General features: G+C 41.9%; 5 protein-coding genes across 6 annotated transcripts in view; 2 read left to right on the top strand and 3 right to left on the bottom strand.

The window, feature by feature from the left end:
* Positions 1-3,888, top strand: part of LOC139474414 (betaine--homocysteine S-methyltransferase 1-like) — a 9,721-nt gene extending 5,833 nt beyond the window's left edge. Inside the window, exons 2-7 of the mRNA XM_071257427.1 lie at positions 229-425; positions 1,440-1,634; positions 2,307-2,418; positions 2,556-2,734; positions 3,178-3,259; positions 3,434-3,888. Of these exons, the coding sequence (XP_071113528.1) occupies positions 229-425; positions 1,440-1,634; positions 2,307-2,418; positions 2,556-2,734; positions 3,178-3,259; positions 3,434-3,723 (1,055 nt within the window). The 3' untranslated portion in view covers positions 3,724-3,888. The remainder of the gene's footprint in view (positions 1-228; positions 426-1,439; positions 1,635-2,306; positions 2,419-2,555; positions 2,735-3,177; positions 3,260-3,433) is intronic.
* A 9,342-nt stretch (positions 3,889-13,230) lies between these two features.
* LOC139475834 (soma ferritin-like) lies at positions 13,231-18,941 on the bottom strand. Its single transcript, XM_071259034.1, has 4 exons — positions 18,723-18,941; positions 14,411-14,557; positions 14,019-14,144; positions 13,231-13,595 (listed from the first exon to the last, which is right to left on the bottom strand). The coding sequence occupies exons 1-4, from the start codon at positions 18,825-18,827 to the stop codon at positions 13,458-13,460; spliced, it is 516 nt and encodes a 171-aa protein (XP_071115135.1). The 5' UTR covers positions 18,828-18,941; the 3' UTR covers positions 13,231-13,457.
* A 15,296-nt stretch (positions 18,942-34,237) lies between these two features.
* LOC139475571 (uncharacterized) lies at positions 34,238-34,753 on the bottom strand. Its single transcript, XM_071258762.1, has one exon. It carries the CDS (start codon positions 34,751-34,753, stop codon positions 34,238-34,240), a length of 516 nt encoding a protein of 171 aa, XP_071114863.1.
* Positions 34,754-40,556: 5,803 nt separating this feature from the next.
* LOC139475901 (soma ferritin-like) lies at positions 40,557-45,752 on the bottom strand. 2 transcript variants are annotated; one of them, XM_071259118.1, is made up of 4 exons: positions 45,537-45,752; positions 43,699-43,845; positions 42,296-42,421; positions 40,557-40,969 (listed from the first exon to the last, which is right to left on the bottom strand). In XM_071259118.1, the coding sequence occupies exons 1-4, from the start codon at positions 45,639-45,641 to the stop codon at positions 40,832-40,834; spliced, it is 516 nt and encodes a 171-aa protein (XP_071115219.1). In that variant the 5' UTR covers positions 45,642-45,752; the 3' UTR covers positions 40,557-40,831. The 2 variants fall into 2 exon arrangements, with proteins under 2 accessions (XP_071115219.1, XP_071115220.1); XM_071259119.1 differs by lacking the exon at positions 45,537-45,752 and adding an exon at positions 44,625-44,632.
* Positions 45,753-58,990: 13,238 nt separating this feature from the next.
* LOC139473964 (neuronal acetylcholine receptor subunit alpha-10-like) lies at positions 58,991-115,536 on the top strand. Its single transcript, XM_071256829.1, has 7 exons — positions 58,991-59,110; positions 100,049-100,203; positions 105,158-105,312; positions 108,154-108,611; positions 109,107-109,193; positions 112,015-112,133; positions 114,490-115,536. Exons 1-7 carry the CDS (start codon positions 59,059-59,061, stop codon positions 114,841-114,843), a joined length of 1,380 nt encoding a protein of 459 aa, XP_071112930.1. The 5' UTR covers positions 58,991-59,058; the 3' UTR covers positions 114,844-115,536.
* Positions 115,537-144,179: the final 28,643 nt, after the last annotated feature.

Below are 144,179 nucleotides of genomic sequence, written 5' to 3'. Positions count from 1 at the left end.
AACTTGTACAGTTGACACGGTTATGTGGTTCACACAGGGTGGGTTTCTTCACTATATTGGTTTCAGAAGAGGTTGAGTATAACTCTACGCATACGACCTCAGGGGCAAAACAGGCCTGGGGTCGATATCGTAGGCGGTGATGCTATGTTGTTAATCCCTCACAAGACAGTCTTTTTCGACCTTTGTGTCGTCTTTTGTGTCACATTTACATTATTTTCATATTTCAAGTGAAAGGTTTGGTGGAGAGACTACGAGATGGCGAGAACGTCATCTGTGCGGAGGGATACTTGTGGGAGCTGGAGAGAAGAGGTTACCTCAGATCAGGAGTCTTCACACCGGAAGTGGTTATGGATCATCCAGAAAGAGTCCGAAACCTCCATGAAGAATTTGTCCATGCCGGAAGTGACGTTGTGGAGGCCTTTACGGTGATACTTGTTGCTGACTAAGTCGTGTTTGTGTGTCTCCGTCAACGTACATCGTATATTCTGTTCTTGAGATTGTTTACTTCCCTTAATTCCCTGTTTATGATGCGAAGTACATGGTGTTACTTAATAGGTACTTCAATACGCGTAGGGTCCCCTGGGTACCTTCTGCTTTTGAGTTTCCTTAACCTTGGCTTGAACCACAGGCCGGATGTTTTCATTATAGTTTATTACTATCTACTTCAGTATCACGGCCACCGACCATACATTGTACATTGTATCTATATCTAAATTGTTGAATGAAAGTTTCTCTTCTTCAGTATCACGGCCACCGACCATACATTGTATATTGTATCTATATCTAAATTGCTAAATGAAAGTTTCTCTTCATCAGTATCACGGCCACCGACCATACATTGTACATTGTATCTATATCTAAATTGTTGAATGAAAGTTTCTCTTCTTCAGTATCACGGCCACCGACCATACATTGTACATTGTATCTATATCTATATCTAAATTGTTGAATGAAAGTTTCTCTTCATCAGTATCACGGCCACCGACCATACATTGTACATTGTATCTATATCTATATCTAAATTGTTGAATGAAAGTTTCTCTTCATCAGTATCACGGCCACCGACCATACATTGTACATTGTATCTATATCTAAATTGTTGAATGAGAGTTTCTCTTCTTCAGTATCACGGCCACCGACCATACATTGTACATTGTATCTATATCTATATCTAAATTGTTGAATGAAAGTTTCTCTTCATCAGTATCACGGCCACCGACCATACATTGTACATTGTATCTATATCTATATCTAAATTGTTGAATGAAAGTTTCTCTTCTTCAGTATCACGGCCACCGACCATACATTGTACATTGTACATTGTATCTATATCTAAATTGTTGAATGAAAGTTTCTCTTCTTTAGTATCACGGCCACCGACCATACACTGTACATTGTATCTATATCTAATTTGTTGAATGAAAGTTTCTCTTCTTCAGTATTACGGCCACCGAGCAAAGCTGCGAATGATTGGAAGAGAAGATGAACTTGAAGCCTTAAATCTCGCAGCATTGAAGATCGCGCGAGATGTTGCTGACAAAACGGGAACTCTAATGGCGGGAAACCTTTCCAACACAACAATATATGACCCGGGAAATTCAGAGTCTGTGGAAGAGGTCAAATCCATATTCAAAGTATGTAGTGTATTACAATGTCAATGCAACTTTTTACCCAAATTTGATACAGATCTGGAATATATAAACAACTCCCCATGAACAATACGAACAATACAAACAACACAACATAGGCAGTAGGTTAGTCAACATAAACTATTTTTCACCTTAATTTTATGTTACAGTATTGGAATCACACTAGTCTTGGAGCTGAGATCTCTTTGTGGAAGAAATACCGCGGCCTTTTGCTTAACATAATTTTAGTCTTACCGTCAGATAGTCTTAGTGCAAATACTTCCTCATGGGCCCCTGAGAGTGAGGGGCCGACCGTCTGTTTTATTTGAAAACGATTAATCTGTTCCTAGCAATGCTGGAAAAATACTTTGTCCTCAGATATTAAGTCAAATACATTGATAATTGGACATTAGTGTTGTTCATAAAAGGAATGTCCCATAAACGGTTTGGCGACTCGTCTCAAAGAATCGAATTTGTAGTGATTTTAAAATAATCTGTCCCGCCATCAACCCCCTCCCCCCTCCTTCCCACCACGCACACAGAACGTAAGATCCCATCTGTTTTGTCTGCGGTAATGCTGTCGATGACTGTATGTGATACCTCGATGGCATGTCTGATTATAAGAATATGACCTTTTCCTTTGCTAATGACGTCATGTCATTGTATTCTTTTCCCTAGGAACAAGTAGAGTGGGCCGTGAAGGGGAGGGCGGACTACTTTATTGCGGAGACATTCGACTCGTGTAGTGAGGCCAGCCTCGCTCTGGAGGCCATCCGGAAGTATGGAAAAGGCACGTTATCATATATGTTACATATTGGCGGACGCATAATCACATTGAAATATTAGCAGTTACCATTAAAGTCCTTTGGGCATGTTTTGTCGAAAACTCAGATGAGTCACGCGGTATCATACTGTTTATGACTGCAGGTCTTCCTGCTGTGATCACAATGGTGGCGTATGTGCCGGACAGAACCACAGACGACGTCCCCTTCCCCCAGGCCATGAGGAGGCTAGAAGAGGAGGGGGCGGCGGTCGTGGGTCTGAACTGTGGTAGAGGTCCTGCCACCATGTTGCCACTACTGAGGGAGATCCGACAGAGCTGTAAGGTGAGTCATGGTCCATGATAGATTCTCTCTGGTGGATTAACTGATCAGAGAGACCTGTAAGGTGAGTCTTTGTCCCTGTCACTGTTCAGTCTCGCTGGTGGATTAACAGATCCGACAGAGCTGTAAGGTAAGTCATGGTCCATGATAGATTCTCTCTAGTGAGTCAACAGATCAGACAGACCTGTAAGGTGAGTCATGGTCCATGATACAGTCTCTCTCGTGAGTCAACAGATCAGACAGGCCTGTAAGGTGAGTCATGGTCCCTGTCAGAGTAAGTCTCTCTTGTCCCGCTTCTGGATCAACACATCAAACTGTCCTTCAACAGAGTCTAGTCTTTTATCTTTTGTTTAAATTTAGGATTTTAGCTGACCGATAATATCTTAGGGTTTGAACGGGCTTACCACACTATTGTGAATGCTGCACTGTTTTCTCTGACTGTCCAGGGTCCTATAGCTGCACTACCTGTCACCTTCCGCACCACGCCCCAACAAAAGTGCTTCCAGTGCCTCACAGATCCGGTGACAGGTTAGTGCTTTGGCTGCAATGGTTGTTAATTCATTGGAACTTGTGAAATATGCCTCTCCCATATCACTATACCATTGCTGTCGGGATGTAAACTTTTAATATATAACAACGAGTCATTTGACATGCATTTCGTGTAAATTTCCGTAAAATTGCATGTGTCATTCTTCTTTCCAGGAGGCAAGTCGTTCCCGACAGAGTTAGCTCCCCTGCAGTGTACCCGGGCCGAGATCCGCCAGTTTGCTACAGAAGCGCGGGAGTTGGGCGTACAGTACATAGGTCTGTGCTGTGGCAGCGCCTCATACTATCTGAGGGAGGTCGCCGTTGCTTACGGCCGCAACCCACCAGCGGCCAAATATAAACCAGATCTTGAGAGGAGCCTGTTTGTTGGGAATGTCGAGGTGTTCTCTAGAGGTGATAGAATCAGTAAACTTAGATCCTTCGTAACTGGGGACATTCAGTCTTAAGACAGCAACACAGAGAACAACCAAGTCGCTTGGTAGGGGAGATATGGACATGCATTATCTGAGACAAAGACATCCTTCAAACCTGACAAAGGTGAACTTATTAATATTCAATCTGCTGACTGACAACAGGTTTAAATCACGCACAACGACCAATGCATTCACTGAAGAACGTAATAAAACATTTCATTCGTTTGTTTGTTGTTTAACGCCGCACTCAGAAATAATCCAGATATATGACGACGGTCTGTAAAATATCGAAACGGACAATCCAGTGAGTGACATGAGCACCGATCAACGTAATTTGGATACGATGACATGTATCAATCAAGTCAGCGAGTCTGACCACCCGATCCCGTTAGTCGCTTCTCACGACAAGCATAGTTGCCTTCTACGGCAAGTATAGGTTGCTGAAGACCTTTTCCACAAACAACTTTTCGCATAAACAACAAGGCAGCATCATGTTTACACCAAGTCCAATATTAGACCCCCCCCCCCCTAAATAATATATAATTGAACCCAGTGGCTCGTGAGTGCAATGCAAACAGCTCTTGGTTCCAAGTGACGTTATGGGAATCGACTCACCAGTAACACATGCACATTGAGATATGTTTATGACCCATATAAATTCGTGGCCTTCAACTTGGGCGACCTATATCGACGGCAGGAGTGGAGGTATCTACTGTCTCGGCACAACATGTGTGTGCTTTTCGTTTGCCTTGATAACCTAGATCAAAGTCTTACATAAATCTGAATTTTAAAGGGCCTTGTCATTTCACACAACAAACTCATTTTGGTCTCCTCTTGAACGGGAAATTGAATGCAACAAGCAGCCCACAGATTTATTCCGATAATGTTCTACAAATTTTACAGTTGATCAAAAATACTGGATAGGCTTGGTTCTAGATATGGCCACGAATCTTTTAACATACATCCGTGTTATGTCCGATACTAGATAATGTACCTTTAAGGATATGCCGAGAGGGTCAAAAGTGGGGACTTTTTGACAGAAAGTTAAGTAAAAAATCCGTGATGTGACGCAAGCGTCCAGAATCTATTTTCCGAGGGAACCACGATCTACTTGCTGGTGTAGAATACATGTTTTGTTACGTATGTAGATGCCATGACGGTGTTGGAACTGCAACACTCAAAGATTCGGTGAAGCAAAGGGGCATAATTTCACGTGAAAAACGTGACCGAATGATTTTCCTTTTAAGTTCGAAAAAAGGGTCCGGCTGTGATGGCCGCTCGACTCTCTCCACTTCCCATAGTACCCCTGCCACATCTCACATCGTCACATCTTGCAGTCTGTTCAGTCAGTTAAAATGTTTTTCATCTATTTTCATATTTTTCTTCAAAAATATCCCGAAACGTAAAAAAACCTATTTGCATTTGCGTTTATATCCTATATTTACAATGCTTGTTCTCTTCCCCTACCCACAAACCAGACACAAACAACACACACTGTACGGCCCCTGCAGTACCAGCCGAAGGTCTTTAATTGTCGTGGTCTAGTGGTAGAGCGTCCGCCCGGAGAGCGGAAGGTCCGGGATTCGATCCCCGGCCGCGTCATACTAAAAGACGTTAAAATATGGTACTTGTTGTTACCCTGTCTGGCGCTCGGCATTAAGGGGCTAAAACAAGGACTGGTCGGCTTGGAGTCAGTATACTGTGTCTGAGTGGGATATTCATGTTAAACTGCGGCATGGTGAGCTAGCACTATAAATCGGTATCAGTCCGGACTAGTACAAGCAGCAACACAAACACACACACGTCGCTGTATAAGTGCAAAAATCTCCTCACCTTTAATTGTCTACACCAAACACAATTTATTGACTTTTGTATTCCTCGACGAAACCCTCTAGGTTCAACCGATAGCGCCCTTGCTCTGACGCCACAGTGACGTTGTATCTTACTGTAAGATGATTGGCGAAGAGCCTTTTCCGCAACACCCCGTCTCCAACTTCTGAAATTAAAGCTTCTTGCTCTATGGCTAGACCGCAGTCGAAGAACAACTACCCGCTCTATGACGTCACTCATAAACTCCGTACAAGCGCCCTCTGTACATGAGTTACTCTTCTTTGTATCTGGTTTGCTCACGAAGAGAATTCAATTTCATTCTGATTCATTCTATTCAAACGGAAGAAATTTCATTTCTCTTCCCCTACCCACAAACCAGACACAAATAACAAACATACACTGCGATACGCGCCGAGAAACAAACAAAAGGTAATTGTTAGCTGCATCATCGGTTTTTTTGGTACTAAGGACACACATCCATTACCTATAGTCCTAACGACTTCGACACACTGAGTCTGACTCGAACATCTTTTACATAGCCATCCTTGGCTTTCTCACTGCGCCAGCGCCCGTGTCGCTGAAAAGGAATGGCATTATTGGCTGCTGCTGTAACTCCTCCAAGGCCCACTTGCACAAAGCGATCTTAGCGCTAAGACTGTTGTAAGCCTATGTTAAAGTATGGGAGTTACGATCATCTAAGCGCTAAGATCGCTTTGTGCAAGAGGGCCCAGATCTCAAACTATAGAGGCCATATTTCGAAATATCTGGTACGACTGGTGACATTGCAATAAAAAAATACTTCTCTCAGCCTTGTATATTCAACAACAAAAGCCCCCTGTGACACCAATATTTGAGTGTATTTTTCAAACAAGTAAAATTTGGTTTTCAATATTGTAGGACATGTATGGAAGTCACAAAAACGTAACTGCTACAGAAAAGCATGCATTCCATGCAAAAGTTGACTTTTATGCAAGCCCCATGCATTTCACTACCCAAGAATGGGTATAAAAACATGTGCGTTAACGGGATTCCATATGCATTGTTTAGCATCGTGCTGACAACAACCACTCAGAAAACAACAAAATTACGCAATTATTCAACATTACGAAATGCCACGCCTGTCCAAAAATGAGCGTCTGCGAGCCATTGGTATGCTTGAAGCAGGATCGAGTCAACGTGATGTTGCAAGACAATTTAACGTCCACAGAAACACCATTTGGTGTTTATGGCAACGTTGGCAACAAACGAATGCAGTCAGAGACCATCCTCGGAGTGGCAGGCCACGCGTAACCAATAATCGACAAGGCAACAGGATTCGAACAACACACCTACGAAATCGATTCGAGCCAGCCACACTGACTGCAAGAAGCATCCCTGGCTTTCGACGAATATCTTCACAAACCGTACGTCTTCGCCTCAGATGTGCAGGGATTGTCGCCAGAAGACCCGCAAGACGTCCCGTATTGACAGGAAACCACCGTCAAGCACGTCTACTCTGGTGCAGACGGTGTCTACGCTGAACGGCCATGCAGCAGGGACAAGTTCTATTCACTGACGAGTCTCGTTTTCACCTAAGCCACAGCGATGGACGGATTCGAGTGTACCGACGTCGAGGTGAACGTTACGTCAATCATTGTGTCATGGAAGAAGGGGACGGCAGCGTTATGGCATGGGTGGGATTACAGCAAGACAGAGGACCCGTTTGATAGTGGTGGAGGGAAATCTCAATGGACAGCGCTACCGCGGCGAGATCATCGGCCCTGTTGTTCTACCGTTTTTACGTCGTCATGGCCCAGGCATTACCTTTCAAAATGACAACGCCCGGCCTCATATTGCTCGACTTGTTCAGTATCTCTTCAACAAAACAACGTGAATGTCATCCCCTGGCTGGCTCGCTCCCCTGATCTCTCACCAATCGAACACATGTGGGATTAGATGGATCGGCGCCTTCGACTTCAACCACGTGTTCCACAGACACTCCAGGAACTTCGAAACATGCTGCAGCAGATATGGACAGATATCCTACAGGACTTTGTGCGACGCCTGGTCCATTCCATGAGACGAAGATGTGCTGCTTGCATCGCAACCAGAGGTGGACACACGCGTTATCGATTTGTAAATTGACATTTTGGCATGTTCATGTGTTTTTTTTAATGAAATCACGCACTTTCTTAAGTCAGTATGGCAAATTAAACCATTTGAACACTTACAATTGTTATCTGTTGCAAACCGAAATTGTTTCAGATTTGGTAAAAAACATAACTTTACATTAAATCTTATTCACTGTCACAGGAACTTTTGTTGTTCAGTATATTTAGATCTGTGCATAAAGATTCAGAGCGACAAAACACTCTCCACAAGACTGTATTCCAATGGTCAGCTTTCCCTTTATGTCGAGCAATATTCCAGCAGCTCAAAACTTTTGAGGTACAATCGAACATAGTCTTTCTACCATGATTTCAAAGAGTATCATACGACCCTAAAACATTTAAAGCCTCAGTAAAGCTTTCAAAGCCTTTGTTTATAGACATGCAGATGACCTTTCCACATTTGACGCATCAGTGACATAAACGGTGTCACATTTCACAACTTTTGAGATACGATCGAACATTCTCTTCGAACCGAGATTTCAAAGAGCGTCATACCTGGGTTACAACATTCAGGGCCTCAGTAAAGCTTTCGAAAGTTTTATGGTAGACATGTGGAGGACATTTCCAAATTTGACGCATCAGTGACAAAATATGATGTACGATTGACTTGCCTTTGCATTTGCTTGTGACGTGTGCAACCGATGGGCAGGATACGCTTACCTTTTCGCCTGGCATCATCACTAGATCTCTATTTGATAGTGATTCATAAACACATACTCATGAATACATACATGAATATGGAAAGGGTTTTGTCGCTTTAAATTTACAAACAAGAGAGCAGTCTGGGCACGAAATGTGCAAATTAGCTTGTGGCTGTGGTGTAATGACGAGGCATGTTTGACATCTAGAGTGCTCTCCCTTGGAACAATATGGCCGACAACATGACTGTCGCTTAGGGGGTAACGTAAGTTTGTATAAAACAGTTCCCGACATGACATGGTGTTTACACTGAATCCCTTCGTCCGCAAAAGCGTTATTCCAACGATTCCAACGAGATACCTCACAATGTTTATGCTTGGCCAAGCAATATAAGTAACTGTATCTATAGATCTGACACAGAGATGACACACAAGATGAACACACTGTTGGGTGTTTCTTTCACAAGATTGCACTTTACCGAATACCTTCCGCCATTTTGTAAAGGGGTGTGCGCGAGCTCCTTCCTTAGTAACGGTTTCAAAGTTGTTCAGTCGCCATTTGTAGCCACAAAATTAACAGGGGGTTTGTGGGGCTTGCCCCCATACATGCAATTGTTATAACAGCTTTCGTAAATAAATGTAATTTTCAGTTACCGAAGTTAGTAACAAATGCTACATGGGTGTTAAAATGTGACGCCGATGCATGTAAGTGATGAGGTTGCCGCACGCCATTATGGAACTTCTATTTTCGAGTAATTTCAAAGTTGATGTCTGATTTTCGTTGTTTATTGATTGCTTTGATATTCAGTTTCGTTGTGTAATCATATTAAGCCACACACATGCACGCAGGGTTATTTTGTCTGCTTATTTACAGCTTTATCTCCTTGTTTTCAAATAGACACGACCCGTGAGGATCCGGGGTAGAACAGGTCTTCAGCAACCCATGCTTGCCGCAAAAGGCGACTATGCCTATTGTAGGATGCAACTTACGGGATCGAGTGGTCAGGCTCGCTGACTTGGTTGAAGCATGTCATCGATCCCAATTGCGATAAAGTAGGCAATACATTGCAAGTATGCGTTCATGTAGATAGGTAAATTGTTACTAGAAACAACAACTCGATAATGTAGACCGGACTTCGGCTGAGAATCGGTTGACACACATTTATACGGTGCATCACATTTATATGCCAGAGGTTTCCACAAGCATCTGCGTTTAAAGCGACAGGTGGTGGAAAACTGTCGCAGCACAACAACTGAGAATCGGTTTAATATATTCTGTATTTTATGTCAGTCGTTCCTTGGTTATATCGATACTTCTTATTAATGTTAACCTTGTAACATTATTTATGTATTACATGGGTAGGCATATTGACAAAGTCGTCCAGCCATTCGGGGCATTCGTAGTCAATATGATTACTCAATGGACCCGTAAAGATCTGGAGTAGAATAGGTCTTCAGCAATGCTTGCCGTAAAAGGCGACTATGCTTTGTCGTAAGGTTTATGCATGTCATCGATCCCAATTGCGTGGATCGATGCTCAAGATGTCACTGGGTTGTCTGTTCCAGACTCGATTATTTACAGACCGCCGTCATATAGCTGGAATATTGCTGAGTGTGGCGTAAAACAATAAACAAATGAAACAAACAAACATTTTCGCCGATGAATTTTGAGATTGTACGTGCGCTTTACATTGATGGCAATCAAAATGATATTGTCAATCTGAGTGAAATACAAATCATTGGAAATGACCATTAATTGAACGGTTCACTTCGACGTTGTTTCTAGAATCATTCAAATGCCATCAACAAGAATGGGTATCAACATCGAAAGTTTGGGAAGAATTTGGAGACAGTTATGGATCCGTGTGCATTTTGACAATTCACCTCACAAGGGGAAAACTCATAGCTCAAAATCGTACTCGTACTTCAGTTTTCCAACTCTCATTCGGAAGATAATAATTTGATAAAAAAACCTCCATATTTTCCACAGTGTTTTTGTTTTTGTTTTATGTGTTGAACCCCAGAACGCCGTATAAAGAGCCCCTTTCGAGCTAGTGCAGCCGTCGATAGTTCTATGTTGTTATTTCCTCTTTGTTTGTTTAACATCACACTCAGTAACATCTGTTAATAATCGAGTCTGGACCAGACAATCCAATGATTGACATCATAAACATCAATCTACAAAGTACGATGACATGAATCAACAAAGTTAGCAGCCTGACCAACCGATCCTGTTAGTCGCCTCTTAAGCTACAATCACACAGACGATGCGACCGCGATGCAACCTCTTGGCGACTGATTTCCTTTGCGACCGACTGGCGATCACTGAGACCGGAGCAACTACTTCTGCCAATATTTTGAATTGGCGTATGATCGCCGATCATTAGCATCTCGTCAGTGATTGATCGTATTGTTTTCGTTAAGAAATAATGTGTAAGCAATGTTTTGATCGTCACCACAGCCACACTTTATTATAACCTTTTAATGCACACCCCTCGACTGTACTCACACACTACGGTTTTAATGACAGACAGTGACACCACTATGTTTGATTTATAACCAATTTTACTGACATTCAAACCTACCTTTTCCTCCGAGTAGAACTTGTGTTGTTGATCTGAGCCATAAAAAGCTTTATTATGCCTCAAAGTGAGACTGACCGATCAGATAGCAAATCTACTGACCCCACATGAGCCCCGTCAGTAAAAATCCAAAATGGTTGATACTGACCTAATATGAGACCGTATACCGTCAGTAACCGCCAACTTTGATTTTAGAACACTCACCTCACATATTTCACATGGAAAATTCTGGTACCGAATTTCGTCATTTTACACTGTTTTATGTTTTACTCTCATTAATTGTGATTGGCGTTCGTGGCTTTATTGCTAAAGATTATAGTTAAAACCTCTAAGGTTTGAAGAGTTATCTCCCTTTGACCCTTCCCGCCAACGTACGGTTGTAAGTGTCCAGTTTTCATTTTGACATGACACGTGCGATATTGATACCAGAGAGCGTAAACTTTTCTGCATTATAAATTTGTTATGGTGTCTTCAGTTACCGTATACTGTGTCACGCCTCGATGACACGCCTTTAGATGACACGCCTCGCCCAATATTTTTCTGCTAACCAAATATGACACCGTATACGGCAACTGAAGACACCACAACTAATAATATGAATGCCCCTACCTTAGAGGAGGTGCGATCATGGTATGGATATATCATTTAATGAATTAGAGAAAATTCGTGAATCAAAAAGATATCGAGAAGAAGTCAATCCAGGAGATAACCTGTGTGTTTACAATTCCTGGTTTCGAACGAAGCTCGATATATTTAATTCGAAACCGTATCCGTCAACTTGAATTGTTTTGTAATAGCGGAAGTGACGAAGAACGTGGCATCGGTTGAGTCTAATATTTTTCAGGGAACAATGGCGATTACTTTTATGCCGTGAATATTTGCTTTTTATTCTCAATTTCTCCGACGATGCCTTACCCTCTTAAATACGAGACAATAATTTCCTCTTGCGCATATACCCTAACCGTTATTCCAAGAGTGTTCACTAGGGAGTACGAAGCACCCATTGCAGCGTGTATTTCTCTGGTACACGACTCTTCTTTTCTGACGTCATAATGTACTTTGGCAATGATGCCTGGAAGCTTTGTGATAGGGGGAGACAATTCGTCGTGAGTGGCGCCTGATGCAAGGCTGTGTGAATGTTGCTGAATTTCGCAATGCAATTATTTAGTCGTTGTTCGTCGGGTAACGACAAGGGTAATTTTCTGTATAATGTATATACTGATTTGGGAGTGTTTTACCTGCATTTGTTTTCATTATGTTGACACGACAATACAGAATCCCATGTTGACTCGAGTTGTTCTTGGAATGTACGTATATGTAAAGCGGTATGTATGATTGTCCAGTATGAATTATCTCCCTTTTACTATTAAGGCGCCATCAGCGGCCTCGTACGCGCACGAAGCGATTCGGCATGGAGAAATAAGTGCACTCGGCATATATCAAGAGAAGTTTTTGAGGGCATTTACAGAATTAGTCACTGGACGCGATCATTGGAATCAGAATACTGGTCTCCAAAGATTCATTGTATAATTTCGGCAGTGCTTCGTAACGGGAGGTTAGCAGAAAATGTCCCCTACTTGGAGGATCTTGTTTTGTAATACACCTCACACACCCCCACCCCCCATCACACCAGGCTATGTCGTATACCTTCACTTTTTGCAATTACATATATATCAACTACCAAATGTACAGAGTTTGTACTTTGCCGGTACAATTGAAGGAGGCAACTGAAGGTAATGGCCGCTGATGTGATCAGGTGGTACCATTGAATGATTTACCGGAAAACGCTAGAGATGAACTAAATACTGACTTATCTCAACACAAGACGTCGGGCAAAGTCCGATGCCGTTACCGGATATACGTATTTAAGGTCACACCAATGGAGAAAGGACTTCTCTCTGAATCCCCACAATTGTACTTGTCTGAGGCGTGTGGACGTTTTGTGACGTTACTGGAGAGGAACAACGGGTGCATGTTTACTATCGGATGGCTGGAGTCGGGTCGGGGCAGTAACGATGGAGACATGTTTGATTGGGCAGATATTTCTAATGCTGTTTGACTGTGAGACAACTGTAGTTGTTGTTTGACCATGGGGCTACTATGGATGCTGTTTGCCTGGCACCAATGTGTTTGCTGGTTGACTGTGGGACTGCTGTAGTGTGTGTTCTCCAATTCTCCCACATATAAGAACTATGTATAACATTCTCTATCAAGTTCGTGAAATAATTGAAACATTAATCGGAATTCTAGAATCCGGTTCAGTGGTTCCCTGGTCGATACCAGAAGATTAAAGTTATTGGACACCATGACAGCCTTTACAAATGACAACAAGATACAGTCTTCGATGCACTTGACCCTTTTATTTAAATTGTGTTTTTTTCAGGTTATGTCAGCCCAAACAAAACATATAAAAGTGTTCAACAGAAACAAAACGTTCATCAACGATAATATGAATGAAATCAAAGGACGGCCTCGCGGCCCCAGTATTACAAGCAGAGATGTTTACTGCATTACATGGGCTGACTGGGTGCGGTCACGTGCGACTATGCCCACGTGACGGTTGGGGACTACTCCATGGACTCCTTGTCGTACATGTATTCACCCAGGCCAGCCCCAACCCGCTTCAGGTTGGTGATGTGGTCCGAGATCTCCTTGATGGCCTTCACCTGCTCCTCCAGGTACTCGCTCTCCAGGAAGTCGCACATCTGTGGGAGAAGGGAAGATGTTAGTGGTTGGTTTTGTTTGTTCGTTGTATAACGCCCCACACAGCGATATTCCAGCTATATGACGGCAGTATGTAAATAATAGAGTCTGGACCAGACAATCCGGTGATTGACATCATAAGCATCCACACAATTCAGATACGATGACGTGCATCAACCAAGTCAGCGAGCCTGACCACCCGATCCCGTTAGTACCCTCTTACAACAGCCACAGTCGCCTTTTAGGGCAAGCATGGGTTGCAGAAGACCTATTCCACCCTAACCAAACAAGCAGTTACATATCCACATTCACATATTCAATTCATACAGGGCTCTAAATAGTTCTCGACAGTCTTCTCTGTCTTACACTAGAGAACAAACACCGATGGTGATTTGACGAAAGTAAAGGCGTGACTGCCTCCTCACCTGCGCGTCGTTGTGTTTGCTGGCCACAGCGTGGAGGTCCAGCAAGGACTGGTTGACGTTCTTCTCCAGGGAGAGAGCCACCTGCATGGATTCCAGCGCTGTGCCCCACTCATCCCGGTCAGGCTTCTGCAGAACAGAAATAAACTATTAGTACTGCTGCATACATACATTTATCAGGCTTCTGCAGAATACGGAAACAAATTGTTAGTACTGCTACAAACAAACAGCTCACGCCCCTCGACAAATAATATACTCCCTGTAGTAACCCAATACAGCCAGCCTAAATACAACATAACCTTAACACCCTCAGTCTGCCCTTGCAAGCTTATCCCCATAGAGTGCATACCATCCGAACCCCCTATCCCAGGATAATACTGTCCTGGTCCCCTCACCTTGATGTCCTGCAGGACGATGCGACCTCCCCTGGTGTTCTGGTACTTCATCAGCTTCTCGGCATGCTCTCGCTCCTCCTCGGATGCCTTCTTGAAGTACTTGCTGAAGCCAGGCAGAGCAACGTCATCGCGCTCGAAGTAGAACCCCTGTAACAGAAAACACAACCATCACACACTGTGTCTGCGTTATCAGCAAACAGGGGTTGGAAACACGTGTGATGACTTAAAGGAATACGGAAACGTGTCGAACAAATATAGACCTATTTGCAATTTGGAACTCCTCTTGAGAGGAATATAGACACGCGTTTTGGGAATACACGCACTAGAAAAATAGAACAAAGTCAAGGGACATACAGAACAATGTCTACTGAATGTAGACCCGCCTAGGGAATATTGTAAATGTGTATGGAATACTAGACATATGCCTAGGGGATATAGAGACACCCCTCTAGAATATAAACACGCCTGGGGAATATATAACAATGACTAGTGAATATCAAAATTTATTTTAGGAACGTAGAACGTGTCTATGTTCTGGCAGGGTGTTCTTGACCCATGAAGATATGGGTTAGAAGAGGTCTTCAGCAACCCATGCTTGTCGTGAGAGGCGACTGACGGGAATGAGTGGTCAAGCTCGCTGACTTGATGCATGTCATCAGTATCCCAAATGCATGGATCGATTCTCATGATGTCAATCACTGGATTGTCTGGTCCAGACTCGACTATTTAAGGACCGCCGTCATATAGTGAGCACATTGCTGAATGTGGCGTTAAACAACAAACAAACAAAAAGGGTGTTCTCGGGGGAACATCTCAACCTTCAGCACAGCAACAAAATGCAAAGCTCTCCTGTTCGCGGTGTCTTACTCAATCGACAACCACACGTTAAATAACCACTGGTTCAAGCGAGCTTGGGTACACGTTGACCCACATTCAGGAACCAACGCACAACGGTTATCTTGAGTCGGGTCGACTGAGATATCAGTTCAGCTGCAAACACAAGGCGGATTCGTCATCCAGTCTATTTTTAGAGTGCACTTGATAAGTAACTTCTGGGTTTATTAGGACGGCAATATTTCTGTCACGGTCTGGTATACGTAATTTTGACTGACATATCCTTGGGGGCAATTACACAATGTGTATAATGCATGTATATGCACGACAGGCGCACCACATATCATTACAAGCCATTGTGTACCAGATTACGTCCGCATCAAAAGTATCCTTTGTGGATATATTTGTGGAAAGTTCACTTCGTACACGTACAGCCTTGGGTTCGCCATCTACGTACGTATCATCACATTGCTGTGTGAAGAGGTCGTATGCTTTTTCAAACAACTATAGGGAGTCATGCTGCCTACTTAAGCTTAATGATATTACTCAACATATGCATGGTGTATCCTGTGAACTGTGACTCTAATTCAGTGAATAATAGCTAAGAATACGACTGAGACATTTATTTGCTGATATGTTCTTATTATTTTCGGATATAATAGCCAACGTTATGCCTTTTTCGAGGAACCACACCTATATGTATATGTATTAACGATTACAACAATGGCGGCGGCTAGATAGCAGACCTGCCCAGAACGAGGCTGTGAGTCAAGTCACGAGTACGGGGCGTGATGGGCAGTTAGATCTGCTGCTTGGCGTACATACAGATGTTCATCCGTAATTACCTCACAATATATTTGCCAAAGACCTAGACACGGAAATGTCGGAATAAGGATGCTAAATTTATGGCATAATGTCCTTATATGGAATCTCAGGGATTAAACAAGCTTTCGTCTCCCGTATTCCCAGTTGTGAAGGAAACGATAAGCGTATCGCTTGTGACGCAAGTCCGTGTGGGGTGGGAATAGGGACAGGCAGTAGGGTTTTGATACTGGTTGCACGCTCATCCATATAACCATATACAAAAATAGGACTAACAATGGCTACTATACGTTTCCCAACTCGACGACACAGTTGGAACATTGTCTGGTTGCTCTGTGTTTCCGAGATTAATTACTGACCCTTTTTTCCGAGGGTGGCTGTTTATTATTGATCATTGTTTACTTTGCGAGCACGAACATCTTGGGAGACTTTTCTGAATGAAAGTAATAAATCTTTCAAGAGATGACAACACTTTATATGGCCAAACTTAAATTAGACTCCCGGAGTCTTCGACGTTTGGAAAGTTTCCAAACTGTCAATAAGCTATTTGTGTGGACAATAAATGGTGATTTGAAAGCCCGTCCGCCGCGTTCTCAGCGATTGAATGTTTCTTTTCTTCCAGTGAGACGCACACGTTGGTAAGGATTAGATCTCAGCTGAAGGATTATGTGGATCTATGTGGTGCCATAGTTCATACGGTAAACTTATAGATCTTTCGATCATACGGAATTGTTTACCTATTATGACACTTTGTCGATAATTCGAACACCGGTTACATTGATTGATTGATTGTTTGTTGTTGAACGCCGCACTCAGCAATATTCCAGCTATATGGCGTCGGTCTGTAAATAATCGAGTCTGGACCAGACAATCCAGTGATTGACATCATGAGCATCGATCCAAGCAATTAGGATACGATGACATGTTTCAACCAAGTCAGCAAGCCTGCCCACGCTCTGATTACAGGAGAGAAGATCTGTCTATCGACCTGACCAGATTACGTATTTTATACACCGTCTGCCACACCTACTGACTGAAGATATTAACGTAGCTCAGTGATCTGGTTTGATGTATTGATGTAGGTCACGATGTAGTTCGTATTCATCCTGACTTGGTCTTCACGCCGCGATAACAGACCGTCCATCTTGTTAGTTAGTACAGGAGTCGTTGTATGCATGTGTGACCAGCTGTTGGAGTTGAGGCATAACATAGTTCTGCTATATTGGGCGGTCCATTATCATGGCATAATACCCTATTGGTGATGGTGAGTGAGGATGTGGTTTGTGATATGCGATATACTGTGTGAGGTCATATGTGAGATAGTGTGTGCTGTGTGTCATATGTGTGATATATGAGATAGTGTGTGATAAGGTGATGTGTGTGATATGGGCGATAATGTATGAGGACAGTTCATATGCGACTCTGTTCACCCAGCAGGGAATGGGTACCCGATATGTGAGGTGGATGTAAAAACCTTCTTGCGCCCCTTAGAAGCTTGGGTTGTATACTCCCCAGGGAGTTGAGAATGATAACTGGACTGAATGGAAACGGACGGATCCACTGGTCGAGGAACAAATAAAACCACATTTTAGCAGATACTAGTACCTGGATAACTGCAGTATAAATATATTATGTGCCCAGTAGTTTGGAGACATCGTTTGAGGAGGTGATGTGTGCGATAATGTGTTATGTGTGTGATGTGTGAAACAGTGTGTTAGGAGACGTGTTAGAGAACTGATGACGACGAGGATGTGTTCCAGCTCATCACGCTATGAATCATCCCTGTCACTGCGTCAACCGATTTTTTTTTTTTACCAGAGCTAAACACGACCATGGGCGCAACGCAATGTGGTGATTCATTCTTCCTCCAGTAACAGGCTGACCATTCTCACCTGGGACATTTCAATAACTGATATAGAATTATTATATTTATCTATTTAGTAAGAGGATACAGCACGAATGACGTTTCTGTGCGTCACGAGTATATTGTATTTTCAGTAGTCATTGATCCGTGAAAATCGTGTACACGAATACAAAAGAATGCAAAACACGTACACAACGGCACTACCTCATATTTTGCGCGATCATGGAAAGTCACGTGTTCTGCCTCGTGAGGGGAACAAGCTTGATCACGTGATCAGTGACCTTCCCCCCTTCTCTAAAGGTTGTAAACATATCACCTCGTATCACCGGGTTCAGTTTCGTAAACTATTTGTCAGTCAATAGGACTTGACCAGAAATATGCCGGACGTATCACATTTTGTCAGGATATGTTTGTATACGTGTCAACATTTTAGTCATCTAAAAGTGTTCCTGCAAAGATCGACACACTATCAGCAAGTTTTACACATCCTCGTCCCAACAACTTCCTCCCGACAGTCTGTCAACTACCTCCAATCATCAAATGTAAAATCGCTAACGCCATACCATTTACGAATTATCAACAGTCGCTTATATATGCACAATCACGCAAATTCATGTTCCAATATACAACGTGTCACAGGTATGCCATACCATGGATCTGAATCAGTGAATGTCATCAAGTTTAAATATGGGTTCGAAATACAGCTCTTGGCAAAACAACAGTAGTCCTGCCCAAATTACCCTGGATTAACATCGGAAACAGTCCAGCCATTAATGCGCATTATATACTTACAATTGACTGGTAGGTATAGCTGGCGTACAGCTCCATATTGATCTGGCGGTTGATGCCGGCTTCGCTCTCGCAGTGGAAGTTCTGGCGGGGTTGAGTTTGGGCCATCTTGCTAGATTCTCGGACTGACAACTGGGAATAAATGAGATTAAATGGGTGTTGAAGAAGTGCTTTTGATAGCGTCGATTTTGCCCGTACGTTCACTGACGCAGCAAGACAAACATCTGCTGAACACTGCGCGCGACCCCGCTTTTATAGCAGAGCGCTGGGTCACAACAATACGGTGACGTCATAGAGCATCCGGGTTACTTGAGGCCCTGTTGAGGAGGTGGCGTTAACTCAATGTCACGTGCTGGGTGTATTTGATTAAAGGAAAATCCACCGACGGTATGAATTGCAGATTTGCTGAAACATGTATTCTTAAGATTGGTAAATATACAATTCAAATAAATCGCACAGAAATCCACACACCAATCGCCACATGCAGGTGTTATTTGAGTATAATTATCAATATATACGATTTTGGACTCCGTAACTTTGGTTTCATCGTAACGTGGGTCGATGCTCGTATCAATCACTGGATTGTCTGGTACAGATTCCATTTTGTACAGGCTACCGTCATATCTGGCATATTGTGCGGCGTTGAACAAAAAACCCAAAACGACAAATCTACATAACGTACATAGGACATTCTCAGTACAAATGGATATATATATTCATGTTCATATCTATGCTCGGTTTGATTCCTTTGATTCAACATACATGGATATGCCTTTTCCCAATAAAGGTATATGATTGATTAGAGTATTAAATAGTTACAACCAAAACAAATAAGATAGTTCGTCAATTTATTTCTTTGTGAACGATAGTTATTAAGCCAAAATTCGAGATCATTCCAATTGTTTGTTTTATCTTCTTTAGAAAACGGTTCCGCTCTGGTTACCGGTGTTTCATTGGATGAGCACAGAGCGTGTACGGATCGTGACTAGACTGTATACACTGCATTGGTTAGACTGATAGATGTTTAGACATGTCAGGGACAACTATTGTACATAACACTCGATGTGGTTAGTCTAGCGTACTGATAAGCCTTCAGCTGACAGCAGCTGTTGGAGTGAAGTATGGATACACACATTGTACACAGTATAGAACAGGTCACACGAACAAGATTTGTTTGTTTGTTTGTTGGTTGGTTAACGCCGCACACACTGCTATACGACGGCGGTCTGTAAATTATCCAGTCTGAACCAGACAATCCAGTGATTGACATTAGAGCACCGATCTACGCAATTGGGATACGATGACATGCATCAACCAAGTCAGCGAGACTGACCACCCGATCCCTTTAGTCGCCTCTTACGACAAGCATGGGTTGCTGAAGACCTATTTTCTACACGAACAAGTGAGTGAGTGAGTTTGGTTTAGCGCCGCTTTTAACAATATTCCTGTTATATCACGGCGTGTCAGCTTCTTGTGGGAGGAAAGCCCGAAGATTTTAATTTAAAAAAAATAAATCTTTATTCACATTTCAAATAAAAAGCCCGAAGATGCAAGTCTTAGACGTTTACCACTTCGGTGAAACCCACGAGCACGGATGTGGTGCTGACAAACCTAGAAACATAATCGGGGCGAACCTGGATTCGAACCATCATAGGTTTCTGGCGTAGCCAAGGGACACAACTCTGCACAGCGGAATGAATGCAAATGGAGAGACATAGCACTAGCTACATGAGATTTGACGTCATGAGACCAAATACTTCCTCTCCTCTGAACCAATACTAAGGATTATCACCTATCTCAATTTTATGATCACATTGACCGCGTCCGTGGTTTGGTGTCAGCCCGGATAGCGGAATTCGGTGGTTCGATCTCCGGCCACGTCATACCAAAAGAGGTTTAAAGATTGTACTTGTTGTTACTCTGCCTGGCGCTCGGCATTAGGGGTATAAAACAAGAGTGGGGTATTATCGTATCCTTGTTAAACTGCGGCATGGTATCGCAGTGATGAATCTCTATTAACCGACATTAGTCCGGATTAGTACACACAGCTCCCCCTTGTACAGCACACAACAGTATATATGTCATATAAGTGCAATAATCTTGAGCGTGGCGTTAAACCCAACTTCGCCTCACATTATCACATTATTATTAACTATTATGACGTCGCAATATAACACATGACGTGATGTGACCAGGCATACATTATTTTCACACCATGACACAGGGGTATAACTTGTTTCAGTTGCATAAGCACTGTACCTATTATGACGTCATAGATCACATGTGAAGGAACGTGAGCCATCAGTGACATTGATGTACCGTCATGGTCAGCGGTATTCCCTGCATGACAGCTACCCCCAGGCCTGCCGAGACTATCACTCATGGAAGTCATGGAAGTCACATGCTTAATTACACATATTTTGCCACATATGTTTATATGAAATTCATATCTGAGTGTTTAATTCTTCTTTTTCTAACAATGACTATCTCTTTTAAAGCCCACATTACAATAGAGTACAGTACAGTACAGTACAGTACAGTACAGTATGTAGTTACCAACCATGTTGAGTTCCCGAGAGAATGTGCATGAGAAATGACTAAACAAAAAACACGGAGAGACCGACAATGCTGTCCAACAAAAGTTACAGACCCATGAAGATCCGGGGTAGAATAGGTCTTCACCAACCCATACTTGCCGTAAAAGGCGACTATGCTTGTTGTAGGAGGCGACTAACGGGATCGGGTGGTCAGGATCGCTGACTTGGTTGATGCATGTCATCGTTTCCCAATGGTGTGGATCGGTGGTCATGATGTCAATTACTGGACTGTCTGGTCCATACTCGATTATATTCAGACCGCCGTCATATAGCTGGAATATTGCTGAGTGCGGCGTTAAACAAGAAACAAGCAAACAAAAGTTACAGGAGTTCCGCAGCTTGGGTTGTATATTTCACATGGAACTGCTTGCCGATCCGCTGACCTGGGTTAAATTACGTCATGACCTTTGGTAATGCTGTTGTGTAAATGTAAATGTGTTGTATTTTGTGCAGAAGTTTGCACTTTGAAACATTTAATTGTTTGTGTTCCCACGGTCCTTACTTTCTGTAGGTATTCGGTGTTGTCTAGTGTTGCTAGATATATAGAGGGATATAGAGGAGTAGCTAGAACACCACCCCATGTGACGCGATATAGAGGGGGCGCTAGATTCCCACCCCATGTGACGGGATATAGAGGGGTAGCTGGAACTACCCCATGTGACGGGATATAGAGGGCGTAGCTATAAACCCACCGCATGAGACGGGATATAGAGGGCGTAGCTATAAACCCACCCCATGTGATGGGATATAGAGGCTGGCTAGAACCCCACCCCATGTGACGGGATATAGAGGGGTAGCTAGAAACCCACCCGGTATAACGAGATATAGCAAGGGTGCCTACCCCATTTTGTTTCCATAGGGTAGATGCCGGTGATTCCATGACCAGGTACCCGTGTAGGAATGACCTGTCAACACCCCGGTCATGTCCTGTCGTTATATATGTCTTATTAAATCTACACACTTGTTGCCGTCATTTGTTCCAAGATTTCTCCGGCCAACGGTCAATAGCGGTACTAAGTGGCTTTAATGTGTGCGGTATGGGGTAATGTGCCCTTGGGCGTTTCATAACGGAGATCACACGAGGTCAACATGTGGAGCTGGTTTCTGTATCGGCATTAATTATCGGTCACGCGGTGTTACAGTTGGCACTGCAATAATACACAAACACGATCTTTAGTACACAATACGAGGCAACGCATAATGACTGTTTCTCCTGATATGCATCGTCATTCCACTAAGCGCGCAGCAAGTCACTGAAAGAATATTCCGGTGTCGTGGCAATTGATGCCTTCTATGGTAATATCCGGGTCGACCGGTGCAGTGAAGTTTTGTAATTGCAGTGTAACGCGTTAGATAAGCAAGGTCACGATACTACTTGAACTGCAAGGTGTGATATTGTTGTATTTATATGATGTTTATATCATATGTCATGTGGCATTTAACGATTTCTTTGTATAATTGCCGGACATTGCTTTGTTATTAACCAGCGCGATTGTTTCAATGCACGGAGTGTTGTCTGAACAAACGCTGGGTGTAGCTGACAGGTTCTTCTCATCTCAGAATAGTTCAACGTGCCTGAGGAAAACGTTTTTGTCCCTATAAGATACGCGACTGAGTTAAATAGAAAATCTCACCTAAGTGTTTCTTCATACCGAATAGTGTCAACACAAGGAGTGGTGTTTTAAACTTTTATCCATATATTTGATATCAAAAGACACGAGAGCGAGATTCTAATTATCATCTGTTTGTAATTAAGGAAAAGAACAAGCTCGTGCGCCCCTCATGGTTTAGTCTCCCTGCATTGTTTTATTGTACGATTAACAACTACCACGAGTCTCTTATTTATGAGATTTACCCGTATTTAAATAATGGTGACTCTCTGAATAGACTCCAACTTCGGCAATGTCGGACAAGTCCATTTCGTGAACAGGTGGGTATTTCCAGCATATTCTCACAATCATCACGTCAATTACCTGTACCTTTTCTCCCAATACCGAATGTCATATCCTTCCCGCTTTGGGATGCGATCGTTCGGTCATCACGTTTATCTGCGTTGCTCAGCTACATCTATGGGAAACAACTCACCAGACACCCCCTCTCAAGTTGTGAGTGCATGTGCGAATCTCCAGAAATTGTGTTGTGATCGAACAATGTTTTATGGTGAAATAAACCACGCTTCATTCTTCCTATTTTTTTTGTGATTTATAGCGTAGCTATCTTATATACAGTAATGGCCAGTGTACAGGTTTATTATATACTTCAGTGTGAAAGACTGAGTTTTCTGAAGTTGAGAAAAGTGACATTTTCATAGCAGTGAACATAACACTTGTCTCGCTTTATCGTAAGTGTCGCGCCCGAACACAAACTGTTGTCTTCCTCTTTACGTTAGTTCTACACCGACAAGGCAAAAATAATGACATATGGTCATGTATGGAGTTAATATCACTTCTTGTCGTTTGTTATTCTCTCGAAAATGTTCCGTTATAAACTGTAAATTTCTAATTCAACTCGAGACTGTTCGTTTCGCAAAGCGCCATTATTGGTCACTTGACCAGCGTGTATTCTTTCGCTTCCAACAGCGGTCTCCAAGTTTTAAGGAATTATTTTTGTTAAAGTTGATTTTGTATATAATCATATCTAAATGCATGATAAAGAATGTTCGTATCCCTTTACATTTTTTTAATACTTTTGTTTATATTGTTTAAGATTTTGCAAACACAAAACTACTTTTAAGTCGCAGACACAAGGAGTGGTGAACTGTCCCTGTGTGTTAGGTTGGGATAATTTACGCTTCAAGATTTTTCGTTTTTATTGGTGAGGTGAGGTGAAATGGGGCAATGTTATTGCGCTTATATAGCGACGTGCATGTACGTGTGTGTGTTTGTGTGGCTGCTTGTACTAGTCCGGACTGATGCCGATTTATAGTGCTAGCAGTCCTTGTTTTAGCCCCTTAATGCCGAGCGCCAGACAGGGTAACAACAAGTACCATCTTTTAACGTCTTTTGGTATGACGCGGCCAGGGATCGAACCCCGGACCTTCCGCTCTCCGGGCGGACGCTCTACCACTAGACCACGGAAGCGGTCTCGTTTTTATTGAAATAATTTAATTTTCCGGTTGACACCTACACACAAAAAATGTATTATAAATAGGATATTCAATATGTCTCGTGAAATATCATGTTTCTCTTATCTCGTGACGGGGTAAAAGGAGATATTTTCACTCGTGGCTACGCTTTTGTATGTATTCGTGCTAGGGAATTCCCAGGGTTTCCCCAGGAATATGATAGTAGTCAAATTGAATACACATATGAACGTCAATTTCGCGGTCATGTGACCGATCTCTCATCCAATGGAAAAAGCCGTATATCGTGTAAAATTTAAATTAAAAAGTTATTTGATTGTGACGTCATGGTAACTTACGACGTCACGCTGTTCTGCCACGCATTGTGAGTTAATTTCAATGTAGGGCTATCGCCTCACTTCATGTCACTCACGCAATATCTTACGTGGATGCCAGTTTTGGATGATAAATAATAACAAACTTTAGGTATGGGTATTCTCATTATTCGAGGATACGTCAATCTAAATATTTATCACAAGGACATTTATGTATGTATGAAATGTCTCAGTAGCCCTATTAACAGTGGAGTGGTATAAATTGTGCGATAGCTGTATGATGTGTTTTTTTTCCTTCCAGCCAGCTGTTCAGGATAGAATATTATACTCAATGACGTTTAGAAAGTGATCAAATAACAGATGGTCGGTGTCTGTATATGGTTTATATATATATATATATATATATATATACATATATATATATATATATATATATATATATATATATATATATATATATATATATATATATATATACTTAGGGTCTCAGAACAAGGCAGCTAATCACTAATCCCGGTTGGGACTCAACCCAAAACAGTGCTAGAATTTGTACTTTACTGAGAAAGTGTAATCCCGAATAGAACACTTGTTAGAATATAATATCATTAACTGTATGTAGACCCGTGAAGATCCGGGGTAGAATAGGTCTCCAGCAACCCATGCTAGCCGTAAGAGGCGACGAACGGGATCGGGTGGTCAGGCTCGCTGACTTGGTTGATGCATGTCATCGTATCCCAATTGCGTGGATCGATGCCCATGATATCTATCACTGGATTGTCTGTTCCAGACTCGATATAGCGGGAATTTTGCGTAGTGCGGCGTTAAATAACATACCAACCAACCAACTGTATGTAAGTCTCTACTGACCTATGTCCAGCCTATGTCCAGTAAGTGTCTTGCCAATGTGAGGAGGTTGATGAAGTCGTAGTTGCTGGCGGCCCTGTGTAGGCTTCAGGTTTAAAAAGACGTTGCTCAGGAGGAAGGCTAGGTGTTATATAGGCTAGGTGTTAGGTCAGCCTTTCTGTCGTGCTTGCGTCGCAGAAGGCCCGCAATGTTGTCTTGTAACGAATGTCACGGCAATGTGCGTCAGCGTGACGATGCAGTGTGTATGTGACGTAATCAATTATGTAATGCTTTAACAATGGGTCCACCAAGCAGTGGGATAGAGGCTAACGTGTAGGCATGTACTTTTTGTCATGAGGCGGGATTAACTATCCCGGTCGACGAGAAAATGCGACGTGAAAGCCATAATAGAGGATCTCGTTAAGGACGAAGACACAACATTACACAAGCGCAGATCCCACCCAATCAGACCCAATCCAAACCCCGATCTTTGTCTGTACCAACCCTAGACACCACACAGACACCGACCGTCTATCTTTATCTGTACCGATCCTATACACCATATTCAGACACCAATCACCCATCTATTTATGATGGGTACAATGTGTGAAGCCCATTTCTGGTGTCCCCGCCGTGATATTGCTGGAATATTGCTAAAAGCGGCGTAAAACCATACTCACTCACTCACTCTATTTATGAACAGGACAGTCATACATCACCATTCCGACCCAATACTATGTACATGCTACAGTACCACCTGATGCAAGTAGACACCTTTTGTGTTGACTGTAATTTGCCGTCGTTCAATGGCTTAATGATGCGGCCGATATGCTTTATGGTCCTGAAACCGTAAACAGTCTCGTGATAGATACATCTGGATGATAAGGTCGTTATAATCTACGAGCAACAGCTGAACGCCAGATCATATAAAATACAACTCTGACTGAAGCACAAATACTCCTTTCATTTGTTTTTCACGTCCTCAGGGCTTATCACGATTTAATAACGCCATCCGCTAGGTGGTATATATTTGCATATTCATCACCACGTGTATAGTGCAGTAAAAGGACGTGTTTATGAATCGCTCACGAGGATGGTGAGTGCGACGCAGATAAATCTGACACAGATGAACTGTTGTAGTTTCTGAACACTGTACGTGTCGCTTCGTGAGTGAGTGAGTGAGTGAGTATTATTTTGGCCGCTTTTAGCAACATTCCATCTATACCACACGGGGTACACCAGAAATAGGCTTCACACATTGTACCCATGTGGGGAATCGAACATGGGTCTTCGGCATGACGAGCGAACGCTTTAACCACATGGCTACCCCACCATCCCCTTCTTCCTCTTGTGCTGCGTGTTTGTGTAGTGGTCATGGAAGGCGAGCTACATTAGCAATAAAACACACTCTACCATGACATCGAAGGATGATCTAATTTGATTAGTCCATCCTACTACATCTTCCCGAGGCAAGAGAGTTAACTGACTATAAAAGTCCAGTTTCCACCCTTCCTTAACTAGGCTGGTATTATGGAGTTACATTTTGGCTGGACTAACGAGTCTGTGCATAGTCCATTCAAAATTGTGCACCGAAATCGAAATCCGGTTTGTAAACTGTCGAGCAGATTTCGATCGATTGCAGGGTTCGTTGTCAGCAGATATTTTCCAAATATTTTCATGATTTTAATCAGTGCTCACGTGATTTGATGCATTTCGCGATGCGAGACCCGTTTTATCACAAAATAGATCTTGATTATCGATCAGATCATCCTGACTTGGGCGCCACCATTTAGTGTGAAGCAAACGCAAATGATCCGATAGGTGGAATCTGACTGGTCCATAGGAGAGGCTTAGAAGGGACATAACTGGTAATAGCCACTGGTGGCGCTACGATCGAGCCAAGTAATTCCAGCCTAGTTCGGCAAGGATGGAAACTGGACTTTTAAAGTCAGTTAACTCTCTTGCCTCGGGAATATGATCTTACTCATTTGAAAGTGCTTAATGAGCAATAACTACTTCTGACCTCATCACTGTAAGGAATACGTGTGCACGAGAAAGAGTCCGTTTCAGGTACGCATTTTCGTCATGATCACAGACAAACCTATCCTGTTTTTAAGTGATGACTTGAACCTTAGTTGAACGCGTTCCGTTTTAGATGACAACACAGAAAAGGTTTATCCCCCGAATGATGCATTTGATTTGTTTGTTTGTTGTTTAACGCCGCACTCAGCAATATTCCGGCTATATGACGGCGGTCTTTAAATAATCGAGTCTGCACCAGACAAACCAGTGATTGACATCGTGAGCATCGATCCAAGCAATTGGAAAACGACAGGCATCAACCATGTGAGCCAGCCTGATCACCCGATCCCGTTAGTCGCCTCTTACGACAAGCATAGTCGCCTTTTACTGCAATCATGGGTTGCTGGAGAGCTATTCTACCCGGGATCTTCACGGGTCAATAATGCATATGTTGATTGTCTTCAAACATAATTCAACTAAATAGATCAAGTTGTTGCTGCCATTGTTAAATAAATTAATATAATTGTGGTAAGCTACGCTCTTTAATATAATAAAATTACTGACGAATATTTACATTTTATAAAACCTACAGGGAAACTGTCCATGTATCAACTGTGGTAATACTTTCCTTATAGTGCAACTGTCACAATGTGTTTCAGTCTCGTGACAGTTTCCCATTGTTGGCTAACTTCCTCGCCATGTGACTCCGGATATATTTTCATCCTTTGTGTATTTACTCCCAAGTTACCATCTACATGGGGTGTTGGTAGTTTCCTTTGGGTATTCAATATATTTTTACTCCCTTAGGTCCTGTCATTTCGGTATGTTTACAGCAATAAGTAGATATTATTTTAACATAGGTCTGCTTAAAATGCTGTTTCAAGAGACTTGTAATTTATATATACTGAACAACAAAAGTTCCTGTGACATTGCATAATATTTAATGCAAAGTTATGTTTTTACCAAATCTGAAACAATTTCTGTTTGCAACATATAAAAGACACCTGTAAGTGTTTAAATGGTTTAATTTGCCATACTGACTTCAGAAAATGCATGATTTCATAAAAAAACACATGAACATGCCAAAATGTCAATTTACAAATCAATAGTGTGTGTGTCCACCTCTGGTTGCGATGCAAGCAACACATCTTCGCCTCATGGAATGGACCAGGCGTCGCACAAAGGCCTGTGGGATATCTGTCCATATCTGCTGGAGCATGTTTCGAAGTTCCTGGAATGTCTGTGGAACACGTGGTTGATTGAAGAGAGATCAGGGGAGCAAGCCGGCCAGGGGATGACATTCACGTTGTTTTGTTGAAGGGAATCCTGAACAAGTCGAGCAATATGAGGCCGGGCGTTGTCATTTTGAAAGGTAATGCCTGGGCCATGACGACGCAAAAACGGTAGAACAACAGGGCCGCGGTAGCGCTGTTCATTCTACCACTATCAATCCTCTGTCTAGCTGTAATCCCACACCATACCATAACGCTGCCGCCCCCGAACCAATCTTCTTCCATGACACAATGATTGACGTAACGTTCACCTCGACGTCGGTACACTCGAATCCGTCCATCGCTGTGATTGAGGTGAAAACGAGACTTGAGGTGAAAACTTGTCCCTACTGCATGGCCGTCCAGCGTAGACGCTGTCTGCACCACTGTAGACGTGCTTGACGGTGGTTTCCCGTCAAAATGGGACATCTGGCGGGTCTTCTGGCGACAATCCCTGCACATCTGATGCGACGACGTACGGTTTGTGAAGATATTCGTCGAAGTCCAGGGATGCTTCTTGCAGTCACAGTTGCTGGCTGGAATCGATTTCGTAGGTGTGTTATCTTGTCGTTTATTTGTTACGCTTGGCCTGCCACTCCGAGGATGGTCTCTGACTGCATTCGTCTGTTGCCAACGTTGCCATAAACACCAAATGGTGTTTCTGTGGACGTTAAATTGTCTTGCAACATCACGTTGACTCGATCCTGCTTCAAGCATACCAATGGCTCGCAGACGCTCATTTTCGGACAGGCGTGGCATTTCGTAATGTTGAATAATTGCGTAATTTTGTTGTTTTCTGAGTGGTTGTTGTCAGCACGATGCTAAACAATGCATATGGAATCCCGTTAACGCACATGTTTTTATACCCATTCTTGGGTAGTGAAATGCATGGTGCTTGCATAAAAGTCAACTTTTGCATGGAATGCATGCTTTTCTGCAGCAATTGCGTTTTTGTGACTTAATTCCATACATGTACTATATACAATGTTGTACTTTACTTGTTTGAAAAATACACTAAAATAGTGGTGTCACAGGAACTTTTGTTGTTGAGTATAATATGTTCAGATGTTACCCCAAGTCTGTTACATGTATCATAAACTTACAACAGTCATGTATATGTCCAATTAACGAAAAAATAGACGGTCAATTTTTTATATATTATTCACCATACCCGTGCTCGTGGGTTTCGCCGAAGTGTTAAACGTCTGAAACCTGTATCACATCGGGCTCTCCCCCCACATTAAGCTGACACGCCGTGATATAACTGGAATACTGTTAAAAGTGACGTTAAACCCAACTCACTCACTCACTATATATTATCCACTGCAGCTTAGTTCATGTGTGGTGCCAACTTTCGATCAGTAAATATATCTGTAAAGAAATATATACACGCAAGTCGATTAATTACACAGAGCGTTGTTATGCTATTGGTTTTTTTTGCAATTATTCATACGTATTTGTATCTGAGCAACGCAAACTTAATTGGATTTCTTTTGTTTGTCTGAACTCTGTGTTTAGTATTAAATTAGGGGGTTACAAAATATATTGCCCCTCAGTACCCATGTTTGGTTTTATGCCAATATAAATGTGGATCGGTGGGTCACAATGTGGGACTGACTGGCGTCGTAACAGAATGGCTTGGATCTTTGCTCATGCTATTAGCCACTGGTTTGCTTGGTCTCGATTGTTTACAGGTCGTCGTAAAACAGATGCGCAGCACCTACTCTCAACTACACAACGATTATTTGGATCACAAATATATTCATGAAATATCATCTGATACAGTAAGCTACGGTTATAACGAACTCGAAGGGACCTCTAATTTCAGTTCGTAATAACTGTAGTTCGTTAAGAGCATATATACAGCATTTAAACAACAAATGGTCGGGACTAAAAAATAAGTTCGTTATATCGGTCAGTTCGTTATAAGCGTGTTCGTTATAAACGTAGTTTACTGTATTTGTATTTGAGATTGGGGAATTAGCGGTGTGGATGGGGACTATGTGATGCAACATTGACTGTGCTCCATCATCATTCACAAACCAACACCCTCCGTGAAGATCCGGGGTAGAATAGGTCTTCAGCAACCCATGCTTGCCGTAAAAGGTGACTATGCTTGTCGTAAAAGGCGACTAACGGGATCGGGTGGTCAGGCTCGCTGACTTGGTTGATGCATGTCATCGATCCCAATTGCGTGGATCGATGCTCATGATAACTATCACTGGATTGTCTGGTCCAGACTCGATTATTTACAGACCGCCGTCATAGAGCTGTTATATTGCTGAGTGCGGCGTTAAACATCAAACCAACCAACCAACCACAAACCGACGCTCGTTTAGCCGGCTGTTGATAACCAATATTGATTGTCGGGATATATGTTATCATGTTATCACATTAAGACAACTAAACAGTTTGAGGCCAAAGGTTTCCAAGCAGTCAGGTGACCACTGTGTCACATCACCATCCCACCTGCTCGTGGATCCCGGGGCTCCACCACTGTCCATGGATGTTTGAGTGTTATGATACTTACGAACATTGATAGAGATTTTGTTTTGGCTAAAGAATAGTTATCTGGTTGAAACAATCTGCCTCATAGACTTCCGATAGCCCAGCCGTTCCAGTCGCTTTATTGCATTGATGTCAAGATATATGCTGCTTCCGCGATAAAACGAAGTTACGTTGTTATAGTGAAGGTTTGCTAGTCGCGTTGTTATCGAGCGATGTGCGTTCAACCTGGCAAAGCGCAATTGACAGTCACCTGCTTTTAGAATGATATGAACAATTTGCAAATTCAGTACCAGAACATGGTCTGTATCGAATGAGTTAACATCACAGTCACACAGAATAAACACGCAAATAAACGCAAGTACGCAAAGCATATTTCAACAATATTCACGCACACACACAGGATCATGGGACGATGCTCGTGTTAGAGCGCTGCCAGTGAACGGCCCATGAGTCCTACGTATTGTCCTGCCTTGTCAAATGCGCAATAAAACAGTTTTCGACTTATACAGTACCTTGCTAAGTAAAATGTTTGTTTTGTTTGTTTGTTTGTTGTTTAACGCCGCACTCAGCAATATTCCAGCTATATGACGACGGTCTGTAAATAGTCGAGTCTGGACCAAACAATCCAGCGATTGACATCATGAGCATCGATCCACGCAAGTGGAATACGATGACATGCATCAATGAAGTCAGTGAGCATGACCATCCGATCCCGTTAGTCGCCTCTTGCGACAAGCATAGTCGCCTTATTCGGCAAGCATAGGTTTCTGAAGACCTATTCTACCCCGTTAAATGAAAGGGAGGATGTTGAATATTTCTTTGTGTGGAGAAAAATGGGGTAGACTTTCCGATACAAAGAATAAAAGTTTCTAAATTCTTTATATCGTTTGCTTATTTATGTCAAATGAATATATTTGATACTAAACTAGTACTCGTTAGATACCCGTTGTTCAAATGAGTGGACTATTTTGATATTCCAACATGGCCGCTTCAAGGTCACAGTTATCTTATCAAAACGAGGTCAATACGAGGTCACCTTGTATGGTGCCGATGTGATGTACGGATTTACAATCTCACTACCTGTTCTTCGCCCCCTGTGTAACTGATATATCACATCCATGTAACGATGTGTTATCAGTGAAGACAGGTGATAACCCTTATTAGTGATGGAACAAGTACATGCATATAAAAGTACATCAAAATATTATTTTACAAATCAAACGTATGTTTAAATCAATCACATATATGAATCGTTTCTAGGACGAGCTCAGTTCAGATGTAGCGTTGCCATGGTGAGTCCAGTTCAGATGTATCGTTGCCATGGTGAATTCAGTTCAGATGTAGCGTTTCCAAGGTGACTTTAGTTCAGATGTATCGTTGTTGGGGAGTTCACAGCAGCTTCTTTACATGTATATGAACCTTTAAACAAATTCCAAATCCATGGAAATCTAGGGGCGGTCGGGTAGCCTAGTGGTTAAAGCGTTCGCTCGTCACGCCGAAGACCCGGGTTCGATTCCTGACATGGGTACAATGTGTGAAGCCCATTTCTGGTGTCCCCAGCCGTTATATAGCTGGAATATTGGTTAAAGCGGTGTAAAACCATACAAACTCACTCACTAACTCCATGAAAATCTGGAATTATTTTCTTGATATTAATTACAGATTTCTGTGAAGCCCATTTCTGGTGTCCCACGCCGTGGTATTGCTGGAATATTGCTAAAAGCGGTGTAAAACCATACTCACTCACTCACTCACTCAATGAAAATCTGGAATTATTTTCTTAATATTAATTACAGATCTCTGTGCAAATGATTTCAAATATATCCACAGGTCACAAATGCAGATACAACAGATATTCGTACAAATAGAATGTTGTTCCCAGATCGGTATCAGTGAAGATGACCTTCACCTTATCTACCACAATGACACATGCATGTGATCTGTAACCCCTGCAACTAGGTCAAGTAGCATCTCACAGGACTGCGAGGACATATCATTGCCTGTCCCCATTGTCTGTCCCTGCCTGCCTGTACATTTCAGGTCACATACTGCACTGAATCGGTGTCGAAACGGCCAGAAGACACACAGATGCTCAGATGTTTGGATAGACAACCACACCATAACTAGACACAGACGCCAATCACGTGAGGCCAAGAAGTTCGCGGTGCAGAGTTGCCTCCCCTTTTCGCTTGCCGATCAATTGCTTGATTGGCATTACTTAAAGGTCGAGTCCACGACGACTGTCCTTGTTAGTCCTTTTTGTCACACACCATTATTGTAGTAAAACGTCTGTGACATGCGTCACCCACATAAACTGACACGCTGCTGAGACTGAAATAAAGATCAAAGTTGCATTGGACCCTCACTCACTGATGCAAATCTAGCTCAATTCTACACATTACGGGTTGTGTTGTAAGGAGAGAACTTCATCTCTCAAAACTGATCACAAGTACGGACGTTGATGTATACTTTCTGTATTTGTGTGTTTACTGACTATAGCTGAACAGATTTATGTTTAAGGAAGAGAATTTGGGATACGATGGCATGCTCTTAGTCGCCTTATACACAAAGCATGGGTTGCTGCTGATGTATTCTAACCCGGATCTTCATGGGGACACAGGCGGCCTAATCGTCTAAGGCGCAACATTTCGGTGTCCAGAGTTGCATCCCTTGGACGCGTCAGAAACCTCTGATTTAGGTTTGGAATCCCGGTTTGCCTCGATTATGTTTCGAAGTTTGTCGGCACTATAATACCCGTTCTCGTTGGTGTCACCAAAGTGGTAAACGTCAGACACCTGCATCACTTCGGGCTTTCCTCCCACCTCCAGCTGACACGCTGTGATATGACTTGAATTCTGTTCGAAGTAGCGTTAAACCCCGCTCACACACTCACTCTAAGGTAATTGGAGGTTGGAGGATGCTGGTAGGACAAGGTGTGGTGGTGGTTGGTGGTTGGTGGAAGGGGGGGGGGGGGGGGGGAGCTGGTCCAGATACTGCAGGGCAAGGTGAGGTGGTGGTTGGAGGAGATGAGAGGAGGTGGGGCAAGGTGAGGTGGTGGGAAGAGGAAGGGAAACAGGCCCAGATGCTGGTAGGACAAGGTGAGGTGGTGGTTGGAGGAGGTGGGACATGGTGAGGTGGTGGTTGGAGGAGGTGGGGCAAGGTGAGGTGGTGGGAAGAGGAAGGGAAACAGGCCCAGATGCTGGTAGGACAAGGTGAGGTGGTGGTTGGAGGAGGTGGGACATGGTGAGGTGGTGGTTGGAGGAGGTGGGACATGGTGAGGTGGTGGTTGGAGGAGGTGGGACATGGTGAGGTGGTGGTTGGAGGAGGTGGGACATGGTGAGGTGGAGGTTGGAGGAGGTGGGACATGGTGAGGTGGTGGTTGGAGGAGGTGGGACATGGTGAGGTGGTGGTTGGAGGAGGTGGGACATGGTGAGGTGGTGGTTGGACGAAGGGAGGCAGGTCCAGATACTGCAGGGCAATTCGAGGTGGTGGTTGGAGGAGGTGAGATGTTGACAAAGGAATATGAAATCAAACCATTACAGCATATGTCACGAAAGCATGATAGCAAGACCTGCACGTCTATAGTAGTGCACATAAACTAGGATTGGCACCTGGGAAGATAACACCTGTTATCACACAGCACCACTGGCAGTAGAAACTTGCATAACTTTTTATTTGTTTGTTTTCGAACTCAACATCATCCAATATTGCAGTTATAAGACGACGGTATGTAAATAATTCAGTCTGGACCAGATAAACCAGTGATTGACGGTAAGAGCTACATCCCACGATTTCGTACGATGATAGCAATCAAGTCACCAAACTTGCCCGCCGGATCCATTTAGAAATTTACGCCTATAATAGCTTTTATATAAAGTGCAGTTCAACTGGATGTGTCTGAATGACAACAAGACGAGTACCCGTAACAAACCGTTTAAACCAGTGTATTACAAAATATATGTGATGAGCGAAGTCGCGGGACAAAAAGGTGAAGGACTGTAGATTTTGATATTCATATACAAATTGCACATTTGCACATGATAGTCATTGTTTTAAGGATGGCGTGTAAATATGAAATTCATATCAGGTGATACAATGAGTGAGTGAGTGAGTTGGTTTAACGCCGCTTTTAACAGTATTCCAGTTATATCATGGCGTGTCAGCTTAATATGGGAGGAAAGCCAGAAGTGATGCAGGTCTCAGACGTTTAACACTTCGGCGAAACCCACGAGCACGGGTATGGTAAATAATATATAACAAATTGACCGTCTATTTTTTCGTTAATTGGACATATACATGACTGTTGTAAGTTAATGATACATGTAACAGACTTGGGGTAACATCTGAACATATCATACTCAACAACAAAAGTTCCTGTGACACCAATATTTTAGTGTATTTTTCAAACAAGTAAAATTTGGTTTTCAATATTGTAGGACATGTATGGAATCAAGTCACATAAACGCAATTGCTGCAGAAAAGCATGCATTCCATGCAAAAGTTGACTTTTATGCAAACCCCATGCATTTCACTACCCAAGAATGGGTATAAAAACATGTGCGTTAACGGGATTCCATATGCATTGTTTAGCATCGTGCTGACAACAACCACTCTACTATTCCAGTATTCCAGTTATATCACGGCGTGTCAGCTTAATGTGTGAGGAAAGCCCGAAGTGATGCAGGTCTCAGACGTTTACCACTTTGGTGAAACCCACGAGCACGGGTACGGTGCTGACAAATCTAGAAACATAATCCGGGCAAACCGAGATTTGAACCCACAATCATAGGTTTCTGGCGTGCCTAAGGGGTGCAACTCTGCACAGCGAATCGCGGCGCCTTAGATTACTCGGTCACCCGTGCCCCCACCAGGTGATACAAATGTTGACAGATTTAATATACTACTTCTTTCCCTGACGTCAATAATAATTAACAGATGTTTCAATAAATGTGTCGCCACAATGGTGCTCAGATGGACAAACACCGCGTGACGTGACATATCTTGCAGCAATAGATAATGTTGATTTCATACGTGCTGTTTATCAAGTTTTTCAAGTAACAACTACTTGTGCACCGAATGACAACGACATAGGGATGGACCATGGGACACTAGTGAGGACGAACGTTTCCCATTAACCTTCCTCCACCCTCCAAATGCTCCCTCCAGTTATTGGGGGGAGACAGCTCTCTTTCGCGACACCGAGTTCGAGGACAATTGGGGTGGGCTTGGATTTTGTAGAACAGCTGTAGAACATCAACGGAGTCTCACCAAAACCGTTAGAAATTAGTATTACAAGGCTCAATATAATACTACATATTATTAGTTATGGTGTCTTTAGTTGCTGTATACAGTGTCATATCAGGTTTGGAGATAAATATTGGGCGTGGCGTGGGCAAGGCCCAATATTTTCTCCTAACCTAATATGACACTCTATGACACCTAAAGACACCATAACTAATAATATATGGCGCCCAACCACACCAACATGGTATGCACGTGCAACATTACTTGTTGGGCTATAAAAACGTTGGGTATGCGTTTGCATGCCATATCAATCTTACCGATGAGTTGAAATGGGGTTTAACGTCGCGTCCAAGATTATTGCACTTATATAGCGACGTGCATGTACGATTTATAGTGCTAGCATACTGAGATACCATGCCGCAGTTTAACATGAATACCCCACACAGACAGCATACTCCGAGCCGACCTGACCTTGTTTCAGCCCCAAAATGCCGAGCGCTGGCAGGGTAACAACAAGTACCATCTTTAGGGCAACTAAACTCACTTTGGTTGCCTAACCAGGCTGTTGCATTCCCACTGCTGACCAGGACAGGTTGTTCTCTCCGAGGTCCGCGGCGAAATCCTGTGTTTTGACCGACAGTCAACGCTAGACCGTTACGGGTCGTCTTGCTGCTGGGTTGTCATTCGAAACTCACGTTTCGTTCGTAAGTAATTACGGGGCAGGTTTAATCTAGTGCTGACGTACTCTAGTTGTACTGAGCTCAACTTGTTGGTTAGGGTTTTTCATACTCCCTTTTTCTAGAAATCCATGGATAACCAACTTTCCCGGGATTGACTAGTTTAGGTCAAATACCTATTTACTATTGGGCTTAAAGTTACTCTTTCGGCCAAGTACTTTTATAATAGATATTCCGTAGGTCAAGTACCTTGTATCTTTGGGAAGTTTAGAATTTCCTTGCCCTGTCAAAGTGACTAAGTCTTTCGTCGATAAGAGTAGTTAGCTATTCGGCGTTTTTCGCCTATTTTATTGAACTAGAGACTTGTTTTGGGGATGGACCCTCTGTGTTTATTTCCTGCTATTTAACCCAGTCGAGGTGTTAATTTGGTCACAGCCAACTTAATTGGCCGTCTATGTATCTTGTCAATATCTTGTAAAAGTCTTGATTTAGCTACATCTTAATCCTACTAAATCTAAATTAAATGACATTAACCTACAACGTTTGATAAGTGCAAGAGATAAGTCTTAAGGCACAATGAATAGTGTCATGAAAAATGATTGTCTAAATTTTGAATATTACTTAAACTACTACCGGAAAACGTTTTGAACTCGTAACCATAATCTACCTGTTGAAACTGGTAGATGGAGAAAAAAAGCTTTAACCGAGAGAAAATGTCTGCTTTGTTAAGGTGATGAATTCCAATATTTGTTAATTTGTCCATCTTCAGAAAACGAAAGAAAACAATGTTTACACAGATTTACGACATTGAACCCAATATGTGTATAATGAATTTACTTCTCAAAATTCCACGATTAGGACCACTGAGAAAATTGTCCAAATTTAGTAAAACCATCTTGTCATTGTTCAAATCTATCAAGTAACTCTCTTCTGATTGAATAGTACATAACAGGTACATTGTTACCCTAGTGAATCTGTATATATGCATGCATATTTATATGTATTATGTTGTTGAAATAATTGTGTACCTCTGATGCCGCTGATAGCCATCTTCCCGAGGCAAGGGAGTTAACTGACTTTAAAAGTCCAGTTTCCACCCTTGCCGAACTAGGCTGGTATTACTTGGCTCGATCGTAGCGCCACCACTATTACCCTATCCCTTCTAAGTCTCTCCTATGGACCAATCAGATTCCACCTCTCGTATCACTTGCCTTTTTCTTCACACAAAATGGTGGCGCCCAAGTCAGGATGATCTGATGGATAATCAAGATCTATATTGTGATAAAACGGGTCTTACATCGCGAAATGCATCAAATCACGTGAGCACTTTGATTAAAAACATGAAAAGATTTGGAACATATCTGCTGAAAACGAGTTTGCGGTGCACAGTCTTTGCAAATCCTGCAATCGATCGAAATCTGCTCGACAGTTTACAAACCGGATTTCGATTTCGGTGCGCAATTTTGATTGGACTATGCATAGACTCGTTAGTCCAGCCAAAATGTAACACCATAATACCAGCCTAGTTCGGCAAGGGTGGAAACTGGACTTTTATAGTCAGTTAACTGTCTTGCCTCGGGAAGATGCTGATAGCAGCAGAGTGGAAGAAAAAGTTCCGTTCAGCTAATCAGCTTGTATATGTGTCCTGGTTTAATTAATCAGTGGTCGTTGTCACTGTAACATGGGTATTTTGATCTTTTTATTGTCATCTATACTAGTCTGTACAACTAGCTGATAATAATAAACCTGTGAACCTATTACCACGTTTCCATTATAACTTTATTCTTGTTTAATGACACCCTGGTCTCTGGAGCACAGCTGCGTGACACTCATTGATGAGCAGAGATACATACTCACATTACAGGGTGCCTTGACGTTCAGCTCCCTGAGAAGTATAGAACGACGTCACGCCTGAGATTAATAATCTTTGTACAGGAACTGATGTTTCAATCACATCTTACAGGGTTCTGCGGTCTACTATTGGATTCGTTCGCACAAAATGTAATTAAAACAGGTTCGAATCCAACTATAAGGTATATGAGGTGACTAACATCTCTATATACGTCTTTATGTGTTTGAATAGCACTTCAAACCACTTGACAACGTGACCTACCACTTTGTTCCCCTTCTATAAAAAATCAAAACTATTCCAAATACGACAATTGGTATTTTGTGTCAAACTTTTTGCTTGGTTTTCAAAGGGCGAAAATGTCCCTTCTGGATTCATATTGTGAGTAGTGGATAGAGTAGAATGTAGAGCTTAGGGTGTAAAGCGTAGACTGTAGGTTAGGGAGTAGAGCGTGGAATGTAGATTCTTTAATATAAAGCGTAGAATGTAGAGCGTAGAGTATAAATTGCTGATTGCAGAAAGTAAATTGTGTGTAGTACGTAGAATATATAGGGTAGGGGGGTAGGGTTGGGCGTAGGGTAGGGTGTAGAGTGCTGAATGTAGAGCGTAGAAGGTAGGGTAGGGTAGGGTAGGGCAGGGCAGGGCAGGGCAGGGCAGGGCAGGGCAGGGCAGGGCAGGGTAGGGTAGGGTAGGGTAGGGTAGGGTAGGGTAGGGTGTAGAGTGCTGAATGTAGAGCGTAGAAAGGCAGGGTAGGGTAGGGTAGGGTAGGGTAGGGTAGGGTAGGGTAGGGTAGGGTAGGGTAGGGCAGGGTATGGTAGGGTAGGGTAGGGTAGTTTAGGGTAGGGTAGGGTAGGGTATGGTATGGTAGGGTAGGGTAGAGTAGAATACTGAATGTATATAGAGTACTGAATGTAGAATTAGACCGGCAGTCGTCTAGGATCTACATCACTTTGATATTTTCTAGCGCCAGTCACCTGCTGAATCTTACAATCCGTGTCTGTGAAATGATTGAAATTCTGCTCAAAGTGACTTTGTCTAACTGACTTTTGTTTGTTTGTTGTTTAACGTCACACTCAGCAATATTCCAGCTATATGAGGGCGGACTGTATATAATCGAGTCTGGACCAGACAATCCAGTGATTGACATCATGAGCATCGACCCCCGCAATTGGGATACGATGACATGCATCAACCAAGTCAGCGGGCCTGATCCCGTTACTCGCCTCTTACGACAAGCATAGTCGCCTTTCACGACAAGCATGGGTTGCTGAAGATCTATTCTAACCCGGTGCTTCACGGGTCTCCAACAGATTCAAATGCTGTTCTCTTCACACGAGTCTTTCAGCCTGTCTCTGTGTATAGGGCCGAGGAGGAGCAATTGCACACGTACGGATCACTGAAGATGTCTAAAGAGGATGAAGACGCCCATATGCATGCTTGGATTTATTGCAGATGTTGTTTTACAGGATTTTATAACAGGGAAAATTAACAAAATTCAACAGACAAAATGTATAAAAAGATAAGACACGTATAAAAATTAAATGTTTCATCTCATTTTGGAATTCTCGTCACGCGTCACGTGAAGCAGGCTGCCAGTTACAAGAAGCGGGTCTTTAGTTCTTACAAGAAAGTAGAGGACAGAAGCAGTAGGCGTTGTCGGGCGTTGTCATCGGTTACCATGGGGACCGGAAGGCCGCGGACCAATTTAACTGAGAGTCTCGTGGTCGAACTGGTACTCTCCGAGACCTGGTCCAACGCGCTTCAGGTTGGTCACGTGGTCGGAGAGCTTCTTGATCATCTCGACCTCCTCTTCCAGGAACTCATCCTCCAGGAAGTCCATCATCTGCAGTAGCAAGACAGCAGAGACTCAGTTGAAGTGTGACATGGGAAGATATGCAGTACAGGGACCACTACATACATGCCTATTTGACCTGACTCTTCACCGCCTTCCCCTCTACCCTTACGGCATTTGACCTGACCCTTCTCCGCCTTCCACTCTACCCTCACGGTATTTGACCTGACTCTTCACCGCCTTCCACTCTACCCTCACGGTATTTGACCTGACCCTTCACCGCCTTCCACTCTACCCTTACGGTATTAGACCTGACCCTTCACCGCCTCCCACTCTACCCTCACGGTATTTGACCTGACCCTTCACCGCCTCCCACTCTACCCTCACGGTATTTGACCTGACCCTTCACCGCCTTCCACTCTACCCTCACGGTATTTGACCTGACTCTTCACCGCCTTCCACTCTACCCTCACGGTATTTGACCTGACCCTTCACCGCCTCCCACTCTACCCTCACGGTATTTGACCTGACCCTTCACCGCCTTCCACTCTACCCTCACGGTATTTGACCTGACTCTTCACCGCCTTCCACTCTACCCTCACGGTATTTGACCTGACCCTTCACCGCCTTCCACTCTACCCTCACGGTATTTGACCTGACCCTTCACCGCCTCCCACTCTACCCTCATGGTATTTGACCTGACCCTTCACCGCCTCCCACTCTACCCTTACGGTATTTGACCTGACCCTTCTCCGCCTTCCCCTCTACCCTCACGGTATTTGACCTGACTCTTCACCGCCTCCCCCTCTACCCTTACGGTATTAGACCTGACCCTTCACCGCCTTCCACTCTACCCTTACGGTATTTGACCTGACCCTTCTCCGCCTTCCCCTCTACCCTCACGGTATTTGACCTGACTCTTCACCGCCTCCCCCTCTACCCTTACGGTATTAGACCTGACCCTTCACCGCCTTCCACTCTACCCTCACGGTATTTGACCTGACTCTTCACCGCCTTCCACTCTACCCTCACGGTATTTGACCTGACCCTTCACCGCCTTCCACTCTACCCTCATGGTATTTGACCTGACCCTTCACCGCCTCCCACTCTACCCTCACGGTATTTGACCTGACTCTTCACCGGTTCCCACTCTACCCTTACGGTATTTGACCTGACTCTTCACCGCCTCCCACTCTACCCTCACGGTATTTGACCTGACCCTTCACCGACTTCCCATCTACCCTTACGGTGTTTGACCTGACCCTTCACCGCCTTCCCCTCTACCCTTACGGTATTTGACCTGACCCTTCACCGACTTCCCCACTACCATTGATACCATGACCCTCCCCACCCCCAGCAGTGTGTGACCTGACGCACCTGTGGGTCAGTGTTGCAGTCCGCCACCTTGTGCAGGTCCAGGAACTCCTGGTTGACGTTCTTCTCCAGGGCCAGGGCAGACTGCATCACGTCCAGGCCTGTCCCCCATTCGTCTTGGCGCGGCTTCTGCAACAACTCGTTTACATGTACCCGACTATATCGACATTACACACACAGCAAAACTACTCAATCTGATTGGATTTATGCCACGTCTGTTAATACAGCGATGATAGTTTTAATAGTCTGTAATATCTGTAATAATCAGATGGAGATTCCCTAAACCTACATCACTAGATGTGTTATGATATTGTTCTTCTGATGTTTACTGGGTTCCCTAAAATGAGTAAATGCGTCCAACCCGTGAAGATCCGGGTTAGAATTGGTCTTCAGCAACCCATGCTTGCCGTAAGAGGTGACTAACGGGATCGTGTGGTCAGGCTCGCTGACTTAATTGATGCATATCATCGTATCCTAGTTGCGTAGATCGATGCTCATGATATCAATCACTGTATTGTCTGGTCCAGACACGATCATCTACAGACCACCGTCATATAGCTGGAATATTGCTATGTGCGGCGTTAAACAACAAAAAAACACACATCTGTGCATCTAAGAAGCAAGCAAACAAACAAACAAACAAATGTGACCATGTACACGTAAGTCTTTCTTATTAATGTTGACCCTGCTCCGACAGTAACGACATTGTAAGAGAATGGTGGGAGTGCGACATGTACGCTATCGTATGTTTTGATGACCTGCACACCTCTGTTGGTCTTGTCTGTAAATCTAGGACAAAATTCATCATTCACTGCATCCGTCGCGGCGACAGAGTCAGGTTTCAGTGATTTCATTTTTTTTCTGCAGCTCTATGGCAATCCATTGTTATCTGGGTGACCTGTAGCCCCGCCCTAAATGTGATGTAGTATAGCCCCGCCCCTTATCAAATGTGAAATTTTGTAGCCTCGCCTTTATGTATACTGGATAATCTGTAGCCCCGTCTTCATGTTAACTGCGAAGTTCTGCAGCCCCGTCCCAAACTTACTGCTGACTTTCTGCAGCCCCGTCCCAAACTTACTGCTGACTTTCTGCAATCCTGTCCCTAAGTTACTGCTGACTTCCTGCAGCCCCGTCCCTAAGCTAACTGTGAAGTTCTGCAGCCCCGCCTCTGGGCCATATGTGGAGACCCACCCCATGTTAAACGTGACGTTTTGCAGCCCCGCCCCTGGACGATATATGGAGACCCACTCCATGTTAACTGTGGCGTTCTGCAGCCCCGCCTCTGGACCATATATGGAGACCCACCCCATGTTAAACGTGACGTTCTTCAGCCCCGCCTCTGGACCATATATGGAAACCCACCCCATGTTAAATGTGACGTTCTGTAGCCACATCCCAGTGATTACCTTGATGTCCTGCAGCACGATGCGCCCACCTCTCTGGTTCTGGTACTTCATCATTTTCTCGGCGAACTCGCGCTTCTTGCAAGAGGCATCCTTGAGAAACTCAAAGAATCCTTTCAGGGCCACGTCATCCCGGTCAAAATACCAGGACTGGAAACAACAAGAGTGAGTGATTATTGTTTTATGCCGCGCAATATTCCAGCAATATCACGGCGGGGGACGCGAGAAATTGACTTCACATATTGTAGCCATGTCGGGAATAGAACCTTGGTCTTCAGCGTGACGAGCGAACGCTTTCACCACTCGACCGTCCCGGAAATAACAAGAGAATCAGCTTAGTCGGAGCAGAGGAAGCACACATTATGAGAAAAATATATAAATAAATAAAATATTCTATCAAGTTATTCTTTGCTTTTATATACTTATAAGACAACTCTTCAAGATATTGTGTCCTTATTTTCTCAATTCATCGTCTTCATCTGTATAGTGTATTATGATCACGCGCTATAACGCCACGTGCAATATGTAGACAGCTGTTCATGTGCAGACACTACATCTGAAGCTGGTGGTTCTAGGGTTACGTAACATCCAATCAGCGTAACAATAAACCAATATTGTCACGCATATACTATTACTCCGTGAGAGAGGTTGTCTGTCTGAATAATAGCAACGCTACATTGGCTATCGGGTTACACAACATTTTATCTCAACAAAATGTCAAGGACGTATTGTGGGTCAGCGCGCACCAGGGGTGGGGTGGGGTGGGGTGGGGTGGTTGAGTGTGTTTGTGTGTGTTCCTTGTGTGTGTGTGGTGGGGGTGGGGGTAATGGAGGTGGTGAGGGAGATTGTGTGTGGAAAATGTGGAAGTGGGAGAATTGTAAAGCTGTGACACTCGCTATGGGAGATAGAGACCTAAGGGTGACACTCGCCATGGATTGGTAGATAGAGATATATATGTGACACTCGTCATGGATAGGTAGATAGAGATATAGACGTGACACTCAACATGGATTGGTAGATAGAGATATATATGTGACACTCAACATGGATTGGTAGATAGAGATATAGATGTGACACTCGTCGTGGATAGGTAGATAGAGATATAAATGTGACATTTAACATGGATTGGTAGATAGAGATAGAGATGTGACACTCAACATGGATTGGTAGACAGGGATATAAATGTGACACTCAACATGGGTTGGTAGATAGAGATATAAATGTGACACTCAACATGGATTGGTAGATAGAGATATAGATGTGACACTCAACATGGATTGGTAGATAGAGATATAGATGTGACACTCAACATGGATTGGTAGATAGAGATATAGATGTGACACTCAACATGGATTGGTAGATAGAGATAGAGATGTGACACTCAAAATGGATTGGTAGATAGAGATATAGATGTGACACTCAAAATGGATAGGTACATAGAGATATAGATGTGATACTCAACATGGATTGGTAGCTAGAGATATAGATGTGACACTCAACATGGATTGGTAGATAGTGATATAGATGTGACACTCAACATGGACTGGTAGATTGAGATATAAATGTGACACTCAACATGGATTGGTAGATAGAGATATAGATGTGACACTCAACATGGATTGGTAGATAGAGATAGAGATGTGACACTCAACATGTATTGGTAGATAGAGATATAGATGTGACACTCAACATGGAATGGTAGATATAGATATAGATGTGACACTCAACATGGATTGGTAGATAGAGATAGAGATGTGGCACTCAACATGTATTGGTAGCTAGAAATATAGATGTGACACTCAACATGGATTGGTAGATAGAGATCTAAGTGTGACACTCACCATGGATTGGTAGACATAGCTACAGTTCAGCAGGACGTTAATCTGTTTGTTGACGCCCGCCTCGCTGTTGGCGTGGTAGTTCTGACGTGCTTGACTTTCTGGCATGGTGGCAGATAAGTTCTCGTATGGAATGTGGAATAGTAGATGAAAGTTTGACGCTCCTGTCTTCTTGCCCGTACGCACACTGACGCAGCTAAGCAAAGAGTAGACTGGGGCCACACTGGTCGCGTGCAGCTTATATACGGCTCGTGGAGCTATCTATGGTCACGTGATGTTCCCCAGTCACATGGTGACAAGTTGATGACGTCAACCAATTATTGCAGCAAATCAAGGTGCACACTGCACACTGCACAGAATATAATGATGTCATGTCACCTTGACATTGCTACACCCTGGCATGAGGGCCGAGGGACACAAGACCTGTTAGCTTGGCCTGAATCAGGAAATCACGATTAATTATTATTCATTTTTTACCACTTTGTATTTGGTTTAGAAAAGGACTTTATAATGGAAACTGTCCTTACCTTTTTCACAGACATACATTCTGCACACGCACCTACAACAAATGATAAGCTAACTAGTTAATATATGGATGAAACCCACCATTCTTTTTCTTTGAGGCGTGTGTGTGCGTGCGTATGTACGTCTGCTCGCGCGTGTGTGTGCACGTGTGTGAGTGTGTGTATGTCTGTCCCTGTGTGTGTTGAGATGAGGTCGGGGGAGAGGAGGGTGGAGACTGGAGGGGGTGAACCGCTGTTTTTGTTTTCAGATATTACTTTTCCAAACACACCTAACGTCTATTCAGTATTCACCACTCATGCCCTTATGACGTGACTGAATTATCTAATGTTTAATGTGCATGCATCTGTACTTATGTCAGACTGATATTCTAGACACGTTCATGCAAACAGTTTATCTGCAAGCTTATTCTGGGACACGTCTTTAAAGGTGGAATATCATGCTGCTTTAATTTGTGGTGTTGTTTGTTTGGTGGGTGAGTGAGTGAGTGAGTGAGTGAGTGGGTGGGTGAGTGAGTGAGTGAGTGAGTGAGTGAGTGAGTGAGGGAGTGAATGAGAACCCAAGGCCTTCCGCCCAACACGCGAACACTTTAACATTACATCACCCATCAAACTATTAACAAGGGGAAAATGGACAAAGTTTTATACATATTTTAACACGTTACATGCCACATATTAAGGATCGGAATTGTGAAATACGGAAATATTACAACTAACGGGGCATGTTCCAGTTAACGAACATCGGACATGATCCAGGACCAGTATTTCTCATTGTGCTGGTCAGCCAGAGTTCGGAAAACACATGTAAGGCGTCAGTATCTTCATCTGTATTATCAGATATCACAAGGTGTGTAGAGATAAACAGATTGGACTCTCCTCAGCAGCACTGGGGACGATGGGGTAGCCTAGTGGTTAAAGCGTTAGCTCGTCACGCTGAAGATCCGGGTTCGAAACCCCGCAGGGGCACAATGTGTGAAGCTCATTTCTGGTGTCCCCTGCCATGATATTGCTGGAATATTACTCACTCACTCACTAACTCGGCAGTAGTGGGCGTTTATCGATACTAGTATCAGCAATACTTGTTATATTAGCGCTATTAGCAATACTTGTGATATCAGCGATATTAGCGATACTTGTGATATTAACGATATTAGCAATACTTGTGATTATAGCGATACTGACAATACTAAGGATATCAGCAATATTTGGGATATTTGCTATTTTAGCAATACTTGGGGTATTAGCGATATTAGCGATACTTGTGATATTAACGATATTAGCCATACTTGTGACACAGCGATATCAGTGATACTTGTGATATTAGCAATACTTGTGATATTAACGATATTAGCCATACTTGTGACACAGCGATATCAGTGATACTTGTGATATTAGCAATACTTGTGATATTAGCGATATTAGCCATACTTGTGACACAGCGATATCAGTGATACTTGTTATATTAGCAATACTTGTGATATTAGCGATATTAGCCATACTTGTGACACAGCGATATCAGTGATACTTGTGATGTTAGCAATACTTGTGATATTAACGATATTAGCCATACTTGTGACACAGCGATATCAGTGATACTTGTGATATTAGCAATACTTGTGATATTAACGATATTAGTCATACTTGTGACACAGCGATATCAGTGATACTTGTGATGTTAGCAATACTTGTGATATTAGAGATATTAGCGATATTATAGTCCTCACCACGTTTAATAGAATCACGAAATGTAGCGATTATTAATCAACGAAAATAGCTGCATGTTTTTCAATACTTAAAATCACAAAAAAGCTGACGACCAAAAATTACAAATATTGCAAACTGGGCTTTTCAAGAAATATCCATTTTGTTAGCGATAAACCTCATACTGGATATCTTTCTGATCTATCAACATACCAAGGTATTTGTATCTAGAAATCGTTTTGATGAGTAATGGAGGATCAAAGTCATTATTACAATTCAAATATTCAAATAAAAGTGACAAAACCCTTTCCATATTCTCGCTGTGCAGAGTTGCGTCCCTTTGGCACGCCAGAAACCTGAGTGAGTTAGGTTTAACGCCGCTTTTAACAGTATTCCAGTTATATCACGGCGTGTCAGCTTAATGTGGGAGGAAAGCCCGAAGTGATGCAGGTCTCAGACGTTTACCACTTCGGTGAAACCCAGGAGCACGGGTATGGTGCTGACAAACCTAGAAACATAATCGGGGCGAACCGGGATTCGAACCCACAATCATAGTTTTCTGGCGTGCCCAAGGGACGCAACTCTGCACAGCGAATCGCGGCGCCTTGGACGACTCGGCCACCCGTTCCCCCAACATGTATTAGTGAGTGAGTGAGTTAATGCTTTACGTCACATCGGCAATATTTCAGCCATATCGTGAGGAGTTACATGTATTAGAATAATATGAGCACAATGATCATAATCTTTTTTAAATGATGTTTGAACATTCATTAACTAGCTATAATGTTTAATGTTCTATTTGTATGTCGCACTTTGCAATAGGACCCTTCCTTCACACCTCCAGCAACGTGATGAGGTAAGATCATGTATGTGTAATTGTGGCAAAATACCTGAAAAAAAACAACATATTTCATGAAAAATAATAATACAAATAATAATTATAAAATCGGTATTCCTGAATCTTAAGTTTGTCGTCGTGGCCAAGTTCCCTTGTTTTGCGAACCCGAGCAGAAATTCCGATTCATATGCGTAAAGAAACAGATCAGTAAGAAGGGGAGCACAGTTGGTGCCCATGGGGATGCCTACTTCTTACCAAAACGTCTAAATGTACCCTCAAACGGCACATATATGTTTTCTACGAGGACGTCCCGTACTTCACGTGTTTGCTCAGTAAACTCCAAGTAACATTTGCTATAATTTTTGACAAATTGCTTTGAACCTCTGAATATAGAGATATTTAGTGACAAAATCCCCATGGATCATAGGAGTGGTGTACAAAGTTGAAAAATCATATGTTTTGAGAGATTTAAACATGGTTCGTTTCTGAGATTGCAAAAGATCATTGCTTTACTTCCGCTCGTCGAAAATACTTTCTGTGAATATAGAGGAAATTGTATTAAGGTTTATGGTTGTCAACCAGCATCAACCATGAAATCTTTCGTCTTTTAGATTCTTTCTACACGACTGCCCGAACACACACGCGCACATGCACAAGCACATGCACACACGCGCGCGAACACACGCGCACGAACACACACACATACACACACGCGCGCACGGCTATATTTTTGGCTACATAGGTTTTGTCGCATGCCTGCTGTGGCTTGATGGTGAACATAATTTCTGGATGACCTTGTCGGCTATCAGTGACAAACAAGCTGATTAGCTATCATGTTTACTTGAGAAAGCAGGTACAGCCGCCACCTATGTCAGCACGGCCTACAACGGCCGAGTAAACCACGTGTGAAGATGTAGGACACTCCTGGGTGCCGTTGTGCAAAACAACCGTAGCGCTACGACTGTCGTAAGTCTATGTTATGGTATGGGAGTTGCGATCACCTTAGCGCCAAGCTTGCTTTCTACAACGACACCCTGCATTCTAAACACGAGACAGAAACTTGTATAGCTCCTTAGCGTTGACGATGTCGTAACGTATGTTGCATGTGGTTAGTGATGTGCACCACCGCCAGTCACGTCTGTTACGTGAAACTACATGTATGTTCTGTTTGTTTGTTGTTAAACGCCGCACGCAGTAATATTCCAGCTATATGACGGCTGTCTGTAAATAATTGAGTCTGGACCAGACAAACCGGTAATTAACATCATGAGCATCAACCCACGCAATTGCATCATCAAGTCAGCGAGCCTGACCACCCGATCCCGTTAGTCGCCTTTTATGGCAAGCATAGTCGCCTTTTACGGCAAGCATAGTCAACTTTTGCGGCAAGAATTGGTTGCCGAAGACCTATTCCAACCCGCATCGTCTTTTTCTACCATACTTGTAATATCATAGTTAACCAAACTTGTAATTTCGCAGCTTACCATACTTGTAATATCATAGCTTACCACACTTGTAATTTCACGGCTTACCATACTTGTTATGTCATAGCTTGCAACACTGGCGTGACATTGTAAACCGTTGTGTGATGGTTTTTGGCGATGCAGAGAGACTAAAGCAAGAAGAGTTATCTCCCGTGGGATGCACATCGATTGATAACACAGTGTGAAACATGTCCGCTTTCTCAACCACTGCTACTGATTGTGCAGTGAAGAATTCCTCCCAGTAGTGAATGTTACAGAACGATGTTACAGCTACTCTATCTCTGTACTCGAATAAGCAATGCTAGTTTGGCTTATAACTAACATGTTCAAATCAGTATATTTAGCTGAGTATCAGTATTTATTTATAAGTGGAATACACAAGTGGTATTGTTGGAGCCGTACCGGAACCGGAAGTAGTTCAAACAACTGAAACCTACATCTTGATACAGCTGCTTTGATTCCAAAGTAGACAGGTGTTATATCGGAAACCTTGCAAGGTTTCAAACAAAATTTCACCAAAACTTGAGATACACTCTCTCAGTTGATTTCAATCATTTTTCCTGCCCAAAGTATTTTGTCATACATACTTTAGATATTATACCTCCCGCAAATCGGCATTTTATCCCTATTATTGTGTATATTTAATTGTAGAATTTTCAAGAATGTGAGATGTTATATAGTAATCATTCCTACGCTCTGGAAAGTGATAATACGCTTCGGAACTTACATCCTCATGTAATTGTTCAAGGAGTTATCGTTCTTTATTGCATTCGTCCAAAGGCCGATGGAGATTATTCTATGTTATAGATATCAACAATGATTTACCCACGGGCTGTCTAAAATGAGAAATAAAAAAACCCCAAAAAAACCCAACAACAACATTTCACGGAGCAGTGAAGTTATCCAGTATAACAAATGCAGTAGAGACATAACGCTATTGGAATTTCAGGTCTACACGAGATACGTTTTACAAACAAGGGATTACATGGAATGAAAGATAATAAACTTCTGAAGAAAATTGAACACTTGTTTTTTCAGAATGTGGGGCTACCAAGGAATTTTGGAATAAGCTAGAACAACAGTAAACCATTTACTTCAAAACAAGATTCACTTCAATATTCTGTTTTCTCTGATTCCCAAAACATTAACTCGCCTAATATTGACGTTGTTCTATTAGATACGAAACCCATCCACATAGCAAGTATAAAGGAATACAAATATCAGTTAGAAGATTTACAGATACTGTGGCATCAACGTGTAAGATAAAAGCGATCGTATCCCTTTTATAGTGAGTGAGTTGGTTTTAACGCCTATAAGTATTCCAGTATTCCAGTTATATCACGGCGCGTCAGCTCACTGTGGCATGAGGCCCGTAACGAGGCAGGTCTTGGACGTTTACCATTTTGGTGAAACCCATGAGCACCGGTATGGTGCTGACAGACCTAGAAACGTAATCAGGGCAAACCTGGGTCTCCCCTTTCCCCCTCTCCCAAGTACATCGCCCCCACCGTTTAAAGAAAAGGAACCACTTGCATTAATCTAAGATCTTAGTGCTTGACACACTGCAAGTATTCAGGGTATAAGTATCCGTTGACAGGTTTATCAAGGTGCAAGGAAGAAACGACGGAACTACTTTAAGCAATCTCGCTAAAATCAGATCTTAGTACTCGCTACCGTGAACACTGAGGTCTGATTTCAGCTATTATAGATTGCACTTCCGTGTACATGTACATCCACGACACATATTGCTTCTGATTATGTAATAATATAACTCTGCTTTAACAGGCTGACCAGAAAACAGACCAACTGACCAGGTAAAATTCTTTTACGCATGTCTAGCCCAACAGACAAGGTCAAAGTTCGGGATTCAAGTTTGACGTTTGAATCAAACACACACTATTTCAACCGCACTGATATTCATCAAAACGCTCGTAAAATATCGGTGGTTCTTCTTGACCCCTGACTCCCTCAACAAATACGTCTATCGCAAACTGTCCTGACTTTTAGAGAGTTTTAAACTCCACGCAATGACACAATGTGTATTACAAATATCATGATGCTCCAAACATCCCATGGGATCCCTGTACGAGGAGACTAAATGAGTCGGGAGGTAAAGAACGGCGACTTGAATACTGGCATGTTATCGTAATATATCTATCTATCTATCTATCTATCTATCTCGCTTTCTTTCTCTCTCTCTCTGTGACCCGTGAAGATTCCGTGGTAGAATAGGTCTTCAGCAACCCATGCTTGCCGTAAAAGGTGACCCTGCTTGTCGTAAAAGGCGACTAACGGGATCGGGTGGTCAGCCTCGCTGACTTGGTTGATGCATGTCATCGATCCCAATTGCGTGGATCGATGCTCATGATATTAATCACTGGATTGTCTGGTCCAGACTCGATTATTTACAGACCGCCGTCGTATAGCTGGAATATTGCTGAGTGCGGCGTTAAACAACAACAACAACAAAAAAATCTCTCTCTCTAATTTATTATGATATAATATTATATCACCTCCGGGAAGCCATTTTCCAACTGGAAAGAGCATCTGTACTGAGTAGACAACTAGGGGTGGGAGAGACTGCGATATGGCGGCAACTAAGATTAGATCAGAGATTTAGTACCTCCACCTGTGACGTCATAGCTTTGGTTTTCGGGGACAAGAAGTGGATAATCATGACTTGCTGTCTACAACGAGGTCACACTATTAATAGACACACCTATGCCACAGGACTACTCGGTTGAGAGTTAACAAGGTGAAACGCTGAGGAAATCTCCTCCGCCCAGGTGCCCTTCTGTATAGGGACATAAGGACATAGGACATAAGGACAAAGGACATAAGGACATAGGACATAAGGACTGGTAATGGTAGCAGCAGTCTGTGTGGTATTTTCATTTCTTCATTCATTTCTTCATTTATCTATGGATTTGTAGAAATGACAAACTCTACTTTCCTGTGTGTGTGTGTGTATTTGTGCGTGCGTGCGTGTGTGTGCGTGTGAGTGTGTGCGTGTTCGTGTGTGTGCATGCGTGTGTGCGTGCGTGCGTACATGACGTAACAATATATAATTGCTGGTTCCATGTAGAAACAATTCCTCGACAAGACGACTACAGCTAATCACGAAGAGTTGGTTATAAAGAGATTATTGCAACGGTGTGTGTGTGCGTGTGTACGTGTGTGTGTGTGCGTGCGTGCGTGCGTGCGTGCGTGCGTGCGTGTGTGTGTGTGTGTGTTAACCAAGCTGGAACAGCGGAGATTATATAATAATCCGATTATTGTAAAAAATATAATGTGAACAGTTTTGATTCTTAACGATTTTGAATGTCAGGCCGCGAACAGTTCGATTAACTGTATATGTATGGTCACTCCATGCCTCCATATAGTGTGATGTGTTTACTTTTACTTTGAACTGTAGTTCAGCTATGTCATGGCGTGCAGGCTAAATGTGGGTGAACTATTTCGACCAGATTCTCTTTTAGCAGGTCGACACCCAACTTAAGCCAAATATCCCACATGACCTTGGAATGGTCCTGGTTTGGAGAACGAGCTGCTGATACTGGCTGTCCATTAAGAATCTATACTTCATCCTCACTGGTGCTTCGTGAAGTCAGTAGAAACCAAGGGATCCTTTTAGTGGAAAATGTCAATCAGAGAACATCGGGATGCTACCACGCACTGAAGCTTGACTATTCAGCATTCCATATTTATAATTAAAAAATGGAAACCTCAAAGCTCCAAATTAATCTCGTATTCCATTTGGAAAATGGTTCTGAATTTCAACTCTATGACACTAAGGCAGAAATCGGTAGTAAATAGGAGGCTTTTAGCATTTCATTTCCCAAATTTAAAAGCGTATCACGAGAGCCATGTTGAGCGTTTGAGCTCTCCATCTCTTAGTGAACAAGAAGGATATCATTTAGTACACGGAGAATGTATTCTGAATGTCCGTTAGTAGTTTAATTCCTATCTTTAGGAACTTGTGTTGTGTGATGAGCTGGTTGTTTGTGTGTCAGCGTCCCCCGACTGCTGATTGTGTGTCATCGTCATTAGAAATCGAAGACATTCTACAGACATTCTGGAGACATCGCAGTATATCTGTATTTTCTTCTCAACAACATAAACTGAAATATTATCATGATCACTTGCGTACTTTGCCGACTAGCAATGTTTGCTTCTTATATTTTCGTCCAACACTCGTGTTTAATTGTAGAAAGTTGGGACAACATCACTTTAATACCTGCAACGGTTCTATGGACATAAATCTTCACCAACCAAACATTGTAATTTTAATACATTTTGAGAAATCCTTGAATCAGCATGATTCATAATGATTCATGCCAAGTCAACCTTCTCGGCCAGAGTTGGTCAACAACACGGCACTGAATCAGAGCTCGCCAAGGCCGGACATTGACTCATGATGTATCTTCACGAGGAAGAATGTGCGAGGCTGCGCGCGTCTGTCACTGTCTGGGTGACCGCTCCTGTTCATCTGTTTCTTTATACTGCTGGATTAAAGAAATTGTGTAATACATTTGGTAAACAAGATTTATTTCGTATATGAGGTCATGAGTGCAATTGTAAAATGACATTTTGTTGTGGGAAAATTCGTCGTGGAGCACCACTTGTATATTGGATCTGAATAGATGTACACATTTGAGTCGTAATAATATTCAATGTGTCATCTTTCTTTCAAATATGTTATTAACAACGATTGCAAGTCGGAGTAGAATGTGGCTATTTTTGCTGTTCAATAACTGTATAAATTATCGTTGTGTTGGATACATTTAATAACAGTGAGGCAGGTATTTGGTTCTTCATATACTGGACATATCAATAACTCATGGTATTTATCTTCTTGGTAACATTTGCAGTAAGGACAAATCCCTGTTATTATCTTTGGAATGTCTGTATAACTGTATATTAACAGTATGGATACCACATCTGAACGTTAAACATCTGCGTTAACATACAGATGGAATAGTAGTTAAATACATATCTAGCATTATATCCATCTTAAACATAGACTAGGCATGAAAATATGTTGAACGTCTTATGTCAGCTGGCCAGCCTTGGCAATATATATATCATTAAATCGTTGTTTAAACGTTTTTAAGAACAAAATTGTATTTTGGTAAATAACACTATAACTAAATAACTAAATGTAATTCTATCACACAAACCCGTCCAGCTATCGATTGTCCCGCTGTACATGAAGCTGTGACTGACATGACAAAGTGATGTATACTATTCAATTGTTGAAGTCGAATCAGCTGAATCTGGCTGCGAAAAGATCACCATTAACTCAATTTTGAGTTTACGTATCAGGGCTGTTAGCGTCAGTCGGATGTCAAATCTCGAGGACGCACGCTTCACGGAGTATAAACCTGACTGTAAATTCATTGATTAATGAACAAATGACATTACGAAACGTCAGTCACAACGGTTGAACCTGAGAACGTGGGGTATGTAACCCATGGGCGGATAATTCCATCACACGTCACTTGTCACCTGATATCGTCAGTGATGCGTCTCCCGAGAGTCACACCATTTGACGCTGTAACAATTTGGTGTCCTGAAACATTTTAATATTGAAGCATTTATATTCATTGATCATGTCAAGGCAGCACAGTGTTAGATCTGATGGTGCCCCACAAAGGGTACTCCTCTCCAGCTTGTCTACCCGAAGAATGTGCCCCTAGTTTTTCATGCCTGCCTTCCCGTAGGGGTTCCTGGGCAGAATGTGTCCCCATTTGTCCGTGCCTGTCTTCCTGTAGGGGATCCTTGGCAGAATGTGCCCCCATGTGTCCGTGCCTGCCCTCCTGTAGGGGATCCTGGGCAGAATGTGCCCCCATTTGTCCGTGCCTGCCTTCCTGTAGGGGATGCTGGGCAGAATGTGCCCCCATTTGTCCGTGCCTGCCTTCCCGTAGGGGTTCCTGGGCAGAATGTGCCCCCATTTGTCCGTGCCTGTCTTCCCGTTGGGTTCCTTGTCAGAATGTGCCCCCATTTGTCCGTGCCTGCCTTCCCGTTGGGTTCCTTGTCAGAATGTGCCCCCATTTGTCCGTGCCTGCCTTCCCGTTGGGTTCCTTGTCAGAATGTGCCCCCATTTGTCCGTGCCTGCCTTCCCGTTGGGTTCCTTGTCAGAATGTGCCCCTATTTGTCCGTGCCTGCCTTCACGTTGGGTTCATGGCCAGAATGTGCCCCCATTTGTCCGTGCCTGCCTTCCCGTTGGATTCCTGGTCAGAATGTGCCCCCATTCGTCCGTGCCTGCCTTCCTGTAGGTGTTCCTGGGCAGAATGTGCCCCCATTTGTCCGTGCCTGCCTTCCCGTTGGGTTTCTGGTCAGAATGTACCCCCATTCGTCCGTGCCTGCCTTCCTGTAGGTGTTCCTGGGCAGAATGTGCCCCCATTTGTCCGTGCCTGCCTCCCATAGGGGTTCCTGAATGTAACCCCAGCTCTCCATGCTTGCCTCAAGTAAGGGCTCCTGGCCAGAATGTGCTTACCCCCCCCCCCCCCCCCCCCAAAAAAAAAAAAGACACACACACAGTTCTCCATTCCTGCCTTCCCGTAGGGGTGCCGTGGCAGAATGTGTCTCCAGTTCTCCATGCCGGCCTTCCCGTAAGGGTTCTTGGGTAGAAAAGGTGAGCATATCCTGATGCGTCAAATTTGGAAATCTCCTCCACATAAAACCTTCTGGAAGCCACATTGAGGCCTTGAATGTTGTAACTTTGGTCAAAAGGCTTCTGAGCAAGAGTGTTGTGACGCTCTTTTAAATCTTGGCAGAAAGATCATGCTCGATTGTACCTCAAAAGCTGCGGGAATATTGCTAGACATGAAGGGAACGTTGACTATTGGAAAGTTGAAGTCATTCCTCCATTCATATTATTATCACCAGTGTTGTGATATTTACGGTGTACCTGAATCTGTTTCGGGTAATCGCGACTAATTGTTCTCTGGCTTTGACGTAAAATTTAAATAAGTGCTACCTTCTCTATCACAACAATATATAGTTCCCACAAACGAAAGAAATGTACACAATAGCATTTCATATTATGTATTTTTTCCTATGTGTGAGACTATATAGGAACCACGCAGCTATCCTGACTCTAAGAACATCAAGGGGTATAAATGGTTTAATAAGATCAAGGAAAAAAAATCAATGATACAACTAAAGCTCACCTGGCGAACACTTATGAATATACCTGATACATTATTCACACTTATTACATGAAAATAATTTCAAATTGTGATGATACCAGGGGTTCGCGAAATAGTAAGCGTACCCTGCCCCACAGGTGACTCTGGTCACAAACACTTGCAACGGCACGTCAAGAGTTCACCTAAACAAACACGAGAACATAGGGTATTAGACAAAAGGAAACTTCATCGGACATCATAAGTGTCACTGATGTGTCAAATTATGAAAGATGACTCCGCCTACTACAAAACGTTTTGACAATTTAACTCTTTTGATTAAGAGTCGCATAACACTCATAGAAAGCTCGTAGAAAGAGCATCTTCGATTGCACCTCAAAAGTTGTGGAATGTTGACAGCAAGGACTGTAGCTACTGGAATATTGCCCAACATAGAGGGAACGTTGACTATTGGAAAGTTGAAGTCTTGTGGACATTATTGTCACTTTCTTAGATGTAAATATGAACCGGACGAGGCTGTTTCAATGGTGTCTTTAACGTCAGTTCAGATTGGTATTTCAGTGGATAAGAATTGGCTATTTGACTATTAATTTGAGATTTGGTGGACCCAGCAATATATCTCCGATTGTGCAGAGTTTTTAAAAATTATTTGTTTTTACTGTTTTTTGTGTGATTACGTCAGGTGTATGTTTTGTTCTTGAAGAATTACAACAATACGTTGCCATGCATACGGTGTTTATAAAGTCGGTCTTGTTGTACTTTCTGTTTAATGCATTGTATGCACATTGCTGGGATGTTTGCAGTCGGCGGAAAACAAAAGTGGTGCTTTTAAGATATTTATTTTAATATATTTCACATAAATAGTCGGTGGATCCGTGAACCAATTTAAAGAATCAAGACATAACACGCGGTAGCTGGAAACAGGAGTCGGGTTTTCAGGCATTTAGGAACCTGGAATATATTCATGTCACTCGGGCATATATCCCGTCACGTGAGTGAGTGAGTTTGGTTTTACGCCGCTTTTAGCTATAGTCCAGCAATATCAGGGCGGGGGACACCAGAAATGGGCTTCACACATTGTACCCATGTCGGGAATCGAACCCGGGTCTTCGTCGTGACGAGCGAACGCTTTAACCACCAGGCTACCCGACCGCCCCCCGTCACGTGTGAACAAAACAGTAAAACAAGAGCTAAGAGACACATTCTTACACACAAGCATCATACACAATCAACTTGTAATGGCATGGAGCCGGGCAGCCGAGGATCTATATTCCAATTTCTTCACATACCTGCTTCGACCGGGAAACGTCAATTTACTCTAAACTACTTTTACGCGTGAAGGAATCACGCAAATCTATATATACATTAAACTTGTATTAAACGTTGCAGTAAGTGCATGAGCGAAGATATCTTATTACTATCACACATTTATTGAACCAGCTAAGAAATTATCTCTCGATATGTCAAAAATAAAATATTATCTAGCTCCGCTGTTAACCCAGTTCTCGTCTACATTTAGTTTAAATTTGAAGCGTGGTTCCATTCGGTTAACTTTCTTCCAGGCGTTGCATTGATGCATTTGAATTAACCGATTAGAAGAAGAAATTCGTCAAAATTTGACGTCTGCTGTGAGAGCTGGCTCGCTACGAGAGCTCTTGTCGTCTGCGCTAGCGATTGGCGGATAACGAGCTTCTTCCTCGTCTCTCGCAGTGCTGCGACCTCCTGCTTGCCAACATTCAATTAGACAAGCCACGACGCTAGCGAGTGTGACCGACTGTTCGCAGTTGTAGGACTTTCATCTTGGAATGTGCACATTGTTATTAAAGCGAAATGATGCACCTTAGCCTCCTCATCATTCTCCAAGGGATGTTATGCATTGCAGGTAGGACCTCCTTTTTCCTAATTTCATAGAATCTATAATTGTGCTGCTTCGAAGTATGTGTTGGGTAGGACTTTAAGTCCGCCTAGAGACAGGTCAGAGTGCTCTCCGAGGTCTCCGAAGTTGTGTAGTACTTACGTATGTAGGTCAACTGTGAAATCAGTACTCTGGCTAAGTTTACCACGGATGGTGGCATTGCCATCATTGTCTTGCTCTTCACAGATGAAGTAATCTTGATGACTCTCGAACGTGCCCGTAGTGATGTGTGCATGGGGTTGTTTGAAGCATGTTTTAGGTATAAGTCGATGGTTGTGAGTTACTTGATATTACTATCTGTGACTCGAGCTGTCAACAGGTTACCGGGGGTGTTTGGTGTGGAGTAAAGAGTAAACGTGAGGAGCTAGTTTTACAATGACTCTGGTTGTTATGGATATGGGTACAAAATCAAACAATTCTTTGAGCATATCTATAGAAGTGCAGATATGGAAACGACAATAATCGTCGTCATCATCATCATCATCATCATCATCATCATCATCATCATCATCGTCGTTGTCATCATAACCATCATCATCATAATCATCGTCGTCGTTGTCATCATCTTCATTGTCATCGTCGTCGTCGTCATCATCATCATCGTCATCGTCATCATTATCATCATCAAACGAATCATAACCATTGCCAAAGTCTCCAGCATCCATAAAACATTGATGATCATGGCATTTATAGAGGGAGATGGGGTGGGTTGTTGGTCATTGAAAATGTGATAATTGTGGCGATGATATGATGATGATGATTATGATGATGATGATGATGATAATGATGATGATGATGATGATGATGATGATGATCATCATTGCTGACAATAATAATCAATCATCACCACAGTAGTCAAAACACCACACGTCAACAGAGTAGACAAGTGCCAGTAGTTGATACATGGCTAGCCGTGTATTGCAACAACATCCCCATGTATGGAGCATAAACGGCAGCGGCATGAGTGATTGGTATACGATGTGCTGTTGTTCCTTATGCACTAATCAGTGTTATTGTCTGTGATGAGCAGTGGGCGCCCAATGCACTCTCTGCCGGACTACAGACAGGGCTTCTCCCTCGCGGAGCCTGCATACTTCATTACAACACGAGACTGCCACAATCGATCAGTTCTCACGCGCCTGGACGCTGTTTCTCTGGGATTTCTGCATTCCATACCAATACCTACATAAATATTATGCAACACGGCTTTTGCGTGATAACAATATTGTTTGTGTTTGGCTGAACCTTCCGACCAGAGACAGAGCCCGGAGCTAGTAAATTACCATAGGATGCAAGTGCGAAGTGAAGGCATTTCCAGACCGATACACAGTACCGCGGACACTCAGTCCAGTGGTCACCTATAGTTTCTGCAGCACAGTGATAAAGTACCTCTTCATGCGGTATTATTATATTTCCATATACCTTTTTATACCGCAGGTATCCACGTACTAGTATCTCCTCGGATGCGGTTTTATTAGTTCCCCGATCAGTAGATCCGTTTGCATTACAGTTATCGTTCTCAACTCCCTGGGGAGTATACAACCCAAGCTGTCTACGGGCGATAGAGGGTACCGGGTACCCATTCCGGGCTGGGTGAACAGAGGCATATTTGAACTTGGTCGTTTACCCAACATTTGAACTTAGTCACTTGCCCATGGTAACACCACACGTTTTGACGCTTGTGTATGTACGTGTTCGTGTTTCCACCATCTGGTCATCTACCATAGGACGAGTGGGTTCTTTTGAGTGCACAGGGTGTCGGTACTGAGCACTAGGGGTAGTGACAACACTGTAGAGACCTGTAAACATTGTTGGTCCCAAGGCTAAATAACAATGCCGACTGGATGAGCACATTGTGAATGTTGGAAGTTATTGACTTCATACTGCATGGGCCCAGGGCGGTTTGAAATGAAACATTAAACATTTAGCAATAAAACAACAGCAGTGTAAAACAGCAGTTTTGCCCGAGACAAGCATGACCGCCATAGCTTCTTAGTATTAATGGTCAAAGCACAACATGGCTTGATGAACACTAAGATTCTGAAATTCACAGGCATCTCCATGTAAAACGCGGATGTAACGTGTGGTGCTGTATATTTACGTCTGACGTTGATTAAGGCTTACTGACACGATATAATTCTCATATCGTCACATCCTGCATCGCTGTGTGGTATATGTATGACAGGCACGAGGTGGGGATATCTGGAAGGTCCTGATGGCAACAGTTGGATTCAGAATAATGTTATCGCAATGATTCTAATGTTTGAGCTTGGACTATATCCGCAAATATATTTTTGAAAGCTTGAACATGTATATAACTATTAATATGCCATTAACAGCCATGTTAGAATGAACCAGCCTCTCAGTTTTGTGTTCGAGATGAACAAGGAAATAATTACCGATCCTGAAATCTCGGACGCTGTTGCTTTGTGTAACTCTTTGACATTGTTGAAGTGAATACAATACTTATGATGACCTTCAATGTTGTCCTGGGTAATCAAATAGACAGTACAAGCTGTTAAATGTACTGGGGTGGATTAGACATGGGAAACAATGTTGTATGTAGTGTTACAGGATAGTTCATGGCATGATACAATGTTGTATGTAATGTTACAGGATGGTTCATGGCATGAAACAATGTTACATGTAATGTTACAGGATGGTTCATGGCATGTAACAATGTTGTATATAATATATCAGGATGGTTCATGGCATGAAACAATGTTACATGTAATGTTACAGGATGGTTCATGGCATGTAACAATGTTGTATATAATATTACAGGATGGTTCATTGCATGAAACAATGTTACATGTAATGTTACAGGATGGTTCATGGCATGTAACAATGTTGTATATAATGTTACCGGATGTTCATGGCATATCACAATGTTGTATGTAGTGTTACAGGATGGTTCATGGCATGTAACAATGTTGTATATAATGTTACAGGATGGTTCATGGCATATCACAATGTTGTATGTAGTGTTACAGGATGGTTCATGGCATGTAACAATGTTGTATATAATGTTACAGGATGTTCATGGCATATCACAATGTTGTATGTAGTGTTACAGGATGTTTCATGTCATAAAACAATGTTGTATGTAGTGTTAAAGGATGGTTCATGGCATTAAACAATGTTGTATGTAATGTTACAGGATGGTTCATGTCATGTAACAATGTTGTATGTAGTGTTACAGGATGGTTCATTGCATGTAACAATGTTGTATATAATGTTACAGGATGGTTCATGTCATGAAACAATGTTGTATGCAGTGTTACAGGATGGTTTATTGCATGAAACAATGTTGTATGTAGTGTTACAGGATGGTTCATTGCATGAAACAATGTTGTATGTAATGTTACAGGATGGTTTATTGCATGAAACAATGTTGTATGTAATGTTACAGGATGGTTCATTGCATGAAACAATGTTGTATGTAATGTTACAGGATGGTTTATTGCATGAAACAATGTTGTATGTAATGTTACAGGATGGTTTATTGCATGAAACAATGTTGTATGTAATGTTACAGGATGGTTCATTGCATGAAACAATGTTGTATGTAATGTTACAGGATGGTTTATTGCATGAAACAATGTTGTATATAATGTTACAGGATGGTTTATTGCATGAAACAATGTTGTATGTAGTGTAACAGGATGGTTCATGTCATAAATCAATGTTGTATGTAGTGTTACAGGATGGTCCATGTCATGAAACAATGTTGTATGTAATGTTACAGGATGGTTCATGTCATGAAACAATGTTGTATATAATGTTACAGGATGTTCATGGCATATAACAATGTTGTATGTAGTGTTAAAGGATGGTTCATGTCATGAAACAATGTTGTATGTAGTGTTACAGGATGGTCCATGTCATGAAACAGTGTTGCATGTAGTGTTACAGGATGGTTCATGGCATGAAACAATGTTGTATGTAGTGTTACAGGATGGTTCATGGCATGAAACAATGTTGTATGTAATGTTACAGGATGGTCCATGTCATGAAACAGAGTTGCATGTAGTGTTACAGGATGGTTCATTGCATGAAACAATGTTGTATGTAATGTTACAGGATGGTTCATGTCATGAAACAATGTTACATGTACTGTTACAGGATAGATTGTGATTTAGCATGCATTGTTTTGATGTGTTCATAGCTCATACAATCAATACCAGTAAGCATGATGGTTTGTCTTATTTATTATGAAGCAGGGTTAAGTTGGGTACACGTGGAGAGAGAGAGTCAGCTGTGATATCTGACAACCGACTCTCCCCACGTGTGGCCCATGTACACTGTCAATCAGGATGGGATTACATGTTAATGGGATGTTTTCCTGATCGGATATCTTGTTTGAAACGTTGTCTCACACTATCGTATCGCCATTATCTTCCACTTCATCCCAGATGTATCATGTTCAGTACGTGCCTCAGCCGCCCAGTAAGGCTATCCAGCGTGATCATGGCGGAGAGTGGTGTACGTTCCTGTCTGGCTATCAACTGTTTCAACCGAGTTTACATCAGTTATATGGACATAACTTACAGCGATTATGGGATTTATTGACAACAATATATGTCGGTAACATAACATATGACAACAGAAATATTGACAAACGCCATATATGGTCATGACATGTATTGACAACATCACATAGTGGACAGTAGAATTATAGCAAAACGAATGGTCATCATTCTTAGGCTACCACTGGGGACATCGCTCTGGTGAAATCAAGTGATATCTCCTAGATATAGCTACAATAAAATCGCATCACAATGCTTTGCAGACCATTGTGGCGTCATCGGTTACCATGACGTCAGACTCATATAACACCACTAATCGTTCTGCCACAGTGACTGAAGCTGGCTGGCTGCACGTCCATTCCTTTCAACCTGAAAAAAAGTGGATGAATAACTTTGGAAGAAAAATGGAAATTCGACTTCGTGTAGTTTACTTTGACATCAAATGGATAATATGAACACTCGTCGAGATTAGATACATACACAAAAAAAACAAAAAACAAAACAAAACAAAAACAAAACACAAAAAATCATCAGCTGTCTGGACCGAGTGTGTTGCATGGCGTTTACTGAGCCAGTTACTATACAGTATATATCAGACAGTGCTGTAAGTTTAAACTTTAAACAGGTCTGTCCTTGTTTGTCTAATGGCGTCTAGATTTGGCGCAGCTGACATGTGACGACGTTTCCCTGGGGACTAGGGTTCGATTCCCTGCAACCTATGCTGGTCGTAAGAAGCGACTTGGATCGGGTGGTTAGACTCGGTGACTTAGTTGATAGCGTGTCCCAGTTGGACGGCAAAGAAGTTGTTCAATCACTGGAGTATTGCTGAGTGCGGGTTAAAACAACAGTATACGATGACCGACACTGGTTGGAGCACGTAGTTTGTAGTCGAGGGTGAATGCACTGGTACATATGCTGATAATTAGTGCTGGGTTATACCGGTGATGTCGAGATTATTCATGTATTTACTGTATGAATGGATTGTTAAAGCTTTCAACGTCGCTGACTTCGTGCAGACAATTGTTCACGTAATACAAACATTGTTGACGTGAGGCGTAATGACGTCAAAAGAGAAATGACGTAACAATATATAATTACTGGTTTCATGTAGAAACAATCCCTCGACAAGGACGACTACAGCTAATGACGAAGAGTTGGTTATAAGTAGATTATTACAACGGTGTGTGTGTGCGTGTGTGTGTGTGTGTGTGTGTGTGTGTGTGTGTGTGTGTGTGTGTGTGTGTGTGTGTGTGTGTGTATGGTATGTGTGTGTGCTGTGTGTTGTGTTTGTGCGTGTGTGTGTGTTGTGTGTGTGTGTGTGCTGTGTGTATGTGTGTGTTGTGTGCGTGAGTGCATGTGTGTTGTGTTGTGTTTGTGCGTGTGTGTGTGTTGTGTGTATGTGTGTGCTGTGTGTATGTGTGTGTTGTGTGCATGAGTGCATGTGTGTGTGTTGTGTGTGTGTTGTGTGTGTGCGTGTGTGCCTTCAACTAATGATTTGCTCTAGTTTCACACATAGCTTTCCAAACCATAAATGCTTCAAGCATGAAGCTCTAGCTAGGTAAAAACACATAGCAAAATAACATGATTGTTTCGTATTGCGTTCAATATATCAATTTCATATCAGAAAAATAACGTATGAAGTGAAATTGGATTTGCCATCGAGTTATTTTTTGTGTTCTTTGTTTAATACTTTGAAAAGTTTTTACTGATCTAATTTACTCGCGTCTTGCAAACAGACCTAGAGCGCCAGTTATGTGTCTGAGACTAGTGTGTATAATCTTGTGTTTCCATACTGAATTCTGTTGACAAAGTCACTACATAATGAATAAAAACATTAAGTTGTATAATAATTGAATGAAAAATTAAAAGAAACGTTTGATGGGTCCCCATTGTTAACGCTCAGGTATATATAATCTGATCCAATGAGGGAGTTAACATTTACCGTCGCAATGGCCTTATTTCAGCCATACAGCGACCTGATCCAATGCAACTACAAGTTTTTGTCAAGATCTAACTGGATCATTTCACTTGATTTAGGGGATGTCGTTGGAATTACATGCTATATATATTTTTTTATTGTGAATAAATATTTCGACAGGTTAATATAATCAAGTCATATATTGTGGGTATAAATACGTCACATTTATGATGTACGAAAAGTGTAAAGAGAAGCAGGGTATATGTTGTGTGTAATGTTATGATTTGTTTGTTTGTTTGTGTGTTAGTTAACACCGCACTCATCAATATTCAGCTATATGACGGCGGTCTGTAAATAATCCAGTCTGGACCAGACAATCCAGTGATTATTATCATGAGCATCGATCCACACAATTGGGATCGATGACATGCATCAACCAAGTCAGCGAGCCTGACCACCCGATCCCGTTACTCACCTCTTACGACAAGCATAGTTTCATTTTACGGCAAGCATGAGTTGCTGAAGACCAATTCTACCCCGGATCTTCTCGGGTCGTGTGATCAGATGTTCCAAGTGTATACCTGTAACTCATTTGGTGATATGCTTTCAGCAGCTAAAATACTTCACAGATGTTTTGCATTTATTTGGTTATTCATCGTGTAACCTGTTATTACAACACTTCTTTTCCAAAAAGCTGTATCCGCACTTAGCCTAATTCTGAACACTGACATGCGCCGTGCAGTTAGAAGTAGTTCCCAGGGTACCAGGTACAAACAGACAGAAAGATGTCTTCGCTGACAATTATGGATTCGTTTAGCCGGTGAATCCAAGCCGTCAGCAAGAAAAACCAAATTATCTTTCAGCTTGGGGCCATTAAGCATTATATAACACGGCCTCCAAGTCAACCTCACCCGTGACCTTTCCCCGAGACTTGGTGATCATAATAGTGTATTCCTCGTTGTAGACAATCGCCTTCTCTTCTCCCCAATCACCAGCTGGGCTAGGAGTCCGTTGCAATGGGTTTAGCTGTCGATTGTCGTTGTTGGCCCTTCTCAAACTACTTTCCCCCAATACCCCCAATTTGCTGTGTATGATCACGTTATAACCTGTTTATCGGGCACAATCATAGAATCTTGTTAGCGAAAACTCTCTATTTTATCATTTGAATATTCTGGTTGACGATGATACTTTTTGAAGCCACTGCTGACCTTGTTTTTATTGGGATGATTTTTTCTTCATGTTTATTATTCCATACTCACTGGAGGGTATTACGTGCTGATGAACATCAATGGGAAGTTCTGGATGCTAGAAGGTGTTTAGAAAGTTCAGACATTCTTTTATAATTCCCTTCTGGTTTCAGTCGCCCCATCACTTATTTACTTGTTTGCATCCATTCCCTTTGGAAAGAAGTTACTAACTTGCTTCGAGTGGTCAGGCTTAGTGACTTACATTGGTTGATAATATGTTGGACGTTGATGACAATGCAACCGATTGGTTTGTCTGTCCCAGACTCGATTAATTACAGACCACTGTGCTATATAGCTGGAATATTACTACGGCGTCAGTCAACGTTCATGACACACCCAATGTTTAAGAATAAGAGGAAGGGTCAGAATAAAATAGGTCTTTCTAAAAATTAAGGTTGCGGCGTGGTGACCTCTTGGTAAGAGCGTCCGCTCGTCACGCAGAAAGCCCAATTTTGATTACCCATATTGGTACAATCTGTGAAGCCCATTTCTCGTGTCTCCTATTTGATATTGCTGGAATATTGCTAAAACGGCGTAACAAGACACTTCCTCTAATAATTAAGAATAATTATAAGCCATCTTGAAATATAATTTTTCAGGAATGGTGCGTGTTGTACAGCACCGTACAAGGCTGAATGTGATGTCAATATCGACCTTGAGAAACAAGTTGTTACGGGATATTAATAGTTGATACGAATTCTGACACCTAGCTGTATGTTGAAGGGCTTCAGTGGGTGTAACGCGATAGATAATGTGACAAGACAACTGATATTTTCCAGCAGTATTTTACTGGTCCTTATGAATCTTTCAGAAGCCCTGAGCTAATGGAGTAGCATAGATTTGATTCGCTGTTGATAGAGCTAAATGTTAATTGGGTCTTATGAACATAATGTCAAATGAAAAGTGGGTCTGATATTGAAACCTGTCAAGTTGCACACCTCAAACACATTAAACAGCTATCCGCTCATAACATGAACCTAGATACGAGGTAGAGGCGTTTCACCTTTCCATTGTCCTTGCATGGTCTCTTTTAAGTCACACACAACAGGCATGACTCCAGGTGTGTCCTGGTTTCCTTTACTTCTTGAGGCTCACCTATGTGCGCGTGTGATGTGTGTAATTGAGTGTGTGTGTGTGTGGTGTGTGTGTCTGTGTGTGGTGTGTGTGTCTGTGTACGTGGTGTGTGTGTCTGTGGTGGTGTGTGTGTGTTTGAGTGTGTGTGTGTGTGGTGAGTGTTAGCGTGTGTGTGTGTGGTTGTGTTTCTGTGTGCGAGCGTGTGATGTGTGAGTTTGTGTGTGTGGTGTATGTGTGCATGTGTGCATGTGTGGTGTGTGTTTGTGTGTGTGTGTTTGTGTGTCTGGGTGTGTGCGTGCGTGTGGTGTGTGTGTTTGTGTGTGTGGTGTATGTGTGCATGTGTGGTGTGTGTTTGTTTGAGTGTGTGTTTTCAGTGTGTGTTTTCAGTGTGTGTGTGTGTGTGTGTGTGTGTGTGTGTGTGTGTGTGTGTGTTTGAGTGTGTGTGGTGTGGGTGTGCGTGAGTGTCTGTCTGTGTTATTGTGTGTTTGTGTCTCTGTGTGTCTCTCTCTGTGTATTTGTGAGCAAGTGCCTGTACGTGTCGACCATACATTGATGTCATTATTTTACCTCCAGCAACACAACATGGAACGAGTTTTAAACTTATACTCGGATGAATCAAACGGCATCATCATAGACCGTGTTTGATTCCCATCATGGTTCGATCCCTTAATAGTCTGATCACTTCATGGTTTGACCCATTTATGGTTTGATCCAATCACGGTTTGATCCCTACATAATTTGGTCACCCCCCATGGTTTGACCCCTTTATAGTTTCATCCAATCACGGTCTGATCCCTCCATAATTTGGTCCCTCCATGGTTTGACCCATTTATGGTTTGATCCAATCAAGGGTTGATCCCTCCATAAATTGGTCCCTCCATGGTTTGATCCAATCACGGTTTGATCCCTCCATAAAGTTGTCCCTCCACGGTTTGTCCCCTTTATGGTTTGATTCAATCACGGTTTGATCCCTCCATAAATTGGTCCCTCCACGGTTTGTCCCCTTTATAGTTTGATCCAATCACGGTTTGATCCCTCCATAAATTGGTCCCTCCATGGTTTGACCCCTTTATAGTTTGATCCAATCACGGTTTGATCCCTCCATAAATTGGTCCCTCCATGGTTTGACCCCTTTATAGTTTGATCCAATCACGGTTTGATCCCTCCATAAATTGGTCCCTCCATGGTTTGTCCCCTTTATAGGGTTTGATCCCTCCATAATTTGGTCCCTCCATGGTTTGATGCCTCCATAATTTGGTCCCTCAATGATCTGATCCCTCCATGGTTTGACCCCTCTATGGTTTGATGCAATAACGGTTTGATCCCTCCATAATTTGGTCCCTCCGTGGTTTAATCCCTTCGTGGTTTGATTTTTTTCATGGCTCATAGATTATTCAAATGACAAATCTTGTGCTAGAGTATTGGATAACCTACCATGTCCTGGATATGCTATGTAAAACACCATAACTTTCGTTGGTTGTTTCGGTATTGTCTTTGTTTACAAAATGTAAAGTCTGTGTATTGCATAAATACTATTTTCTTAATATTTAATAAAAAGCGACAGGAAACATTTCCATAATCATAAGAATTCTCTTCTAAAAGCAGTCAATTGTACGATTCTGATTAAATCATAGGCATGTGTTTATGAATCATTACCAAAAAGATGATATCCTCAGGTGTTCGCGAAAGGGTTAGCGTATCTTGCCCCACCAGTGGCACCCGTCACAAACACATGCAAAGACAAGTAAATTGTTCACCCGATAAAAACACGCTAACATATAGCACAAGTCAAAATTGAGAATTGCATGGGACATCATATTGTCCACTGGTGCGAACTATCCTCCACATGTCTACCACAACACTTTTGGAAAGGTTTGCCTGGGTACTAAAGGTTGTAACCTTGATCAACTTCTATGCAAGAGTCGCATGGTACCCTTGGAAGTCTTTGTAAGAATAAATAGTTTTGAAAGTGATTCTAAACCTATGATAAACACAGCGATTGACGTGCACATCCGACATAGTCACTCGTGGTGTGATCGGAAAAGACATTGCCGAAAATGTAACATGTCTTGTTAGAAGAAGTATATCGGTAACGAGGTAAACATTTACAAGGTGACAATTCTTGAGGGCGTGGTTAACTCGGCGTGGTGAATAGGGTTACCGGTACCTCCTCTCTGCCGGAGAATATAACATTTCATATCAGATCTGCCTTTACAATTTGACGATATCCCTTTGTTTCATTGAGAGCTTTAGCGATGGAGTAAATGGGACATATCCCCCTGTTACACTCTGAGCTATAGCATGCGTAGAAGTGTGACACGTCCCCCTGTTTCACTGAGAGCTTTAGCATGGGTGGAAGTGTGACATGTCCCCCTGTTTCACTGTGAGCTATAGCGTGGGTGGAAGTGTGACATATCCCCCTGTTTCACTGTGAGCTATAGCGTGGGTGGAAGTGTGACATGTCCCCCTGTTTCACGGTGAGCTATATCGTGAGTGTAATTGGGACATGTCCCCCTGTTTCACTGTGAGCTATAGCGTGGGTGGAAGTGTGACATGTCCCCCTGTTTCACTGTGAGCTATAGCGTGGGTGTAAATGGGACATGTCCCCCTGTTTCACTGTGAGCTATAGCGTGGGTGGAAGTGTGACATGTCCCCCTGTTTCACTGTGAGCTATAGCATGGGTGGAAGTGTGACATGTCCCCCTGTTTCACTGTGAGCTATAGCGTGGGTGTAAATGGGACATGTCCCCCTGTTTCACTGTGAGCTATAGCGTGGGTGTAAATGGGACATGTCCCCCTGTTTCACTGTGAGCTATAGCGTGGGTGGAAGTGTGACATGTCCCCCTGTTTCACTGTGAGCTATAGCATGGGTGGAAGTGTGACATGTCCCCCTGTTTCACTGTGAGCTATAGCGTGGGTGTAAATGGGACATGTCCCCCTGTTTCACTGTGAGCTATAGCGTGGGTGTAAATGGGACATATCCCCCTGTTTCACTGTGAGCTATAGCGTGGGTGTAAATGGGACATATCCCCCTGTTTCAATGTGAGCTATAGCGTGGGTGGAAGTGTGACATGTCCCCCTGTTTCACTGTGAGCTATAGCGTGGGTGTAAATGGGACATGTCCCCCTGTTTCACTGTGAGCTATAGCGTGGGTGGAAATGGGACATATCCCCCTGTTTCAATGTGAGCTATAGCGTGCGTGGAAGTGTGACATATCCCCCTGTTTCACTGTGAGCTATAGCGTGGGTGGAAGTGTGACATGTCCCCCTGTTTCACTGTGAGTTATAGCATGGGTGGAAGTGTGACATGTCCCCCTGTTTCACTGTGAGCTATAGCGTGGGTGTAAATGGGACATGTCCCCCTGTTTCACTGTGAGCTATAGCGTGGGTGTAAATGGGACATATCCCCCTGTTTCACTGTGAGCTATAGCGTGGGTGTAAATGGGACATATCCCCCTGTTTCAATGTGAGCTATAGCGTGGGTGGAAGTGTGACATGTCCCCCTGTTTCACTGTGAGCTATAGCGTGGGTGTAAATGGGACATGTCCCCCTGTTTCACTGTGAGCTATAGCGTGGGTGGAAATGGGACATATCCCCCTGTTTCAATGTGAGCTATAGCGTGCGTGGAAGTGTGACATATCCCCCTGTTTCACTGTGAGCTATAGCGTGGGTGTAAATGGGACATGTCCCCCTGTTTCACTGTGAGCTATAGCGTGGGTGTAAATGGGACACGTCCCCCTGTTTCACTGTGAGCTATAGCGTGGGTGTAAATGGGACATGTCCCCCTGTTTCCCTGTGAGCTATAGCGTGGGTGGAAGTGTGACATGTCCCCCTGTTTCAATGTGAGCTATAGCGTGGGTGGAAGTGTGACATATCCCCCTGTTTCACTGTGAGCTATAGCGTGGGTGTAAATGGGACATGTTCCCCTGTTTCACTGTGAGCTATAGCGTGGGTGTAAATGGGACACGTCCCCCTGTTTCACTGTGAGCTATAGCGTGGGTGTAAATGGGACACGTCCCCCTGTTTCACTGTTAGCTATAGCGTGGGTGGAAGTGTGCCATGTCCCCCTGTTTCACTGTGAGCTATAGCGTGGGAGTAAATGTGACATGTCCCCCTGTTTCACTCTGAGCTATAGCGTGGGTGGAAGTGTGACATGTCCCCCTGTTTCACTGTGAGCTATAGCGTGGGTGGAAGTGTTGCGGGATGCCCCAGACATGCCTTACTTTGAACTGACCAGGAAACATGCAATCTCCGGCTCTAAGACGAGGACGAGGCCGCCGTCACTGAAACGCCCATTACCCCGCAGTTTTCGGCGGCAACGTCAGCCTGGAGGATACAACACTGCATGGGACAGGAACAGTTACTCAGTCACAGAGTGATACGGTATCAGTCTAGTGACAAAGGCATTACTGCTATCACTTGATGGACGTCCAAATAGTTGTATTGCATAATTTGACATGAAAAAGAATGCGTTTTCTCGACCAGACTGGAGTAGCTTCATCTTGGTCTCACTCACTCACTCACTCACTCACTCACTCATTCGCTCGCCCGCTCACTCACTCACTCACTCACTCACTCACTCATTCGCTCGCCCGCTCACTCACTCACTCACTCTAAAAGGAAAACAAAGACCTTGGTCCCCGAGTACAAAGAAGTGTTGAAGTAAAGCACCGGCTCACCTCGTGACCCATGGTGTAATGCTATGTGAGTAGACAGGAACACACTGACCCAGCACGACATGGGGGCGTGGTGAGACCGGTACATGGCACTTCTACGCTCTGCTTATCGCAGCGCCATCAGTACCAGCCCAGATAACCATAATATCATGCCCGGTTCCATCCCACCAGCGATCCCAAGAGAGATATGTACAATTGGCACTGGCCACCAGAATACATATGTCTCTCTCTATACGTGTTTTAATTATGTAGTAGGCATTAAAACATGTATCTCGCTAACTAAATGCTATTGCACAGTGAGAGTTATTTTAAACATTTTTTTCACAAGTAGGTAGTAAGTAAGTTCAAGGGTAACCTTGCTTACTGTTATGGGCAATAAAGGGTATCAAGACACATAATCTATCACATTTGACAAGAACGGACATATGATTGCGTTATGAATACTTAAGAGTACTTCTATATTTTTTTTATTCGTTTGATAATATGTCTGCTGAGAACACGTAGTGGATAAGATAAATATTGTATTTTTGTTTGTTTGTTGCTTAACGCTGCACTCAGTAATATTCTAGCTGTATGACGGCTGTAAATAATCGACTCTGGACAGACAATCCAGTGATTGACATCAAAAACATCAACATACGCAGTTAGGACTGACCACCCAGTCCCGTTAGTGGCCTCTTACGACAACCATAATCGCCCTTCAATAGGTTGCTGAAGATCTATTCTAACCCGGATCATCAGAGGGTAGTAAAATCGTAAGTTAATTTATCATCCTACTAATAACTTCCGTCATGCCTCTTATGGTATTTTTGTGATGTGATGTAGTACGTTTATTGTACCTCTTTTGAACATTGGATGAACCAGTCCCACCTGTCCTTCGTCTGTCCTTCACCTGACCTCCTTCACCTGTCCTTTAACTGTTCTTCGCCTGACCTTTGCCTGACCTTCAACTATCCTTCGCTTGACCTTCACCTGCCATTCACCTGACCTTCACCTGTCCTTCATCTGACCTTCACCTATTGGTTAGCGCAGTAGGTAGAGCTCTTCATGATGTGCATCATGGGTACAATGTGTGAAACCAAGACTGGTGCTCTCTGTCGTGATATGGCTGGACTACTGACAAACATGGCGTAAAACCCGCTTTCTCACTCTTTGACGATTCAACGATTCAATCGAGTCCCACAGCTAACACTGGAAATGATGGGGCGGTAGAACTTTCGTATGGAAATGTAATTTCACGCACCTGTATTGTATTTATTGTACTTTAAACGACGACCTCCAACCTGTAAACACCTTCATCGAGTCTGGTGGCACCGTGGTTCAGGTTCTTTACTTGACATCTTAAATTGAGTAATTTGGCCCTGGATTATTGTTTTATCTGTCGACAGAGAAATTTTCTGATTTTCACGAAAATCTTGCAGTAGCAAGAGAGCTTGATTACATGATGGCAAGGGACCGACCATTTGATTTTCTCTGGACAGCTACAGATCAATTTTTAAATTACAAGTATGAGCCTGTATAGTATTTTCAAGAAATACTCCTTGCAAAAATGTAATTTCTGTGGGCGACAGTTGCTTTTTGTTTAACAGTCTGAAGCATGATTATGTTTTTCAAGAATTATCTGGGACAATATAGTTTTTTTCGATATATTCTCATCTTTTTTCGCCCCCTTCAATTTACTATGTGGAACAGAAAGTGTTTCTGTCAGGAAACATTCAACACATTTGACCACGACAACGTATGCTTCAGGTATATCAGTGATCTGATGGAGTTCAATAATGGTCAAATAACCTTTGACCACGACCATGTATGCTTCAGGTATATCAGTGATCTGATGGAGTTCAATAATGGTCATATTGACTTACCCATCTAAACAAGACAAAAGATACCAGTGAACCCGCCTCATCTGTTTCACATTCAGATCTATGAAAATGTTTCAGAGTGACAAAAAAGACTTTTTACAAAACTGTGCGACAAGAGGGATTACTTCAACTTTCCAATAATCTACTTTCACTTTATGCCGAGCAATATTCCACCAGCTCGATCCTTTGGTGTCTATATACAACGTTTGAGGTACAGTCTACCATGCTCCTTTTACGAAGATTTTCAAAAAGACCTCATATGGCTCTTGATCAAAAGTTGTTTGATCAAGGTTACAACATTCAAGGCCTCAGTAAATCTTTCAAAGCGTTTTGGTAGACATTTTGAGGACATTTCCAAATTTGACGCATCGTGTAGTGACAAAAATGATGGCGGATGCAATTCCCTATTTGATTTTCTTATGATTATGGAAAGGGGTTTATTCAATATGTCCATATAGAAGACAACTTCGCGATATATCGCAAAGGACAATGAACAAATACGTAGTTTATTTCGAGATAAAACATTGCTCCATGATGACGTCATTTCTGATTTGAACAAACGCTCGCTACTTCGTGATGACCTCGTAATTTGGACGACGTTACTTTTAAGAGGGTATAGAGTTGTTCCTCATAGGTGTAGCTGGGCAACGCAGATAAACACACGTCGAACGATCGGATCCAAAAGTGAAAGATATATGGCAATCTGTATTGGGAGAAAAAGTACAGATAATCGACATGAAAATTGTGAGAATATCGTGGAAATACCACCCCTGTTCGTAAACTGGACTTGTCCACTACTGGCGAGGTCGGATGGTATTCAGGCAGTCATCATTATTAAATACGGGTAAATATTTTAAAACTTGTACGTTTTATTAACATCCTTAAAGAAGCTGTATATGTATACAGTCAACTACGGTTATAACGAACACGCTTATAACAAACTGACGGATATAACGAACTCACTTTTTGGTCCCGACTATTTGCTGTAGTTATGCTGTATATATGGTTGTAGCGAACTACGGTTATAACGAACTAAAAATAGTAGTCCCTTTGAGTTCGTTATAACCATACTTTACTGTATATATGTATATGATAAAACGCTGCAGGGAGAATAAACCACTCGGGGATGGCCCCTCATAGTTTATTCTCCCTGCAGCGTTTTAGTGTATGATAAACCACGACCACGACTCATTTCTTTCTTAATGTCCCTAACTTCCATATATCCTTTTGAAATATCCACACACGATACTTGATCTCATTTTGATTGATGTCCACAACAACGCCGATACCTGCTTACAACTGGAACACACTCACTGTTTGGGATCATTTTGGATCACAATCTAAATAGCCCATCATGGATGCTTTCGAAGCATAAACCTTATATTGGCTGATTGGGAAGATGAACTTGTTGAATGTCTTTCAGAGTGGGTTAGGTCAGCGCATGATGCTGTCTTTGGTAGAATGTACAAACTGAAAGAGAGGAAAGAGAATTGGAACAAACCACCCGGTCCCACCCAGGTGCCAATTGTTCTGAGATTGCAAAAACTCAAGCAAATCCTTTGAATGTGTGAGAATATACATGGTATTAATTCCACTTGTCTCAAATACTTTCTGTGAATAAAAAGAAATTCCGCCCTTGATTGTATTAAGGATAATGGTTAATCTTTGAGACAGGGATTTGATGGTACATTTGCTGGACCCAGCACTATATCTCTCTTTGTATGGATTTTTATGGAGCTTTGGAGTCCAGTACAAAAGAGGAATAGGTATGTCTTCAGGTTTTAAAGTCAAGACTTAAGAGTTAAGAGTGCTTATGCTTGCTTTTGGCAGATGCCTTCCTCAGTTAACATACTGGCCTTATGGCATTATTTGATATGACTGTTTTACCAAGTTCTTTGATCAAACAATGTATGTAGTGATGCTTACAAATAATGGTTATGTTTTTTGAGGCCTTGTCAGTGGGAACAACTACAAACTTTTCAAGGCAGCCAGAGTTTGGATTATAGCTGGCTGGGACAGAATGGGCATATTCCTCATTTTGTGCATTCTACCTAGTATTTATTTTCAACAGTGATTATAACCCACAACCATTGGTCAAGGGAAACAACTGTGCACAGCGAATTGCTGCGCCTTAGACCACTGGGCCAACACTGCCCCTGTATGCTCGTGTTGAATATATCTTCGTGTAAATCTGAGTTCAGATGGCCTTGTTTCAGTACATGTAGTCAAGCATCAGGTACATATGAACATATCATTCCGCTATATTTCAGCCAGTCTACCATACATCCAGTCAACGTTATAGAAGTTTCAGGTTTTTTATCCAATCATTCCACTTTTCCCTGAATGGCGTCTGACATATCAATTTACCCCATCTCTGTAGATCCCCCTCCACCGCGTCCAATCTTCAGTTAAGGGAGACTGTTTACATTATTAAGTGCACGCATACCAGAACCCAACAATCGATCACATCAAGCATCAACGGGCTTATTTTGAACCTTCCCAACTAGCCACACATCATATCACCCAGCTCAGACCTTCCAGATTTTCAATATCTGCTTTTATTGCAAAACCAGTAAAATGTTATATTGTTGCCAAACGTAAAGGGCAAGCAGGTTAGGACATTCCTACAGACGCCCCATCGAGGTACTGCTGTTGTGGCCCGTTCTCGGTTGAAGAGCAACTCTCTTTAAGAAGTCAAACGATCTGAGAAACCCTCTTCCTTCTTCATCGCTGGTTTTCAATCTGGCTTTGCACTTGATTACGCAGCGGTTTATGGTGTGTCTGCATCGTATCTGGGATAGGGATTTGAAAAGGAAACATAGATGAAACTGATGTATTTTCTATTAAGGATCACGTGAATGTCAGTCTGCCCCTAGAAAAAGTGCATTTGGAAATACACCCTGGACGGGAAGGACAACATTACTTGAAAAACTCCTAGTTTGATACCGAGATGATATTAAGTTCAAGAAATGTCAGTTCATACGTTTTGCTGCTTTCTGTAATTTTCCTATTAATGTGAAGATCTATCACGATAAGGGTCTTAATTTGCATGGATTTCTTATGTTGGCAAGTGCCCCCATGGCTACACAAAGGCTGGAACTGCACTGCGTGGCTCCTGTCTCTTTTGATGATGGGATAGATAATGTATGAACAATCGCATGGTCAGCAGTGCCAGAAAGTTATAACTTCCTAGTGCATGTTCCCTAAGGTTTCGACCGCCTCCGTGGTCTAGTGGTAGAGCGTCCGGAGAGCGTTCAGCGGAAGGTCAGGGGTTCGATCCCCGACCGTGTCATACCAAAAGACGTTAAAAGATGGTACTTGTTGTTACCCTGTCTGGCGCTCGGCATTAAGGGGCTAAAACAAGGACTGGTCGGCTCGGGGTTAGTATACTGTGTCTGAGTGGGGTATTCATGTTAAACTGCGGCATGGTATCTCAGTGAGCTAGCACCATAAATCGGCATTAGTCCGGACTAGTACAAGCAGCCACACACACACACACACACACACACACACACACACACACACACACACACACACACACACACACACACACGATGTGCATGCACGTCGCTATATAAGTGCAACAATCTTGGACGCGACGTTAAACCCCATTTCACCTCACCCTAAGGTTTCATTATGGTCTGGAAAAGATAATGGGTCCAGTTCCATTTGTTTCGAATTATTGTAACGCTATTGTCCCATTATAGCTTCAATCTCATCACCGAGGCATCAGTTTTTCATTTTTATTTTAGTGCGCCGAAAGTCAGCAGAACATATGTATTCAATACACTTTTTCATCTCAAACCCTGTGTTTTATCAATACTATTTCCGTCAGTAAAAGTGGATCAATGAAACCGCAATGTGATATGAAATTCAAGAAGAGTATGAAACACCCTGGAATCTATAGTTCTTGGAGACGACATGAATATTTAACGGACATCGGCTTATTGCGACGGAAACAAGCTATACATTCATAAAATTAGTGGTGTAGATTATGTAAAATATCACGGAAACTGTAAAACAAGAAGGCTTCTTCCAGAGCCGATGTAGTCGGGAAGACTATTCCTCGTCGCCTCATGGATCCCATTGAGGGCCCATCAACTTCATCAGCTGATACTGTCTGTGGTCAGGGGCAATAGTGTGAGTGAGTTGGTTTTAACGCCGCTTTTAACATTATTCCAGTTATATCGCTTATACCAGTTATACCAGCTTAATGTGGCAGGAAAGCCCGAAGTGATGCAGGTCTCAGACGTTTACCACTTCGGTGAAACCCACGAGCACGGGTATGGTGCTGACAAACCTAGAAACATAATCGGGGCGAACCGGGATTCGAACCCACAATCATAGGTTTCTGGCGTGCCCAAAGGACGCAACTCTGCACAGCGAATCGCGGCGCCTTAGACGACTGGGCCACCCGTGGCCCCTGTTAGGGGCAATACATCATTGGCATTGATGTAACTGTATATTTCTAATCGTCACACTTGCATCCTCACTTTGATTCAACAATCATTCAATATTAAAAATTGAATATTGAAAATGATCATGACACATTTGTTCGATAAAAAAGGGTTTTTTTCATTGGTTTTATTCTCCGTCATTCCCAGCCTCATCTGAACCGAAAAGTTTTCTTGATTCCTCTTTCATATCAGTACCAAACACGCCCGATGTGTCATACAAGTCACCGACTTCAATAAACAGACTATTGGGATATAAAAAGGCTGTAATTTTAGATGTACAACAAAGTAAACTTCTTTCTCTGAAACCTGAAATTATGTAGATGGCCCCAATTACAAACTTATTCTAACATCTGCCGTTCCTAGTTTTCGTTTTCTCTTCTTTAATTCTTGTTTGTATTTATTTTCTTTTTTTTGACGATAAAATTTCTGTTCGCCTCGATGTGGAAATGTTATAAACAAATCAAGTCTATCTTGAGGGCGGATATGAGAAAATGAAAACTGCGTTGTGTTAGTCTTGTGGTTAAAGCGTTCGCTCTTTGCGCCGAAGCCCCGGGTTCAGTTCCCGATATTGGTGCAATATTTGAATATAAATTGTCAATGCAAGAGAATAAGCAGCCTAAATTTTCTGCAGAAACAATCCACTTGGCGTAAAGGGCAAATATCCGTGGAAATTATATGAATGGGCCTCTGAAAATCTGTGATGACACCAGGTGTTCGCAAAAAGGGTAAGCATGTCCTGTGAAGTCCGTTCTGGGTTTCCTCCGCCCTGAAATGTCTGTAATAAGGCAAACAAACGGAGTCAATCTCACTCACTCACTCACCTTGACTCCAGGCATCCCAGGACGTGTAGCCATTTATGTACAAGTTCCGTCAGAGCGACTTTTACAGTTGTACAATTACTGCAACAAAACCTTGTTCAAATATGGTTGTACTATTCCGACCATATCATGAGCATGCGTCCTTGAATCCCCATCAAATAGTGATGATATCAGGTGTTCGCGGAAGACGAGTGTCACAAACACATGCAACAGCACGTCAAGTGTGTAAAAAACACGGGAACATATGGTTCAATGGTGTGTGTGTGTGTGTGTGTGTGTGTGTGTGTGTGTGTGTGTGTGTGTGTGTGTGTGTGTTTGCTTGTACTAGTCGTGACTTATACGATTTATAGTGCTAGCTCACTGAGATACCATGCCGCAGTTTAACATGGCTGCCCCACTCAAACACAGTATACTGACTCCGAGCCGACCAGTCCTTAAATGTTTCAGAGTCGTTTGACAATCTTTGATATCTTGGTAGAAAGACTATGCTCGATTGTATCTCAAAAGTTTTGAATTTTGGACACCAAAGGCTAGAGCTGCAGGAATATTGCTCGACATAAAGGGACAGTTGACTTTGGGAAAGGTGAAGTCATCCCTCTTGTCATACAGTTTTGTGGAGAGTGTTTGGTCACTCTGAATCTTTATGCATAGATCAAAATATTATACAGAGGATCAAGACTCACTTGATGGTTATTGAACAATATTAGATCATCGATATTACTGAAACTTAAGTTAAACTTCTTGGGCCAAATTACCTGGTTTGACTTTGCCAATCCAGAAATTCCGAATAATGTGCATATAAAACAGATCAGTAAGAAGGGGCGCACAGTGGGTGTCCATGGGGATGCCTTATTCTTGCCTCAATGTCTTATCCCTAACTATAGATGTGATCAATGATCCAGGATTTCACATATTGGTTTCTCAATGAATCTTTAGATGGTATTTGCATTCATTTTTGAATGGATCTATCAAGATCAATCAATCTTTATTGTATGAAAGGCCATTGGCCCATATACACATACAGATAAACAATATCTTTTACAGCTGTACAGCGCATTATATAATTATAGGATAACTAATATGATGCTTGACATGTAATAGAGGTATTGTAATAACAGCGGCAGCAGTAGTAGTATAGAATACAAAAGGAATACAAAAGGAATGGAATGGAAACATGAAGTTTTACGTCGCAAAGGCTTTCAGCCATAGCACGACGTTCAATACAAAAGGATCTATCAGAAATATACTCATCATGTCAGGACTATTTGACAACTTAAATGTATATGCATTTCTAGTAGAAACAAACAGACAAAACTGAAATGTAGATACTCCTGATCTAGATGCGAAAGTTTCAAAACAACTAATTATTTCTGGACATATCGGATTTACTAAGTAATTTACTACGCACTCGTAGACTTTGATAGATGTATTGTAATATCTTAGTTAATATTTTACTAGAGATACCATTAAAAGATAATATTTTGTTCATGGAATAGCTATGTAACTACATACGTGGTGGGCGGTCGGGTAGCCTAGTGGTTAAAGCGTTCGCTCGTCACGCCGAAGACCCGGGTTCGATTCCCGACATGGGTACATTGTGTGAAGCCCATTTCTGGTGTCCCCCGCCGTGATATTGCTGGAATATTGCTAAAAGCGGCGTAAAACCATACTCACTCACTCACTCACTCACATACGTGGTCCTCGTGTTTGGTAAGAAATGCCCCATGGATCAAGGAATGAAGTTTTCCATCCCGTTTGTTGTTTGGGATGACAGACTACAAAGACACATGTGGCAAACGACGAATTCGTTTTGGTGACTTGAACATATCTATTGCCCTCTCTGCGGGAATATCTTCACAAGGAATCAATGAAAGGCCTTCTTATCTTCTCCACTGCTTCGTGAATCTCGGCCTGCGAGTACATGGATGTTAAAACACTATGCTTGCCTTTGATGTGCAGATGGATTTACCCCAAATAGTTTTATCATTGTAAATCTATTATATCAAGCCAATGAATATTGAGTTGACGCATAGATAACGAGACATGCGTATTGATTTCCCATGTTAGCAGTGCAATGTCTCACATCAGCGTTAGGCCAGTGCCTCAGTACCACAACAGTGGCTCAGGTGAACCAGGAAATATGAAAACATGGCAGTGACCACTTCCCTGTTTGTAGATCTTATTACGGATGTTGATTGTTTATAGGAGAATCAGTCATTAACCAAACATGCTAAAGTGGCCAAATATTAAAATAAACTGTGGCAGCTGATGCCCTATGCAATTCCTTATTTCGACTTATATCATATGTTCCTTTGTTTTTTTGGGTGAACAATTGATATGCCTTTGCATGTGTTTGTGGCGGATGCCACAGGTTGGTCAGGATACGCTCACCTTTTCACGACCACCTGGTATGATCCTATTAGATAGTACTTCATAAACGGATGCTTATGATATAGTCGGAATTGTACAATCGATTTCTTATGAACATGGAAAATGTATCGTTGTATAGCTTGCTAGATGTATTTCTCAAAATGTAGTGATACTTTTATTCTAAGTTCACGGGGGTTGTGTCGTGGAAATTGGAAATGTCAGGTGAAAAACAAAGGAAGGAAGTTACAACTCATGACATGAATATTACCGTTCAGTTTTCGGGATAATTTGTGATGGTCATGTGAAATGGGGTTTAACGTCGCGTTCAAGATTATTGCATTTATATAGCAACGTGCATGGACATGTGTGTGTCCACGAGTGTGTGTGTGTGTGTGTGTCCACGTGTGCGTGCGTGCGTGCGTGTGTGTGTGTGTGTGTGTGTGTGTGTGTGTGTGTGTGTGTGTGTGTGTGTGTGTGTGTGTGTGTGTGTGTTTGTACTAGTCGGGACTGATGCCGATTTATAGTGCTAGCTCACTGAGATACCATGCCGCAGTTTAACATGGCTACCCCACTCAAACACAGTATACTGACTCCGAGCCGACCAGTCCTTGTTTTAGCCCCGCCAGACAGGGTAACATCAAGTACCATCTTTTAACGTCTTTTGGTATGACGCGGCCGGGAATCGAACCCCGGACCTTCCGCTCCCCGGGCGGACGCTGTGCCACTAGACCACGGAGGCTGTCTCTGCCTCTAATGTTTCTGATGTTAATCTAAGGATATAAGGTCATCAAGGTCACCCGAACTTTAGGATACATTTAACATCATTCGAAGTGATCAGTATTTGAAACAATGCTAAGGAACCATTAATACTTCAATGCATAAACACCATATCACATTCTTCTACTCTATTGTCGTTTTTTTAAAAGATATTTTCAAATATTTATTTACTCGGTGAAATTGGCAGTAGTATTGGAAATCGATTAGCTAGGGTTAAAGGCCGCTGATGCAACATGAATTCTCAGTTTAGATGATCCATATTTGTCTCACCGATGTGACCTGTGGCCACCTATGTCATGTTTAGATTCGTACAACGTCAACATGTTCGACATCGATTCAATGAATCTGAAACTTGATGGCAGCAGCAATTTAAACGTTAGACTCATTACTCAAGCATCTGGTCCCATGTCAATATACTTTCTGATATGTATTAAGTATGTGGTACATTCTAAACATTTAGCCTGACGCTATACTATAGGACATATTTCAGTTTTTTTTCTAAAATGGTCTAAATAGTATAGGTCTATCCTATGTCATTTAGTAAACCATTGGACCCGGTTCTGCGCCTGAGCAGCGTTTTTTTATATGATGTTATAGCAGCTAGCTAGCTCTATGCTGGACTAGATATATAGTATAACATTGAAGCTAGAACTATGCTGGACTAGATATATAGCATGACATTGAAGCTAGCTCTATTCTGGACTTCCTATGTAGTATAAACTTAAAGCTAGCTCTATGCTGGTCAAGATATATAGTGTGACATTGAAGCTAGTTCTATGCTGGACTAGATGTATAGCATTACATTGAAGCTAGCTCTATTCTGGACTTCATATGTAGTATGACATTGAAGCTAGCACTATACTGGTCTAGATATATAGTTTGACATTGAAGCTAACGCTATGCTGGTCTAGATATATAGTTTGACATTGAAGCTAACGCTATGCTGGTCTAGATATATAGTATGACCTTGAAGCTAGCGCTATGCTGGTCTAGATATATAGTATGACATTGAAGCTAGCGCTATGCTGGTCTAGATATATGGTTTGACATTGAAGCTAACGCTATGCTGGTCAAGATATATAGTATGACACTGAAGCTAACTCTATTCTGGACTTGATATATAGTATGACACTGAAACCAGCTCTATGCTGGTCTAGATATGTAGCACTGACACTGAAGCTAGCGCTATGCTAGACTAGATATATAGGATGACAATGAAACCCGCTCTATGCTGGTCTAGACATATACTATGACATTGAAACCAGCTCCATGCTGAACTTGATATATGGTATGACATTGAAGCAGGCACTATGCTAGACTAGATATATAGTATGACCTTGAAGCTAGCTCTATGCTAGACTAGATATATAGCATTGACATTGAAGCTAGCGCTATGCTAGACTAGATATATAGGATGACAATGAAACCCGCTCTATGCTGGTCTAGACATATACTATGACATTGAAGCCAGCTCCATGCTGAACTTGATATATGGTATGACATTGAAGCTAGCGCTATGCTAGACTAGATATATAGTATGACATTGAAGCCAACTCTTAGCTGGACTAGACATATAGTATGATAATGAAACTGGCACTATGTTAGCGCACATATTTGACCTAGTATGGCAGCTAGCTTTATGCTTGATCGGGCATTTGATATGACATTGTCCCTTTAGCTGCCACATGGTAGATCTAATGGCTATACGTTAAATCTTCCAGTCGTGTTACTCATATCAGGTGTGTGTTATATGGCACTACCAGCCTTCACTATAAAAACTTGCAATAGCGACAGGATGCCCAATAGTAAACCCACATGATATATAAAACATCATATTTATGTATTTTTAGACGTAGTTTTCAGATCTCTTTTTATGGAAGACTTGCGGTGGACTTGCGGTGGGTATGCATCTATTTGTGTTGAACAAATTTGTTTCTCACGAGCATTTATCTTCTAAAGGAGTAACAGAGATGGTGAGGTGAAATTGGGTTTGGGTCCAAGATTACTGCACTTATATAGCGACGTACTTGTACGCGTGTGTGTTTGTGTGGCTGCTTGTACTCGTCCGGACTGATGCCGATTTATAGTGCTAGCTCACTGAGATACCATGCTGCAGTTTAACATGAATACCCAACTCAGTATACTGACCCCGAGCCGACCAGTCCTTGTTTTAGCCCCTTAATGCCGAGCGCCAAACAGGGTAACAACTAATTAACATCTTTTAACGTCTTATGGTATGATCGAACCCCGGACCTTCGGCTCCCCGGAAGGATGCTCTACCACTAGACCACGGAGGCGGTGCGTAACAGAGAAGACATGTTAGATTAAATTCATATACTACATGTTAAGGTCCGTGTTCTTAAACACAATACAGTGAATTGACTGGTTATTTTGATTTACCATAAGCAATGTTCATCATATTTAAAGAAAATATAAACGATCAACGCCAGAGAATAACCGATAATTTGACAAAAAAGGATTCCATTGGGCGTATACAGCAAAATAGTATATACGAATGGGTCACTGAAAGTAATTGACGACACCAGGTGTTCGTGAGAAGGGTTAACCCTGCCCTAACGATAGGAACATCCGTTTTATGCCAACCAAATACAATGAAAATGTCATTCAACAAGTCTGGTATTGTGAGTCCAGTGTAGTCCAGTTCATCACACGCATTATTAATGTGTGTTTGTATAATGTATAAAATATAATTATTAATGTTCGTTTGATGGCTACCAAACTATCATCATAGACAAGCACACGTTAATACAATAAGTCGAAACAATCACCATGGACTAGTACTCGCCAATGCAATAGGGTGAAACTATCACCAGGGACTAGTACTCGCCAATGCAATAGGGTGAAACTATCACCATAGACAAGTAATCGCCAATGCAATAGGGTGAAACTATCACCATGGACAAGTAATCGCCAATACCAAAGGGTGAAACTATCATTATGGAAAAGTATTCGCCAATACCACAGGATAAAAATATCACCATGGACTAGTACTCGCCAATACAATAGGGTGAAACTATCACCATGGAGAAGTACTCGCCAATACAATAGGGTGAAACTATCACCATGGACAAGAACACGCCAATGCAATAGGGTGAAACTATCACCATGGACAAGTAATCGCCAATGCAAAAGGGTGAAACTATCATCATGGACAAGTAATCGCCCATACAATAGGATGAAACTATCACCATGGACAAGAACACGCCAATGCAATAGGGTGAAACTATCACCATGGACAAGTACTCGCCAATACAATAGGGTGAAACTATCACCATGGAGAAGTACTCGCCAATGCAATAGGGTGAAACTATCACCATGGACAAGTAATCGCCAATGCAATAGGGTGAAACTATCACCATGGACAAGTAATCGCCAATACCAAAGGGTGAAACTATCATTATGGAAAAGTATTCGCCAATACAATAGGATGAAACTATCTCCATGGACAAGTAATTGCCAATGCAATAGGGTGAAACTATCACCATGGACAAGTAATCGCCAATGCAATAGGGTGAAACTATCACTATGGACAAGTAATCGCCAATGCAATAGGGTGAAACTATCACTATAGACTAGTACTCGCCAATACAATAGGGTGAAACTATCACCATGGAAAAGTACACGCCAATACAATAGGGTGAAACTATCACCATGGACAAGAACACGCCAATGCAATAGGGTGAAAGTATCACCATGGACAAGTAATCGCCAATGCAATAGGGTGAAACTATCACCATGGACAAGTAATCGCGCATACAATAGGGTGAAACTATCACTATGGACAAGTACTCGCCAATACAATAGGGTAAAACTTACTGGCCATTGGCACAACAGCTTCAGCTTAATTTCACTGTAGATAACCATCAACTCATGAGTGCAAGTTTATAATTTTGACACTTCAGATGTGTTATTGCAACGGCGATATGAATATGATACAGCACTGACGATTTAGATCAAATTGACAATGTCACGTGATCCACATATTCACACGTGTGGCAATGTACAAGTATTCCCAGACTCTGGGTGCCATCGTTCGAAAGCTGTAAACACAATACAAGCTTAAAAACGAGGTTATTTCGTCTCCTTTTGGTTCAGAGACATCCAACGATTTTATTGAAGCAATAAGATACGACCCTGCGAAACATAAAACACTATAAGCACTAGTGCATTGATCCGTGATGACACCCGGTGCTATGTACGGCTTTTTCTAGCGCCGCTTTACTACAGCACTCGCATTAGGTTTGTGTCGAGTGCACCCCGGGGCCCGATCGTGGTGGCACTTCTGGTCTGTTCCAGACTTGACGAGAAGTTAATCCGTTCTCAGTCTGTTAACCAGACACCATTTGGGGCCGAGATTACGAGAGATGCAGCCAGGTTCCGTTTACCGCATCAATGTTCGTTCGCACAGATAACAGTAAACATGCGAAGATCCGGGTTATAATTGATCTTCAGAAACCCATGCTTCTCGTAAAAGGCGAATTATGGGATCAGGTGGTCAGGCTCGCTGACTTGGTTGAGCATGTCATCGAATCCCAATGGCTTTTATCGATGCTCATTCTATCAATCAATGGATTGTCTGGTCCACAGTCGATTATTTACTATTAACATGAATATTGATAATTTGGGAAATATTTATGAATTCTTAGGCCAGTGAGGCCAGTGTGTTATCGAGAAAGGAATCTGCCAAAACCATAATTTAGTAATGTCAACTTTTGACTCTAAAACCTGAAGACATGTCCAGATTATAAAGCTCCATAAAAATCCATAAAAAGAGAGATATATTGCTGGGTCGAGCAAATGTACCACCACATCCTTGTCTCAAAGACTAACCATACCCTTTAATACAATCAAGGACTTTCTATATTTGAGACAAGTGGAATTAGTGGATTCTCAAAAACACAAAGGATTTGCTTGACCCTTTGCAATCTCAGAAAAGAACCATTCTGTCAGAACATTTTATTCTTTAACTTTGTACACCACTATCCACATGACAATCTTAAGGAAAAACTATATTCCTTGATCCTTGGGTCTTTTGTTACAAAAGATGGTGAACACAGATACAGCTACGGATCGATATTCAGAGGTTCAGGCCAATTTGTGAAAAATAAAACCGAATGCCATCTGAAGTTTACTGAAAAACAATAAGTGAAACGCTGGACTTCCTCATTGGTATGATCTACGTAACATTGTGGGGTAAGACATTTAGGCAGGAAGCAGGCATTCCCAGGGGCATCAAATGTTCTCCCCTCTTTGCGGATCTGTTTCTTTAAGCATATGAATCGGAAATTCTGTTGAGATTGGCAAAGTCAAACGAGGTAATTTGGCCAAGAAGTTTAACTTAAGCTTTAGATATATATCGATGATCTGATATCGTTCAATAACAATTAAATAGCCAATTCCCTTCCACTGATTTACCCACCTGAACTTGAAATAAAGGAGATCAGTGAGACCGCCTCATCTGTTTCATATTTAGATATATGCATAAAAAGTCACAGTGACAAAACACTCTCCGCAAGACTGTATGACAAGAAGGATGACTTCAACTTTCCCTTTATGTCGAGCAATATTCCAGCAGCTCTAGCCTTTGTTAAGATACAATCGAGCATGCTCTTTCTTCCAAGATTTCAAAGAGCGTCATAAGTTGTTTGATCAAGGTTACAACATTCAAGGCCTCAGTAAAGCTTTCAAAACGTTTTATGGTAGACATGTGGAAGACATTTCCAAATTTGACGCATCATTGACAAAAATAATGTCCGATGCAATTCCCTATTTTGACTTGTTCCATATGTTCTGTGTGGTTTTTTTTCAGGTGAATAATATACTTGCCTTTGCATGTGTTTGTGGTGGATGCCATCGGTGGGGCAAGAAACGCTCACCTTTTCACGAACACCTGGTATCATTACTTTTTGATAGTGATTCATAAACACATTCTCATGATAGAGTTGGAATTGTACAATCGACTCTGTTTTATGCAGAGATTTCTATTGGATATGGAAAGTGTTTTGTCGCTTTATTATTATTATTATTATTATTATTATTATTATTATACAAGAATACAAAATAGGCGGATTGATTAAAAATCCATACGACAGCACAGATATCCCTTCTGACGTGTGACGTCATAGTAGATGATAACGCCACTGTTGACGTCATGTTAATACACACACAACCAATGTTCCGGCCTTGTGTATAAACCCGTCGTGTAAAATGGGGCCTATGTCACCCTGTCGCCCTTACACCTGCTATACTAGTCGCAGCGTACCGGCGTATTGTATCACCAATGCTTTTAGTTAAAGCCAGCCAAGTTTTCTTTAATGTACATAACACAATGTTCACGCAGACCATCCATCGCTTTCAACATTCAGTTTCGGGAGACCCGAACCCAACAATCGATCAAAGAAGCATCGGAGATTTCCGCACTACGGAAGAACACGACACACCACTCGCCTTCACGACCTTCCAGATGTTAGTTATTGCAAAGCCAGTATAACGGTAGGTTCCTGTCGATACGTTAGGGCAGCTTGAGCTCAACCAGAGCTCTGCGATGTCCTTGTCCCGAAGAGCGTCTCTTGTCAATAAGTCCACCGATCCGAGAAACCTTCTTCCTTCTCCTTCACTGGTCTCCAACATGACCTTTCAATTCATCAGCATCATTGGGGTTTTATGGGTAATGTCTGGCTTGTAGCTTGATGGGAATTTAATATAAAACCCAAACGTACATGATACTGATTTGGTTTTCTGATCTTTAGTACTGTCTGTCAAAGCGAACTTGCATTCCAGCATTGATCCTACTCGACGAAGAGAAACATTAGCTTCAACACAGTGACACAAGTGTTCCTTATTGTGTCATAACACAACAATTGTTTCAATACAACAGTGATCAGTGACCCCATGATTCTTCTTTGTAACATTAGTTTCAACACAACAGTGACCACTGATGCCATACTATCATTGGTAAACACTGGCTTTCATACAATAGCGACTTTTTACGAATGCCGTTTTCATAAAACAGACATTTTCTTCCCAAAGGTTGACATTTAAACCTTGCTGATGCCAGGCTCTTGGTTGTGATGCGTGGTCAAGCAGGTAGAGCGTGTACCCGGAGACCGGAAGGTCGGAGGTTCGATCCCCGGGCGCGTCGTACCAAGAGACGCTAAAAAATATACTTGTTGTGAAACCTGCCTGACGCTCGGCGTTAAAGGGCTAAAACAAGACCAGGTCGGCTCGGAGTCAGTTTACTGTGTCTAGCACTGTAAAACCTATATGTGTGATCGCATCATTCTGCTGACAAAGGTCGATATTCATTCCGTCAACCTCCTGGCTTATTCACTCACTCACACTAGTGTGAATACTAGTATATCAGCTTTTGGTGGTTGTGCTAATTGCTAGCATCGTATTGTATTTATTGATAAATCTGGGATTAAGTTAAAACCTTAAAGCCTGTTTCAAACATATCTGAATGAACCTGAGACAAAGTACATTCAGTGTGGCTCTGATAATGCTATGCCCTTAGGTGGGATGTGAATAGTTCAGTATAAATGATCGTTAACACAGTCTGGAACGATGTATGTACAAACCCAGCGTCCCCCATGTTCCTGGTTACAGAGGGAGGCTTTATCGTACAGATTCCAGTGATGATGGCATGGATGGTAAATCGTATTCAATAACAGACGTGAAACAATCACAAGATGCGTATTGCGTATAATTTGGTATTGATTGTGTCGATATTATCACTCATCTTCTGAAATGCTGTGTTCCCAACGTGCGTGGTCCCTGTTTATTCCGAGACTAGAGGACCAGGCAGCTAATGAGCCTGCATTTGTCGTGGCTACAACGACAAGGAGCTATATAAAGATATATCCTCCAGTGATACCGTGAATCATTCGTCATTATTTCTCAAACAAAAACATTCATATGTCATATTTTATGAAATATTTGATATGGATGGTTATTATGGAACGTAACATGTGTTTACTTACATGACTGCCCGGATGTTACAGCTAGAGGGACCGATCCTAGTGATTTAATCACGGCATTACATCTACTGGGACCGATCCTAGTGATTTAATCACAGCATTACAGCTACTGGGACCGATCCTAGTGATTTAATCACAGCATTACAGCTAGAGGGACCGATCCTAGTGATTTAATCACGGCATTAGAGCTACTGGGACAGATCCTAGTGATTTAATCACAGCATTACAGCTACAGGGACCGATCCTAGTGATTTAATCACGGCATTACAGCTACTGGGACCGATCCTAGTGATTAAATCACAGCATTACAGCTACTTGGACCGATCCTAGTGATTTAATCACAACATTACAGCTACTGGGACCGATCCTAGTGATTTGATCACAGCATTACAGCTACTGGGACCGATCTTAGTGGTTTGATCACAGCATTACAGCTACTCGGACCGATCCTAGTGGTTTAAGCACAGCATTACAGCTACTGGGACCGATCCTAGTGATTTAATCACAGCATTACAGCTACTGGGACCGATCCTAGTGATTTAATCACGGCATTACAGCTACTGGGACCGATCCTAGTGATTTAATCACAGCATTACAGCTACTGGGACCGATCCTAGTGATTAAATCACAGCATTACAGCTACTGGGACCGATCCTAGTGATTTAATCACACCATTACAGCTACTGGGACCGATCCTAGTGATTTAATCACAACATTACAGCTACTGGGACCGATCCTAGTGATTTGATCACAGCATTACAGCTACTGGGACCGATCTTAGTGGTTTGATCACAGCATTACAGCTACTCGGACCGATCCTAGTGGTTTAAGCACAGCATTACAGCTACTGGGACCGATCCTAGTGATTTAATCACAGCATTACAGCTACTGGGACCGATCCTAGTGATTAAATCACAGCATTACAGCTACTTGGACCGATCCTAGTGATTTAATCACACCATTACAGCTACTGGGACCGATCCTAGTGATTTAATCACAACATTACAGCTACTGGGACCGATCCTAGTGATTTGATCACAGCATTACAGCTACTGGGACCGATCTTAGTGGTTTGATCACAGCATTACAGCTACTCGGACCGATCCTAGTGGTTTAAGCACAGCATTACAGCTACTGGGACCGATCCTAGTGATTTAATCACAGCATTACAGCTACTGGGACCGATCCTAGTGATTTAATCACAGCATTACAGCTACTGGGACCGATCCTAGTGATTTAATCACACCATTACAGGCAAACTTAAATACCATCACAATCTGCTTGTAATATAGAAATGATGTAAACCCGTTAATGTTGTTTTGTTATTTATGCATCGAAGTATATTGTTGAGCTGGATACAAAGGCATGGTTGCCGGTAAGATGCAAGCTGTCGGTAGCTGTAAATACTAGACTGTAGTGTCAAACAACATTCACTCACTCGCGTGTCTCTGTCTGTCTGTCATGTCGGGTTTTAGGTATCGTTCTGCCATGACCTGAAAACTGATCTTGGATAAACAGACCAACATTGTGTATTGTAACTCAAATATTAATTCATGGTTCCACTTTTTATTTCCTTTTCATTTCCATTTCACATACTTTTTTGGACATGACTTTATTATTGTTCGTTTAAGAGTCTCTCGTAAATCCATATGGAATGCAGATACTCACGTTGAAACTGAACAAAGCGGAAATGCTGTCAATTAGTTCGTGGTACTAGGGTGTCAGTTAGATTGGGGCACTAAGATGTCAGTAAGATGTCAGTAATATCGAAGCCCTAAGAGGTCAGTAAGATGTCAGTAATGTAAGGGCACTTATATGTTAATAAGATCGGGGCACTAAGATGTCAGTTAGACTGAGTGACTAAGATGTCAGTTAGACCGTGGAACTAAGATGTCAGTTAGACTGTGGGACTAAGATGTCAGTTAGACTTTGGGACTAAGATGTCAGTTAGACTGAGGTACTAAGATGTCAGTTAGATCGGGGCACTAAGATGTCAATAAGGTCGGGGCACTAAGATGTCAGTTAGACTGTGGGACTAAGATGTTAGTTAGTTTGGGGCACTAAGATGTCAGTAATGTCGGGGCACTAAGATGTCAGTTAGATCGGGGCACTAAGATGTCAGTAAGGTCGGGGCACTAAGATGCCAGTTAGACTGTGGGACTAAGATGTCAGTTAGATCGGGGCACTTAGATGTCAATAAGGTCGGGGCACTAAGATGTCAGTTAGATCGGGGCACTAAGATGTCAATAAGGTCGGGGCACTAAGATGTCAGTTAGACTGTGGGACTAAGATGTTAGTTAGTTTGGGGCACTAAGATGTCAGTAATGTCGGGGCACTAAGATGTCAGTTAGATCGGGGCACTAAGATGTCAGTAAGGTCGGGGCACTAAGATGCCAGTTAGACTGTGGGACTAAGATGTCAGTTAGATCGGGGCACTTAGATGTCAATAAGGTCGGGGCACTAAGATGTCAGTTAGATCGGGGCACTAAGATGTCAGTAAGGTCGGGGCACGAAGATGTCAGTTAGACTGTGGGACTAAGATGTCAGTTAGATCGGGGCACTAAGATGTCAGTAAGGTCGGGGCACTAAGATGCCAGTTAGACTGTGGGACTAAGATGTCAGTTAGATCGGGGCACTAAGATGTCAATAAGGTCTGGGCACTAAGATGTCAGTTAGATTGGGGCACTAAGATGTCAGTAAGGTCGGGGCACTAAGATGTCAGTTAGATCGGGGCACTAAGATGTCAGTAAGGTCGGGGCACGAAGATGTCAGTTAGACTGTGGGACTATGGTGTCAGTAAGACTGTGGGACTTAGATGTCAGTAAGGTCGGGGCACTAAGATGTCAGTAAGATCGGGGCACTAAGATGTCAGTTAGACTGTGGGAACTAAGATGTCATGATCAGTTACACTTCGGGACTAAGATGTCAATTAGATCGGGGCACAAAAGTGTCAGTTAGACTATGGGACTAAGATGTCAGTTGGATCGGGGCACTAAGATGTCAGTTAGATTGGGGCACTAAGATGTCAGTAAGGTCGGGGCACTAAGATGTCAGTTAGACTGTGGGACTAAGATGTCAGTTAGATCGGGGCACTAAGATGTCAGTAAGGTCGGGGCACTAAGATGCCAGTTAGACTGTGGGACTAAGATGTCAGTTAGATCGGGGCACTAGGATGTCAATAAGGTCGGGGCACTAAGATGTCAGTTAGATCGGGGCACTAAGATGTCAGTAAGGTCGGGGCACGAAGATGTCAGTTAGACTGTGGGACTATGGTGTCAGTAAGACTGTGGGACTTAGATGTCAGTAAGGTCGGGGCACTAAGATGTCAGTAAGATCGGGGCACTAAGATGTCAGTTAGACTGTGGGAACTAAGATGTCATGATCAGTTACACTTCGGGACTAAGATGTCAATTAGATCGGGGCACAAAAGTGTCAGTTAGACTATGGGACTAAGATGTCAGTTGGATCGGGGCCCTAAGATGTCAGTTAGACTGAGGGACTAAGATTTCAATAAGATTGGGGCACTAAGATGTCAGTAAGGTCGGGGCACTAAGATGTCAGTTAGACTGTGGGACTAAGATGTCAGTAGGATCGGGGCACAAAGATGTTAGTAAGGTCGGGGCACTAAGATGTCAGTTAGACTGTGGGACTAAGATGTCAGGAGGATCGGGGCACAAAGATGTTGGTAAGGTCGGGGCACTAAGATGTCAGTTAGACAGTGGGACTAAGATTTCAGTTAGACTGTGGGACTAAGATGTCAGTTAGACTGTGGGACTAAGATGTCAGTAAGATCGGGGCACTAAGATGTCAGTTGGACCGTGGAACTAAGATGTCAGTTAGACTGTCGGACTAAGATGTAAGTTAGACTTGGATATCAGTAAGGTCGGGGCACGAAGATGTCAGTTGGACTTTGGGATTTGGATATCAGTTAGACTGGGGCACAAAGATGCCAGTTTGACGGGGACACTAAGATGGCTGTCTGATGCAGATATACTCACGTTCAAACTGAACTCGGAACTGCTTCGGCGATTACTATTACCCCAACAACTGGTTCCGTGACGTGAGGTCGGCAGCAGTCATCAGACGGACCTGGAGGACTCGTACATCACAACCACAGACATCTCTCCCGACCTCTCCTAGTGGGACGGAGGTGTTTGAGGCGGTATTGATTTAATCAGCCTTACGTAACATGAAGATTCGGCCAATGTTTGGTTACAGTTTCATTGTCCCGGGGGTGTTGCAGTGTGTTTTCATGTCATTAGAGTTAAGACATGGAGAAGTGATCGAACATTGGAGGCAGACTGATAGCGATTACTTCCCCAGTTGGAGCCCAGGAGGGATAAGGGATAGCGCTTGGAACATTTGACAAAAAACATGCATTAATCTGTGGCATTGAAGCTTAGCAGAATAAACCTGCATTAAGTAAAGGATAACGCTCAAGTAATTGGACATTCGTTACAGCATCAAAGTAAGAAAATACTGAGTAATCAGATTAAAATACAGCCTGAAAGTTGAAATAAATAAATAAATAAATAAAAATAAATACAACACAACTTGATGTGCGGAACGCACGCGGTACGTTCATTCTACACGAGAATCTTTAACTTCTCGCTCCGAGAACCGTGCTGCATTTGAAGTTACACGTGTATTCGCAGTGCAGATACATTTAATCGTTGTAGCCAGTGAATGTGTAATGCACGTGTTTAAAATTAATGCTTGAACTCAAAATTTGCAGAAGGTCAGTAAACTGTCAATTCCTTAGAGTGAGTGATTGAGTATAGTTTTACGCCGCTTTTAGCAACATTCCAGCAATATGACGACGGGGGACACCAGAAATGGGCTTCACACATTATACCCATGTTGCAATTCGTTAAGATAATCTACAGGTGAAAAAACAGAGGGACGACATAACTCAATCTATATTATAAGCAAGTTAACACAAGTCGTCAAGCGTTTCTCAGATACAGTGAACTACGGTTATAACGAACACGCTTATAACGAACTGACCGATAAAACGAACTTATTTATTAGTCCCGGCCATTGGTTGTATATATGCTGTATATATGCTTATAACGAACTACGGTTATAACGAACTAAAATAAGTGGTCCCTTTGAGTTTGTTATAACCGTAGTTTACTGTAGTATTCTTCCGGCGTTCATCAAAGCCCGTTGGGTCTCCGGATTACACGTGGCTTCTTTGTCCCCTGTAGAGGTTCAGGTCTGATCAGGTCCATATTCTCTCATGTTATAACATGGGGATCAGATTTTGTGTCTTGGATACATGCGTGTCAGCGTCCACCAGTTGTTGTGGTCGTTCCTCAGGCTTTCAGTAAGTTTTTTGCTTTGTCTAGTCTTGTATTATTTACAGACCAGAAGGACTTGAAACAGCTGTAATAATGTAAATGTTGCATTAAACAACATTCACTCACTTACTGCTTGAATTTCCTGTTTCTGTTTGGTGTCAAGACAGCTGCTGACCGCGCATTGTAATTAAGTAGGGATCATGTGAGCGCATATTGGACCTTGATGATGACCATCTTACGTGACATTGGAGTGATTGTGTGTGTGTGTGGATTTACGCTGGTTTTAGCAATATCCAGCAATATCATGACGGAGGGCGCCATAAATGGGCTTCACACATTGTACCCACGTGGGGACTCGAGCCCAGGTCTTCGGCATGACGAATGGTGACAATCTTGTGGCGTACTGAACCCAAGATGGCGACCCTCTTCCTGCGTATCAAACCTAAAATGGTGAGAACTGTACTGCGTATTTCACCGTGATGTGACAATCTAACAGCGTACTGGGCCGAAATGTGACAATCTAACAGCGTATTTGACCGAGATGATATGATCTTACAGCGTATTTGACCGAGATGTGATAATCTTACAGCGTATTGGACCGAAATGATAAATCTTACAGCGCATTGGATGTGAAATAGACCCGTGAAATATCCGGGTTAGAATAGGTCTTCAGCATCCCATGCTTACCGTAAGAGGCAACGAACGGATCGCTGACTTGGTTGATAAATATCACAGTACCTTAATTGCGTGGATCGATGCTCCTGGTATCAATCAATGGATTGTCTGGTCAATACTCGATTATTTACAGACCGCCACCATATAGTGGGAATATTGCTGTGTGCGGCGTTAAACAACAAACAACAAAAACAAAGCACGTGAAATATCTTTGTCAATATCGCCAAACCCATTAACTCAGCCTATGAGTAGCGTTATTAGAATATTGTTTCAAACCGCGTGTGAGTGAATGCAATCTCATCTTCCGCTATACATGTCATAACGTCTCACGTGCTGCATCAGCAGCCACCTCATACCGTCCATCTTCGTATCGAGATAAACTAACCAGGCTGCGTCCTTCAGCTACTTAAGCAACACTCTCTGACATTATGTGGAAGACAGCAATGCTAACAACAAGCTGTTGGAACCCAATTTGATGTGAACGGTAGCATAATGAGGCTAATGCATGGTTACATTTCACAAATCAATCTTGCCTATTACATTACAGCCTACAAATCTAGTTACCTCTGTTTGAGCGGACTCTAGAGTTGTGTTGTCGTGTCGTGTTACCGCGGCGTCGTTGTAACAACGCCGAGGCGGGCAGCTTGTGTGTTGCACGGACGTATGATCGTGTTTCACGCCTTGAACGGATATGTAATCGCATCATACTCTCATTTAATGTGAAGGAGCCTTGGGGTCAACTTGCGATAGTGTTTCTGCAACTGAATATCAGTGCGTTCTGCCCTTCATGTCAGAATAAACTGGGAAGATACTGACTGATTAACTTTGTTTCGTTTGCAATTGTGTGGTTTGTAGTAATTTTTAAAATCCATATTGGCATAAGAAGCGTTTGTCAATTCAAGTCTCGGGAAAACGAAACAGTATACCGTGAATAGTCCCTCATAGGATGGAAACAAGCCTTTAACATCTGCTGTCCGCTCCCGTGAGGCTGGCAGTCTGGCGTTTCCCCAATAATACCACACGACAAGGCCTTGTAATTAACCCTCACAATTTACAGCTGTGTTGCATTTACACTCCAGGTTTAATGTACAAAGTTATCTTTAGATCTCTAGAAAAAAAACCATTTGCACACAGTTGCTTCCATTGTGTGTAATATATACCACGTTCTCCTTATGTGTAGGGTGATATATACTGACCTCACCTTGTGAGCAGATGATATATACTGATCTCACTTTGAGAAGATGATATATACTGACCTCACCTTGTGAGTGGGATGATATATACTGACCTTACCTTGGGAGTGGGTGATATATACTGACCACCTTGTGAGGGGAATGATATATACTGACCTTACCTTGGGAGTGGGGGATATATACTGACCTCACCTTGTGAGGGGAATGATATATACTGACCATACCTTGTGAGTGGGATACTATATACTGACCTTACCTTGTGAGTGGGATGATATATACTGACCTCACCTTGTGTGTGGGATGACATATACTGACCTTACCTTGTGAGTGGGGTGATATATACTGACCTCACCTTGTGAGTGGGATGATATATACTTGTCCTGACCTTGTAAAAAGGTGATACTCACTGACCTACTCTTGTGCGCTCATGATATATACCGATCTCAGCTTGTGATAAGGCTGATATATACTTGTCCTTACCTTGTGGGGAGGGTGATACTTACTTACCTCTTCTTGTGAGAAGGATCATATATACTGACCTCACCTTGTCAGCATGATGATATATACTGGCCTCACCTTGTCAGCATGATGATATATACTGACCTCACCTTGTCAGCATGATATATACTGACCTGACCTTGTCATCATGATGATATATGAGGACCTCATTTTGTTTGTTGGATGATATATGCTGACGTCATCTTACATGTATTGTTTGAGCTGAGATATTAAATGAGAAAAATCAATTAAACATTATTTTGCCAATATGTTTGTATGAGACATTATCCCACATTTATACAATATTTTTTGAGAGTTGGGTGTCCCATAACGCCCCTCCACAGTGGGCAGTTAGAGGCTGTTGCCAGGCCACGTGCCAGGCCACGTGGACAGAACTAGCAGAACTAGCAGACCGCCTTGCGTGGATCCTGTCTGATCATCTTGTGGGCACGACATGGAACAGACAGTGCATATGCTCTGTATCCTTTGTCCAGGGATCAAGTGACGTGAAGAAATTATCTAAAACCAAACGTTAAAAATGTCATGTTCACCATTCAAGAGAATGTGTTCATCTCATTCTGATAAACAGTCTTGCCTATGTTGTTTGCGTGTTTGTTGTGCAACGCCGCACTCAGCAATATTCCAGCTACATGAAGGCGGTCTGTAAATAATCAAGTCTGGACCAGACAATCCAGTGATATCATGGCCATCGATCTACGCAATGACATGCATCAACAAAGTCAGCGGTCCTTACCACCTAATCATGTTACTCGCCTCTTACGGCAAGCATTGGTTGCTGAAGACCACTTCTAACCCGGATCTTCACGGGTGTGTTGTCTATGTAACTCCATTGCAATGTACAACAGGGATAATCTTATTTTATACTTGTCGATGGTTGAGATTAAAAGTAATTCGTTGTGCAGAATTGCTTCCCTTTTACATGCCTGGATCTGATGATCGTGCGGTCAAATCCACGATTCTTCCTAATCATTATCCTTTGTTTGCCTGCACTATATGACTGCATCACTACATATTCGGCCCTGGCACAAGAGGCAAAGATATTTTGCTGTGATAGTTTTGGCCCTTTGGCACGCAAAAAACATATGGTTTTGTGTTTGTAACGATTTCATTACTAGGTTTGTCAGCACCATACCGTGCTTGTGGGTTTCACCAAAGTTGTAAACGTCTGAGACCTGCATCACTTCGGGCTTTCCTCTCACATTAAGCTGACACGCCGTGATATAACTGGAATAATGTTCAAAGCGGCGTTAAACCCGACTCACTCACTCACACATTCGGCAAGCAATAGCATCAAACTCATTCCGCTTTCTCTCGTCACTATATGGCTGAGATACTGTCGATGTGACGTTAAATTGCTGCCCACGCAACCATTAACCCCCTTGTCGTGAAAAGGCAACCAGGAAATGTTTTCTCCAACGTTGTACAGAAGGTTAGTGACTAAATGAACTGCTCTATTAACTGTCCACATGTATATTCTGTGTACTGTTTGCAGCGTTCAACCGGTCCGCCTACCCCTACCTGGCCTCCGAGCAGCAGCTGATGAGGGACCTCCTGGATGACTACGAGGCCTCAGTGAGACCCGCGGAGAATGCCACAGAACCAATCCAGGTCTCCCTGGGCATCATCATCGTCAAGATCCTCGACCTGGTCAGTAGCAGCTTTATAGCTTCTTCACAGCAACATTCTTTAAACAGGTATTGTTTAAACATAGTTTATAGCCCCAGTGTCCTGTACTCTGAGTAGCATCGGCCGTGATGAAGTTCAAAGTCACACAAGAGTTGGCCTTAGACACAAACATAGATTATAGCCCCAGTGTCCTGTACTCTGAGTAGCATCGGCCGTGATGAAGTTCAAAGTAACACAAGAGTTGGCCTTAGACACAAACATAGATTATAACCCCAGTGTCCTGTACTCTGAGTAGCATCGGCCGTGATGAAGTTCAAAGTGACACAAGAGTTGGCCTTAGACACAAACATAGTTGATAACCCCAGTGTCCTGTACTCTGAGTAGCATCGGCCGTGATGTAGTTCAAAGTGACACAAGAGTTGGCCTTAGACACAAACATAGTTTATAACCCCAGTGTCCTGTACCCTGAGTAGCGTCGGCCGTGATGAAGTTCAAAGTGACACAAGAGTTGCTGTATGTATCAAAGCAAAGTGAAAACAAACAATATTTAAAACCAGAAATCGTTAAATCACTTTATGAATATTGTTAATTCATATTGCAAACATACCACAGAAAGATTTAGTTTTCCTTGTGTACTTTAGACCTTCAGATCTGGTTGGATCTTATTCACCGCAGGCTGTGATACCTATATTTATCATACAATGGGTAGGTTTCACGGATATCCGTTTGGGTCGTGTAAGGACAAAGATGTGAACGGTCAAGTAGGTACTACTTTACAAACAAACATGGCCCCTTAACGCCCCTTAATGCCGAGCACCAGACAGAGTAACAACAAGTACCATCTTTTAACGTCTTTTGGTATGACGCGGCCGGGGATCGAACCCCGGACCTTCCGCTCTCCGGGCGGACGCTCTACCCCTAGACCACGGAGGCGGTTGCCGGGATAATTATTATCATATTAAAACAATGGTCTAAGATACAGGCAATCAGTGAATAACTGGGAAGTAGTTAAGGCATTTTACAAGTTTTCGCAGTTTTGGGGATATACATTGCGAGACAATTTGGCGAGGAGACCAGCCAAGCTGGATCAGTTTCCATATCTGTGCTTTTGGACCTCTGCGACTTAGGGGCTATTGCCCAAATTAAAACTGTTGGATTTGGCCGAAATATGTCAAAATTGTTACCGTGTTTCATTTTGTTGCTGTGTGTACACCTGAGTGCACTTCGTAACGTTATGACAGGACAGGCATACTCTACACAAGCGTGACGTCTCATAGACTTGGGTTAGACTCACTTCTCTTTGATAAATGGCTGTTACTCTAGCGGGCAGACCGATAGATTGCCGTGAAAGGCAAGTAGAAACGATATGTGCAGGTAATTGTTTTTTTTGCCCAAATGTAGTTACGCCACTGTCTAAGAAACAATTTGAAGTTGGAACTATATTGACTGTTGTCACTGTCCGACTGACAAATCACTGACCTTCTGACGTAACATGTATTAATGCGCACATTCCAGGAAAACGTCCAATGTTTAGGTAATGTTTGTAAGTGATGAGAAGAGAGATTTCGACGACGAAATTAAAGAATGACATTATATACTCTTAAAAAAAGAAATGCAAAACGGATATTTTGGCCATAAAAGCAAAATAAGCGGACCAAGAGGTGCAAAATGAAAAGGTTTAATGTGTTGTCAGTGATATCAAAGTGTGTCGGATCAAAATGATCACAACAAGGACATGCAAACCATTAATAGGGAGACACGTACGATTCGGAAAAACGCACCATGGAGCAGCACGCACGTGCAGCAGCACTATGAACGGTATTAAAGTGCAGGGTGTTTGATTGCCTGGCATCTGCGTCAATCGAACAATGACAGTTCAACAACATGCCAAAATTAACAGAAGTGCAAAGAAACAACGTCATAGTCCGCTTGCAGGCAGGGGAATCCCGATCAGCTGTAGCAAGCGTTTTCAATGTAGCACCCAGAACCACCACAAGGCTATCGGTTTCAACAGCATGGGTCAACACGTGATCGACCAACGTCCGGACGACCAAGAGTAACCACCTCGCCAGAGATCGCTACATCCGACAGCGCCACCTTGACCTTGGCCATAACGTGACGTCGGCAATGCCGTCTGTCATATGGTTGCCAGTGCAGAAAGATTCAGAAAGATTAACAATAAGGCCAACAGTTCTAGTGTCTAAGGCTATAGTTATAGGATAATTACCAACAGTTCTAGTGTCTAAGGCTATAGTTATAGGATAATTACCAACAGTTCTGGTGTCTAAGGGGGGTACGGGTGGCCCAGTCGTCTAAGGCGCTGCGATTCGCTGTGCAGAGTTGCGTCCCTTGGGCACGCCAGAAACCTATGATTGTGGGTTCGAATCCCGGTTCGCCCCGATTATGTTTCTAGGTTTGTCAGCACCACACCCCTGCTCGTGGGTTTCACCGAAGTGGTTAACGTCTGAGACCTGCATCACTTCGGGCTTTCCTCCCACATTAAGCTGACACGCCGTGATATAACTGGAATACTGTTAAAAGCGGCGTTAAACCAAACTCACTCACTCACTCACTCTGGTGTCTAAGTTACAGGACAATTACCAACAGTTCTGGTGTCTAAGGCTATAGTTATAGGATAATTACCAACAGTTCTGATGTCTAAGTTACAGGACAATTACCAACAGTTCTGGTGTCTAAGGCTATAGTTATAGGATAATTACCAACAGTTCTGGTGTCTAAGGCTATAGTTATAGGATAATTACCAACAGTTCTGGTGTCTAAGTTACAGGACAATTACCAACAGTTCTGGTGTCTAAGGCTATAGTTATAGGATAATTACCAACAGTTCTAGTGTCTAAGGCTATAGTTATAGGATAATTACCAACAATTCTGGTGTCAATTACCAACAGTTATGGTGTCTAAGGCTATAGTTATAGGATAATTACCAACAGTTCTGGTGTCTAAGGCTATAGTTATAGGATAATTACCAACAGTTCTGGTGTCTAAGTTACAGGACAATTACCAACAGTTCTGGTGTCTAAGGCTATAGTTATAGGATAATTACCAACAGTTCTGGCGTCTAAGTTAAAGGACATTTACCAACAGTTCTGGTGTCTAAGGCTATAGTTATAGGATAATTACCAACAGTTATGGTGTCTAAGGCTATAGTTATAGGATAAATACAAACAGTTCTGGTGTCTAAGGCTATAGTTATAGGATAATTACCAACAGTTCTGGTGTCTAAGGCTATAGTTATAGGATAATTACCAACAGTTCTGGTGTCTAAGGCTATAGTTATAGGATAATTACCAACAGTTCTAGTGTCTAAGGCTATAGTTATAGGATAATTACCAACAGTTCTGGCGCTTTAAACGAAACTCTTAAGGTAATTCATAGACAGAGTGAGAGGTCTAACAGGGAACAGCACACATATGGAGGTGACAGCCCACCTCAGCTAACTTTTGAATGAAAGTTTTCCCTGATCCCGAGGAACACCTGAATAACTGACAGATCAGATGAGGTGTAAATCTCTATGCAAGCGCCACACTGGAAGGCAACATTAGGGATGACACTCAGCCTAGTTTTGGTTAATAGATGTTACACACACAGTGAACTATTTTATTGATTGAGAAGTTAACATACAAAATTTCCGACAAGAGTAAGCATGTCCTGCTCTGCCGATAGCACCCGCCATTCGTACAATTTGCATAAAACGGTAAGTATGTATTGCCTCACGCAGCACCATTCCTACCATGCGACGTCAGCCTGTAAACAAACCAGACAAATAAGTGATCGATGAACCAGATCATCCAGTGACATGAGAGTACAAATACTGATTTTGTTGAATCTATTATAAACGGTATGTTAATTTTGAATTACGTCAGCTGTGTACAAGTGCAAAATATTTCCCAGGCTGGGCTGAAGGTTACACACAACCAAATATTTTCCCATAGACTTCTATAGTAACGTTATATTTTTTTTGAAAATAACTAAGCATTCAACAGCTATTACCTGTACGTGTGTGCACAGTTTGGCCTTAGAGCAGCAATAAAAAAAATAAAAAATGACTAGCTTAGCCAGCTCCTTTTCCGAGTACCGGAAGCTAAACACACCAGCCCCAGTTTCGCACCAAATGTCACCTACTTGAAAATAGCTGTGGTCACATTCAGCATAAGTCATCATGTTGAAAAAGACAGTACTAAATATAGAAAAACATGGTCAGTTTTAATAACTGGATGGATGTACATTTGAAAGACATAAAAATCTTACAGAATATCCTCCAATCACAGCCTGCAGATGTCTCTCGATCTGCACTGTCCAAACTGGTTCTGATGTGGTGTAGTAGAACCTTTACGCTGACGAAGCATAACTCAGAATGATTGGTAGGGAAATATAACACAGAATGACTGGTGGGGAAACATAACACAGAATGACTGGTGGGGAAACATAACCCAGAATGACTGGTGGGGAAACATAACACAGAATGACTGGTGGGGAAACATAACCCAGAATGGTTGTTGGGGAAACATAACACAGAATGGTTGGTTGGGAAACATAACACAGAATGATTAGTAGGGAGCCAACACAGAATGGTTGTTGGGGAAACACAACACAGAATGATTTGTAGGGAAACATAACACAGAATGGTTGTTGGAGAAACATAACACAGAATGGTTGTTGGAGAAACATAACACAGAATGACTGGTGGGGAAACATAACACAGAATGACTGGTGGGGAAACATAACACAGAATGACTGGTGGGGAAACATAACACAGAATGGTTGGTGGAAACATAACCCAGAATGGTTGTTGGGGAAACATAACACAGAATGACTGGTTGGGAAACATAACATAGAATGGTTGGTGGAGAAACAACACAGAATGGTTGTTGGGGAAACACAACACAGAATGATTTGTAGGGAAACAACACAGAATGATTTATAGGGAAACAATACAGAATGGTTGGTGTTTCAGAACGAGAAGAACGAGTACCTGGAGATGTGTGCGTACCTGAGGAAGAACTGGCACGACCTGCGTCTCAAGTGGAACAAGAAAGACTACAGCAACGTGGACAGCATCAGCATGCCCTCCAACCTCATCTGGCTGCCCGACATCGTCCCCTACAACAAGTACGTACAGTGTTGCATCGTATATGAACTTGAGGTGTACACCAAGATATTTACATCAATATAGCAATTACCACGAAATCAATGTTCAGCACCAAAGGACACCATTGGGAAGTCTGTGGCCTCTGTTTCAAGGCTGTCTTCGGAGTCTTTGGAAAACATCAAACGAGTTTGGTTCACAAACAGTAGTCCGCAGAACCGACTAGGGAGAATAGTTATACCTATTGGCCAAACCAGAACAGATTTCACTAAATTATAAAAAAAAGACTGCATGTTCCTGAATGAGAAATTTGCAAACAAGGGAATTGATGCTTTAAACTTAAGTAACATTCTCATATACAAAACCGTGTCTCACATTACTTTAAATTTCAAGAACCACCAACACTTCCCACACCACCACCATTTCACCCACGTTCTTCAATTATAGTAACTTGGTCAACGGCGACTTGTCAGCTCATGTTGTAATTTCTACCACGTGTAGCTCCCAAGACCCATACTGCTACCAATATGTTGGTCAAATAATCACAGGTGACCTGTTTATTGTTGACAATAACAATCGTTCGTCGTTATTCAAATATGGACCAAAATAGTATTGCCTGCTGCAAATTGGGATCACAACGTTTGCCCCAAAATGTGTCAATAGAGAAGATAAACCTGATGAATGTCTCCCAGACTCGGCTCTGTCTGTGCGTGATGTTGTCAATGGTAGAATGCGCACACGAAACAAGAGGAAAGAGTGTTGGTATAAACCTGTTCTGTCCCAGCCATCCAAAGTGTGGCTTTCCTACTTGAAAAGTTTATAGTTTTTGTCCACTAACAAGGCCTCAAATAACGTAACCATTATATGTAATCTTCACTACATGAACTAAACATGATATACCAATTAATTCCACATATTAGGCCAGTATGTTAATTGAGGAAGAAATCTGCCCAAAACATGATACAGTACTATCAACTTGAGTTAAAACCTGTGGACATTTCCATTCCTCTGTTGTGATGAATTCCAAAGCACTATGAAATTCCGTCCGATGAGAGAGATATTACTTGATCCAGCAAATATATCACCAAATCCTTGACTCAACTAATAACCATGATCATCAATACAATCAACGAATGGCTTTCATTATATTCTCAGAATGTATGTGAGAAAAGTCGAATCAATACCATGTGGATAATAAAAAAATTCAAGGATATTCTGAATGTTTACAATTTAAGAAAGGAATCAACTTCAATTATGTTAAAACATTTGATTTTTCCACTTTATGTCCCATCATACCCCACCACAAACTTACAAAAAAAGAAAACATTCATTCCTTCATCAGTGGTGCAAAGGTACAGGACAATGTATCAAAAACGCAAATGGCATCTCAAGTTTGATTAAAAAAACAATTTATGAAATGCTGGATTCGTAGATAGCTCTAAGAGGTAGACATCCGCGTGGGTACCAATTGTCCTCCCCTTCTTGATGATTGGAGGGGACCCAGTCGTCTAAGGCGCTGCGATTCGCTGTGCAGAGTTGCGTCTCTTGGGCACGTCAGAAACCTATGATTGTGGGTTCGAATCCCGGTTCGCCCCGATTATGTTTCTAGGTTTGTTAGCACCATACCCGTGCTCGTGGGTTTCACCGAAGTGGTAAACATCTGAGACTTGCATCACTTCGGGCTTTCCTCTCACATTAAGCTGACACGCCGTGATATAACTGGAATAATGTTAAAAGCGGCGTCTACTCCAACTCACTCACTCACACCCTTGGTGATCGGTTGCTTTATGCCTATGAATTGTAATACCTGCTGGCATTGGCAAAGTCAAAACAATGGAATTAGGCCAAGAAGTTTAACATCCTTCCGGTATATCGCTGATCTGATATAATTCATTAATGGTCAAAATGTCACTTCTGTGTATATACCCACCTGATTTATAACTAAACGTAACTAGTGAAACTGGCATGCATTATGATTCGGAGTGACAAAACGCTCTCCTCATGACTGTAAGAGGGGTGACTTCTGTGCAAGTGTTTGTGACGGGCACATGCTCATGATAAAGCTGAATCGTACAATCAAGGCATGTCATGAATGTGGAAAGGGTTTTGTCGCTTGTATTTTTTTCATCTTTTCGGAAGTCATCTTTCCCTTTATGTGGAACAATTTTCAAGCAGCTCCAGCCTTTGTTGTCGACATTGCGCACATTTTCAGGTAACATCGAACATGCGCCTTGTGAGAAGATTAAAAAAACCCCATATTACTCTTGCCCGTAATGTTCAAGGCCATAAAGCTTGAAAAAGGTTTTATGGAAGGCAAGTGGAGGACATTTCCAAATTTGATGCATAAGTCACAGAAATTGTATCCGATGTAATGCCCCATTCTGATGTTCCTATGACTATAGAAAAAGGTTTGTCGCAGTGTATTCTATATTTTCATGTGTCCTGATCTTCCGTGTATCCCTTTTAAATATCCACACATGACACGTCATCTCAGTTTGATAAGTCTCCATGACACCACCCTTATCTGCTTATTACTGGAACATGCCCACTGTGTCTACAGGTGGTAGGATGCTCATATGGAAAAGGATGGTCAAATAACTGCTTCAAAACATATCACCAGAAAAGTTATTTCGGTTTCTTGTTTTTCAATATGAGCACCTCACTTTGCAAAAAGGACAATGCCTTTCGTCAGAAAATTACAACAGGGTACGACTGAAAACAATCTGTTAAATATGGAAATAAATAGTAAGTGCTGGTTGTTCCTTGTGTCTAATCATCCAAGGATCGATATCGCATGGAGTGTCTTACATCTGATAAAAATATGTTATATTATCGTATATTATCTAATGTACATTTCATTTCAGTGTTGAATCACAATTTGACATTGTGCAAACTATGGTGCGGGTTTACGCTTCCGGTCACGTGAATTGGATGCATCCGGTGCGATTGCGCACCTTATGCCAAGTTGACCTCTCAAAGTTTCCATTTGATGAGCAAGTATGTAGCATACAGTTGTCCAGTTGGACATACAGCGGGACGGGTATTAACATCAGTCTGTGGGGAGGGTCTGCCGACCATGCCATAGACCTGGGCGGAGGACTGCTGAACAGCGAATGGAAGATCATCAGCTCCACAGCCACGGTGAAGCAGACCCATTACTCGTGCTGCCCAGAACCCTACCCTGACATGATGGTCACCCTGACACTGAGACGGAGCCCGGCCTACTATGCCCACATCTTCGTCATCCCTGCTCTGCTCCTGGGAGTTCTTGTGCCATTCCAGCTCCTACTTCCGCCGGAGTCGAAAGAGAGGCTCACACTAGGTAGGATATCAGTCGCTAGTTAAGATAAAACACGGCTCATCTAGGATCATATAGTACACAACATGTAATGCCAATCACAAGAATGGTCATGTACAAAAACGTGTTAGTGTCAACATTTCAAGACATACAATATATTTTGTATGTATGGAAGAGCCAATCAACCTTTTGGTTAGAACATGCATCATTTCTAGTTAACGATTTCTTTTGTTTGGTAACATTTCAGGATAAACTATTTACCAGCATTTTCGGGAACAGTTCCCAAAAAGCTACAATCTCGATCTCCTCCACCACAAGAATATCAAATGGGCAGCCCCTGAGAATAAGAGGAGATGATAGTAAAGGTTCTTATTTGAGGTTCTTATTTGTTCTTATCCACAGCTATTTGCCCTTTACGCAAAGTGGAATCTGTTTTGGTAGAAAATCTAGGATGGTTATTCTCTTGCATTGACAAGTTATATTTATTTAAAAATACTAATTCTGCCATTATTTGTGCAGGGTCAGTGTTGATCCTGTCGGTGTTGCTGCTCAGTATGAAGCTGCAAGATGTCCTACCAGACTCCGTCGCCACTATCCCCGCCATAGGTGAGTCACAATACCGCCGACCCGTGAAGATTCCGGGGTAGAATAGGTCTTCAGCAACCCATGCTTGCCGTAAAATGTGACTATGCTTGTCGTAAAAGGCGACTAACGGGTTTGGGTGGTCAGGCTCGCTGACATGGTTGATGCATGTCATCGATCTCAATTGCATCGATGCTCATGATATCGATCACTGGATTGTCTGGTCCAGACTCGATTATTTACAGACCGCCGTCATATAGCTGGAATATCGTTGAATGCGGCGTTAACCAACAAACCAACCAACCAACCAACCGAAATACCGCCAGATGGCGCTGTGTGTTTTTCTGTAAAGATCGGCGATAAAGACTGGGGAGTTCCATTCCGCTTTTTACAGGATTTCGGTAAAATCAGTGTAACAGTTATCATGACCACGGAGCAAACCACGGGACTGATAGACTGATGATGATTATTATTATTATAACAAATCCAGTTTCGAACCCAAGATCACAGGATAATGGCACGCCCAAGAGACGCAACGCCATACAAAGTATTGAGGTTCCTTTGATGAATGGGCCACACAGTGTTGAAATACATTAATGCATTAAAAATAACATTGAACAAATAGGTTTATAGAAAATACTTGTATGTCACAATCGGTATATTCATCGGCTAGTAGGTACGGTTAGTTTATTACATACAGTCGAAGGTCCAGACCAGTCTCCCTGACTCTGTTGTCATTAACCAGTCCCCTTCACTGCAAGCTCTGTCACCCAGTGATCGTGTTTAACCAGCGCCCCATGTAAGCAATGATCGGTAGACAAGACAAGTCACAGGAGTGAGCGTTCGTCGCTGGCTACTTGAGGCTCTTAATCAACTTTATGTCTAATGCATCATCTGTAATTGGGAAGCCGACCGGCTCCACGTTTCTAATTGAACCCATTATCGGTCTCCGTGGCCAGTTTTTCCTGTTGTATATGGATGGCAAGAGTCGTATATCTGGGTCTACCCTGTCGCGGCTCAGCGACTGACTGTGATGTATGATCGGGAGATTCCAACTTGTTGCAAGTGTATAATGTCAATCTGTCGGATATGTTAGAGGAACGTACCATGGCGGACGTTGTCTGACAAGAAAGTAGCACCTGTGCCGGTATTAACCATGTAATAGCATGTCTGAAACTAGGGTTATTTATTATGCTTGTCAAAGATAATGATCCGTGTGTTTATCTTAAAATCTTTTTTTCAGAACATATAGATGTTCTGGCGTCATTGAAGGTCACGTTTCACATCAATAAGATTTTTTCAAGCGAAGTGATCCATAATGGCTGATGTTGCAAAACCATGCAAAGTGAAGGTTTTTTTTCGGTTCTGTATATAATACATTCCACATTGTTTTGTCGTCAACATTGACCCATTTACTGTATTAAGAAGAGATCAGTTTCTGGGTCGACATCAAACTACTCCTTACCATGTCCCCTGCTGTCACTCCTGATACGTGCTGACGTTAAGACATGTAATTTTCATACGTTGATCAGCTGTTTGTAGTTGCGGACATGCAATATTCTGACGTTGACTCCGTTGCTTTGTTGTTTAACGCCACACTCAGCAACATTACAGCGGTCTGTAAATAATCGAGTCTGGACCAGACAATCCGGTGATTAATATCATGAGTATCGATCCACGCAATTGGGATCTATGATATGCATCAACCAAGTCAGCGAGCCTGACCACCCGATCTTACGACAAGCATAGTCGCCTTTTACGGCAAGCATGGGTTGCTGAAGACCTATTCTACCCCGGATCTACACGGGTCTTTGACGTTGAATAGCTGTTTGTTGTTCCAGACTTGTAATATTCTGACGTTGATCAGCTGTTTTTAGTTGCAGACGTGTAATATTCTGACGTTGATCAGCTGTTTGTTGTTGCAGAGATGTAATATTCCGACGCTGATCAGCTGTTTGTTGTTGCATATGTGTAATATTCTGACGTTGATCAGCTGTTTGTTGTTCCAGAGATGTAATATTCTGACGTTGATCAGCTGTTTGTTTTGAGATGTAATATTCCGACGTTGATCAGCTGTTTGTTGTTGCATATGTGTAATATTCTGACGTTGATCAGCTGTTTGTTGTTCCAGAGATGTAATATTCTGACGTTGTTCAGCTGTTTGTTGTTGCATACATGTAATATTCTGACGCTGATCAGCTGTTTGTTGTTGCATATGTGTAATATTCTGACGTTGATCAGCTGTTTGTTGTTCCAGAGATGTAATATTCTGACGTTGTTCAGCTGTTTGTTGTTGCATACATGTAATATTCTGACGTTGATCAGCTGTTTGTAGTTGCATACATGTAATATTCTGACGTTGATCAGATGTTTGTTGTTGCATACATGTAATATTCTGACGTTGATCAGCTGTTTGTTGTTGCATACATGTAATATTCTGACGTGGATCAGCTGTTTGTAGTTGCAGAGATGTAATATGCTGACGTTGATCAGCTGTTTGTAGTTGCAGAGATGTAGTATTCTGACGTTGATCCGCTGTTTGTTGTGGCAGAGATGTAACATTCTGACGTTGATCAGCTGTTTGTTGTTGCAGAGATGTAGTATTCTGACGTTGATCCGCTGTTTGTTGTGGCAGAGATGTAACATTCTGACGTTGATCAGCTGTTTGTTGTTGCAGAGATGTAGTATTCTGACGTTGATCCGCTGTTTGTTGTGGCAGAGATGTAACATTCTGACGTTGATAAGCTGTTTGTTGTTGCAGAGATGTAGTATTCTGACGTTGATCAGCTGTTTGTTGTTGCAGAGATGTAACATTCTGACGTTGATCAGCTGTTTGTTGTTGCAGAGATGTATTACATGCTGACACTGATCTGGGTCACGATGTCAATGCTGGCGTCCATCTGGGTTCTCAACGTACACAACAGAGGACCCCGTCGGGGGAAAGTACCAGACATAATCAGATGGGTAAAGAGTTTCAGTGTTGACATCCATGTTTCTCCACACTGTATCTCGTGTTACAAGGTTCAGTGATATGTGGATGGTAGTAACGGATATCCATGTAGCAATATCAGAAAGTAGTTATTTGACAAGATTAGCAAAAGTTGATTTTGAGAGAGAAAGGCGGAAAACAAAAAGGTTCTTTGATTTTTAACAAACTGTATTTCGACAATGTCATGTCATCACTGAACATGACGTAAAGTCGACGACACTTAAAAGTTGAAAAAGTTGATTTCAATCTGACTACGGTACATGCTTATTTAAATGAGACTACTAGTTTCAAGAGATGTACGTTCTCTGCCGTATCGTGCAAAATATCATATAACACTGCAACATTAAGTTACTGTACATTATATGCTTAAGCAGATGTCAGAAGTGCCGTCCCTACAAGCAGATGTCAGAAGTACCGTCCCTACTCTTAACATCTTCATGAAGTTGAAGTAAACGCGATGATATGATGTAATAGGTTTTATTACTCGCCCGTAAAATAACACTACACCTGTATAACACATTGTGTGATAACATCATGTCATTCGTCTAGGGGCGTTGGTAGCACTGTGCAGCTGTACTCTGGAACTTCTACTCGACTCCCGAAAGGCACTACTTTTTCACAATGAGTGAGTGAGTGAGTTGGGTTAGATGCCGCTTTTAACAGTATTCCAGTTATATCACGGCGTGTCAGCTTAATGTGGGAGGAAAGCCCGAAGTGATGTAGGTATCAGACGCTTACCACTTCGGTGAAACCCACGAGCACGAGAATGGTGCTGAGAAACCTAGAAACATAATCGGGGCGAACCGGGATTCGAACCCACAATCATAGGTTTCTGACGTGACTAAGGGACGCAACTCTGCACAGCGAATCGCGGCGCCTTACACGACTTGGCCACCCGTGCCCCCATTTCACAATGAGTCACATGAATCTCCAAACTGTGTTGGTGACATGTTTACTGGAACATGTCATGTCCGTGTGTCTTTCAGTTCGCTGTGATCTATCGCAGAATAGTCGAACAAATACGGTTGAAATAGAGTATACGACCTATCATTTTGTATTGTGGTAGTGCATTATGAAGGTACACAGCGTTACTAATAAACACTGTATTATGTCGAAATCAACATTCATCGCCGCGCCTTTTACGACCTTAAACTTCGTGCTGTTGCCCCACGTGGACCAGTGGACGGTCGTTAGTAATGTCCTCTTGTCAACCCATGCTTTCTCGTGTCGGGAATCGTTCCTGCTCCGAAATTGAACAGATGATATAGCTCTAAGATAAATCGAACCAATTTCACAGCAGGTACACCATCTGCTAACTCGTATTAAATCTCACAGCCAACATGACTCGATAAGTCGATCGCCTTGCGGGCTCCCCTCATCCACACTGAACCGAGTTTGAGGCTAGATGCTCCGTTGAATGCCGTTGTTTCTAGATTGGGGATGTCTGTGTATATAAATGTTAAAGTGAACATGATTTTAGAATCGGCATCATATCGTTTCTTATAATCGATGTTGGAGAAAGATGCACGCTGTTACGCATTGAGAGAACAGTCTGGGCGGACCATCAGCGTTCATACACCCAGAGACCATGGTCTCTGAATAGACTCTGATACACCTTATACAACGTCCATTTCAGCCTTGATATTTCGATAATGCACAAACTTTATGTGAGTAATAAATATATTACCACACTCATCCCCGATAGATACCCTTTTTAATAACTCCTTAATTACTCCTTTTCTCTCGTTAGATACGTTTTGAAATACATAGCCTAAAAAAACAGACCCCAAAAAGACCCTGTATGCTGGAGCACACTGATAGAGGGTGGTAGAGTCATTCACTCCGTGCAGCTCACTTGTGCGCTGATTCTAAATCACAATCACAACTTATATGTGTGTTTCAGGTCCTACTATAATATCATTACAGTTTGGAATAACAACGGCGTTGTTCACGAGGCATCCAACAGCTTTTAGCTACACATGTGTATAGAGTCTGGCCTTAAGCAACACTAAAAACAAAACAGTATGCTAGCCAGTTCCATGTCCGTTTTCCCCCCAGTTCCGCGCCAAATGTCAGATGCTGAAAAATATATGTGGTCACGTAAGTCATCATGTTAAAAAAGGCAGCACTAAATATTGAAAAAAACATTGCTATTTTTTATAACTGGATGAATGTACATCTTAAAACGATGAAAATTCTAACACAATATCATCCAATCACAGCCGCCAGATGTCTCAATCTGCACTGAAGGCTCTACGAAAGCGACTTGGGGAACAACTGATTCTGATGCAGTGTAATAGAACCTTAATGACGGCTTGATTTTGCTGGCAGATCTTCCTCCGGAGTTTGAAGCGGCTGGTCTGTCTGGGGAGTGACAACTACTACCCTCTGGACGAGATGGAGACCATTACCATGAGGGGACTGGACAAATCTGCCACCGTTGGGATGTCAAGTCTCGGGGACGGACCAATGAGCAACCAGGACTCACGACCCCCTACGAAGCTTGAACGCGACGTCGACGACATACTGAAACAGGTGCATCTGCTGACTACTCGGGCGGCCATTTGCGAGGCTCGACAAGAGATGCTGAGCGAGTGGCATCAGGTCGCCCTGGTGATGGACCGAGTCCTGTTCTTTTTGTTTATGTTGATATTCCTCATGTGTAGCGTTATTCTGCTCACGTAAACAACTAGCTCATTTACATTTAATCAGTTACACACCTTAAAACATTAAATGGGTATATGAATAGCTAGTTAACGGGTATACTATACGTCAAGGTAGGAATGCGTTCTTGGATAAAGCATGGTCACTGTTTTGGCATTATTTAATTGTAGGAAACACACTATAGGAAACAGGGAGACAGGATTTGAATATCACACCTTTGAACCATATTATATATATACCTGATATGGTCACGGACAAGTATTAAATCGTTCTTGTCGTGGTTAGTATGACATATGGTTAGGATTCCTTGCCTCTAATCTGTTGAGTTGCTTTGCCAAAACATATTCTCCTTAAAAATAGAAGCTGAAGACCTTTATATACTTCTTCGCACGCATAACTGAAGTGACTCTGAATCATTGTTAAGTTATGATGACGTGGGTGTTTGAGAAACGGGTGAGCCTGTCTTGACTACTTGCAGTACCCATTCTCGGGCACAGTTATGAAAGACAGAAATGCTCTCTCCTTCAGGTGTAATTGCCAAGTTCATTTCGAGTACATATTACCATCCCTGCCATTGGAAGAATAGTGATAACGCACCTTCGAGGATGTATTGCACTAACAATGTACATACATGTTCTGTAATACACGTGCAGAGTTGTGGATAGTTTCCACCTGTATTCTTGTAATAACGTGACCTTCATCAGGAGCAGGTCAACCCCATATATACTCACCGCCAAAAGAAACGCGAACCATAAAACAATGTAGAGCAGTATGTACGTTAAGAAGAAATGTTTCATATGTACCACTTAATAACAAAATTAACAATCAGTCAAGTGTTACCACAGAGTTGCTTTATTCTTATCACGACATGCTGCATGTAATTTCCAAACTTTACATGGTAATTCTGCACGAGACAAATGGTGCATCTCGAGTCATGGATATGAGTGAGTGAGTGAGTTGGGTTTAACGCCGCTTTTAACAGTATTCCAGTTATATCACGGCGTGTCAGCTTAATGTGGGAGGAAAGCCCGAAGTGGTGCAGGTCTCAGACGTTTACCACCTCGGTGAAACCCACGAGCTCGGGTATGGTGCTGACAAATCTAGAAACATAATCGGGGCGAACCGGGATTCGAACCCACAATCATAGGTTTCTGCCCAAGGGACACAACTCTGCACAGCGAATCGCGGCGCCTTAGACGATTGGGCCACCCGTGCCCCCTCATGGATATGACGTCAGGTGCGATGCGTTCATGGTCGTCGGCTCACACAACATTACAGTATGTTCGTTTGTGCATCGAACCAATATTATATCTCTTGAATATGTGTAATTCTTCATATATGAACCAACACGTATGTTATTCGCGTTTCGGTCGGTGAGCATATATGTACCTGTAAGAACAACAAAAGTAATAACCCACATATCCGGTTCTGTTCCTTACCTTGAAACTGACGTACTACGCTGTGTAAATATATATGACTATGACTCCTCTACTTGGAACTCCAAGCAGAAACATGTCTATTATCAGTATTGTCACTGTAAATTGGAGTAAGTGAGTATGGTTTTACGCCGCTTTTAGCAATATTCCAGCAATATCACGGCGGGGGACACCAGAAATGGGCTTCACACATTGTACCCATGTCGGGAATCGAACCCGGGTCTTCGGCGTGACGAGCCAACGCTTTAACCACTAGGCTACCCGACCGCCCCTGTAAATTGGAAGAATGTGATATGTATTATGAATATTGTATTGATGCTATTTGTATTGGATATCAAACCGATGTATGTTTATATTACGGTCGCAGTCCAGGTTTGACTGGAGATATGTCACGAGTATTTATCTCTCTCCATTCTCTTGTAAATATCAAGAATATATACTACTCTTTTGCTGGGACATTGTCATACTGCAAATATTGCCTACAGATATTATAAGAAATCCATTTGGTGTATCATGGAATATTTATGAATTACATCCCTGTCAAATGTTAATTTGTATATGTTTATCATGTTACTGTATGAGTCGTTTTGTATTCGGTCATAACCCAATTGTGCAGACCTTGTCATTAGCGGTGGTATACATAGTCTCATATCTGTAGGCCAAGTCAGTGATCGTTCAAACAATATATATACTACTATGTATGCCATGTTACAATCATTATTTCATTTCCTGTTAGATAATGTGCCACTGTATATGATAACGGTAACGTCACTATATCAAGGCCGTAAGAATCACTGGGCGAAAAGTTGTATTTCCAAACTTGGAAAGAACATTGAATGAACTCTCTTCCCAGAACTGCATGCGTGTAACGACACCAGTGACACATTTCCCAGAGTCGAATGCATGTAATGACTGGCTTTCTAAGAACAGGTCTACCAGTGAAAACTGACAGGCTGCAACAAAAAACTATGATATGTCTACAATATACAAGGAATGGGCAACATAAAACAATGAGAACGAAACCAAAGTCTTTGAAACAGCATTATAAATCTGAGAACTGCCGAAATCATGGAAACGGCAGCATTAAAACACACAGACTGCAGCCTTCCAAACTAGACATGCGCAGAACAAGAAGGAAGTTGACAGTGATGATCATGAGGATCAACAAACACCGAGTAAATATACACCTTACAATGCCAATACAGACTATTCTGGATGTGTACTGTTGTATTTCCGCTGTGAGATGTCACTGTACTCGCTATCTGCTGATCCTCATGATCATGACTGTCAACGTCCTTCTTGTTCTGCGCATGCCTAGTTTGGAAGGCTGCTGGTTGTGTGCGTTAGTGCTGCCGTTCCTTAAAATATATTCAGAAATCAACTATTTCTAAATGAAAGTTTTAGAATTTTGTTCAGTTTTTCAGTTATTTTAAAAACAAACACTGGTTAGGTCTGCTGTCGATGACATGTTTCGTTTTCCGTGAATATAGGGTTATCTCCCCCCTAAAACATGGCGCATACATGGATGTTTGCCGAGGGGAAGCCTACAAGCCTCGTTGTGAATAGATGGGTTGTTGTGAGTTGTATTTGAATTTATATTGTGTATACGTTCATGGTCTTTTGAAAAGTGTACACCATTGAAATACGTTTCAGAAATAAAGGTATTGCTACATATTCATTCATTAAAACAACAGAGGATGTATGTTAATTTCTCTTGACTGGCATCCTAGAAACATCAGTGCCACATGCGTGATATATTGGTATTGTCTGTGATTTCAGTAGTAGGCACGCTAATGGCGATGTCAAAAACGCACATTAATAAATTATGCGCCATTTGTGAAATACTTTGAATCAAGCCCATATTTGATGTGTGTTTATCATTTATAATGATGGATACGGTGATAGGAGACGTGTGTAGTGTTTGTGTAACACCATTGTCTGCTATGATGTGAGGTTTACCACCGCACCGTATCTCTACATGTCTGTTTGCTTGACAGTATAACATATGTCAGTACACTCCACTCCGGATATAACATAGTCTGTATAAGGAATATTCATCTAGTGGTAAGTTGGAACAACGAAAGACGAAATTAAGATTCGGCATAACGAAGAACTTCGGCAAAACGAACTTCGGCATAACGAACTTCTACATACCGAACTTTGACATAACGAACATATTTCGAAGGTCCCTTGAGTTATATCCAGAGGCGGGTGTATGTGTACAGCCGTCATGTTGAATCATGCAACGTTTATACATTCTAGATGTCATTGTAGGTTCCGGACGTATGATTTGTTGAGTTGTTAGAAATAAACTTGAAAACCATCCAGAGAGTATGTGCTGTTTCCGAGACAAAACACGACAAACACTACACAAATATAGATATTTTATTGATAACCAACATATCATATTGACCAACCAATATGATGGACTACCATCTCCTAGCAGGTTCGTAATTAGCACATCTATCCTAAGACATTTATGTGTTCTATTTTATTGTTTACGGCTTTTCTTTGTGCATGTCCCCCGCGGTGATATTGCTGGAATATTGCTAAAAGCGGCGTAAAACCATACTCACTCACTCTTTGTGCATGAAAACAAAGTGCGTGTGTGCGTGTGCGTATGCATGCGTCCGTGCTTGTGTGTGTATGTGCGTGCTTGTGTGTGTATGTGCGTGCTTGTGTGTGTATGTGCGTGTGTGCGTGCGTGCGTGCTTGTGTGTGTGTGTGTGTGTGTGTGTGTGTGTGTGTGTGTGTGTGTGTGTGTGTGTGTGTGTGTGTGCTTGTGTGTGTATATGTGATTTTTAAGATGTAGTGCTTCAGGTCAGCACGTACGGGACCATCCTAGAGACGACACTTAAGTCTTGCGTGTCCGTATCAATTTAGCTTTGGATAATAAATCCACTCGCCCCTAGATTGCTGCTATTTGTATAATACGGCTTAAAGTATGACCGTGTTCCCTACACGTGTCTGTCAGAATATATATCGGGGATCTCTTTTTAAAATGCCGCAGTTTTAAATCTTCCCCTTTCGTGACAAACATCCCTTATATGCTGGATGCCAAGATTTTGGAAAGAGAAAATGGCACTTGAACACTCTTACAAATGTAAAACAGGCATTATGGTTTCAGCATATTAGAATTCTTCAAGGAAAAAGCAAATCATGGGCCCCAGACGTCAAGATGAGCTCCGGCACAAACGACTTTTGTATTTATAAAAGCTGTAATTTCATTGTTCTTGAACAGCATAGATCAAATACGTTTATTATAATTTTTATGTAAGCTATTAAATAGGAATATATAAGTCATGCACCTTCATATATATAAAATATATGATATCAACGCATTTGATGAAATATCAGCCGGGTAAAAGACATGTACGCTTTGCACTTGATCATTGGATGTGACCCAAAAAACAAACGTTATCAAACCGTTACTAAATCATTCGCCGAAACACTGCAACCGTAGGGTCCAAAACACAACAATGATACATACAAATACATCACCATCGAATAATCATTTCTTGTTTGTTTCATTTAAGCAACCATCAAACATGGGTGTATACTATATATCGCCCGGCTTTATTTACCCAGGACATTATATCTCACTGTGCTCATGAAGGGACTCGGGGCAGAATGTGGTCCACTGTGGCACCACTCTTGCCCGGGGAGCCGACTATAATGAGGATTGGTTCAATGGGTGACCTGTCCTATGTGTGTGCGCCGGGGGTTCATGCTATCACCCCTTGGTCTATCTGTACCAGATTCGACCATTTAGTAACTGGATCATTGTGGCGTACAGCAGCAGCAGCAGCAACAACAACAACACAAAACTCGTCACCCACATCAGTCATTAGGGGAAAATAAAAAGAACTGCAGTAAAAAAAATATATATACCAATAGAGTTCATCAAAACTCATTTTCAGAACAGTACGAACATCTGTAAGTCGAGGGCTGTTGGGGGTTATTAACCATGTTGACACTTTATGACAAGACACACTAAAGGAATATTGCAGTGATCAAGAATGTCAGTCTCCCATCCACCACGTCTTGAAGTGTAGCAAATCACAGATGGACGTGAAGAACACTGGTTCGCCCGCCCTCTTGAGACGCAGTCTGCGGAGATGAACACACACTTTATTACAGTAGCCTCTGACAGCGTCCGTCAGATACAGGTAGTAGCACACTCCACATCATTCACTCCTCCTGGGTGTCTCCGTCCCTCCGACATCTGAAACACGACCTGGATAATTCGCGGGGATGACATTAGAGAGAAACGTTGAATGCACTGGAATTTAAATGGGTGTTAATTAGAATTCAATCGGCTTCTCAAACTCAAACAAAGGACACATGGACACAAGGAGAGTCGTCGATATCAAGCAGAAACCACTGGTATATATTTTAGTGTCTTTACATGCCAAAACGTGTGTTGGTGCGTTCTTTCTTTTTTCCTTTCTGTAGAATGTACAAACGCTACTCTCATGTAAATGCGTGAGGATGCTACTTAAGCTGTGACAGTTTGAGCCCCACTTCTTTTATTTGAACAGAAGATGCATAAACTAAGATAAAGATTCAGTCTGTACCGTGCTGTATCTATTGACCAGAATAACATTAGGCGCTGTAAAAAAAGATGATAGATACATTGGCAAGCGTAATTCACGTCTATCAGTTTTATACCGCGATGCATTGACTTCACGAAGTTATTTTGTCTCCAAGGGCGATAACCGATAAACGGAAATCTCGCCCCTTGTGCTACACGCTGCTCCATCATGGTGTGCTTCAATTGATCCCAGCTCCTCCAAGCCGCTTACGGGATTTCAGCATGTTCTCAATTGTAGTTATTAAACTTTAGCAGGGCAGCATTACCCTGATGTATGGTGGCCCATCTCTCAAAGTCTGCAAACGTTTGTTGGTCTAGTAGTTAGGTCTTCCGAGGAGATTCCCCGGGGACGCTGAAGACAAATTCGGCCAATTGCATTTATAAAGTTTACAGCAGCAGATAAACACTGTGAAGCGAAATTAGATAGGAAAAGAAATTTAATTGTAGCATTTGCGGAGTTTCTTATAGCATCCATTATTCGTAAAGACTGAAATATTCTTTCAAATTATCCTCACTGTTTTTCTTGTCAATGACATTTTTTTGGAAATTTCCGCCCTTTTCTTTTGTTGACTGAAGTAGCCGCAGGCTGAAGAGAAAACCCATATGACCTGATCCAGTAACCTTACAGACTGCTTTGGTTCTAACTGGACATTTTAACAGATATCACGGAGGTTTACAAGGAAGATTAGGAAATATGTAACTCAAGTCATTGAAGCAGAAGCCATTTTTTGCCACCCTACATTCAACGTTCTGGGCCCGTGGATGGAGGAGGTCTAGAAACATGAGGCCTTATGACTGGTCAGTACTTAGCTGTAGTCCTTCAGAAGTTCTCTTGAGATCAATGGTCAGCGTTAACGCCATATAGAACAGTATTTCAGTTATATCCTGGGTGTAAGGTTGATGCGAGAGGGCAGCTAGAGCATCACATGTCTTAGATTTAAACAGGCGGATTTAAGATAATGGGTTAATTATAAAAGAACATAACTGAACATGGTTCTTTTCTGAGATTTTAAATATTCAAGAAATCCTTGAGGTTTTGTATGTTTTCCACTTGTCTCAAATACTTTCTGTGAATGTAAAGAAATCATTCGTTGAGTGTATGAAGGACTATGGGTAATCGTTGAGAGAGGTAGTTGATGGTACATTTGCTGTGCCCAGTAATACATCTCCTTTGCAGCTGTTTTATATGGAGCTGAGGAGTCCAGTACAAAAGAGCAATGGACATGTCTTCGGATTTTAGAGCCAAATCAAAAGTTGATAGAACTCATGCATGGGTTTGGCATATGTCTTCAACGATTACCATACTGGAAGGAATTGGCTGGCAGACTAATATTGAACGGTATCAGATCATCGATGTACCAGAAGCTTAAGTTTAACTTTTTGGGCCAATTGCCTTGTTTTTATTTAGCCAGTCCGAGCAGATATTCTTACTCGAACACACAGAAAAAAACGATCAGCAAGGAGGGGAAGAAAAATTAGTGCCCATGGGGATGCTTACTTCTTGCCTAAATGTCCTGTCCACAATTTGTTAAAGTGTCTCATGGATGTTATCGATGAGGAAGTCTAGCATTTCACATTTTGCTTTCTTAGTAAACATCAGATGCTATTTACTTTAAGTTTTGACTGAATGTTTGAAGAAAGGGATGTAGCTGTACCTATGGTCACCACGTATAGTGACGGATGCTCCAAGTTTTCGTGTGGGATTGTGGTGTCCAAATAGACAAATCGAATGTTTTGACCTAATTAAACTTGGTTCTTTTCTGAGAATGCAAACATTCTAGCACATCGTATGAGGTTTTGAGAATCCACAAGGAATTAACTCCAATTCCAAGAACATCCTGTATCACTTTCGAGTATTTGTCCCACATGAAACTTGACACACCGTGATATTAAGTGAACTACTCACCCGTAGTCAGTCATAATAGCAGTAATTGAGATGCTGCTTTATATTCCATTTCAATCGGCTGTAGAAAGAGACACATGCAATCAAAAGAATATCATGGCTTATGTTTTTACCCTCTATTAGTTCTCATAATCACCTTTAAACAATCGAAGGATTTCAGAATCTTCCATACCTACTCTGGAGATGTAATAGCCTCCAATCAAATTTGTAACATGCTTCAGATAATCATCTTATAAGTGCGCCACGCGGTTTGGAACAATGTGATGTTTTGTATTGATTGTGTGATCCCCAAGGCACTGTAATGTGGAATACTAAAAAAACGTCAATGCCTTGGGGGTATTTATATGGGTATTCCTTCCACGAGATGGACGGGACAAATTCAAGCACACTTACATGATTAAGTTCTACAGAATATTAGGTTTAGTAACACTCTTCTATATCTATAGCTTACCGAAACAAATGGTGAAGTGAGCTCATACCATCGGCTCCCACAAACAGTAAACTTGCTTCATACTTGTGTATACAACAACATCTGATTATGACACTTCATCTAACATAGGGGATTCCATCGGATTTTCAAAGATGGCCTCCCTGTCAGCCATGTTGTAAAACCTGTTGGCAAACTGTCAACCATTTGTCTTCGGCTTGAAATGTGGCAGTGTGTTTATGTTACCACCTAGACTACACCTATTTTTGTACTTGTGGTTCTGACCCGATGTTCAACATCGCCGATACAATGTCATCTTTGTCATCCGTCAACTTCTAAGTAATTCCTGTCAAACAATTCAATGATACGCTCACCTTTTGGCGAACACCTGGTGTCCTCACTATTTGGTTTGTTTGTTTGTTATCTAACGCCGCAATATTCCAGCTATATGAAGGCGGTCTTGAAATAATCGAGTCTGGACCAGACAATCCAGTGATTGACATCATGATCATCGATCCATGCAATCGGTGATCGATGACATGCATCAACCAAGTCAGCGAGACTGACCACCCGATCCCGTTAGTCGCCTCTAACGACTAGCATAGTCGTCTTTAATGGCAAGCATGGGTTGCTGAAGACCTATTCTACCCCGGGTCTTCACACCTATAGTCAGAATCTTACAATAGACTCTGCTTTTAGCAGATATTTCCAATGATTATGGAAATGTTTTTGTCGCTTTTATTCATATTTTGATCATTTAGATATGAACATTTAACGACATCCCCCCCAAAATCTCTTTTATTGGGCCCAAAATCGTTTTGTTTATTCTTTGCAATTTCACTTTTCTTTAATGTGGTTGATAAGGAGGCCAAATTTCCAACTCTCATTTCGTTTACTTTGATTTGACATATATGTATATAGACGGAGAAACGTAGATCATATATATCAAGTATGACGTCACTAGTCACATCACAATAATAATGAATAACTAATGCAAAGTATAGCACATCCATTCTCACATGATTTTCACGAAATGCATTTAAATATAAGATGTATTTGTCAGTGGTATGTGTTAAATGTGCATTTTCTGAAATTAAAACGCAGTTCGGCCCCAATGTAATTGTTTCTCCAGGGCAGGACTGACAGGTTTGTAGAAAGTATACAAGTGACAGTATATTTCAGTTAAACATGTCGGCATCTGTAGGGACAGTTTTACTTTATTGTTGAGGTCATCTTCTGTGGGTCGCACACCTGTGATGATATCGTCACCGGGTGCCAAATACTCTTCCAAGGACACATCATGTTAATTGAGGGTGTAAAGTAAGAACAAGGCGGGTATTTTGATTGGCTGATTGGTGACACGTGAGAAGCTGAGAGAATCACAGTTCATCACAGTACACACGTGACCGCAAAGTGAGTTCGTTATATCCGTTATTTCGTTATAAGCGTGTTCGTGTTATCCGTTATTTCATTGTTAGCGTGTCCGTTATATCCATCAGTTATATATGATTAAATATACACGAAATGTCTGGGACCAAAAATAACAGTTCGTTATATCCACCAGTTCGTTGTAAGCGTGTTCATTACAAACGTAGTTAAGTGTTTATGTCAATTCCACGTGTCGACATGTGGATGTATAGTGCTGAGGGAACGTAGATCGTGTCTATTCATATCTCAAGGCCGACAGACCTGTAATCAAAGACGGTCGTATCACGAGACCTGGTCGATAAATGTTGTAGAAGAGAACCTTGAGCATGTATTAGCATTTAAACAACACAAGTCGGCCTTTCCTTGGATGTGTGAGCCTGCCAGCTGATCTATTCCACACAAAGTCGGTAATCACCAAAACGTCACTGCCCGGAGCTCCACGTCCATTGTCTGCAAGCCAACATCTGGGAAACCTTCACGTTAGAAAAATTGTGAATATTTTCATTCTTCTTGACAATCTAAAATCTCACTATGCTGTAATCGTTCGTGTGTGTTGTTTTCGCTGCAGTTGGTGCTACTCCCCGTACTACATGGCAGCTTTTACGTCTGTGAGTCTTAAACCAGTGGTTGACTGCATGAGCAACACTCCACACCCTAGTAGTCTGTTTAAGCCGACGGCACTTGCGACGTGGTGCTTTGGATCAATCCTCTGTTAGAATCCCAACGGGGGCATGACTATTAGTTTTCTTATTAGTAGTAAATTAAGTACACCCTGTCCGCCACTACAAGGTACACTACTGCCTAGAAGTTCATTCCCCTTACACGCATGGGCAACGCGTTACGCAACCAGTGTGCATCGGGTTGGTCACGCGTGTGATACCCGTGTGCAACGCGTTGCACACGGGTGTGCACCCCGTCCGCCACTCGTGTGCAACGCGTGACACACTCATTAGAGGGGGAACAAACTTTTGACCAAAGGAGGACCCGTGTTAAGCTGAACCTGGAGGTGGTAACAAGGAGAGAAAATTTTGTTATCCTGACGAAAAATGATAATACACATGTATTTCCTAATGTCTCCTTTCTTTATGTGATTTTGTGGGAATAACATGAATACTATTGTGATTAGATAGATCTGTTTTGTTTTATACGACCATTGCTTCTAAATCCGATGGTGTTAAGAGAATACATGGTCCTGGAACATGTTATTGCAATTGAAATGCTTTTATTGTGATTTGACATTAACCGTCTGTAGTACGACTTTCAGTGATAATATGTATGAGGTTTGGCGGCGCATTGTTTTTATTGGACCCTAATTACTTTATGATGACTTGGACTCTTTATCACAGCTCCATAGCCGTGAGGCTGGAAAAGAGCAGCATGTAATTAATGAGGGTGGGTTATATCATTGAGGATACACTTGAGGGAGAGAATACTAATTACCGTACTACAGGAAGAGACCTGTAGACGTAAGCGCGGGTTTGTGTTTTAGCTGGCCGTTCGATAATAGCCGCCAGGAGAAGTGAGCTTTGACTGCGTCATCTAAAATAAAAAATAAGATACAGCAGTGTTATTTTCACGGTCTGTTGAATAAACTCCCAGTGCAACGGTCAATGTATCTTCTACTTGATCCTTGATACATCATTTTGGCATTCACAATATATAGTATTTCAACGTACAAAAGAGCACTGATCTAAAGCAATTCCGCGGGAGTAGTTGTTACCTGTGCATTACTGTATTTTCCCAGTGAGTACCCGGATGATATAGCAGAAATCTAGACTTGTTCGCCATTCGTAAGCGCATTTTTATTGAAAGTAGAAGGACGTATGGTCACACTGATCAACAAAAATGAAATACAGTTTTTGAAATGTAGGTATGTTTGTGGGGAGCATCGGTAATGGTGATGCAGTTTTGATAAGTCACTTGCTTGGTAATTGTGCGATCTTCGTGTACACTATTTTGACTTGCAACACAAAGTAAATATTTCATCTGAACATTGCTTATTTTACCGTGTGTATATGTTTACATTCAAAATGTAAACAGATTTCACTAAGGAAATGTATTAAACGCCTAAATATTCAGTTTATTTTACAAATTAACTGAAAAATATGTCCATCTTTATAATGAATATGGTAACGAATTCCAAATATTTGTTTATGTTTAATATCATCACCAAATACAGTTCTGTATTGTTTGGCTTCTTTTCTTAGCATAATTAATATATTGTGATGTGTTTAAGCTCTTTTGGTCGTCTTTATCATTTTTAGTCAGTCGGTTAAATAAATGAATGGATTAATCAGTCAATTTGTAAAATGACTGAAATATTTAGATATTTAATAAATTGCCTGGGTGAATCATATTTTACACATTGACTGTAACATATACACGCTTACAAAAGAAAATACTTGTGAAAACAACGTCTATCGCGCATCGAAAAACTTCCCAACCAAACGGAAAGGAACAAGAATGATTCTGTTCAAAGCTGCAACGAATGAATGAAAACAAAATGCAAATATCATTATTTCAACCTACCAAAGTTATAATGTATCCGGGAATATCAACATAAAGGAACAATGTCCATTGCGTCTGCAGCTGTACAAAAATACTTATTTGATGTCAAATGTCTATGTGAGAATCAAATACTTTAATAATAATTATTTGGAAACAATATTAGGAATATATATGAAATATATTAAAATATTTAAATATATCGTTTTTAAACGTTATTTAAATGTATCGAATATTATAACCCGTGTTTGTTTCTTAACTGATCACTTAGTTTGTTTCAATTGTTTCACATAGGTGCCAAGTTAGCTGAGAAAGCCCACGTGACAACTATTTTTATAATGTCCACGGTTCTTAAAAACATACATTGAGTTAGATAACAATGAACAACCAGTCAGTGTATAATCGGTTACCCTTTGAACAAAGTGTGTTGTTTTTACATCTGTACTTCACGCCATGATATGAGTGCATTCCCTAGGTTTAGTAACCCTACCTTCATATGTAAACACTTACTTTTGACATATCCACTGTGCAAGATAACAGTAATTAATCAATCAACGCATTTCCTGTTGATCCTTTGATGTCAGGGAATGATCAGTTGATTTACAAAAAAAGTAAAGCAACTGATCATACATCTCTTGCTGGGCTGCCACGTGCATAACTCACATTCCACCTCACTTCAAACCTGGATTTAGATTAAATATTTACCCCAGGTACAAGAAAGACCAAATTTGAACCTTTATCCGGTAATCTGAGTGGTGCTACAACTAAGTATACATGTTATAAATTCATTAACTGAGCAGCAAGTGAATTACGACAAATACAGAAGTGTAGGGTTATACCAGAAAATGTGGATGACAACAAGGGAGTAGTAATTGTATCTTCCACGCAATCCGAAATCCGCAAATGCTTTCACTCAGGGATACTTTTTTATTATCAAACTGTAACAATCAGGGGTATTTCCAAATAACGACATCCGATGAGCTTTCGCCGTTATTTGTCTGTTTGTTTAGGCTGAAGAAATTAATTACCATGTGCCCTTTGTTGAAATCTTCATAGATCACGGGTAACCAATCAGTTTTCAAAAATGCGTAAGTTTATTTAGCTGTCCTTGCAGACTGGTAGCCCAGTCTCTTGTCACGCTCGGTTGCGTTAACGAGCAAATTGACTCACGGCAGCTAGTAAGCCCAAGCGGAAATCCAAAGGTCGTTTTACCTGAAGAATCAACCTTCATTTGCGAAATATCTACTGCTCTCAAAATCAATATTTCTCCCAATACTAAAATTCAGAACTTTCTAACCAAGGATTACCAGTTGAAACTGGTCGATGGCTGAACATTCCCAGGGAAGACAGCCAGTGTCCACTCTGTGATTCTATCGCTGTGGAAGATGAATTGCATTATTCATTCCGATGTGAAGCTTTACACCAACGGCGATATGAACAGTTAAATAAGCAATATCTTAAGTTTCCAAACATTTAAGAAAATTATGACCACTAACAGTGTAAGAAATCTAAAAGGCCTATCTAAATTCCTTAACAATGTGTACAATACAATTGGTAAATTGTATTAGTATCCACGTATCCTATTTTTATTATTTTTGTTAAATTGTACATAATAAAAATTGTAGATAATTGTATGTCATGTTATTCTAAGAATAAATGAGTTTGAGTTTGAGTCCGACACCCGAGAAGAAGCCAGAGATTAGTGCTCCTTTTTGAATAGTTTACAATCATGTGTTTTAGGGTTAGCTGTGTTGGCTTAAACGTATTTTTATTTCAAAAGAAATCTGGATCGGTAAACAAGCAAAACTTGCTTATGTAATACCTCTCCAGGTAACAACTTAACAACAGCTGGATATATATATATATAAGAGAGTGATGAACATAAACATACACAAATGAAATACACGAAGCCAATACACTGAAGCAAGTGGTGTCTGTGAAATAAGGTAATGCAGTTTTCCTTTACTACATGCATAAAATTAAGCTACTCAAACCTTTTGCTTTTGACAATGATGTCATGAACTGATTTAAGAAGAGTCATGTTTGTAGAACTGCTTAACTACTGCCATGTAATATCATGTTTAGACTATACCCATGTGTGTAGAAATACACAGTATTTCTGATATTATCGTATTTTTTAACAGTTATAGAAAAAGTGAATTGCATCTTCAAGGTGATATCCACAAGTGCAGTCTGGTATGTCTGATACATGTCGTCTAAACTTATCAGCGTTTAAGTCACTGCAGCCGAGCCTAAGGCGACAGTGGACAATTTAGCATGATCTATGAAAATATTTGAAGTCAAAATTATTAATAATTGCATCAGAACGATTAATTAAGGATTGGATTTCTTTTAATGAGCGAGCATAAGTTACTTCATCGGATAGAGGGTTCCGCAGGTTGATCATATCCAGAAGAAATGATAATAAGCATAGGTCTGTGTTCTACATTTGATTGTTTGTATGTTGAATCTTTTTCTAAGGTTACATTTGCTGTTATCAGAGAATTGAATATACACTTTTCAAATATTTTGGCTAAGCAACTTGTGAGTGCTACAGGTCTATGATTTGAGCATTCATGTTCATCACTGACACTGACACCGCATCAGCCCGGCAGTGGACTTGACACAGTTATTTGCGCACCGATTATATAACTCCTACAGACAGGTGGGGTGGTTGTTCAAAGCGAAACGGACGACCCCGTCTGTTATCTAATAAATGCTGTGCGGCGCCTTTGATCTTGCCTCCAACAATACACCTTATAGTAGTAAACGACGATCAGGATGGCCTGGAAATAAACAAAATTCTGTCTGCCCAGTGTATCCACAATTAACTAGAATGCTTCATATCTACAAATATGTATAGAAAATAGATATTTGCCAACAGCAAATATTCATTTGCTTAATTGCATCAGTGTGGTTTATAAGAACATGTACAATGCTTTTCTTACGCTTGGTGAGGCAGACTGAAATTGAACATTGGGATAACGTCAGCAGGGATAAAAGAGGTCATACCAAAGAACTTTATTTACTAGTGGAAAAATCAGACATTCCGATCAACCACCACAAGCCCCGGCCGGATCTCAAGATTGACCAGATCAACACCCCAAAGGAATATCTCTACGCCAAACAAGGAGTCCCTTTCGTCATGGTGCACAAGAAGGGGGGACAGGACATCGAGTACGACATCACAAACTACACTGACTTGTACCACTTCTTCCAGAGTAGTGGCGTACCGACCTCAAACCACTTCGTCGCCAATACCGCCGCCCTCCTTGCCAAGAGTCTCTACCAGAATCCCGACCCCCAGGATGAGAAGCTGACCAAGAGACTACTACAAGGACTAAACTTAATTTTTTTTGGGGTGGGTGGGGGTGGGGTGTGTGTGTGTGTGTGTGTGTGTGTGTGTGTGTGTGTGTGTGTGTGTGTGTGTGTGTGTGTGTGTGTGTGTGTTTGCACTTCTTTATTTAATCATTACGCTTTTTTACCCTCATAGTATAAGTGCTTCCCCGTGTGCGAGATAGGCTTAAGTCGGAAAGCGCACGTTAAATCTCCGAGGTACCTACCAGAACTTTATTTGCTGTTCTGGTCATACATAAATATATGTAAGTTACGTACATGGGGAGGCTAGATTATTTACAGCTTACAGCAATATAGTGCAAATATTATGTTCAATAAAAGAAAACGTTGATAGATCTATAACACACTTTTTTGTACTTTTAAACAAACTGTGGACTTTTAAGACATTTTCGCTTATTGTAATAACATCTAGCTAACCAATCATTTCTATCTCTGAAATCCACAAGCATAGTCAAACCTAAAAAACATGCTCAGGGAGGTAAGTTTTGACTTGCCAAGCACCTTAAGGTGAGTTTATTTTTAAACTGTCAAAAGCGATTGTCCCTTCAATACTAGTATATGTCTGGAAGCTGTCTCTCGGACTATTATGAGTTATGATGTATTTTATGATATAACTGGGGAATGTTCAAATTAGTTACTGTCATTTAATCCAACGTTCTAACTGTCAACTGTCTCAACAGGATCATAGGTTTGGTTATATATTTCCTCCCTGTCTCTATGTCTTAAGTTGTTAATCGGTAACTGCGGTCCAAATGTATCAACTTATTCATCTATTGTTGCAAACTTGACTGATTTAAACATATCTTATTGATCATGAACTACTCAGTCAGTCAAGCACCTGTATCAGAAATGTAAAACCAGCCATGTTTCATGTAGTCCCAATATCACTGAAAAATGCCGATGTAACGTGACATATAAATTTACTCACAGACAATATATTTTTCGTGAGAGTGAAGCACAATTGTATTAAAGTTTTATTAACAATTTCATAAACTATAATAATATTAATATTAAAATTCATCATCACTTGCCAATTTTATGAAAATGTCCCCATTTGGGAGATGTCACATATAAACAAGGATTCGAACTAAGTTTGATCGTCTTTGACACTGAGGTTTATCCCCACTTTGCCAGCAAACTGCAGAAGATTAACAGTGAGTGAGTGAGCATCGTTTCTATGTTTATACAAGAAAAGATGTCATGCCAAAAACGCTCACAGTAGTTAGTGAGTAAACGCACGACCTGTCATGACCTGGTTGAGTGACTTCCTCCAATCAACGTGAAAGGATTACCAACAGAGAAAGAAAGGATTAAAGTCACCCATAAATCTTCTCCTAACGTAGTACTCCAACTTCTAAATACCTCCCAAAGAAGGATTAAAATCCTAAAGATATCCTATCTACGTGGTATAGGTACTCACAACCTCTAATAATAAACTGTTACGTTTGGTATCCCCAGCAATACTCACTATGGTCATTGGGCAATGTAAAAATCACAAACCTTAACGAAATTCTGTCTACATGGTCACACCCGGTGATTGTGAAGATCTCAAATTCTATCAACTGTCAGACAGCATGGCTGTTCATATTCATTTACAACATCCTCTTATAATTAGTATAAAAGTGTCCCACACAAAACCTTCTTTTATTTATTCTTTCAAAATACAACACAGAAAGTGGGGTGTGGGGAAATGGGACATATTCCTACGTGAAATAATGAGACATTAGTAGTGGTGACGGCTATATCATAATTGTACTGTCTAAAGCATAAATTTGGCGAACGAAAAACGTTATATTTGCAATCAAATGGAATGACTCGTGTGGGCAAATGAATATGTTCGCAATCCACAAACAATCATTTTATTAATGGCGAACATTTACCAACCCGCGACAATCGTGTCAACACGGGGGTTCCCCTAGCAATAAACTCGCATCTAAATTCACTACTGTTCTACTGTCGGCTAGCCACAATGGCTAGACTGGACCCTAGTGGAATGGTTCACGCCATAAAAGTCTAGCAACCGAACACTAATTAAGATGGGCCGACCTTGTATTTACGGTCTGGTGAACACAGCTCAATGGCCACTCATTAACTCAAATTTCACATCTCACTGTTTTGTTTTATCTCACTATTCATTTGATAAATTTGTCAACTTCAACTGGAACCAGGTCCCGTGTTACACGCGTGGCACACCCGTGTGCAACGGGTTGCACACGCGATGCACACCCGTTGCGCACCCGTGTCCAACGGGTGCTCACCCCGTGTGCAACCTGTTGAGCACCCGTGTCACATGCGTGTTACACGCGTTCTCAACACGTGTTAGGGGAATGAACTTTTAGGCAGTAGTGTAAACATTGTAGTATATGAAGTACACCCTGTCCTTCACTACAATGTAAACGCAATAGAAAAGGAAGTACACCCTGTCCGCCACTACAAGATAAACATACTAGTAAATAAAGTACATCCTGTACGCCTATACAAGGTAAACATTGTAGTAAATGAAGTACACCCTGTCCGCCACTACAAGGTATACATTGTAGTTAATGAAGTACACCCTGTCCGCCACTACAAGATAAACATACTAGTAAATAAAGTACATCCTGTACGCCTATACAAGGTAAACATTGTAGTAAATGAAGTACATCCTGTCCGCCACTACAAGGTATACATTGTAGTTAATGAAGTACACCCTGTCCGCCACTACAAGATAAACATACTAGTAAATAAAGTACATCCTGTACGCCTATACAAGGTAAACATTGTAGTAAATGAAGTACACCCTGTCCTTCACTACAAGGTATACATTGTAGTTAATGAAGTACACCCTGTCCGCCACTACAAGGTAAACATTGTAGTAAATGAAGTACACCCTGTCCTTCACTACAAGGTATACATTGTAGTAAATGAAGTACACCCTTTCATTCACTAGAAGGTAAACATTGTAGTTAATAAAGTACACACTGTCCGCCACTACAAGGTACACATTGTAGTAAATGAAGTATACCCTCTCAGCCACTACAAGGTAAACATTGTAGTAAATGAAGGACACCCTTTCATTCACTAGAAGGTAAACATTGTAGTTAATAAAGTACACACTGTCCGCCACTACAAGGTACACATTGTAGTAAATGAAGTACACCCTCTCAGCCACTACAAGGTAAACATTGTAGTAAATGAAGTACACCCTGTCCGCCACTACAAGGTAAACATTCTAGTAAATGAAGTACACCCTGTCCTTCACTACAAGACACACATTGTAGTAAAAGAAGTACACCATGTCCTTCACTACAAGGTATACATTGTAGTAAATGAAGTACACCCTGTCCTTCACTACAAGGTAAACACTGTAGTAAATGAAGTACACCCTGTCCTTCACTACAAGGTATACATTGTAGTAAATGAAGTACACCCTGTCCGCCACTACAAGGTAAACATTCTAGTAAATGAAGTACACCCTGTCCTTCACTACAAGGTAAACATTGTAGTAAATGAAGTACACCCTGTCCTTCACTACAAGATACACATTGTAGTAAATGAAGTACACCCTGTCCGCCACTACAAGGTAAATATTGTAGTAAATGAAGTACACCCTGTCCGCCACTACAAGGTAAATATTGTAGTAAATGAAGTACACCCTGTCCGCCGCTACAAGGTAAACATTGTAGTAAATGAAGTACACCCTGTCCGTCGCTACAAGGTAAACATTGTAGTAAATGAAGTACACCCTGATCGTCGCTACAAGGTAAACATTGAAGTAAATGAAGTACACCCTGTCCGCCACTAAAAAGTAAACATTGTAGTAAGTGAAGTACACCCTGTCCGCCACTACAAGGTAAACATTGTAGTAAATGAAGTACATCCTGTCCGCTGCTACAAGGTAAACATTGTAGTAAATGAAGTACACCCCGTCCGCCACTATAGACTAAACATAGTAGTAAATGTAGCCTTGACATACTCTAGTGGGGAAGGTGAAAACTGGTGACCCCCATATCTTGTATTCCAAGAGCTGTCATGCTTTGAAGAATGTAACATTTCTTTCTGTTTTGTTAACGTTAATTTGACAGGAGCGGCCGACATTACGAGACATTGACAAAATCGCAAACTTGTTTTTGTCTGGAATGCGTACAGTGAAGACACTAATGAGACCAAATGTATTTTCTTTTCTGACACTATCAGAAGTCGTTCGTTACGTAGAACATTACTCACCTATATAATCAAGTACCCCACATGTGGATTAAGTTATTTAGCACTTAAAAACGACCCGGGCTATACCTAGAGCACTGATCTGCCTGTGAAGCTTCACTGACGAGTTGCCGACAGCAGACGTCAGTTCTGTTATGTTTGATTATCACTGGACAGAGCGGAGGTATTTGAGCAACAGACTGGGAGATCTAGATATAGAATATGCGGTCTTCATACCACCGCAATGCGTCTTAAATGACGTCAGAGCAGTATGTCAGCGAAGGGCTGACGTCAGAGGACGAGGATAATAACTGAATTATCTCTACTGCACGTCACAGCCAGGCCAGCACAATGCAACAACAGTATCACAGTTTAGCATGGTATCATCGATTACTTATAATTATTAGAAAGAAAATCCAGAAAGGTCACCTGAAAATAAATGTACTGCTATTTCAAAGATAGAAGCATCGGCATGTTTGACGAGGGAGATGAAAGCGGAAGAGTGGAGTGAGTGGAGAGAAGAGAAGACGAGAATATGTACGATGAGGGCATGGCTGCTCCCAACTTCGTCGTGTCCTTCATTACAAAGATCAGTCGTGCTTTAGATCCGACGGAAGCACACTGATGTGGACAGTTGTTAGACAGTCGGGATATTCTCTCGTTTTGAGTCAATCTGGTACAGCGCGTCTTTGAACAATTCATTCTTGAGGGACAGCCTCCGTGGTCTAATGGTAGAGCGTCCGCCCGGAGAGCGGAAGGTCCGGGGTTCGATCCTCAGCCGCGTCATAACAAAAGACGTTAAAGAAGTACTTGTTGTTACCCTGTCTGGCGCTCGGCATTAAGGGGCTAAAACAAGGACTGGTCGGCACGGAGTCAGAATAGTCGGGTATTCATGTTTAACTGCGGCATGGTATCTCAGTGTGCTAGCACTATAAATCGGCATCAGTCCGGACTAGTACAAGCAGCCACACACACACACATACACGTGCTATATAAGTGCAATAATCTTGGACGCGACGTTAAAACCCCCCATTTCAGCTCACCTAAGTCTTGAGGAATTAAGTTTAACACCTCTTTTGGGTCTATTCCAGTAATAGGACAGGGGGTGGGGGTGGGGGTGGGGGTGGGGGTGGGGGTATGGAAGTGATGGGGGTCACGAATCAACTTTACACATTGTACCCGTGTAGAGATCCAGGTTTTCATCCCTGAGGTGCATGCTGGTAGCAACAATCATGGAAACGCCATCGTTATCATCAGTATTTCTCAAGTAAGTCCTCAATTTCAAGTCTGAAACCTATTAATACAAAACAGGTATATCTAACATTGTCCATACCGCTGAAGATAAGATCAGGGAATTCGTACTTCATATCCAGCCTGCATGGAATAATACATTTTTGTGTTAAATTGGCCGGCCACAAAAACCAGGCTTCGCAATTCACACGGGGAACATAACAATGGTATTACTTTCGACAAATTCAGTCGTGGCCTATAATGAACCAGATCTGACAATCTGAAAATTCTGCAAGTAACTTTCTGTATGTATCTAATTTCGCTTCTCGGTATTTATCGCATAAAAAAACTTTACAAATGCAATTTCCCAAATTTGTCTTAAGCATCTTCGGGGAATCTCCTCGGAAGACCTAACTACTAGACCAACGAACGTTTGCAGACTTTGAGAGATGGGCCACCATACATCAGGAAATGCTGCCCTGCTAAAGTTTAATAACTACAATTGAGAAGATGCTGAAATCCCGTTGGAGGAGCTCGGAGGAATTGGAACACACCATACATCAGTGGTGGGCTTTCCATTCCTCGGCTGTATCCCTTAGAGTAGTTTGAACGCAACATACTTAATAGCTAATGTGTCCATGCGGATTCCGCTGAAACAAACAAAACCTTAATTTGACGTAGGTGTATGAAGATATATAAGGGTGCCATTTTCATTGCAAATAGAAATATTAATCATTCTGAGTAATATCTGATTTCACCATTGCCAAAAAAACCCCACAAAGATTGTACTATTGTAACTTCCAAGGCGCACATGGTAGGTGAGGGCGATCCGCTGTGCAGAGTTGCGTCCCTTGGGCACGCCAGAAACCTATGATTGTGGGTGCGAATCCCGGTTCGCCCCGATTATGTTTCTAGGTTTGTCAGCACCATACCCGTGCTCGTAGGTTTCACCGAAGTGGTAAACGTCTGAGACCTGCATCACTTCAGGCTTTCCCCCCACATCAAGCTGACACGCCGTGATATAACTGGAATACTGTTAAAAGCGGCGTTAAACCCAACGTACTCCCTCACTCACTCACAAGTACAAACATGCACCATGAAAAAGATGTAACGTGTATCAATATTCTTTGCTGGCCGATTTGCCCATGGCAACACAAAACGTTTCCTCAGTGATGGTATGAAACGTTAAACCTCACCATGGGTGAAAGCAGATGACAAAACAAGGAACAACAAACAAGGTATGAGTGCAGCATCAGTAAAACATAGCATGCCTGTAGTCAAACAGAAGCGGCTTCTGATGATGGTAACGGAAGGCATTGAAACATACTGCTATGCCATCTCTACCATGGGAGGAGAGGGAAAATGACCCTTGGCCTTCTGGTTTCAATGACCATGGTGTTTAGCAGAGTAGTGACCCGTGAAGATCCGGGGTAGAATATGTCTTCAGCAACCCATGATTGCCGTAAAAGGCGACTTTACTTGTTGTAAGAGGCGACGAACGGGATCGGGTGGTCAGGCTCGCTGACTTGGCTGGTGCATGTCATTGTATCCTAATTGCTTTGATCGATGCTCATGATGTCAATCACTGGATTGTTCAGACTCGCTTTTTTACAGACCGCCGTCATATAGCTGGAATATTGCTGAGTGGGGCGTTAAAAAACCCAACATACATACAAACAAACAAACAAACAAACAAACAAACAAACAAACAAACAGCAGAGTAGTAAAGATGACCTTGACACAGATTAAACAGTTGGATGCCCCCATAACTCGTGCCAAGGCCGCCCACAGTGACAGCAAAGCCCACGGCTAGCCAGGGGTACCGGCTTAAGCATGGTGTTTGTGAACGGTATTTTCACTAATGAGATCCGCTCATACAATTAGTTTTGTTCTACTCTCATCGTCTTGGGAACAAAAATCACTTGTTCGTTATTGACGTCCATGACATAACCTCCATCGTCAGCCATGTAACAGCTATAACAAACGTGTCACGCGCTCAGGGCCCCCATAAAGATCGACCTTTTAAACGCCACCTTTGACATTAAACTCCTTTATTACATTAGGGATGCGGTTATTTACATTAGTTAATATTTTGTACAGAACACCTCTGACATAAAACACATGTCTTATTATGTGTCCCGTTATATGTCCGTTATAGCTGAGGTGACGTCAAGAGATTATAAACAACCTTCCTTTACCTTTATACACATTGTCAAGCAAACTATCACTCAATAAAGACCTTTTTGGACGTTATATAACGTTATAATGACTATGCATTAGGTTAGACACCCTCAGTTTATTGTGTTTAACATAGTCCAGTATGTGTTGTGACAAATGCAAAATAGAACCACACCAGACTGGAGATAATAAATTCAAACACACATGAGCTGAAAGTAGTTAATGTTTCGTTCTTTCAAGCAAATGCCATCCAGGCTTTAATAATAGTTAGTTAGCGATTTCCCCTAGTTTGGCAAATTCCAGATACTCGGATATGTAAATATAAAACGCGTCAACGTCAGACAAGAACCAGTCTAGATTATCCATCAAAACACATTCAGAGGCAAAATAGCGGTGAAAAAATATATGAACTGTACAGAATTAGGCAATGTCGACAGAGCATCGGTACCACTCCCTCGATTACCATGTAATTGAGACATGGCGGTTGTGTGATCAGGCAAAACACTATATCAAAATGCACCGTTTGCTTCAAAAGATATGAACGCTTGTCATCTGCTCTGTTCTGTTTACTCCTCTTCCAAAACAACCTTCAGAGTTCACAGCAACTGCAATGATACATCGACTTTCACCCAATAAAGCTACTTTCCCCACTTACCCAGCACAACGGGTACAGTGATGGCCAGTTGACATTCATCCAATAAAAGCTACAATGCCAGTTTACAAATCACAAGAGCCACAGTGAGACTTAGTCGACAGTCATACTGTAAATACAAGCTAGAAAACCCCTTCCGAATTCACAAGCAAATCTCTACCCAAAGTAGAGTCCATTGAACTATTCAGACGATATCATGAGCATATGTTTATGAATCAGTATCCCATAGTGATGATACCAGTTGTTCGCGAAACGGTTAGCTTATACCACCCCTCCGGTACAATCAGTCACAAATAAGTCAGTTGTTCACTTGAAAAAAACCCAGGAGAACATGAAGTACAAGTCAAATTAGGTAGCACCTGACATCAGTTTGTCACCGATGCGTCAAATTTGGAAGTGTCATCCATATGTTTAAAAACGCTTTTCTGAGGCTTTGAATGTTGTAATCATAATCAAACTTTTGGACAATAATTGTAATCCTCTTCAGAGAATGTGAAATGTAGACACCACAGGCTAGATCTGCTGCAATAGTAGTATTGCTCCACATATATGGAAAGTTTACTAGCGGAAAGTTTAATAATAATTAATTAAATAAAGCGACAAAACCCTTCCATATTCAATAGAAATATTTGCATAAAGCAGAATGATATTACGAATCCGACTCTATCATGACAATGTGTTTATGAATGGCTATCAAATAGTGATGATACTAGGTGTTTGCGAAATGGTGAGCGTATCCTGCCCCACCGGTGGCACCCGTCACAAACACATGCAAAGGCAAGTCAATTGTTCACCTGAAAAACAAACAAACACGGAAACATATGGTACAAGTCAAAATGATTTTTGTCAATGATGCGTCAAATGTGGAAATGTCCTCCACATGTCTACCATGAAACATTTTGAAAGCCTTACTGAGGCCTTGAATTATGTCATCCCTCTTGATAGTCACGTGCTCAGGATATAGCAGTTATTTCCTATGAATATAGAAAGGGTTGTGTTGCTTTTTTTGTTTGTTTGCCACTCCGAATCATTATGTGTGAATCTAAATATGAAACAGATGAGGCGGTTTAACTGGTCTCCTGTTCTCTAGCTCAGGTGGGTAAACCAGTGGACGGAAACAGGCTATTTGACCACTGTTCAACGATATCGGATCATCAATATACCCGAGGCTGAAGTTAAACTTTTTCACTTCTTGCCTTGAAGTCCTGCATTTTACATAGTGTTTTCTTGGAACATTTGAAATGAATTTGCTTTCATGTTTTGGAAGTTTTCCTAAACATTTGAAGATAGAGATGTATGTGCATCTATTGCCACAACGTTTAGTGGATCAAGGAATGGATTGTGTCCTTAATATGAGTTTGCCGTGTGGGATAGTGGACATAATTGAGATTGGTTGTGACGAGTGCAACCGGTGGGGCAAGGCCTGTTTAGTTTTTCGCTTACTTGTATCGTCACTATTTGATAATGATTCATAAACACATGCCCAGGATATATAGTCAGAGCCGCACAATCGACTCTGATTTTGGCAGAGAATTCTTGTGAATTTGTAAGAGGTTTTGTACCTTTTATTTAAAGCGTCAAATCCCTTGTTTCCAAATTTTAAATTCAGGAATATGCGGTCTACAGTCTTATTTCGTGAACACTGGCTACTTTCCAAACCGATCACAAGACAACAACTTCAGTCATAGATAGCCGAGAGTCATCCAATACATCTACTATCCCAGCATATCCAGCACAACAACTCCAGTGACAGTTAACTCTGATCCAATAGGGCTTCTTTCCACGTTACCCATCAGAAACACAAGGTGATAGACAGTCGACAGTCATCCTAATAGTATTTGAAGCTACTTTCCCCGGTGCCTAAACACAACACTACAGTGATGCATAGTCGATAACCACAACGCCTCCATTACACTTCGTGCCTGCCATACAAAACCTGACATACAAGGTTTAAACCCAGATTAAACCAATCAATAGCCGGCTCACATGTGCTTAAAAAATGCAAATGGAGGTGATCCTCTTCCTGCGTTCGAAAGCGATACCTAGTTAATTTTGATTTTAAGTTTGTTTTTTTTTCATTTCTTTTATCGGTTTTATAGGATAATGGCTTCTTCCTATCCCAGTGGAACCGTCTTCACCACTTCCGACCAAACTCTGGGGCGCAGATGTCAAAATATTCAGTCTCCTTCTACTGTGCGAGCACAAAATGTCAATTATGAAGTCAGATAAATTACCGTGAGTGCTCGACCAGAGGCCGGATGTAGAAAAGTAGTCGGCCTGGTCTCCAACTGCAATGACAAAAAGTGCAGACTGGACTCGAATTATTGACGGATCCATATTGATATTAAACTAGTGAAAAAATAGCCCGGGGTTCAGCAGCTCACCTGATAAAACTACACACGAAGACAATGTAATCAGTGCCCTATATACGTTATTATTATATGTTGGTATTTGTTTTCTTTGTTGTTTAACGCCGCACTCAGCATTATTCCAGCTGAATGACGGCGGTCTGTAAATGATCGAGTCTGGACCAGACAACCCAGTGATTGACATAATGAGCATCGATCAACGCAAATGGGATACGACGACATGCATCAATCAAGTGAGCGAGTCTGACCACCCGATTCCGTTAGTCGCCTCTTACAACAAGCATGGGTTGCGGAAAATCAATTCTAACCCGAGAATTCACGGGGGCCAGGATTTAGGATACACCTTTGTTGGGATTAATACGTCGCTTTTTTTAGAACAGAACAATTATTTCGTTAAAGAGTATTATTCAACCATGCTTATCTAACAGTTAAGAAGGGTATTTGAAAAGTGCATGAAAATGCAAAGACAAAGTGCTGGGTGGCATGCCACATTGATGGATGCACAGATAGGACTATTGGATGAAACACGACACAAAGGTGGATGCACAGATATAACCGATGGATGAAACGCGACATATAGATGGATGAAACGCGAAATATAGGTGGATGCACAGATAGAACTATTGAATTAAACACGACATATAGGTGGATGCACAGATAGAACTATTCAATGAAACCCGACATATAGGTGGATGAAACACGACATATAGGTGGATGCACAGATAGAACTATTGAATGAAACACACATATAGGTGGATGCACAGATAGAACTATTGAATGAAACACGACATATAGGTGGATGCACAGATAGAACTATTGAATGAAACACACATATAGGTGGATGTACAGATAGAACTATTGAATGAAACACGACATATAGGTGGATGCACAGATAGAACTATTGAATGAAACACACATATAGGTGGATGCACAGATAGAACTATTGAATGAAACACACATATAGGTGGATGTACAGATAAAACTGATGGATGAAACACGACATATAGATGGATGAAACGCGACATATAGATGGATGCACAGAGAGAACTGAAGGATAAAACACGACACCAATGGATGCACTGACATGATTGAGTCAGTAGCCACAGCACGTTGAGAGGTAATCGGACAGGATTGATGGATGATTTGTGTGTGTTGTTTAATGATTAACCCCGGCCCACCCAGCAATATTCCAATTAAATAACGGTGGCACGAAAATAATTCTGGAGTCTGGACCGGACAAAACTGTGATTGATATTATGAGCATTCCAACAATACGGGGTACGAAGACACATAACCAACTACGTCACAGAGCCTCGCTTCCTGATCGCCTCTTACGATCAGCATAGGTTTCTGTCGACCAATTCTACCCCGGTATTCCCCCGGGGGTGCCGAGTCGTGATACACAGGCACAAAGATGGATGGACACATGGGGAAATGCATTACCATCACGCAGATAGTCAATCCCCATGTCGGGATGAGATACGACAGAGAGAGGCGGTTTGTTTCTGCGGCGGGAGAAACATGTTTCTATTCACGCATGATTGCCTGATTTGATTAATGTCAGTTTACGGAGGACGGCACCAAGCGATACCAGCCTGGGGAACGAACAAAGATAAAACATGGCAGTTGAATTAAACTTGGGTTGTCTTTCCAATGGACTTAACCGGTATTTGAGTGCTTGTGTGTGTTAAATGTGAGGTTTTAAATGTCCTTCTGCAAATGGACCTTGAGAGGTCTTATACCGAGACCTTGGGACTTCTTATACAGGGAATCGTTTAGTCATTTGAGGCACGTCAATGCTGATAGATTATACTGGGGCTTCAAGCCACGACAGCGACAACGGCTGAGATGAACACGGTCACCGTGCGTGTTAAAGGGCCGGTCTAAATACAAGTGTGGCATTGAACATTCTCCAGTCTGTCTGCACTTTAGATACTTTCTCACAATTAAAAAAGAAATGATAACACATGTAATGAAATGTAAACTATATTTGTTAAATATGGAGTCTTTTTAAGGTGTACACTAATACTGATTAGTCTAATCCGAGTATCAACTATACATATATCTCCATAATGTCATGTTACACTCGCACTCTTATATGGTTACCGTTTGATCAATCAGTCGTTTATTTGCTATTCCTGAAAGGCCATAGAACATTAGTGTTCAATACGTTTCATTGGTTGGTGGTTGATGTACATAATTATTGATTACATTCTGTTCTGTTTAACATTACACCGGAGCCACCAATCAAAACACGTGCAAAGGCAGGGCAATTTTTCACTTGTCAAAACACACGAATGTATGGTCAAAATAGAGAATCGCATTGGAAATGTTTGTCACTCATGCGTCACATTTTGAAATGTCTTCCGCTTGTCTGTCATAATACTTTTTGAAAACCTTAAATCGGCTTTCAGTGTTGGTCAAACATATTTCAGCAAATATCGTATGGCGTTCTTTAAGGAAGAGCATGCTCGATGGTATCTCAAAAGCTGTGAAATGTAAACACCAAAGTCTGGGGCTGCTGGAATACTGCTCGACATAAAGGGAAAGTTGACTATTGCACTTTTGTCACGCTTAATCTCTAGGTGTATATCTACATATCAAACGGATGAGGCGAGTTACACTGGTCTTATATTCCAGGCCAGTGGGTAAATCTCTGGAAGGGAATCAGCTACTTGACCTTCATTGGACGACAACAGATCATCGATTATCATACACTTCTTGGCAAACTTCCCTTGTTTCTGGCAGATATTCTTTTTCGTGTGTATGAAACAGAGATCAGCAAAGAGTGGAGCAGATTTGATGCCCATGGGATGCCTACTTCTTGTAGGTCATATAGACAAAAGTCCAGAATTTGACTCCCAGTCAAAAACGTTAGATAACATTTAACTTTCATTTTTGATAATATATCCTGAACTTTTGATGGAGTTTTACTATATCTATGTCGCCACATTTAGTGACAAATGGCCCGATAGATCAAGGGTTGAAGGTTTTCCGTAAGTTTGAAATGTGGCATAGTGGATGAAAAGTTGAAAAAATAACCATTTTAGATATCCTAATTGTTTCTGAGATTGAAAACGTTCACGCAAATTGGGG

The sequence above is a fragment of the Haliotis cracherodii genome, unplaced genomic scaffold (genome assembly GCF_022045235.1).
Source record: "Haliotis cracherodii isolate W230 unplaced genomic scaffold, xgHalCrac1.p SCAF_3, whole genome shotgun sequence".
Lineage (NCBI taxonomy): Eukaryota > Metazoa > Mollusca > Gastropoda > Lepetellida > Haliotidae > Haliotis > Haliotis cracherodii.
Note: the sequence above shows the minus strand (reverse complement) of the source record. Positions and strands in the feature narration are given on the sequence as shown.

What these genes read in the sequence shown, in the direction of transcription:
- LOC139475834 (XM_071259034.1), bottom strand. Translation starts at nt 18,827, where the DNA reads ATGGCCCAAACTCAACCCCGCCAGAACTTCCACTGCGAGAGCGAAGCC. An exon ending in GCTATACCTACCAGTCAATT is followed by an intron (nt 14,558 to 18,722) that starts GTAAGTATATAA and finishes TTTCTGTTACAG; the next exon opens with GGGTTCTACTTCGAGCGCGA. An exon ending in TCGTCCTGCAGGACATCAAG is followed by an intron (nt 14,145 to 14,410) that starts GTGAGGGGACCA and finishes TCTGTTCTGCAG; the next exon opens with AAGCCTGACCGGGATGAGTG.
- LOC139475901 (XM_071259118.1), bottom strand. Translation starts at nt 45,641, where the DNA reads ATGCCAGAAAGTCAAGCACGTCAGAACTACCACGCCAACAGCGAGGCG. An exon ending in GCTATGTCTACCAATCCATG is followed by an intron (nt 43,846 to 45,536) that starts GTGAGTGTCACA and finishes TGTTGTTTCCAG; the next exon opens with TCCTGGTATTTTGACCGGGA. An exon ending in ACTGCAACACTGACCCACAG is followed by an intron (nt 40,970 to 42,295) that starts GTGCGTCAGGTC and finishes TTGCTACTGCAG; the next exon opens with ATGATGGACTTCCTGGAGGA.
- LOC139475571 (XM_071258762.1), bottom strand. Translation starts at nt 34,753, where the DNA reads ATGTCCCACCTCCTCCAACCACCACCTCACCATGTCCCACCTCCTCCA.
- LOC139473964 (XM_071256829.1), top strand. Translation starts at nt 59,059, where the DNA reads ATGATGCACCTTAGCCTCCTCATCATTCTCCAAGGGATGTTATGCATT. An exon ending in GACATCGTCCCCTACAACAA is followed by an intron (nt 105,313 to 108,153) that starts GTACGTACAGTG and finishes ATTTCATTTCAG; the next exon opens with TGTTGAATCACAATTTGACA. An exon ending in TACCAGACATAATCAGATGG is followed by an intron (nt 112,134 to 114,489) that starts GTAAAGAGTTTC and finishes TTTTGCTGGCAG; the next exon opens with ATCTTCCTCCGGAGTTTGAA.